Genomic DNA, 127,489 nt, shown 5'->3' on the forward strand with positions numbered 1-127,489 from the left:
TTAGATTTCACACAGTTTGATCCCATTGCGTCTTTTACAGAGGTCACACTACTCACAAGTCTCTTGCTGCAACTATTCATTTCTGCATAGCTCCTTCCTTAACTCTGCAGTCAAAGTGAAGATGCAGTCTGGCTCGACTTGGATTTCTGTCATTGATATTCAAGACATCTGAAACATCCTCAGACTCTTGAGGTGCAGGGGAGTAGAATAGGTGTTTCTAAAGGGGAGTTCTGAACAGGGACTAAAAAAGGTTCAAGGAATAAAAATTAAAACTGAAAACTAACAACATTTAATGCATAACGTAACCAAAAACGGGAACAATGTGAAATTCAATTGTTAAAACGTTATTTTTAAATGCTGTTAACTATTTATAACTGGTTAATTTCGTTCAGGTAGTTTTTAAGTTAAATCAAAGGCCAAAGGGTTTATCACAGTAAATGTTTGGAACTGCATTTCATGTTGCCCGAAAAATGAAATGTGCTTTGATACTGAAGGAAGCTGCTGCATTACACATTTCTTTGCCTGATTGCCAGTTGTGGATGTTGCATTCTGTGAATGAAGACCTTTTTAACAACTATGTATAAATATTACATATAGGCCAAGCTAATCCAGATAAAAGGAAAACATTATTAGAGGAAAAAGTACATTTCTCAGTTGTTTCCAAGTCTTCGCTGAATTTTTGTTAGATATGATACATTAATACAAATTTATGCTGCTGAGTTTTGACTGAGAAGCAGATCTGTAATTAAAATTGTACTTCACTGTTAATTATTTGTATGCTTGTTATGATTTCTACGCTGATCAATCCACCATACATGAAAAATTTGGACTGCTTATTTTCGTTTATTTTGGTGAGTCAAGTGGCTTATTTTGGGATTGTTTTTCTAGGACAGGTTGCTTGTTTCTCTTACGAGATCTTGCAAAACTGCAGTTGGTATTTCACCCACCCTTAGCTCAGAGTACTCTCATTTTAAAAAGAACATTATTAACCGTTCTTTTATTTTGTTCTAACCTTTAACCATTTGAAAAGGAGGCTGTGGAACTTCCGAACCGGAACGAAAAAATACTGTTTTTGCTCAGAACGAACCGAAATGATAAACATTTCGGATTTAGTCCCTGGTTTTGAATTAAGAAATGGAGGCGGGTAAGACGACAGTTTGCCGTTTGTATGCCATTGAAGTAATTGTGTCAACATGGGGGTTTTTGATCACAAATATGAAAACTCATCTTAGCATTGTGAATGAAGGCTGGCCATAAGAGGCAGTGCAGTACTGCAGCTGGAAAGAAGTGGAGAGAGTCAGAGATGAGCTGTTGATGTGGAGGGCCCCACACAATGCCCACAATCTATTTGTCTGTCTGTTGGGTTTGTGAAGGGAAGAGGCGAGAGAGTGAGGATCCAAATGCAGAACTTTAATAGTAAACAAAAGAAGAGAATACAACTATGAAGGTAGATATTCAAGGAAGAAGGAAACACAAACACTACAACAATATGCTGGCTAATAACGCACTAACATACAAATAAGAACCGAAGAAGGAACAAGAGGGCATATATACACACAAGGGCTAACAAGATGACAAGAAACACCTGTGATACAATTAGGAAGGAAACAAGGAAAACAGACATGACAAAGATTACAAAATATTTAAAAATAAGAGTCCTTGGGGAAACATAAGAATGACATGGCATGACAGGGAGCGGTGTCCGGAAGCCTGGGACGTGGCTCCAGGAAGGGAACAAGGTCTGGCAGCCAGGGAGGTGGTTCCAAGAAGGGGACGGGGTCTGGAGGCCAGGGAGGCAGCTCCAGGAAGGTAGCATGGTCCGGAGGCCTGGGACGTGGCTCCAGGAAAGAAGCAAGGTCTGGCAGCCAAGGAGGTGGTTCCAAGAAGGGGGCGGGGTCTGGAGGCCAGGTAGGCAGCTCCAGGTAGGGAGCAGGGTCTGGAGGCCTGGAACGTAGCTCCAGGAAAGGAGCGAGGTCTAGCACCCAGGGAGGTGGCTCCAGGAAGGGAGCGGGGTCCGGAGGCCAGGGAGGTGCTCCAGGAAAGATACAGGGTCCGGTGGCCAGGGATGAGGATCCAGGTAAGGGCCGGCCACCAGACAGGGGTCTGACTGGATATGAAAGGCCGCTGAGTAAAGGTCAGACTGGATTTGGGCAGCTGCTAGACAGGGGACAGACTGGACTTGGGTGGCTGCTGGGCAGGGGCAACTGGGACTGGGCAACAGCCTCTGTGGTCAGGAGCGCTGGCAGCGGCAGGGGAACAGCCTCTGTGGCCGGATGCACTGGCAGAGACTGGGTAACGGCTTCCATGGCTGTGAGCACCCCGCTCCCTTCCTGGAGCCACCTCCCTGGCTGCTAGACCTCGCGCCCTTCCTGGAGCCACTTCCAAGGCTTCCGAACCCCGCTCCCTTCCTGAAACCACTTCCCTGGTCACCAGCTCTGCCTTGGTCCCCTGGTCTATGCCTGCCTCTGTGCCCTGTACCGGCTCCACCATGTACTGTTGTCATTTTCTTTTTTTGGGCTTCAGAAGCCACCCTTTGGGGGGGGGGGGGTTCTTTCACGACATGTCATTCTTATGTTTTGCCCTGGGAACTATCCTCATAAGCGCATGTAAAATCATGTGGCAGCAGTGCAATATATTGAGTCATGCAGATACAGGTCTGGAGCTTCAGGTAATGTTCAAATCACCCATCAGAATGGGGAAAAATATGATCTCAGTGTTTTCAACCGTGCCATGATTTTTGATGTCAGACGGGCTGGTTTGAGTATTTCTGTAACTGCTGATCTCCTGGGATTTTCACACACAACAGTCTCTAGAGTTTACTCAGAAAAAAACAACAACAAATGAGCTGCAGTTCTGTGGACAGAAATGACTTGTTGATGAGAGAGGTCAACGGAGAATGACAGAAAGGCTACGGTAACTCAGATAACCCCTCTGTACAATTGTAGTGATCGGAATAGCGTCTCAGAATGCACATGTCGAACCTTGAGGCGGATGGGCTACAGCAGTAGAAGACCACATCGTGTTCCACTTCTGTCAGCCAAGAACAGAAAGCTGAGGCTGCTGTGGTTACAGGCTCACCAAACCTGGACAGTTAAAGACTGTAAAAACATAGCCTGGTCTGATGAATCTCGATTTCTGCTGAGGTGCACAGATGGTAGGCCCACAATATGTACAGTAGGACACACTTCCACTTCTAGGACAGTAAAACAGTACGTTCTTTTATGTATGCATGCAAGTAGTATAAATAGATTTCAGACATACTTCATATGAGGATGTGTGGTATTGACCCGTGACCCGAATATATGACGTAAGAACAACAATCGTAGAAATAATCCACTCTGGTTTGTTTAACAAATTTCAAATGGAATATGTATAATTTAAAGCTGAGGAGAGCCATCCAACTTGCGGTTCACCGCCATTCTTTTAAATCCACTGTTTTGAACATGACGTCTCCTCAGCTCCCGAGGGATTATAGGATCTTAATGTGCCCAGTTGATCCGCACTTCAAAATCTCACTGGAAATAGGTAATCCGAGTATTTCTTTGGTAGTTACTTTGATGATTTTAATATTGACGATTCTGACATACTACTATTCTATATATTAGGAAATTATGGATATTCATTCGCAGCAATATACTTTCCCAAATACACCCTCCATCTGCCATTGGTCGACAAACAGATAGTCCAGCCCCAAACTCACGCCATTGGTTGCTGTGTCTGTTTATTCAGGACACTCAACAAACAGTTTATGGCACCACAGTTTTTGTTGAAATCTCCAATATTGATTCCATGGGATTTAAATTAATGTAGCAGTGCTTTCTTTAAATCTTTGCCATTGCTGGGGGCACACATCCTCCCAACTTTGGGTTAACATCAAATTGTATATATACCAATCAATATTATAAAAGAAAGTTTCTTGTTTGTTGTCCCCCCCAAGTTGAAATAAGACTTATGGCCATGTTCTATTTTGACACGTAGAAAACTAGTCTGACATCCGTACAGCTCAGAGTGTTTGCCTGGCTCATATCACTGTGTCTGTTAGAGGCTGAGAGTTTGAGGTATCAAATGAGACACCTTGTCAAGAGAGAGATATCAGCTCCTCTTTGAGTGTGTTACTGAGTGCCATACAGATTAGACAGACACAGGAAGGAAGGCTGATGACTTTTCTCGGAGACGCCTCTTCCAGCCCCTTGAAACATCAGCTGAAATATTCTCTGCCAGCTAACATAAGCAATTTTGTATGACATAAGCTATCGCAGCAACCTCAAAAGCAACAGGGGTTCCTCCACTTGTTGAAACTGTGCGCATCCGTTTTAAAAACACAATGACCCAGAAACACTGGTGAAGTCAACGCTTAATGACTTTGCCGTGCCTCTCTGTAGTAAGTCACCCCCACCCCTCCCTACCACCTATTTTTGCATTATCATTGGCAGTGCTGGTTGGTACTGCGTGCTGATGCCTTGCAGTGGCCTCTTTTAGGTAGTAATACAGCCCTTCCGAAACGACTCATATCTCATTGACCCAGTTGGATAGAGTAACTGAGAGTTTGTTCTCTCCAAGAGCAGACACACTACATCAATAATTAGAACTAATAAAGTTGTTCAGTCATGACGTCAATTTGTAGACCAACACAGATGGCTAATTCACAATGGGCTCTCTAAGGAATTTCCAGTGGGTTTTTAAAATAGCGTTTTCGACAAAAATAAGATCTCTGGTTACAGATCACAAGACATTTTCAAGTTTGGTTCTACAACATAAATTAAACTGTCATAAAGTCATATCTCAAATGTGAATTTTGAAAACCGCTGTCTTAAGTTGCTAACAAGTTGCTACTTAAGGACTATAAAGGATTGTCAAAAATTATCAAGCACATAAACTTGTACAGTACTTGTGGATCGATACTTCCAGGGGGTCAGAAATTTGCTGGTTAACATGTCCATGTTAGCCCCTGCTTGTAGATGCTGGAATTACACCCTATGATGGCAAAAAGCTTATTTTTGCATTGACAGCTATTCAAAAGTAGCCAAGATTGCTGATGGATTTTTTTCCCCCAAGAAACATTTCAAGTGAAATAATTTCATTGCATTATAATGCATCTCTTTCCAGTGACAGATAGCTACATGGGAGGCGGGCACGCTAACAATGAGGCTAAAGGCTACAGCCTCTAGCGTCAGTCGCTAGTGTGCCTCTTGAGGCCAGGGGAGTGAGGTTTACACATACCGCACAGCTATCATGTACCAGCTGGCTCCCGTTACACGTGAAATGGACTTATATTTTTCTCCTATCTGTTCCAATTGACGAGTAATCATTCAGGTGACACCCGATCCCAGAACTGAGCTCCCAAGAGCAAAAATGGCAGCCTCCATTTTGCGTATTTCTGGGGAACGCTGCACTAGCTGAGCACTGCCAAAGAGATGAATGGGGATGCTAACAGATAGCTCTCTCTCCAGTTATTTAAAAACTCCTTGGATACTTCAGATACTAATGTTCAATCGAGAAGATCGATCCTCACATAAAAATAACGATCCTAAACTCAATTTTATTATTTATTTATCATAAAAATTAATGGGTGTCATTAGCTTTGAAGAAAAAAACAAAAAACAAAAAAAGAAACCATATATATATATATGTGTGTGTTCAAACAAAAGGAAGCAGTGCTTCCTGAAACTAATAACAAAAAGACAGAGAAAGATCATCTGAAGTTCATTATCAATAAATAATGACGACACTAAATGTGGAACATGATCACACAGGAAGTCTGCATTTTTTTTTTAGAGAGTTTCAGTACCCTAGAATCAGACACATTATGGCAACTAACAGTACGTATTGTCAGCGGCGTGGGAGACCCGGATTTGCATCCCATGTTGAAACCAAGAAGTAATCACGTCACAATTAGTGATAAGCGTGATTTCGAGGGTGCATTTTTCATTTTTCATCATTAAATTTTTACTCCACTGATGGTTAGGTTTACATTTAGGTTTGAGTTGGGGGTACAGTTTATAAACATGCATTCCTCTTCACTGTTTTACAGCTGAAAACATCTCCCTTCACAACTCACTTTTGGTGCCACTCAGTGGACATTACACCCAGAAAATGGAGCTCACACACGCCCATATGCCCAAAAACACTTACCTCTTTGGCCACCGGGGGCAATGTTTGGAATTTCGGTAAGCACAGACAGATTTTAGCTACAGAAAAGTCAACCTACTGTTTCCCAATTCACTCTGAGCGATCATTCTGAAATGTGACATTTATTAATACTGTAGGTTTGTGCGACATTTGTTCTAAGTTTATTTGCTGTTAATTAAAAGTTGTTAAAACACTTATAATGGCCTGTAATTGTTGTAAATTCGTGATAAATAAAAACAGAAGTCTAATAATTCGCAGTTTAGATCTTTACAATGTTACAATAAAATATGATATTAACTGGCTAAAAATGGTAATATAATAACCTAATAAATATCAGAAATCAAAAAAATAAAAAATAAAAAATAAAATAAACCCCTTTAATAGAAGTATTGGTATTGGTACTTGTGGTAGTTAGTCCTTACGTTGAAAAAAAAAAACCTAGCAGGTTCAAAATTCATATTTTACCCATATCTGTGTGTCATTTGTTGTACTTTCAAGAAATGTTAACCGCAGACTTTATTTGCACCACACGCACACACACGTTGGTGCGGCTATCCTTATGACTCTCCATAGACATTATTATTTTTATACAGTACGAACTATAGATTCTATCCCCTAAACCTACCCCTAAACCAAACCCTCACAAAAAAACTGAAAAACTGAATTTTTACATTTTCAATAAAACATCGTTTAGTATGTTTTTTAAGTGATTTGATTTATGGGGACACTAGACATGTCCTTATAAACCACATTTATAGCATAATACCCTTGTAATTACCAGTTTGTAACCTAAAATTTTTTTCTCGTAAACCACCCACACAAAAACAAGCACTTTTCTGAATACAGTAACCATACTGTACCATTAGGATCAGAAATCATGAGAGAGACAGAGAGCAGCTTGACAGACAGAAAAAGAAAGAGATGAGGTGAAACATCCTTGCATCAGATGATGGTCCATATTTCCACCAGCAGAGAGTTTTCTCAGGGAATTTTGTGTACCATCACCTCCACATGTTCTACTAAAGATCAAAGAGTAGCATCCGAGCCAGAAGGGCAAAGTGCCAGAATACATGGTGACCTGCCAACCCCAGTTGTTCATGCCATGCCCATGTCTTTTGTGTTCAAACCTGACCTTTTGCATAATGACTTGCAGCCTCATGGGGAGGTCCCTCCTGTCCCTGATGCCAAAAATCTCAATTACTTTATAACCCCAGCATGTCCTTTCCACTAATGCATATGACGAATTAGTTCACGTTTCCTGTTTGGGCTTGTGATCAGAGAAAAATATTGGTTAAAGTAATACTTGGTGGATCTAAGTTCTCCAATGAGTAACTCCAATGAGGGCTACCACCTCCCAATCTTTTGTAGAGGCAGCTGTTAAAAACACATCTGCTTTAGCCAGCTCAATAGTCCAGAGAAGAAGGACCCAACCCTGCTGTGGCATGTGACCAACTCCTAGTTCACCCCACGCAGATAATTCATGAGTTCTGCCCTTTCTAATGGACAAGCACAAAAGACAAAAGAAAACAGCAGGATTATAATTATGACAGTTATTGCACTGGGGCACGATATCCACATACTCAATCTGTGGTCAACATTTTGATGCCCCTGGTGATTTTCATACTTTTCACCATTCAAAGCTGTCAACTCTACGATCTCATTCAGATGGAGATCATTCTTTTGAAAGTTAACTTTACACAACTTGAGGGTGCTTAAGACAAGCCTGAACTGACATTGGAATGTGATATTACAAAATGATTTGATCAAAATTGCTCATTGAACTACATCTGGCAGGGAGATAAGACAAAAAACATGATTCAGAGATGGGAAGTGAAGATATCTGAATACTTTGAAGATAATACACATTTTGAATGTTCTGTTACAACATATTATTAGTAACTATTAACTAAGTACTACTACTAAATAATTAGTAACTAAGTATTATTATTAATTTTACTAATAAGGTTACAACCATCAGCAATACATTCTTAGCACCTCACCCTGTCAAACACCCGTCTCCTGTATGCAACTCCACTGTCTCTATGTTCTGTCCTCTGACTGACACTGAGGTCTCTAAACTCCTCTCCAAAAACCCCACCACCTGTTCCCTTGACCCCATTCCTTCTCACCTTCTCCAGGCCATCTCTCTGTCCATCTTACCTGCACACACTCACATAATTAACACATTCCTACTTACAGGCACTTTTCCCACTACATTTAAGCAGGCTCGAGTAACCCCGCTGCTGAAGAAACCCACACTTAACCCCACACAAATAGAACACTACAGACCAGTCTCTCTCATCCCATTCATGGCAAAAACACTTGAAAGGGCAGTTTTCAATCAAATCTCTGCCTATGTCTCACAGAACAAGCTGCTGGATTACAATCAGTCAGGCTTCAAAAGTCAGCCCTGCTGTCTGTCACTGAGTCGCTGAGACGGGCGAAAGCTGAATCCAGATCATCCGTCCTGATTCTGCTGGACCTTTCTGCAGCCTTCGACACAGTCAACCATCAGATCTTACTCTCCACCTTCTCTTCGCTGGGCATCACAGGAACTGTGCTTGACTGGTTTAATTCCTATCTCTCAGGTAGGTCCTTCAAGGTAGCCTGGAGAGGTGAGGTGTCCAAGTCACATCAGTTACTTACTGGGGTACCTCAGGGCTCAGTGCTTGGGCAGCTTCTCTTCTCTATATACACAACATCACTGGGACCCATCATTCAGGCACATGGTTTCTCTTACCACTGCTACGCTGATGACACACAGCTCTACTTGTCTTTCCAGCCCAACGACACCACAGTGACTGCTCGAATCTCTGCCTGCCTGGCAGACATCTCGGCCTGGATGAAGAAACACCACCTGCAACTTAACACAGCCAAGACTGAACTCCTTATCTTTCCAGCCAACCCTGCTGTTGAACACAACATCACCATGCAGCTGGGTGCAACTACAGTAACGCCTTCCAAAACGGTCAGAAATCTAGGGGTAACCATCGATAACAAACTAAATTTCACAGACCACATCTCAAAGGCCGCAAGCTCATGTAGATTTACACTCTACAATATCAGGAAGATAAGACCCTTCCTCTCTGAACATGCCACACAACTGCTTGTCCAGTCACTTGTCATAACTAGACTGGACTACTGTAACACTCTCATTGCAGGCCTGCCTGCATGTGCAATTAGACCCCTGCAAATGATCTAGAATGCAGCAGCACGTCTGGTCTTTAATCAACCAAAGAGAGCGCATGTTACACAACTACTTGTCTCTCTTCACTGGCTGCCGGTTGATGCACGTATCAATTTCAAGACTCTGATGCTGACATACAGAACAGTCACTAGGTCTGCTCCAGCATACCTAAAATCATTTCTGCAGAGCTACGTGCCCACTAGAAGCCTGCGGTCGGCTAAGGAATGTCGCCTTGTTGTACCAATACAATGAGGCACCAAAACACTTTCCCGGACTTTCGGCTTCATCATACCACGTTGGTGGAATGACCATCCCAACTCCATCCGTGAAGCTGACTCATTTTCTGTCTTCAGAAAATGGTTAAAAACACAGCTTTTCCATTAGCACTTAACCAGTCACTAACATTTTTTTCCCTTGTTGCACTTTAATCTGTTTTGAATGCTGTTCTGATGCTAGTGAAACTTTGTAATATGGCACTTTTCGTACCACTGTCTCCTTAAGATGATTCGCTTTTGTGTTCCTCTTTTGTAAGTTGCTTTGGATAAAAGCATCTGCCAAATGAATAAATGTAAATGTAAATGTAAATCATGGAGAGAAAAAAATATGTGCAAATGTCTTCTTTAACATGAAAGTAACACTTTTGACAAACAAATACTGGGATTTTCAGCTATGAATCAGCAATGACCAGCTTAAACCAGCCAAGATCAGACTTAGGTCTTATTTTAAGATTTCCACATTTCAACTGTTCACATTTCAATATTTTTAAAAAACCTCTCTCTTTGATGTCAGTGATTTGTTTTTCCCAGTTCACAAAGACAGTGCTCAACCGTTATTCCATCTAAGATGAGAAGAGCATTATTTGAATGTCAGTTGATTATGAAAATAGGAAGAGCTGGCACTGAGGTAGAGAAAGCAAAGTAGTCCCAAAGTCAACAGATCAACTCAAATCAATCAAATCAAATCACTTTATTGTCACACAGCCATATAAACAAGTGCAATGGTGTGTGAAATTCTTGGGTACAGTTCCGATCAACATAGCAGTCGTGACAGTGATGAGACATATACCAATTTACAATAACATCAAATTAACACAACACAATTTAAACATCTGTTATACACATAATTACACTCAACAATATACAAATAATAACATACACTGTACAGTATACAATACGCACTAACAACTCATTGTTTTCTCAAGGATAAGTTGTTCTGCTTGTACTCTTCTTCCTTTTTTAAATACACCATCTTCTGCAAAAATAGCATGTCCGCTGGTCTTTTGGCACCATGCAGAACTTTCCAGTAGCTCTTAACACTTTTGGACTTAAGCAAACTGGGTCAGGGATGAATGTGTCTTTTTTGTCTATCAAGTTAGACTATAAAATTGTACTCAGTATTCTGTGAAAGATTTGTGCAAAAGAGAAAATCATCACAGTCATCTTGAGCAACACCATCTACAGAAAATAAAAAAAACACAAAAGAGAATTATATAATGTCTCAGTTGTTCAAGACACTAATGAGATTAGATGGAAAGCAAACAGAGAATGCTGCAGAAGTCTGCTGCTTCTTACATTTTTCTCTAGACAAAGACCTAATTAATCTCACGTTTCCTCCAGAGTTCAAGAAGAAATCTCTACAATTTCATGGACTGTGCTCAGATTTCCAACTATATCAAAGTCAGAGATTTCAACATTTCAAAAGTAACTGAGATCTCTTATGTCTCCTGAACTATGAAAAAGAAACATCTAATAAAAAGCTGACTACCCTCTTCTGGGTTGTCAGCTAGATGTGTTTAACATAAATCTTGCAGACACATATGATGGCAATTCCTGCAATGGGAGTAATTCTTGATCTTGTATGAAGGGGGGTGATGCTTGCATGTGGGCTTGTGACCTTTATCGTGCTGCAAAAGCCATACCCATGAGACTTTGCTGCATAATCCATGCCTCATTGCTGGAGTAAATGCCCCTGGGTGGAGTTCATCTGCTACATCCCATATCTTGATGGAGGTACAATGGAACCAAACTGCACACTAATGAATGCTCTATAGAAATCATCTCTAATTTGTTGTATTCACAAGTAGTTTACATCTGATCACAAATCAGAATGACATTTATCAGTGAAACCATTCACCAGAAGAATACAAACAACAGTAAAGGGGGCTACTGCAATTTGGTATCAAGTCATGCTACTGACAATGGTTTAAAAACACTATCACCCCTTTGAAAGCCCGGGATTGAAAGGAAAAAATACAGGGCCTCTGCTCTACACTACATTGAGATGGGTCTGAAAGCAGTGGGCACAGCAACTGGTTTGCATGGACAAATATGCACTACCTTGATGAATTGAGGGGCATAGGAAGAGGTTAAAATTCAAAGAGATAAACAATCAGCATCTTGATGGACAACCCCCTCCCCCCTGCCCTCATGGTCTCATTGGCCACTTGCCACAACACATGCATGTGTCTGTTGAGTCCTGACAGCTCTAGTGCAAAACACCTATCATAGATCACAAAAAGTGTTAGTTTGAGACCCATAGAAATACAGTCTGTTTGGCAGAAGCTGTATATGCATGAAACTCATAACTTATTTCTTTATATAGAAAAAAATATATCTCAATTTCGTTTACAGTATCTGCTTACATGAGTGATGGGGTTCTTTCAAATGGGAGAGAGAAAAATATAGGGGGTCAAATGCCCTCCTAACACATGGCCATGCACTTTAGTATCGCATAGCACCACTGAGAGCAGACATGACATCATGTTCAAAATGCTGAATAAAATTTAAAAAAAAAAAAAAAAAATAGAAATATATATATATATATATATATATATATATAAACACACACACTACCGTTCAAAAGTTTAGAGTCACTTAATCATTCTTTAAACAGTATTGAAGGAGTTCCCATCTATGCTGGGCACTTAGTGGCTGCTTTTCTTAATTATTCGGTCCAAGTCATCAATTTTTTTTAAATTAAATACAATTTTAGTTTTGTAATTTAATAAATTAATATGGTGGCACAATTATATTTTTGTCTATAAAACTAATTTCAAACATTTAAGCATACGCCTTCAGATCAAAAGATTTTTAAGATCATGAGAAACATTTCAGGCAAGTGACCCCAAACTTTTGAGCGGTATTGTGTGTGTGTGTGTGTGTGCGTGTGTGTGTGTGTATATATATATATATATATATATATATATATATATATATATATATATATATATATATGGTGAAATACTGCAAGGCAACTGTCAGAAAACTCTTTTTTACTTTGCAGTTGTTATTTGTACGTCATACAATCAGGTCACAGGACAATGCCCAATGCCCCGTATGAAGAATGTCTGGGAATGTATTCATACTACTTACCTGTAGATTATTTATGAAATGCAGCGCATCCTCTGACAATATACAAATTCGGATGCAGCTAATGTACACGTGGCATTGTGACACTACTGCTCTGGCTTCATTAACCAGTGTAATCTGAAGCCATGCACCCTTGTGATGAGCAGGGTCATTTTCAGCTCTCTTGGGGATTGTTGCATATACTGCACTTCAATGCTTTGACATTTCAGTCTCACACTCTTCAAAAGACCAAAGCAGCCGCAAAAAGATGAGTGAGTTAAAACTGAATGAAATTTATGTTGAAATGGTGAAATATTAAATCATAATGACCTGACCCACAGTGAAGACATCAATCACATCAATGGACAACAGATCTGAAGATCACAAAACTATTCAAAACTATTGGCAGGCAGTTCAAATGTCTAGAGATCCTATAGGAAAAGCTGAATGAAGCACAAAAAATAAATGTTTAATCAAATCGGCCTGACTGGGTACTAACAAATGAACTGTTCCAAACCCAGACAAGAATAATCCTCAATGTCTGTGCATTGGGAGGCAAGAGTTGGCAGTCTCAGAAGTCTATATAGACATTTTTGAAGTGTTACCAAGTATAACCTTCTCTTCCAGACGGGATATATGAAAAGCAAAGAGGAATTATTTTTCAAGGCACAAGTGGCCCACATACAGTTCCTTAAATAATCTCAATTCTCTCAGCTACAGGTCAACTCTGTACTGTAGCTCCGTAATCCTTAAATAAACCCATAAATCAAGCGTTGCCTTTCTTAGTTTCTTGATTTAGCACATCTCAATCTTGTAGCAACCTGTATCTCCACACAAGTTGATTTTGCTGGGGAAATACACTATAATCAGTCAAATAAGCAATTTTTGGATGGCTTACAATGTGCAAACGAAAGAAGAACAGGAGGAGTTTCTCTGGAAGATTAAAGACCTATCAGCAGACTGATGGTTGGATGAGATGGGCGCACCTTTACTTTCGGGTCATGACAGGCACAAAATGTTTATGCCTGTGTGGGTCAGACATCCTTGACTGCAGAGAAACACTCCAGGAATCTGGTATCAGCTTTCAGGAAGCAGTCTTGTACGGGCAGACATGGAGGTGGCATATCCTGACTGCATCACATATAGGACACTCATGCATGTGAAAATTCTGGCTAGAGAAATCACATTTTACATTAACAGGAAGATTCTACTTCAGCACTTTATTTACCATATGTTAATTTATCTTGATTAATGGGATTGTTTAGATACTTTCAAGCAAGATTTTCACAACAGAGCGCACCTTTGTCTATACTTCAATGTAGTTTTCAGTAGTTAGTTTGATTAACTGCTCTTTGCTTTTTAATAGTGAATTTATTTTGGTACTACATGCTAGCCATAAAATGACCCCAAAGGCATGTAATATTCAGTATGTCCATCACATTCAGTGCCTTTTTAACTTCCCCTTTGCTGGTACTTTGAGGTAACGGGTTCACAACATCAAGGATCATGCAGGGACCAATAGTAATTGTCTAAAAATGTTTATTTTGCTAATCAAACAGTGATTAACTAAAGTGTCATTTTTATCAGCACGCTACATTTTCAGAACTTTAAACTGAACATAATTTGAGTGCATAAATGGTAAACATCTCTTTGTGAAAATACATTTTAAGTTCAAAATCTATAAAATGACAGACACCAAATGAAAATTGTTTAGCAAAAATATAATTTATTGATGTCCACGCATTTATATTGCTTAGTATCTGATGGATACTTAGTACCCTCAGACTGTGATTCCATCTAGTTGAAGTATATCAAATGTGTTTGCTATTTTAGAGCTGAGGACATGAAAAATGGATGGTTGTGTCTAGAAGTCTCATGAGAGCTTCATGCGACGTTCACACACTGTTTATTGTGTTCATTTAGAGTCCTACAGTAATCCTATACCTAACCCTAATCTTAACCCTACCACTAAATCTGATCTTTTTAACAGTGAATGAGACTTTCACAAGACTTAGACTGAGACTCCACCATACCTTCTAAACACAACCATAAAGTGCATTCTCCCCCAGGGACCCCAAAGCAATATAACTGGCTGAAATTAGTTGTTTTGGGTATTCCACTCGGTGCCTGATAGTAAATCCTACAATATTACTTGAAGCTGTATATTGTTTAAATCATGAAAATAAATCAATGAATGTTGAGTAAGCTGTATATGACATCACACAATATAACCAAAGCAACAAATGGTCAAATTGTTTCTCTTTGTGTTTCTAGTTAGCATGCTTATTGATTAGCCTTCAATACAAACATTCTATCATGCATTCTCTATGGTTTAATTATCAAACTAATCTAACATATTCAGTGCAAGTAGGCTGCTTCATGTAATTTGCCCTTACAAAAATCTCGAGTTCTGGCAAACCCCAAATTTGCCACTCATTTTCACATGCAAATGAACTTTCCGGCAAACTCTTAATCGCTGCCATTGGTTTGCCACTGACGTGTTTGCCAGTAGCGATAAATTGTCCATTTATGCCAAAAGTTTGCTGCAAATCGCAAGCTCATTTGCACGTGACAATAATGAGTGACAAATTTGCGTTAAGTTTGCCAGAACTCTAGAATTTTCATAAGGGATATCAAAATGTTGAATTTAGTGCTATATGGTAAATGGATACAGCCATAATGTATTTATTGGCTGTATTTACAGTACTTGATCAGCTACAACAGGAAAACTTCTGATCAGGTATTATAAACAACTACCCAAGGTAAAAGGATTTCAGGGTAGACTCTATTCTTCATGACACCCTATAGAGCAAATCTAATGGTGTATGTTGCTCAATGACACAAATCTGTAGTCAAGCGGTGTCATTTCCGCTCATTACACATGTGATACCCAGTATAACATTATCCGTTTTACAATCTGTTCTTATCTTAAAACTCATGTAATGGAATCTGTTCTTTCTTTTTGTATTGGTGTGACCATATTTACACAAATGCAGTGTAATAACTTACATTTTTTGGTCACTGGTAATCAAAGCATTATTGATATAATCCTTTTGATGGACTGTGGCAATGGATTTGCAACAAGGATGCTAGTTTATTTAATTTAGGCCACAGATTATGTTTACAGCATAAAATGAATACCAAACTGTCATTAGTTATGGATCACAATAGCACTGGCATCAGGCTTACTGTTCGCATTATAGTACAAATGTTCTTCCTTGGGTTTTCCAGTTCCATTCCTTACCATACAAAGGCTCATTTCCCCACCTTACTTCCTTGACCCAAGTTCGATTACATCAGAAACATCAAACCCAACACTATGTGAAACATGACTCCTGTACTTCATCCCATTAGAGCCTGTTACTTACGGGACAAAACCATAACATAAACTTGCTGCATCACCATGTCTCCTCATAAAACATTCAGACCAGATGAAGCCATGAGAGAGATGTTGTCCATTGGCCAGCCAGCAGTCAGCCGAGAACAGGAGACCTGTTACTATTGGCTGCTTCCTGTCAGTGACATCTTGACTGGAAGCAAGAGTTCCTGTATTGATCCGGAGTCGTCCACACCTCTGGCAATGGAAGGGGTATTTTTTGGTAATACGATATGATGAAATAAGATTTATGCCTGTTCCAGTACTAAATACCAGCACACAGTGGTTTTCTTGAGCACATTGTTGTAAAATGCTTTAATAAATAGTTTGATTTATTTCTAAGAACAAACATAAATTCCACTAAATGAACCAAATAACTTTTTTCAGAGCAATTCAAAATAAAAAATAAAAATACATTTTATTTTTCTCTTAAAAAAACAGAACAAAATGAAACAAAAACTTCTCCTCAAGCTCCACCCCATTCCCTTCCTTAACGGACATTAAACTTTACTTGCTTAAATACTCTAGTTGTTTACTTGTATTTGATTATTAACCAGTTGTTCAAGAAAAGTTTTAAAAGGACAGATAACCCAAAAATGAAAATTCTGTCATCATTTACTCCCCTTCACATTGTTTACAAACCCATATGAATTCTTTCTTCTGTGGAACAAAAAAGGAGATGTTAGGCAAAATGTTAGCCTAAGTCACCATTCACTTTCACTGAATGGAAAACAAGAACAGCTTCAACATTCTTCTAAATTTCTCCTATTATGTTCCATAGAAGAAAGAAAGTCTTATGAGTTTGGAACAACATGAAGGCGAGTAAATGATGACAGAATTTTTGGGTGAATGAACCCTTCAAACTCTTCCAATTATTCCATATACGAAAAACAAATGCTGTCCACAAGCAATATTTAACATTGAGATGAAAGAAATCAAATCATAGCCAGCCATTTCTGAGGTTATCCATTTCTTTGAGTTGCTACCTCAAATAAAAATGCTTTACAACAAAATTGTTCCCTTCATGAAGCTTCAATCCAAAAAGAAGGTGAAAACATTTGGACATCATTTGACAGATCTGCATCTTTACAAGCAACAAGCAGCATGGACCAGCAGGCCTCGAGCCATGACTTTCTACAGGTTTTATGAAAACAGGTGTGGACAAGGAATCGGGATCTTCAAGGAGGCAAACACACGCCACAATACAGCACACAACTTTAAACGTGTCTTGCAAAGTGAAAACAAAAAAACAACAACATAATAGGATTATCTCTGATTATATTTGTTTTCTGACTGTGGGACGCTGTATACATCTTACAAAACCTGCCATGTCAACTGGCATAAATAAAAGGAATGGTGTTGTAAAAAACAAAACAAAAAACAAAACAAAAAAAACAGTAATAATCATAATTTCAATCATAATTATAATAATAATAAAAAAAGTGACTTAAGTTACTTAATTCAAATATACACAGCGACTCCTTTATTATATACATATTTACAGAATGCAAATACCTTGATGGTGATATGGGAGCTGCTCTTAAGACCAGCCTCTCCCCCTTGTAGTGTAGTGATGGTGTCTACCGTGACGGTAAGACTTTGAAAACCAAGGGGCTTGTCTGAAGGCACTTGAGACCGACTTGAAATACTGCAGTCTGTTTTTAAAGAGCATTCAGCCAAGACAACAGAAATGACAGAAAAGAAACAAGGCCACTTTATAGGCACTCTAGTCCTCCTCATGGACAACGAGCTTGGTAAGGCATGCGTAGAAGGAGAACAGGTGGAATGGGGCGACGCAAAAACAGGAACCCCCAAAGCCAGTGTCCCCTGTTCGCTGACCCCCCCATACATGGTCTGCACCAAAACTGGGCCACTCACAACAAAACCAAAACCACAACCATTTTGTAAACAACAACAAAAAGTATTTATCTGGTTTCTCTCGTTTTAAGAGTTCTTTAGTCCTGCACTTTATTCCAGCAGTTATTTTCAAAAACACAAAGTGAGGTTTCTCTCTGCCTCCTTATAAAGAAATATAATTTTGCTTCCTCTGTACATTAAAAAAAAAAAAAAAAAAAAAAAAAAAAAAACGCGAAGGAAAGAAATTGGCCACTTTGCCATTCAGCCTCAAAACATCTCGAAGTTGAACATAAAAATAAAAAACAGGGAAAACTCGGTCTTCGATTCTGAGATGGCCTCTGTCTCCTCATCCTGCTCTGTCCACTCACAGAGCTCATACACAATGCTCCTTGTGCTCTAGGCCGGTGGTGGCATTATTGACATTTTTACAGTTGTTGTCTTTGGGGCCGAAGCCTGTCCAGTGGGGTGCTTTGATGGAGGGGCTGCAGCCGTCGCTGGTCCGCGTGGTGCAGATCAGCTCGTTCTTGGTCTGCAGTGCAGCCTTAGAGTACTTTTGGATGGGACATTTTCCCCCTTCCGTCCCACACCACTCTTCCACCAGCTCCAGCTCTTCTTCTTCTATCTCCTCCTCGTCCTCCCCACTGTTGCAGGTCTGATCTGGGGAGCCCATGAGCTTGGTGCGCTCGTACTGCGTGTCCCGGTTGTCCTTGTGTTGCGGCCGTGACACAGGTCTCAGTGGTTCCCACTGGTTGTTGACGCTCTCCTCCAAAGGCATGCGCTCCCGCCTCTCGCGCTCTTTTCGCCGCTTACGGATCCACCACACGCAGACAATGATGCAGAATACCCAGAGCAAGCAGAGGACAACACAAAGCACGGGCACCAGGTAGTCTGTGCAGAAAGAAACTCGAGTCATATTTGGAAGGTCTTAAGATTCATTCCATGGAGAGAAAAAAAAAAACTTGAATAAAAAAGGGATTAGAAGATGTTGGAAGGATTACAGATACTAAAATATATATTTTTTATGATACCAGTCAGTTTGCATTAACACCTAAAGACCCTGCATCCACTGGAATGGACATCACATGTTAATGTAAATGATGAATATACACTACCGGTCAAAAGTTTTGAAACACTTACTCATTCTTTATTATAAATTTTTTTTCTTCACATATTAGAATAATAGTAAAGTCATCAAAACTATGGAATAACATAAATGGAACTATGGGAATTATGTTGTGACTAAACAAAATCCAAAATAAATCAAAACTGTGTTATATTTTAGCATCTTCAAAGTAGTCACCCTTTACCTAGAATTTGCAGACATGTACTCTTGACATTTTCTCAACCAGCTTCTTGAGGTATCACCCTGGGATGCTTTTTAAACAGTATTGAAGGAGTTCCCATCTATGTTGGGCACTTATTGGCTGCTTTTCTTTATTATTTGTCATCAATTTAAAAAACTTTTTTTTATTATAAAATTTTTGTTTTATAATGAAATTAATATGGTGGCACAATTATATTTTTGTCTACAAAACTAATTTCAAACATTTAAACATACGTCTTCAGATCAAAAGATTTTTAAGATCGTGAGAAACATTTCAGTCAAGTGTTTCAAAACTTTTGACCGGTAGTGTATGTATGTATGTATGTATGTATGTATATATATATATATATATATATATATATATATATATATATATATATATATATATATATATATATACACACACTACTGTGCAAAAGTCTTAGACTCATAAGATGTTTTACACAAACATTTTTCTTAAGATAGTTATTTATTTCTTCAATTTTAGTCAATAGGAAATATACATTTTAGACTCCCAACCATTCCTTTTGCTAACTGAATAGAATAGAAGAACAGGGAGCCCTGCAACAGATGGCATTGCCTCCACATTGCCCCCCACTGAACATCGAGTCAGTCTGGAATTACATGGTGACAGAAGCAATTGAGACAGCCTAAATATATAATAGAACTGTAGCGAATTCTCCAAGAAGCTTGGAACATCCTATCTACCAACGACCAAGTAAAACTGTGTTCAGGTGTACCAAACATTGATTTAGCTTTTTTATGTTTACTGGCTTTGTATGATGTTAACTGATAAATCAAAACTATATATGGCATTATTTTTGAAGACATTCTCACTATGCAACATTTTTCACAAGTGCCTAAAACTTTTGCACATTTGCTGTGTGTGTGTATATATATATATATATATATATATATAATAGACTTGCCATTGTATATAATGTTGTTAATATTAATCCAACTACAATATAAAGAAGCAATGTCTACATAAATGAGAGCTACTTGAAGGCTATATGCCATTGTTTTAATTTTTTTATGTTTACATTCATATTTAACTTTTTTAATAAAAGTGTTCATAGTGGGAATCATAAATTTTACTGGTATTGGTATGGACTATTGAAATTTTAAAAGCAATTCTATTGCTCACAATTATTTAAGTTATTGCTCTTATTCTAATTTTGTCCCAGCATTCACTTTAACAGTGTGACAGATGACTGATGGAGAAGTTGAATCACTATCACACAGGTTTATGGCCTCCTGCCCACTGCTGGGTCCACTGAGCCTCTCAGACCCCTTCCTCCTGTGACTCACAAAGACATTTAAAGCTGCACTAATTGGTGGAGACAGGGAACTGACACTCAGTCGGGGGATGAAGGCTGGCTTTAGCCTTGATGCCAGTTGGGCCCTGTCCTACTCACCCACTGGCTGGAACATGACCGGCATCTCCACTTTGACCTCGATGACGGCAAGCATGACGGTGCTGTTGTGTCGTTTGGACAGCGTGCTGACGATGGTACTAGCAGCTTCCTGGATCTGACTGTGCTCAGGCTGCTGTCCTTCATCCTGTTGGAATGACTGCAGGACAAACATTGGGAGATTTAATACATGTGTGATTATTTTATTATTATACAATCATCTCAATTACCACGTTTACAGGCACTTAAGAAAACAGTTTATTTCAGGGTTTTAGCAGAAAGCGGAATTCTGAAATGTCATGTAAACTAGAATGCTGGTTTCCTTACACCATTTAAAGGATTAAGAGAAAGCGGTTGAACACACCTAGGTTTCTCTGAGAACGCAGCTTAATGTGGCCATGTAAATGCATAAGCGGCGTTCTGATGTATCTGAAGAGTGCACGTGTGTGGAACAGACCGGGATAACAAACACCATAGGATGGAGCCCAACAACATGTCAACACGGTGGATAGAATTCAACATTTTTAGGAGTACAGTGGGAAAATCACATACATTATACACTGATTAGCCACAACATTAAAACCACTGACAGGTGAAGTGAATAACATTTATTATCTCTTCAATGACACCTGTCAAGGGGTGGGATATATTAGGCAGCAAGTGAACAGACAGTTCTTGAATTTCATGTGTTGGAAGCAGGCAAAATGGGCGTAAGGATCTGAGTGACTTTGACAAGGGCAAAATTGTGATGGCTAGATGACTGGGTCAGAGCATCTCCAAAATAGCAGGTCTTGTGGGGTGTTTCCGGTATACAGTGGTTAGTACCTACCAAAAGTGGTCCAAGAAAGGAACCCTGGTGAACCGGATACAGGGTCATGGGCGTCCAAGGCTCATTGATGCGCGTGGGGAGTGAAGGCTAGCCTGTCTGGTCCGATCCCACAGAAGAGTTACTGTAGCAGAAATTGCTGAATAAATGTAATGCTGACCATGATAGTAAGGTGTCCGAACACACAGTGCATCGCAGCTTGCTGTGTATGGGGCTGCGTAGCCGCAGACCAGTCAGAGTGTCCATGCTAACCCCTGTCCTCCGCCAAAAGCGCTTACAATGGGCACGTGAATGTCAGAACTGGACCATGGAGCAATGGAAGAAGGTGGGCTGGTCTGATGAATCATGTTTTATTTTAGATCATGTGGATGGCCAGGTGTGTGTGCATCGTTTACCTGGGGAAGAGATGGCAGCAAGATGCACCATCGGAAGAAGGCAGGCCGGCGGAGGCAGTGTGATGCTCTGGGCAATGTTCTACTGGGAAACCTTGAGTCCTGGCATTCATGTGGTGTTACTTTGACACGGACCACCTACCTAAAGATTGTTGCAGACCATGTACACCCCTTCATGGCAACGGCATTCTCTGATGGTAGTAGCCTCTTTCAGCAGGATAATGCGCCCTGCCACACTGCAAAAATTGTTCAGGAATGGCTTGAGGAACATGACAAAGTGTTCAAGGTGTTGACTTGGCCTCCAAATTCCCCAGATCTCAATCCGATTGAGCATCTATGGGATGTGCTGGACCAACAAGTCCGATCCATGGAGGCCCCACCTCGCAATTACAGGACTTAAAGGATTTGCTGCTAACGTTTTGATGCCAGATACCACAGGACGCCTTCAGAGGTCTTGTGGAGTCCATGCCTCGATGGGTCAGAGCTGTTTTGGCACCACGAGGGGGACCTACACGATATTAGGCAGGTGGTTTTAATGTTGTGGCTGACCGATGTAAACTATACCCATTTATACACACCAAAGTAAAATATTGACTGTCCCTCACATATGCGCTCATACACTGGGGGAATCCCTGAGTTTTACATAAGAGGGAAACCCCACTATTGCAGCGTTTATTAATTTATGAATTACAACTCTTAAGAACCACAAGACATAAGCGAGCTTACAGCGGGAAACACTTCAGGGTTAACACAATGGTAAATGTCCTTCGTCTGTCACCGTAGTACTGGGTTCTTGCCCACAAGTCACCATCCGATGCATTCTCGATATTTGGCCTGATCAAGAACACATCCTGGTAATTTTAGGGGTCTTACCTTTGGTAAGAGGTCAGAAGGAGACTTTAAATTAATCTATGCTGATATATTAGTAAAGGAACTAAAAGTGAGTGCAAACCTCATCAGAAATAAAGGTTGAACATGCATCGCCTCAACCCACATCTCAATTATTTCAGCTCTACTCTGTTTTCAACATGCAAAAACCTGCAGCTCTTCTAAGTTCCTGTCTACAGGCTCCATTTTAATGAGTCAGGACTGGAATTTAAACACTGAGCTTCAACTCAAGTGACATGTTAGAACATTGCATGGATTTAGACTATTCTGACCAGGTATTAAGGATGCATTTGAAGGTAACCACTATTTATAAGCTACTTCCGTGAGCCAGAATGTTTCACTGAATGCAGAACTGGATATGCCTTTAAATAACACAAAACTTACCTGATAGCACAAAGATAACATTTTTGTTAAAGCTGAAGTTTGTAATTTCTGCATCACTAGCATCACTAAACAGAAGTGCAAAATGAATGACTGTTTTTGAAAATGTTCCCTTAACACTCCCCTTTGACTACGATTGGGGGGAAAACAGATAGTCCTGCCCCAAACTCACACCACTGGTTGAGCCTATGTTGCTGTGTTGGGCTGGTTGGGATTCTCAAACAAATAGAGCAATGTTGTAACAGCACCACAGAGCCACATTGTTTTCACTTTGCAGATAAATCAACCCGGAAATGGCTTGCTTATATAGTTGTTTCTGCATATTAAGCTGGGATACCGTATTTTAACATCGGATAGATTACACTTAGATTAGCTTTAGATTTGAGTGTTTTCGATTGGGAGTGGATTTGTGATGCAAAGTTATACTAATGCTGTGGCTTATTTGGTTGTGCAAGCTTTCTTCATTTGTCTTAAGGCAAAAGTGTATATCCTAAAGCCATGTGTACGATGTGCTGGAGCCGGTTCCAGCGCGCTCTGTATGCGTGTGGGTGGAGGGAATGCTGCAATGCAGTATGGCCTGCTGCTGGTCAGTCAACTGAATCTCTTTACAACATAATGGGCTGGTTGGCATTGCTCTGGGCATCCGGGTATTTCAAGGAACAGTGCTCGACTCAGTGAGGAACTCAAATTTGCATTCATTAACAGATTTGTGGTCCCCTGTGGTTTTGACTTTCTATTCCACTGATAATAGATCTTAACAGCCACACACACTGTTGTGTGCATCATGTAGTCATATGGAGGATTCATGAATATAAAATATGTGAGGATAGAAAGCTCTCCCTAGATGAGCTATGTGGATAGATGGCCAAAGCAAGAATCTTCAAAATGTGTACTTACAATGGCCACCTCTACTGCATCCTGGTTTGTATAGGAGAGGTCACAAAGAACCAACAGTGTGTGCTCTTTTGCCAGGCTCCGCGTAGAGGGCATATACCTCAGCTCTGCACAGACGTTCTCCACTGTTGTTCCCTAGAAGGCACACAATGTATTTAGAGAAGGAATCTTCTCTAGAAGAACAAAACTATTTTGGATTCTAATTTGATTGACTTAAGAGAGGGATAAAATACATCAACTACTTTTCATGGAAGGTTTAGTCATTGAAGTTTCCATATGAATTCTTGCTAAGAAAGTATTATAATATTACCATGGAATTTTGGAAATGGCTCCCTGGTAATACCATGTTTGTTGACATGTTGCTCTGGTAATACCAGGCTTCAATATTTTTTTGACAGAACTATGACATGAATTTCTAAAAATGGACAACGGCAATACTATGGCATCTAATACTATAACAATGCTTTTTATAAGGGAACCAAACACTAACATAGCCAAGGGTGTAGTTAAATCTGAATACTTACAGTGGGTAGTTTGTCCCTGTTGAATACAAGGGTGATGCGAGCACAGCTTTTGTCCAGATAGACTGAGTTGGGCTCACATTTGGTTTGTAGGGTTGGGACGGCTTCAGGCCTGGAGCAGAACCCCCAATGCTGGCAAGGGGGAGAGAGGCAGGTCAGGAAGTTATGCTCCTGGCATTCACGACCTCCTGGGCAGGAGTGAAGCTCTCGCCCCGGCGTCCCAGGCAACAGACACGGCCGCCGCCCACACACCACCTGAGAAAGGGGCAAAGGTCTCGTTAACACACTAACATACATACATACAGGAGTAGTTGACATAAAATACTTTTGGGATGCTGGCATGTGCTGTAGTGTGACATGCTAACCTCAAACTAAAATAAACAGCATTTTGCAAATTGTTTAGATTAATTATGCAATTTATTCCTATTATATCTTATAAACTTAAAAGCACATAATGGTACACATGTATATTTACTAGTGATGCATATAATTTCAGGAGGAGAAACATGGAGATTGTGGATGTGTAAATTAAACAAATAAACACGTAATATAGAAAAGAAGGTTCCATGTGTTTTTGTTTTTTTGTCAATAACCTTGGTGCAGTCCACTTTTCCGTTGACACATTGACAAGTGTTGCATTCTTCCTCCCAGTGGCTGCCGTGCAGGAACTGAAGTCCAGCATAGTGACACGTCTTCCCGATGCCAATGACTGTGAAAAACACAAACATAACCACCGTAAGACCAGCGCCAATTCTAATTTAAGACCAGATACTTTTCCTGTCTGGAATGAATACTCTTAAGTCACATGATCCCAGGTCAGTGCTCCAACACAGATGCCTTTCACTTCATTCACTTTTAGGAACTATATTCCCTGTTTGATATTCAATGAATAGTTCACCCAAAAATCCTTTACTCACCCTTATGTTAGTTCAAACCTATTTGACTTTTGTTCTTCCATGAAAACAAAATGAGATGTTAGGCAGAATGTTAGTCTCAATCAACATTCATTTCCATTGCATATTTTGTCCATATAATGAAAGTAAATGGTGAGTGAAGCTGTAAGTCCCTAACATTCTTAATCATCTTTTGCTTTCCACAAAAGAAAGCCATTCAGGTTTGAAACAACAAGAGGGTGAGCGAATGATGACAGACTGTTCAGTTCTCTGAACGGTTCCTTGATGAAATGATCCATAATGATTAAACAATGATGGATTTCTTACAGTCTTGACATCGAGGTCCGGTGCGACCAAGTGGGCAAACACAGCGGAAGCCATTGATCTCATCTACACAGGTGGCACCATAGGCACAGGGTGATGACTGGCACTCATCAATGTCTGGTGAAGCAAAGAGAACATACATTTCCATCAACACTAGGGACATGCAAAACTCATCAACTAGTCTGTGGGTTGCCTGAACGACTAGTCGACTAATCGGTCATGAGGAAGCACGATATGATCAGGCTGCTTTCAGGTTCATCTAACCCTGATGTATTTATTAAGAGGCATTTACATAAGGCACATTTTTTGCATACAAAAACAGCAAGACTTGAATTAAACAGAATGCGGAGACCTTGAGGCAAGTTTTTAAATGTTTGACTTCTTTTTGTTTGTTTGACATGCTGTCTTAAAAACAGACAAAATGCAATGGGCAAAGTTGCCCATCTGAATAAGGCTGTAGCAACAGTGCTTTAAAGGGGAATCATTGTAAGGCTTTTCCAAGAGGGTTTTGCATGCAAACTGTCTAATAGCTACAGCACACTGCCAGCACGCTAAATACAACATCGTCGAAGCATAGCAAAAAAGAATTAGGTAAACTAGTCAACCTCAATAATCGAATAGTCGGATATTGGATGACTAGTCGACCATCTTGACCCATTCCTAATCAGTACAGTTATTGACTCAGGAGAATACCAAATTGTTCAGTAAATTAAAACTGTGATTCGAAATCAATATACTTTTCTGCTTTTTAGGATTGACTGCGTTCCCATGGTTGCAACTCGGAAAATGAAGCTGGGGAAATGCATGGAATCCTTAAAGACTATTTTCTATGTCAGGGCCATCAATGTACACAAGAGACAAGGAGAGGGGTGAGAAATTTTTCCACTGGTTGAAAAATGTATCTCCTCTGTCCGTTTGTGGATGCGAGCTAACCTTTGACCCTGGCAGAGGTCAAAGGGCATGGGATGCTCAGAAATCCACCGCCACCTTTTTTCTATACATCCCCATTCTTTTCTCCTCCAAGATACTCACTAATACGGCAGTCGGGTCCGGCGAATCCAGGGGCGCATTCACAGCGGAACCAGTTCACCCCATCCACACAGATTCCACCATTGTAACTGCAGGGAAAGATGCGGGGACAATGAGGTTATTCGCTGCAAAAGACACCATCACCACTGTGATTGAGATAATACTGCCAATATACATGTTTGAAAGAGAAAAAGGAAAATGGGGGGAAGGGAGGACACAAAACCAGGACAGAGAGGGAAAAAAAAGAGTGGAAGACAGAGAGCGAAGGAGGATGCAAGGGGGTTAAAAAGGGCCTCATTCCGTTTATCAATACCCAAACCTTTCAGATGCAAATCCCCCCGCTGCCTCCTTGCTGGGATGCCCTCCCCCTTCCCCACCCCCTACTCCCACTCCCCTCCTCCCAAATCCCTTGCTCCCGGGTCAGCGATGAAGAAAGGCAAGAAGACAGAGAAGGGTGGAAGAAAGAGAGCCTGTCCATCCCCTCCTCCCTTCACCGCTGGGGGTGCTCTTTTAGGGCCATCGGCTCTATTATGGTCCTCATTAAAACCAGCCCAGGGTCTCCTGAGCTGTCGGATTTAGGGGTGATTTAGGGACATCTTCTCCTGTCTTTACAACCAGCATCCCCCCCACAACCCCTCCCACTTGTCCGCCTTCTCCTTGGTGTATCCGCTCGCAGAGAATGGGGGTTAGTGGGGTGGTGCGGGCCAGGAACAACAGGGTGGAATTGGGCAGAAAGCCACATTAAAAGGGTCATTCCTAGCTGTCTATGTTGTACAGGGAAGGGGAGGGTCGGCACAGATAGGGGAGACAACAGCCTTGGGAGGCAATGAGTAAAGGGGGGGTGGCTACTGCAGAGCTGCATAGTCTTGCTTACCAGGGGTGAGGGTTGCAGTCATTGGTGTCTGTAAAGAATAACAAGATAAAAAAAAGAGAGAGGGACATTTCAGTCAATATGAGACATTTGCAAATTAACTGTTTATAATCTAACACTTTTGTGGATGGTGATGTTTGCCTTTCAGTGGTATGCAGACATGCAGTGGCATCTAAAATGTAAATGGGGGTATTCACTCACTCTGAGCGCAGGTGGGTCCCTCCCAGCCGTCTTTACAGATGCAGGTGAATGTGTCACCACCACCCACACACGTTCCTCCATTCAAGCAGGGGCTGGATGCGCATGTGCTGTTCTTTACTGAAGAAGAGAGACGAAAAGAGAGAGACACAGTAAGTCAGGCATTCTGAAAACAAAATGACAAATTTGAATCTAAAAGGAGTGCTCACAATTGGCTTTAAGCATGCAAAAAAACATCTGCAACGTGGTATGTCGTCACACTCTAGGGCTTCTGTTTTTAATAAATCACAAATAATGAATAATAACACATTAAAATTTACCACCTACACTTGAAGTTTGTATTCTTTGTACTGCACTTAAAGTCCATTTGTGTAATTTAGATCCTATACTGGTCAAATGTCTGTTCGTTTTAAGAATTTGCAGGTCAGATTTCACTAAACTTCAAATAAGAGGTGGACCATAACGTACGGTATGCTGTCAAAGACTAAACTTCTTTGCATGTGCACGCCTTTCCTCTCTTTTGTTTTCGCATGCGTATGAATTGAAGTGAATGGAGCACAAACCCAATGTATCTGGACAGAGGTCTACTCACCTGTGTTGCACGTACTTCCTCTCCATCCAGGTGGGCAGGCGCAGCGGAAACTGTCACCATGATCATAGCAAGTCCCTCCATTGTTGCAAGTGCTCGCATCACATTGACTTTCACCTATACACACATAATAATTCAATTATTATGATAAATCAATTGTTAGTAGTCAGTTCACATATGCAGCAGACTATATAATAGGAAAAGAGGAAGTACTCACGTGAATGACAGGTCTTGCCTTTCCAGCCATTGGCACATTCACAGTAAAAGTCGTTGACTAGATCGACGCAGTGGCCGCCGTTCTTACAAGGTCTTCGACTACACTCGTTCACATCTGGGCACAGATATAAAAGCGAGATAGGGTAAGGTTATGGTAAGATACAGAGCAGGTCCAAAATTAACACTCGCCAGTAAAAATTGGTTTTGGTGATCAAATAAAACAGCAGCTGGCTGGTAACTATATCAGGATCTGCAAAATAATACATAGTTTAAACTGATTTAAAAATGACTGATCGCGGTTATTTGATCTAAATGTGGTTATTTGAGATAACCGCAATTATTGTCCACTTCAAATTTCAATCACATTTTAATGCCCAAATAAAGAACTTTTAAGTGAAAATATAAATGCTATGTTTGTGTGTCATACAGTTGAACTCAGCATACGTCAACCAGTGCAGCTCCTGTCCAGAAGAGTGCGTGAAGTGCTTCTAGTTGCTCTGATGCGCACGCCGCCAGCAAAGGCTTGCGCCAAACGCCCGCGAAAATATAAACAAATAAATATAAACTTTGATAGTAAATGCAAAGTGCTCTAGTTTCACTTTAATTTAACGATCAAGTAATGTCAAATGTTCCTGGTCATAGCGGGTTCATAAATACAGTGTTAATGGACATGCAGTGGCACAGAAGAGAAGCACACTTCCTCTTTTTCTGTGGAGTGATAAAATGGAATCTCAAAGGATTTGCTTCATGAGAAATAAGGGTTTGTATAAAAATAACACGTGAATGTGAAGAAATTAGGACAGAAACATGTTACAATTGCAAATATAATACGAAATAGTATTATATAATATAAATATAATACAAATATATATACAGTATTTTATATATTTTTAATACAAAATTAAAATGTATTTTTTTGAGTTCCAAAAACAACAGTGTAAATGTAAAATTTGCCCAAAAAGAGAGACACATTTTAAGTATTTAGAAATATTTTGATATTAAACATTATTTTCATGTCATTCCTAAGTTTTTAAAGCCTTAAAACTAAACCATATAGCCCAATTTTATTATTATTATTTTTTTTATAACGTTAAATATGTAAAAATTACTTCTTAAGGTGTATAATGTACACATGCACCTTAAGAAATATGACAATTTATTAGACAATTAATCATGAAAGCCCTAAAAGAGACAATTAATCGTCATAATCGCAATTTTTTGTTTGGCAATTAATCGTCAGCCAAATTTCATAATCGTGACAGCCCTAATTCAAATGAAACCATCAACTAAAGATGCACTACTTATGATGACTGCTCATCATCTGACCATTTTTACTTCACTGGAAAATGTAAATGTATAATGTTTATCTAGGATACCTAAAGAGGTATTCTCCAGAACTTCTCTGGCAACACATGTGTCATATTTCTCGCATTAAGCCACAAAAAAAAAAAATAAAAATAAATATTTTAAATCACAAATCGTTTTTGTGAGCGGTTTGTTGTAAATATTCAAGGAAAAGAGTGCTAATATTTCCATTCTCATAGGGACAAAAAATAAACAATATATAAATAAAAATATGGAATAAATAAATAATATATACACATACACACACAAACACACACACACACACACACACACACACACATATATATATATATATATATATATATATATATATATATATATATATATATTATAAAAACAATTCAAAATATGCTTTAATGACCGATAAGTATTATTTATGTCCGGAACATCAATTCACCCACCCATGTGGCATGTGGCAAAATGTTACATTTGGACCCTGACACAGAGTTATGAGAATGCCAAGAGGATGAGGATGATGAAGACAAGACACTCACTGAGGTCGCAAAGGTCACCCTCCCAGCCGTCCGGACAAATGCATTGGAAAAAGCTGACCCCATCAATGCAGGTACCGCCATTGTGACAAGGACTGCTCACACAGTCATTAACATCTACAAGGTAAGGATAACGTAAATGAGTGAAGAATCGAATGAACAGGGAGGAATGGATTGACAGGAATATTATAAAGGGCGAAAACAAGGGTAGAGACTCACTTTCATGGCAGTAGGTTCCAGTGAAGCCGGGCTCACAGGCGCAGGTGAAGTTACCACCTGGCTGGCTGATACAGCGCCCATGAGGACCACACACATTAGAGTTGATGTGTCTCACACCCCCGTCTGAACTGTTACTCGCCACAGCAATTGTACAGCTGTCAATCACTGAGAGAGAGAAAAGAACACAAGCAGGAATAAGATCAGATGGCTGGTCCTGTGAAAGCTCTAAGCCAGGGATTTATAAGCATCTATGTTACCATATATTTAATTAACATAGGGTTTAGGGATGGGTCACAATGGTTGACTACTTGCCGGGCCAACCAACAATCTAGTCTATTATTGATTAACAAAGTTAACTAGTTTTTCCTCTCTCTCTATTTTTCCTTTTCTTTAAGTTTTGATCATTTTATTACGGTGCCTTAATTAGCATGCTGACAGCAGTCTGTGCATTAGCTGTCAGAACGTTTGCATGATCAAACATTCTTGGAAAAGTTGCACCTTTAAATTAATTCACTTTAATGCACTGCTGCTACAGCTATACACATTCAGACAGATGTGTATAGCACCCCCAGTCCCATTTCGTTGCATTTTAAGACGCGTCAAGAAAACTTCTAAAAAAATGCACCTCGAGACCCCTCCACTGTGCTCCATCTAGCTGTTTTTGAATGCAAGAACATGTCTGCAAACACCCCTTAAAAACACGTTCGATCAGGGTCAGGTGACAAAAAAAACAACCTTATAATACAGGGCTTCCTTAAGACTGCCTTTCATTCAACTCACTATCTAGTCAATTTTGAAAATATGTAGTCCTCAAAAAGTCGAAAACCTTAAATGATTGCAAATGTTCATTGTTCTTTGTTGGGGAACAAACAGGAAGGGTAATACCTTGGCAGGGGGTTGTCTTGCAGTGGTCCTTGCGGTTTTTACAGGTTTTGCCCTTGTAGTCTTCAGTACAGGCACAGTAGAAATCATCAGGCAAGCTGTAGCACAATGCCTTATTCTGACAGGGGTTTGGCTCACAGGGGTTCGGGTGTGAGCGGCTCTCCAACTTAAAACAGGAAAAAAAATAACGAGAGTGGGATATTGAGTTAGTGAATGAATCAGGCTTTGATTTATTCAAGGTCTTAGGTTTTTAAGTCCAATCCTCTTAAACTATGGAGATAAACACAGTCAGGAAAGCTGTGGAAGGCTCACACAAGTCTACAGCTAAAGAGTCAGCACCATTATACTCGCACAAGAGACCAATCAAAACAAACTGTGCGGCTAAAATTAGCCATCCTTCCTTTCTTACCGAGCATATTCAACTGGGACAAGGAACACTTTTGCACATGTAGTTCTTCTGCCTTGGCTTGGCCTTGTTCTTGTTAATATTTTTACAAATATATGTTTTACTCTGAAACTCATGCCGCTTATTATATTCCTATTATTCCTATATTATAATAATACATTTAAATCTGAAGAGTGTAATTTTTTCTATATTAAAATACTTTCTCCTATTCCAGCTTAATATGCAGAGACAACTATGGGGGTATTTACACTTGGTCATGCCATGTGTTTTTACTGATCGGATAGCTATCCGATTAAATAAGCACATTCTATCTTGGCCACATCAATGCATCTCTGCCAAAAGGATGTAAATCCGATCTTCAATTCCTTTGCTATATGCAAATAAAACGAGTTATTTTCCATGATTATGCTAATACCGGGCACTGAATTTAAAAGATGTGATTTATTATTTGATACATGCATATCTGTGTGTGCACACTGTATTTTTTTGGGCTCTTCGTAGGTAAGATATGTCCATGCGCATCAGCTGCGCTTATTGTCATTGTTTAGTTTCAGTTTTGTCAGCGATCTGCATCAAATAAATAAATAACAATGTTCTGTCTCTCCTACAATGCGCATCCATTTCTTTAATTGGAATTATTTATTGTGCAATGCAAGCCATATGCAAATACTCTGTAGCAGCTGTTTTGTTTCATATTTTCCCTATGCTGACGTTACGTTGTTTGGGTGGGGTAAAGCCTACATATGTGGCTTGAACAGCCAGATGCATTTACACTTGATCAGTTTCATCTGGAATGCATCTCAAACCACCTCCGGAGGTAGTGAGTGATTAGATTTATATCTGTCTCGAATCTGTCTTGGAGGCCATTTACACTTGGTCTTTTCATTATCGGATAGCTATCCAATCAGTAAAAAAGCATGAAGTGACCAAGTGTAAATACCCCCATCCACCTTTTTCCTGACTTATCCATGGGCGGCGCCATTACGGCGAGAGACTTCCTCTCGGATGCTCCACACTTCCGCTTAGTTGTTGTTATCAGCTAGACTAACGTTACTGGTGATGTATGTCTGTGTCTCTCTCTCTTTCACACACACACATACAGGGCACTTGCAGCGAGCGCTCGAGTCCAGTAACTTTACCATGTAAATGTGTGTGATTGTGTACTTATCTATTCAGGATTGCCGTCGAAACCTAATGTCCATAGGCAGACATTAGTGAGAAAAGTGATTTACGTCAAGTAAACAGACTGTTCTTCCATTTTTGGCTGTTGTTAGTGATATTATAGTGCTTGGTAATGTGAATAGGTTGCGAAGTGGAAGTCTGTTGCATCCGCATTGGAGGAACATGCTAAGCACAATGGGTAATTTCACTGCCTGTGAAAAAGGTGGATAAGTAATTTGTAGGTTGATTCCCCCAAGAAGTATAAACACTGTGGGACTTTTGACAACAACATTGGCTTAACCAATGGAGTTTGGGACAAGACTACGTGTTCGACCAGTGGCAGAAGGGGGCAGTGTTCGAAAAACCTGCTTGGAAACAGTAATTATTTTATCAATTCCATTTCGTACTGCTAGCGGCGTAGAAATTATAAACTTCACCCTCAATGTAATTTTATAATATAACAAAGCATCTCTCACTAAAAAGACATGTTCCCATTTTTGCACTTGCTAGTTCCCATTTTTCCCACAAATGCCTAGTGAGACAAACCTCTGGGAAACAGCCTCTCTTAAGATACACATCATGCCAACTGCCATGTAAGGTGTTAGCTTGGCCTATAACAATGCCCTCCCTAGCTCAAAGCATGTATGAGTCTCTGAATCTATTTTATTAAAAATATACATTTTATGTACTGGAAAGCCTGCACTAAGCACTTATCCACATGCAGTGATATTAGAGCAGATTCAGCAAACCAGACTTCATCAAGACAAGCTACATTAAAACTGCAGGAGCGGACAGATGTAAGAAAGATAATCATCCATCTGTACTAGATCTATGGAACAAGCATTGAAAATGTGGGATTCAAAATCAAAATTAAACTTGGAAAATCAACGAAAAGTTTTAGGAATTTATAAAAAGCTAAATAAAGAAATACCATGACAGATTCTGCACTATTTGTAGGTCAGGAATCAAATAAGATAATTTGTGACATTGACCATGTTAACTGCTTTTTACAAAAGGTCAGATTTTCTTGTATCCATTGAAGATGCTCTTTGAAACTAGAGGTATATCGTTTTACCGATTATCAGTGCTGATAGTTGCTTTTTGGAACTAACGTTATCAGTAAAAATCTATGCCGATAGTTGCCGATAGTAGTGCCCCACCGATATATAGGTATCGGCGTAAATTTTACCGATATGCGCCGAAATGAATTTTTTTTTTAAGAACATATAATGCAGAAAACAATGCTTTAGAATTGGTGTCATATTGTAGTTTGTCCAGCAAAGTGCGCTCCGACTCCATTGTTTACAGAGCTGACTCTGAACTGACGGTGGCTCTGCAGACAGGGCGGAGTTAAACGGTGTGGATTTGAGCGATCTCTTCTCATTAAATTGCTAACTAGTAATGGTGCAATGTTCAAATATTTAGTAGAGCATAAATTGTGACTTAGTGCCCATTTACGCCACAACTAGGCTAAGTTGTAACGTACGTATAACTGGTGCAACCGGCCCCTGATGTTTATTTAGCTATTTATTTTATTTTAATTTATTATTTATTTAAATGGTCAGCATTTGACTGATACTAAACAGTACTGATGTTTATTTAGCTATTTATTTTATTTGAATTTATTCTTTAATTTTAATGGCCAGCCATTGACTGATACTAAACAGTACTGATGTTTATTTAGCTATTTATTGTATTTTTATTCTTTATTTAAATGGTTAGCAATTGACTTATACTAAACATACAGTACTGATGTTAATTAAGCTATTTATTTTATTTGTATTTATTCTTTATTTTAATGGTGGGCAATTGACTTATACTAAACATACAGTACTGATGTTTATTAAGCTATTTATTGTATTTTTATTAATTCTTTATTTTCTCAGTGTTCATTTCTAGAATTTTTTGACAATGTATAATGATAATAATGTCAAATGTTCTTTGATAAAAATATTTGTTTAAGAAAGCAGCCTTCTGAGTACCTTTGCATAGTCATATCGGTGCAAAATCGGTGCACAATCCACATAGAAAAGTTCTGTTTTCATTACAGCTCAAAAATTTGCTATATTGGTCACCATATCGTAATCTGTGAATTTTCTAAAATTGGTATCGGTCTCAAAAATCCCATATCAGTCGGGCTCTAGCCGATAGTTTTTTCATCATTTCGTCATTTTAAAATAAGGTGTATGTTGGGCTTGTTTATAATTAAAAGTTCAGCATTATGCACTAAATCTTCATTTTTTATTTTTTATTTTGGTTGAACAATAAACTGCATCTGGTATTTCATTTATTTAGGACTCTTTGTCTATGCCCGTCATAGTAAGGAAAGTATAAGAATTTTTTTTCACATTCTATAAATCAATTTAAAAACCATCGGGCAAGTAATCAGTTGTCAGCCTTTGCCACCACCTTAGTTATCGGTATCGGCAAACTCCACTATTGGTCGACCTCTATTTGAAACATTCTCAAATCATACTGGAACATACATGGATCATTAGATTTTGCACTTGCAACTTGAGACAAATTGAGTGCATACTGTCTTTAAAGCATAAAATAGAAGTATTTAAAGTGGACTCAGACTTTTACTGCACACTGTAGTTTAAAAAAATTTGAAGAATTTTTCTGAAGTTGATTATCACTGTTCAGAAGCAAGCATTTCTTTTGGATCTCAGTAAACTGTTGGACTGAGAAATATTTTGGATTGTGGCTTGCATTCTTAAGCAACTAAAAGTAGTAGATCAATGTGGTGATGGGGGCATGGTCATGTATCTGTCTGCGGAAGAGAGCGGTAAGGCTCGTCACCTGGGTTATCATTATCTCTAACACCTGTTTCTTGTAGTGATAGTGGAGGGAGACGTGAAATGGCACAAGAGGCATCAGAGTGGCAGAGAGAGACTGCACTTGTGTGTGCATGACAAGAAGCACTTACATGTTTGTGTGTGTGACTACTTGGCCACTGAGTGCCCTTTTTGTTCAAGTTTGTGAACAAAGATGAAGAGTAATAAAAATACTCACGTTGACAGTTGCCTCCTGACTCCTTCATTGCCCAGATAACAAACCTGCTACAGTGGTGCCGAAACCCCGGATTTATTGGACAACGTCGCCATGGAGTCTTCACCAGGGGCGAAGTCATCAAGTCCCTCGCCAGCATCCAGCAAACACAACACCAGGCCCTCATGGAGTTACGCCTGGAGCAGGAGCAGCATATCCATCTCCTGCTCCAGGCTCAAGTGGAGGACCAACAGGAGTTCCGGAGCCTGATGGACCGAGAGGGGGCTGCAGCTGCGACCCTGGAGCCCACATCACTGGTGACCCTCGTCAAAATGGGACCAAGTGATGATCCCAAGGCCTACCTTGACCTCTTTGAGAAGACCGCTGAGGTGTGGAAGTGACCTCCCGACAAGTGGGTGGCTCACCTGTTACCGCTACTCTCCAGGGAAGCACAGCTAGCAGCCCAGCAACTTCCTGCCGCCAGCCTCCCCGAGTACAAAGACCTGAAGAAGGCCATCATGCAACGGGTTGCCTGTAGTCCCAAACAGAGCCGCCAGCGTTTCAGGTCCCTGAAGTTCAGGAAACACGGCGCCCGTTTGCTTTTGCTTAACAGCTCCAGGATGCCTGCTGGAAATGGTTGCTGGCTGAGGGAACCCGCGGCGCCATGGAGATCGTCGACCTGGTGATACTGGAGCAATTCATCTCGCAGCTTCCTCTGGGATGACGGAGTGGGTCCTGTGCCACTGCCCGGTATCGCTGGAGGAGGCCATCCAGCTGGCTGAGGACTACATGGCGGTGTTTCTGGGAGGCAGCAAACCAGAGGCTATTCCTTCTCTCTCTCTCTCCACTGCATCTCTGGGACTTCCAGGCTCAGTGCTCGGCTATGGAGGTGGAAACACTGATCCGGATCCCTGACACTATGCAGGCCGCTCCCGATCGGGCAGGGACATATCGTATAATGGTGAGTATTGTATAACGGTGAGTCTAAAAGGGGATACATACCAAGCTTTGGTGGATTCAGGATGTTCTCAAACCTCCATTCACCAACGCTTGGTGCAAGACGGGGTATTAGGCACGGATAAACGGGTGAGCGTGTGGTGTGTGCACAGGGATATTCACTTGTATCCAGTGGTTACCATTGAGATATTATTCAGGGGAAAAATGTACAGAGTAGAGGCCGTGGTTAATTCCCGCCTCACCCATCCACTGATTTTGGGAATTGGCCTGATTTCAAGAATCTATTAAGGGAAATATGTGCGGATGGGTCCTGTTGTCTCGGTGTGTGACGTACGATGCTATGGCTGGAGAGGCGGTGCCAGGGCCGTCTACGTCTGCTCAACGTCAAGATGACTTAAGAGAGAGTGTTCCAGTCCTCAGAGGATTCCTTGAGGGGGATTTGCCCCTAGAGCAGTCATGTGACGAGTCTCTCAAACACGCGTTTGACCAAGTGAGAGTAATCGAGGGTCAACAACTCCGGCCTGACGTCGCACTCACATACCCATATTTCTCAATTATGATAGGTTGTATCGAGTGATGCAGGACACTCAAGCAAAAGAAAATACCACCCAATTATTAGTACTGAAGAGCCGTCGGGAAACTCTTTCAGGCGGCTCACCATAATCCAATGGCTGGCCATCTAGGTCACGGAAATACACTCAACCAAATAATGGCCAGGTTTTTTGACCGGGCCAAAAGTTGGTGAATCTACTGGCCACCCCAAAAGCGCCATTGTGCCCTCTACCGCCAATCAAGGTCCCCTTTGAAAGAACTGGCATGGACCTCATCGGGCTGTTAAAATGGACCGCACTCGGGAATCACTTTGTGTTAGTTCTGGTGGACTATGCAACGTGATATCCGGATATGCCTCCTGACTCCTGCGCAACATCTCAGCATGTTGAGTTGCGGAGGCACTCTTCAGAATTATCTCCCGAGTGGGGATTCCAAAAGAAATCTTAATGATCAAGGCACTACATTTATGGCACAAACACTATGCGAACTGTATGAATTATTAGGTATTAAATCGATTCGCACCAGTGTTTACCACCCACAAACGGATGGGTTGGTGGAATGATTTAATAAAACCTTACAAAATATGATTTGTACATGAGGATGCTAGAAATTGGGATAAGTGGCTCGATCCCATTATTTGCAGTGCGAGAGGTCCACAAGCCTCCACAGGGTTTTCCCCATTCGAGCTGCTGTATGGGCATCAGCCGTGCTCGATGTCATATGGGAAGCTTGGGAGGAGGGACCTTCAAACAATAAGAATGAAATTCAGTACATTCTTGATCTTAGAGCAAAACTCCACACTTTGGGTCAGTTAACAGGAGAATTTGCTCCAAGCTCAGGAACGTCAAAGCCGACTGTATGACAGTGGCAATCAACTACGGGAATTTGCACCAGGAGATAAAGTGATTGTATTGCTGCCCACCTCAAACTCTAAATTACACGGCAATTACAAGTGGCAAGGGCCCTTTGAGGTCACACGGCAAGTCTGAGATATCGATTATGAGGTTAGGCGAACGTACAGTGGCGGGGCACATCAAATTTACTACCTCAACCTCCTAAAATCGTGGAGGGAGGCAGTCCCTGTGGCCTTGGTGATGGTAGTCACAGCGATCGCAGCCTGTCTGAGGCCCTAAACCAAAAAGGAGGTGAGACAGTTTCTGGGGCTGGCTGGCTACTACCGAACGTTTGTGCCTAGTTATTCTGACCAGCCCGCTGACTGATCTTACTAAAAAGGGGGCCCCCGATCCGGTCCAGTGGATGGAGTCGTGCCAATGGGCTTTCCTAAAAATAAAATCCACGCTTTGTGGGGGGCCGCTTTTAAATGCTTCTAATTTCTCTCTTACCTTTATTTTACAGACGGATGCATCGGACAGAAGGTGGAGGAGCGACCGATGCTGTAAAGCTCTCGCTGAGAGACTAAGTACAACACCGTGGAGAAGGAGTGTCTAGCGATCAAGTGGGCCATCCTCACTCTCCATTACTACCTGCTGGGGCGGGCCTTCACCCTCTGTTCAGATCACACTCCATTCCAGTGGCTCCACCGCATGAAGGATACCAATGCGCGGATCACCCGTTGGTACCTGGCACTTCAACCGTTCAAATTTGAGGGGGCGCAGATGACTGTAGCTGACTTTCTCTCCAGAAATGGGGGGGGTGGGTGGGTGGGGGGGGGGTGTTGGCAGGCCGGATGTTGCCTTGGCCTGAGTCAGGCGGTGGGGATATGTGGTGATGGGGGCGTGGTCGTGTATCTGTCTGCGGGAGAGAGCGAGCGGTAAGGCTTGTCACCTGGGTTATCATTATCTCTAACACCTGTTTCTTATTGTAGTGATGATGGAGGGTGACATAAAAAGGCGCATGAGGCGTCAGAGTGGCAGAGAGAGACCAGAGAGAGACTGTACCTGTGTGTGTGCGAAAAGAAGCACTTACTCGTTTGTATGTGTGACTACTTGGCCACTGAGTGCCCTTTTTGTTTAAGTTTGTGAACAACGCTGAAGAGTAATAAAAATACTCATGTTGACAGTTTGCTGCCTCTTGACTCCTTCATTGCCCAGATAACGAACCTGCTACAATCAAAGATCTATTTTAGTGACATTTAGTTGTATTGAAATGGATCTATTCCTGAATCAGAATGCATAGAATTCTTTGTCAATACTGGCTCAAGTCTCTAAAAGTAGCATTGTGTACACCTCGACTGAAAACAGCCTAACAGATCAAAAGCTTCCCTAGTACAGTCTACGTTCTCCAGAGACTGGAGAAGTTACGGTCTAATGTGAGTGCATGGCATGCCAGGCATGAATATAACGTAAAAATCAAGGCCTTCTCTTTCCCGGGCTGATTGTGGGCAGGCAGCCAGGAGGCCAAGAGAAGTGTTGCCTCATTCACTACAACTTATTTTTAGTGTGCATGCTAAGCCGAGACTGGCCCAGGACCAGCTTCCAGCATCTCTGCGGAGCTCCATCTTTAGCCTGCCGCTAGACTAACATTGGCTCCAGACTTCACCACCAATAGCAATAATGGCCACATGAAGGCAAGAAAAAAATACCCTGGCCCTCCACCCAAACCCTGCTCTAGTTACGCCAGTGCACCTGTGGCCGAATAGCAGAGCTTGATCTGCCTTACACCAAGGCTTTAAACACACATGCACGCAATGGCGGGGGTCGACCAATTTAGCCATGCCATTGAGGAATCAGATTGTAAGGAAAGTATGAATGGAGAAGTGACACCATCTGTAGTATTGAATTACTCCAATTAATTAAGACTGAGCATACAATTTCCATTTTAAATACACTTTGATTATATAAAAGACCAATGGTGTAAAAAACAGCAGCTGGATTCAAATGGGCAAAATTGTACTAACAGCTTAGCAAAAACTTAGGCTGTCAATCGATTAAAATTGTGATTCAGTTTCTTTTAATGAAAAAAAAAAAAACGATTTGCGTAATTATTGGTTTCGGCAATTTATGTGGATTACACTCCAAACAATAACATCTGAAGATTTCTACAACAGTGTTCTTAGGGGTCTGTGGTGAGCAGGGCGGGGCCAAACGGTGTGTCTGGTCAGAGCGAGGCTGGGAAGATATGTTGTGAATGAGTTCCACCTGTGTGCCACACCGGCCTCGTGTTCCAGTGAGGGGCGGGAGTATTTAAGGAGAGGAGACAGCAGCAGACGGGAGAGAGATGCACGAAGCCTGTGTGTGTGTGTCTTTATGTTCATATGTAGCTGGCTGAAAAGCAGTGCGTGTTTTTGTTTGTTATACACTGAAAAGTGTTTATTAAATGTCACGTGTTTGTCAAGCCAGTCCCAGCTTCCTCTTTTCCCATCCTTGAATTGTAACACTGGTGCCGAAACTCAGGAAGAGGGAAGGCTGCGCCATCAAGAAGTCCTCGCCGCTGACTGAGATTGCTTGTTTCGGTGGCGCTGGAGCATTGCGTCAACCGGCAACTGAAGGGGTCCAGTGCCATCACCCGGTGTCGTGGAAGGAAGCAGTACAGAGAGCTGAGGGCCAGTTGATGGTGTGTCCGGGGCCGGCGAGCCCATCTCTCTCTCTCCTTTCTCCTTTATCTCTCTCTCTCTATTCTCCCCCCCTCTCCCTCGTCCTGTTCCCACTCCCAGCCATGTGCAGGTCATACCCGGAGACCATCCTGACGCACCAACACTTCCTCCCTAGAAATGGGGTGGGGGGGGTCACAGGCCGGAGAATTCCCCGACCTGAGTTTAGCGATGGGTGTATGTGACAAGCAGGGTGGGGCTGGGAAGATAAGTGGTGAATGAGTTCCACCTGTGTGCCACACCAGTCTTGCAATGAGAGTATTTTAGGAGAGGAGACAGCGGCAGACAGGAGAGAGAGAGATGCACGAAGCCTATGTGTGTGTCTTTATGTTCATACGTAGCTGGCTGAAAAGCAGTGCGTGTTTTTGTTTGTTATACACTGAAAAGTGTTTATTAAATGTCTACGTGTTTGTCAAGCTGGTCCCAGCTTCCTCCTTTCCCATCCTTGAATTGTTACAGGGTCATTTACACAGGACGCATTCTTGCATCTGTCCGCTCAATTTTTTTAATCGTTTGACTAACAGACATGCTCTCTGCCTGTCAATAATTTTGCACGTTCGGGTTCGCTGACATCAGGCAGGCTGACATGTCTTTGGAGGGCAAAGTTTTGGAGAGAGAACATATTTAACTTATTTAATTAACTGCATGCATTACTGCGTTCATTTAGACAACCCTAGTAAAAAAAAAAAAAAAAACTGTCCCTTTTCTTAGTCTTGTTTTGTGCTGGTCATTTTAAAACAAAACGTTTCTCACCTCACAGAGCATCCCTGCATAGTTTTGTGGGCATTCACACACAAAGCTGTCCAAAATGACATGGCAACGGCCACCGTTCTGACATGGCCCACTGGCACATTTGTTCCTTGAGACTTCACAGTGTAAACCCACAAAGCCTGAAGGACACTGACAGGTGTAACCTTCGTGCACCAGCTCCTGTACAGACACAAAATGTCAATTAACTACACAAAATTAAGCTGCTAAAGTAAACAACATTATTGACTCTTGAGGCTATACCTTGCATGTTGCTCCATTCTGGCACTGTCCATGGCAGCCATGGAGATCTGCAGTCACAGGCAAAGTAAATGAAACAATAATCAATGGCAAAGTGGCAGAAATTAGGACAGCAGTTGAGAATTGCTGAAGACGTACAACAAACTGCAACGAGATGAGCTTGGTAAGTGCGCTAAAACTGAAAAGGTTAGTTAAATCAACACAATCAAGAGGTACAGCCAAAAGGAGACAATGACCCAGCATGCAACAGTAGGTGAAACCTAATCAGAATGTATAGCATGCAGAACCCCAGATGGTATCAAGTGTCCGAAGAGGAAACTCTGGCCACAGAATGGCTCGACCTATAGAGTATGTGCTCAGTGATGGAGGAAAGGACAGGAGCGGAGAGGAGAAGAGCATTAGGAGATACTGACTGATGTCACAGTCCTGTCCGGCCCATCCTTGAAAGCAGTCACAGTGATATCCACCAATCATGTTTTTGCAAGAATGAGCATTTACACAAGGCTTCCCCATACACTCATTTGCATCTGTGAAATTGAGGGAAAGATAGAGTTGGGAGATTTTAAGGAGGATTGGTAGATTGGGAGATTTAAGAGGAGATGGAGGGATGGGTAGCAGTAGGAAAGCAAGAGAGGGGCAGAGAAATCTGAGATCTTGTTTTGTAACCCCACCACCATTAAGCTTATTGAATAGTCTCTTGGCATGAAATTCTAACAGTCACAACAATGCCAGCCTGCTTGACTTCTGTGTCAGGGCTTTATAATAAGGATGGCCCTACGGCTCAGGCCAGTTTATGAGAGTTTTGGTACAGCTGATGGACCAAATGGACCAGTGTTTACATTTACACATTCCAATGATCTGTTATTTGTTGATCATGCAAAGTTATGCCTTGCAAACTCAAACATTTGGTTTCCTGTGATGTACTGAACATTGTTGTTTTGCAAATTCTGCTGATTTAAATGTCTACAACGTTATCTAGCTAGCTAATACTGATGAGATTTTGTTGAAATTGCGAGAATGACTTATGATAGTCTAAAATTATTTGTGATTGGTTGAAATTTAGAAACCAATACGTAATGTTTTGCATTGTATCCCATTGTTTTGGAGCAAAAGTGTCAAATAAAATTTTACAGCAAATATTCCAAATATACTTCTTGGAAAATAAACATTTAATTGAAATTTGTAATAGATTTAATAAATTCTAAGGTTCACCCATTCATCGGCCACTGATCTTTCTTGGCCAATTTTCGTCTTAAATCTGTGATTAGGGCGATCGAGCTTTTATTCAGGGACGATCTTTCTTTTTAATTGCAGCACGTTCAAAATCGCAGATACACTGCTACTCTAATGAATGAGCACTTGCTCAAGCCTTGAAGCATGACAGTGAAGCTACTGGCAGGTGACTTACTGGCAATTCTAAGCATTCGCAAATTTACAATTTCAGACCGGTTTGGTTTAAAAACATGATATTACATGTGCACGAAGGTGCATATTTTTAAGACTCATTACGGTAGTAATTCTGACTCGCTGTACAGAGAGGACAAAGATACTGGAGCCGGATATAAAAACTAATTAAACAACAAATAAAGATGGGAATTCGAATCTTAGTATACTTGATGTATCATGAGTAGCGACAGTCAGACGGTGTGCGGTGCGAAAGAGACAGTTTGAGCGATTATGCACGCACTCAGTCTCACATTACTCACTCGTGCCAGCGCTATTTTGTGAGAACTCAGATTTAAAGCAGAGATATATGTTTGTCGCAATACCACTAATAACAATAATAATTTAACCTTCAAAGATGGCACCGCGCCTTCATGCAGTTGATTAATAATCAGTGACTTGCGTTACAGCCAAAGACGGTAAACAAATCCTAGATACTAATGATTACTCACCGAGGCAGTTTTGGAGCATGTTGTGGATTTATCTCTTATTTTTGAACGTTTCTCTGCTGTGTGTGATGTGTTCATGGTGTTTACTGGTTGCCAGTATGTCACAATGTGTTTTTTAGTGTATTTTATAGTGACAACAGAACATAGCGGTTTTCATTTAAAATAAATGTCAACATTTCACAATTATGGTAAACAATGTACTTTTACAGTGCGGGGCATAAACGTATAACTGCAGCATATAACTTGTAAAAGTTATATAAATATCGGTGATTGGATCAGTATCAGTCAATCACAGTGTTAAAATATCGGTGATCGGTTTTGGGCTCAAATTTCCTGATCGGTACGCCACTACATTTTTCATTTTCAGGGAAAATGTTGTCAAAGCAAGTAAAAATATTAAATAAACTACTTGGCCAACTGGACCAGCACGCACGCACGCACGCACGCACGCACAAAATCAAAGTAGCGGCATGATCACACCTACATTTGCACATACAGTATCTCCTGCGTTAGCTGACTACAGCAGGTGACCAGTCAGTGCAGGGGGCCTACAACTCTTGTGACTTTGTCATAAAAAAAGGTGCTTATTAGGCGTTTAAATATTTATCAGGGGCCCTAGTGAGGTGCACTCTGCTCCCCTGTGCACCTGTCCTCCATGAAACATGACTCCCCACATTGCTCAGGCCTGGCTCTTGTGGATGAAACCCAAGCTGGGCGCTAAGATTCGAAGCGTAAGATGAGCAGCCCGACTCCTGTTCCCACCCCACACTTGTTTACAGGTCACAATCCACTTCCTTTCACGTTCATCACTTCCCCTGACAAGGGCTGCACACTATTGTAAGCAGACGGATGTGTGGTGCCGGCAATCTGGAGATGGGCCATCTGATCTAGCCTTTGATCCAGGTCTAAGGCCAGCCCTACTTGTTACATATGCATATATGGCTGTCTTACAGACACAAGGATCGGGTTGCTGCTATTACCAGTTTCTCATGCAGGCTAATCAAATCAGACTTGTTTATTACCCTGTCTTAAAAAACATGCAACGCATACTTGTCTCAAGGTCCGTGCAATCCTGGCTTTTAGAATTCCTTTCCTCAGTTCTAGCACACAACTTTTCAACCACTTGGTTGCAACAAAAGGCAATGCAAAAATGATGAAAAAAAAAGATAGTTCACCCAAAAATGAAACTTGTTTCATAGTTTACTTGCTCTTTTAATCCCGTTGTTCCAAACCCATATGACTTTCTTCAACACAAAAGGAGATGTTTAGTAGAATGATCAGTCTCCATTCACTTATATTGCATTTTTCTTTCCATAAAATGAAAGTGAATGGTGACTGAGGATAACATTCTGCCTTCTATCTGCTTGTGTGTCTCACAAAAGAAAATTAATTCAAAAAGGTATGGTACAACATGAATGAATGATGAATTTTCATAATTGGGTGAATTATCTCTTTAATGTCCTATGAGTGGATGGCCCATGGAACTCAAATGGCCTGAAAAAAATACCTGAATATAAAAATTCCTTTTATAGATGGGGATCTCAATCTTACCGATTTGACAGGTCTTTCCAACCCACTGAGGAGGGCAGATACACTCAAAGCCATTTTCCAGGTCGATACATGTTCCGCCTTGTGCACACGGGCTGGAGGCACATTCATCCATGTCTGCAACATCAACACAAAATCATGTTATGTTCTGTAAAGCTGAATAACCTGAACTAATAAACACCAAGAGCTGAAATTGTGGTTTAAAATAACATCACTCTAGACTGCTTGCATAAGTTAACCACTTACATGGAGTTAAATGGATGTTAGAAGATTTTTACAGCTATATAAACATTCAAACTGGACAATTTTACACCCAGCATGGGTGTGTGGGCTGTTCACTACCCACCACAAAAATACCACTGCTGAGATAAAATAAAAAAAATAACAAAACGCTTAAACCAGCCTAAAATGTTTGAAGCTGGTCTGGTTTGCTGGTTTTAAAGGGGTTTTGGGCACATTCAGCTATTCAAGAACAGCACGCAGACCAGCTAAATCATTTGAACACCACCTTGGCAAGGCTGTGAGACCAGTTAAACCATCTTAAACCAGCCAAGACCAGCAAATTATCTTTGGGTGGTTTAAGATGTAATTTTTTTTTTTCAGCAGGGACTAGAGAGAGGATCTGTTCTGCTACACTTGATAGAAATGACAGAAAAGCTCACCAAAATAAAAAGGGAAGAGAGGGGGAAAAGAATGAATCTAAAGTGTTGGTACAGAGCTAAATTGGTGTGGAGAAAGGCAAGAGAGAAAGTGTGACAGGCTTGTCTTTATGCGAGACAGCAAAGTGATTAGAGTTTGATATAATCCAGGTCGCCAGATTAGCTGCTATTAGAACACAGATCGGTACAGTTTTAATATAGGCTCAACAACAGAAAGAACTGAGCAGCAGCCATTAGAAATTTGAGAGAAAACAAATGAACAACAAAAACAACAGACATTTCTCTTTTTCTGTTCTCTTTTAGCCTTATACGTACATTGTGTTGTCAGGGAATAGGGTCGAGTTGGGTGTGTAAAAGGGTCAGACAGGGAAGTGAAGAGGTGGGGGAGAACCTTTATAGGCAAAAATGGGAGTTGGGAGGGGTGCAGTGTCCAAATTCCAGCAGGGGTCCATGCTGTTGCTATGGCAATGGAAACACAGCTCCATATGTGCAGTGGAGGACCAGGGAGGTATGATGTGAAGGGATTAATGAAGAGAGTGAGAAATATCAAAATATTTAAAACATTGGGCATTCTGGAGGTGATAAATGCAGGGATATTTGCAAAAGACCCCAACTGAGCTCCAAGTAGTGTCAAGGTGAGTCCTGTGACACACTGCATTCTCAATTTGCGAAGCCAATTGCTGGTTCAAAGTGAAGACAGATTATGCAAATCCCCCATCTCAGTAATCGGTATCACCAGGCTCTAATCCTGGCCCCTGTAAGAGCTCAGCTATACTCGCCATCCAAAGGGACCCTGCTGCGCAGCCAAGATCTCGTACTAGCTTGCCCTACCATATACCCGACTCATCCCAGCATGAGAACCTGCCAAGCGGCTCAACAGCCACAGCGTGACCACAGCATCTGGACACATGTTGGGGGGGGTGTCTGGGCTCTAGTCAACTAACTAGGTCTCTAGATCCAGACTGATTGAGAGCAATGGAAAAAGGAAGAGAGTACAAGAAAAGGTTAAGTTTTCACACCTTTAGCACAGGTGGGTCCCTCCCAGCCTGGTGGACACTGACACTCAAAGCCTGAGGCGACTTCATGACAGGTGCCTCCATTTGCACAGGGGTTGGATACACAGGCATGCTCAGCTGCAAAACAATTAAATACATCATAAATATAGAAACAAATCTTGCATTAGAACCATCATAAAAGCCACATCGTACTACCACAGGCTCCATCATCTCGTCTCGAGTAGGGTGTACCAGGACCAAGATTGTGGTTCCTCAAGATACTCCCTAAGATATCCATCCAACAATCTGACATTCATCTGTCCATCCATCTCACCCATCCATTATCCATCTGACCAACTAACCATCCATCCATCTGATCATCCACATTTACATCTGACCATCCATCCATCATCCATCTGACCACCCATGCATAATCAATCCATGCATCTATCCATCCGACCAACAAACCATCCATCCATTCATCAATGTGATACTCCACTCATCCATTTGACCATCCATCCATCCATCATCCATCTGACCACCCAACCATGATCCATCCGACCAACCATCTGACCATCCACCCATCAATCCATCAAAATGTACAATGTCATTCAAACCTTTAACCTAGCTCTTTAAATTACCCTGTCTCTATCTAAAGACTCTTACCTATTTCACAGTTTTTGCCAGAGTACCCTTCAGGACAGGCACAGTTGTATTCATCTGGTTCAGAGTTCATGCAGGTCCCACCATTGACACAGGGATGGTGTGTGCCACAGTAGTTCAGATCTGCAAAGATGCATAAAAACCTACAATACTTGCATAACAAAACACAAAAGAAAATTTGCTCATGGGCTACTTCTGGGTGCCATGGGTCAAGCAATACCTTGAGGTATTCATCTAAGAATCAAATTTTTGGGCTGCTAACAATTGCTCTTTGGGTGAAAACAGTTGGCAAACTATCGAGTGCTCCCAGCGAGCTTTGTGAAGAGAGGCCATGCACATAAAAACTGGTAAATAAATAAAGAGAACCGTAGGCACCTCTCGGCTGCTTCTTTTTCCTAACCACTGACCAGTAGATCAGATATCCAAGTGCCAATCCAATCACAATATCCAATGTGTGCTTGTGCGTGCACACTGTCACATGACACAGCCTGTGCTGACACTGCAGCCAACAAATCAGCTCAGTGTAAGATGCTGTAATTCTATTTAACACAATGATATGACTTTACTGTTCTGGCACCTCAGCGGCTGGATGTTTGCAATTACTGGAGAAATAAGGGATTAACGAATAATATCGTCATTCATCCTGATCTATTGCTCACTAGTTTATGGGCAAATTCCAGGTTGACCTAAATTTCTGAAAACTAACTAGGTCAAATCTTCAGTATCACATCGAGTGTGATACATTTGTGTCCCCTTACCTTTTTCGCACAGAAGGCCGCCCCAGTTCTTCTCGCAAGTGCACTGCCAGGGTCTGACACAGGTCCCGTGAACGCAGCCAGGGTACGGGAGACAATCGTCACAAAACTGGCCCTGCCAACCGTAGTTGCACCTGAAAACCACACAAGCATGCTATAACTTAAAGCGCTAAACCAACAAGCCCATGACATCTTAATGACAGACAGGCACAAACATATAGCTGTGCTCGGCAGTGACATCGTCGTGCTGACACCTAATCTTAGGACGAGGTGACATTCCAGGGCGACAAATGTTAAGAACACTTTCACAACCATGTATACATGCACACTCCCCCCTTGGGTGGTTTGGTCGCAGCCTAGGGGTGCACAGAGAAATGCTGGTGAGGGGTTAACTAATCATTGGTTTACAGCAGCATTCTGCTATTCCAAGGCCAGTGGTGATCCCTCCACCCCACACCCCCCACTCAGCTGTCTTGTCATTTCTGAGCAGGCTATTTTAAGACAGCTCTCCTGCAAAAGAGGTATGGCCGAACTCCAGCTGCCGAGTGGAGAGACGCTGTCTGCATACCGCTACCTAAGTGCTTGACAGAGGAAGAAAGAGAAACAGCATACAACTGACACTTACCCCCTTTACAAAAAAGTACTGTAGTGGTACCATGGCACAGTGATGGTATCAGATGGTAATACCATGGTACTTTAACACATATTATGGTACTGAATGTTTTCTTTGTTCATATACCATGGTATTTTAATGTACTTCAAAAAATACCATGGTATTACCATGTTCTTGGATAGATACCATGATATTGAATGATTAACTTATTCATAAACCAAGTTATTTACAAGATACTCCATGGTAATTTAAAGAATACTTTGGCGGTATAACCATGGTATTTTGATATATACCACGGTACTAAATGATTAGCTTATTCATATACAATGGTATTTACATGGTACTTCAAATAATACTATGGTTCATGTCTAAAAACCCATGGCAACACAATGGTACTTCGATACAAAACATGCTAGTAGCAGGACTTTAATAAAATGATTCAGGACCACAATGCCTTGTTTATTTTTTGTCATAGGACTCATTTGTGGAACAAACACCATCAGGTTACAACAACACCAAAAGCAATGATGTTTACAACTAAATGAGACAAATTTCCTCTTTGAAGTGCAGTGTGAATTGAATTTGGCCGCAGTGTACACACCTGGCACATTCTCTGCATGGAGGCATGCATTGATTCAAATCTACTTATAACATCTCCAACAAGGTCTCTGAAATAGCCCCGAGATTGGTACCCAGGGGGCAGGCCAGAGGCTGGATTTTTTTTTTTTACAACGGATCACACACAGCCTCGCACTACCCAGAAACAACCTTACTTGTTTTGTATGGAAAAGCATGTAGGCAGGAGTGTGTGTGGGGAGAGTCTGAACCCTGCCTGTGCATGGGGGTGTTCAGCTCTGCCAAGCACTGCAAACATAAACTTGCTCTCTAACGCTCTCCAAAGAGAAAGCTGCGTGGCATGCATTTACTTTGTGTCATGGCACGCCCACTACAACCATGAAACATTTCTTAAACTTAAATCATGAGTGCATTTCTCTTTTATTTTGTTTCACAGCATGTTTCGGATTGGCTTACAGTGCCTCGAAAAGGTATCTGAACATATAAAAATGTGTGAATGTCACTGTATTAGATACAAAACAGCAAAGCAAGCGTCAATCAGCAAAGAGATGATTATAGCCAATAGCCGTTTTTACAATAACTTTTAACTAATTGGTCATTTTTAGTTCATGTATGAAGTCAGTTCCCGCAAGCACACACAGGTGTCCTAGCAGAGTATCGATTCGTGTAGTTCATCACATTAACTATGGATACATCCCTCAATGTTTGGCGACTAAAAAGGGTCTAAATTAGGACTGCCAATTTAACGTGTTAATTCAGTGTGATTACTTATATAAAAAAATAACACGTTAACCAAATTAACGCAATTAATCATGTCCGCGGATGGTAATAAGGAATATTCCTACCATCAGAGCAATTCAAGCTTGAAGTACCACCTGTTTTCAGCAGGGGGCAATGAGCGAAACTCCAGCTGTGAAAGGCAATAAGCAGCTGTACAGAAAACAAACCACACTCAGGCTTGCTTGACACCAGCGATAGCACAAGATGAGGACACATTCTTGCGTTCAAACACAGCTGGACGGAGTGCAAAACTGAATGCAGGAATCTCGAGACGCGTTTTTCTAGGTTTCAAACTGTTTATCTCGACACAGTGACCCAAAAATGCTGTTTATGATGCAATGAAACCAAAGCATTCTAAAAGCGTTCGTCTGATGCATGTGATCATTGACACGTCCATAGAAAAGTCCTTATAATAAATATATCTCTGACAGATAGACGAATTCAATTGCAAAACGAATTGCTGTGGACTGTAGGCCAATGATAGGCTTATGTTCAATAATTTGGAAATATGTTGCTTTCTAAAGCCACTTATTGTCTTATCAATGCTTTACTCGTCTGCCACAATAATGAAACGCATTTTAATTATTTGATTGATTATTTTTAGAATGTATATATTATTTTTCATAATTATTTAAATATAACCATTTATAATTATTTGATCATTATATATTGAAATATTGTTATTTGGGGGCCTTTCTCAGCAAATATTTATATATGCGATAAATTCAATTAAATAATCGCCATACCATGTAATTAATTTGATTACAAATTTAAATCAATTGACAGCCCTAGTCTAAATACTAACATAATACATTATACATGCCACTTGGGTTTGATATTTTGTTATCTAAAGCAATAACATTCATACGTTCTTAAGTGTGGCTGAAATGGGACAAATGTAAATAAATGCCTCTCCTGAATAATTGTGATGAATAGCTCTGTGGCATCCTCAGTCCGCTAGTCTCCACCTCCTTCCTTCCCAGGACTATCATGCTAGTGACGGCAGGGAAGCGAGTCACAGCATCCTGCAGGGAATGAGGCTCAAAGAACCTCCCCAGATTCTCAAACCCTCAAATACTATATTGGATCATGCTTCCTCGCCAGGTCCCAGAAGCTGTTTCTCCCAGGCCATCCAAAAACTTGGGTACATGATGTTTTTAAGCATGTTTTGTGGCCTCCATGTCCTTTGAGTCACCACTTTTAGAGTGATGTTTGGCTCCTCTGAAGCCTGAGGCAGAAAATACCCATGACCTTCTTAAACTTCTCAGGTCTTAATGCAAGTCAAGGACACAGAGACAGAAGAAAGAGGGCAGGTATCTGTGCTCTAATGGAAGCAGTAGTGAGGACTGGAAAAGTGGCGAGTAAGTGGTTTGTGGGGGTCCTTTAAGTGTCCGAATTTTTTGTTGTAATAACCCCCATAAAATTTCCTGACTAATGCAGTTTTTCATCCTATGTTAATGGATTTCCTTTTGAAGGTCTTATCCCTTTGCATTTAAATATCCACAAGGCTTTTGCTAAAGTTTCATCCATGAACCATGATTTGCTACTTGCAGGTCTGTTGCAGGGGTAGGGATATTCTAATTCTAGGGAGCATTTGTTTAGACAAAAAATTGTGAAGTACAACAAGAGTTGTCAATATTTTAATCCATTTTCCAAGAAGAGAAAGACTGTGATTTTAAAGTGTATCTACTAAAAGTGGATTTTGTCAACATTAAGGAATATATTAACTTTTTAAGATTCTAGTCTGTCATTATAGTATACAGTGACTTTCTGATTTAAACATCTGTATTAATTCTGTCCCTGCCCTTAGAATTGCCACTTTAGCCATTAGGCATTAAACAATGAGGTTTTAGGGTCGTGTAGGGAAGAAGGCTTTCCCTTATGCCAAAGGCAAAGAGCATTTCCTGTGGCAAAGGAAGAACGCAAAGCTAAGACACAGGATGAGACAGAAAGGGGATGTGATGTGGGAAGGTGAGGTGGATTCCACGCTGAGTTCCAGCAGAGGAAGTGTCATAGTTTCCTATGAGAGTAAGAGCAGAGTACCACCATTCCATTTAATCATCATCTGACGATAGCTCTGAAAGGTTAGTTACCTCCAAAACACAAGACATGCTGGGACAGCACAGCAGCCTATGGGAGGAAACACTGCTTTGGGTAACCTTCCAAACTGTCCAGTGTTGCATCCTGAAAGCTTCGGTTACAATTATTATTTTAGAGGTTTAGCCAGGACTCACTGCCACAATGCTAGAGTTTTGTGGCTGCTGCCAGGACACTGATGTGCAGTTGCTGATGTGAACCGAGTGGTTTTTAAAGCATTGCTTTGCGGTTGCTAGGGTGTTGCTCAGTAGTTTCCCACCCCCAAGTCTCTATGATGTTCTTTTCCATATGGCTCGAGTCTCTCATTTTATCACCCATTTTATCATCCACCAGATGAAAGTCCAATCAGTTAGAAAAGTAATAGCAACAAGTCAATCAACAAGTTAGGAATGTAATATTTAGGGTTTTATTTGAGCATTAATAATAGTGATGCTATCAAATGGTACACTTTATTTTTATTTTTGCCAAAGGAAAGTTAGGTAATAGGTAATAATTACTTCCAACTTTCTAACACTCCCTAGAAAACATAGCATAATAAAAGACATATAAACAAAAACAGCTTGCACAAACAATTGCTTCAGTGCACTAATTAATTAATGGTGAGGTAAACAAATGAAAAGACCTGATCAGCATGAACACATATGGCCCTGCTGAAATTAAGAAGCCAGATTAGCCGGCCCAACCAAGCATGAAATGATGCTCACACACTTACTTGCATTCTCCAGGTACCGCACAGCCTCCATGAATCAGATTACAGCCTTGCTTGCAGATCGCTAAGGGAGGAGAGGGAGGGAGGGCAAGAGAGAGAAGAGAGGTCAGTCTTCTTTGTTTGTGTTGCCTTACAAGTGCGACAACATAAATTCATGGTGCTCACTCTGACAAAGGACAACTTTATGGCCTGAACACACACATACACACTTGCCCCCAGTATCCGCCCCCATTATACCCATCTACTCATCATACCCTTGTATATTAGAATGGTGGTTGGTGATTTAGTGCCTTTCGTTTGTGGTATAAACACATACACAATCACACACACCATTTCAGAACAGAGCCTTCTAGGTTGTTTATAAGGCATGTCTACAGCAGTGGGTTAAAGACACTAAGAGCCCAGCATCACCCAAATTAATTGAGCTAATGGAAAGTGTGACTCCAGGACTGTAGAGGTGTCGTTTACAACACAATCTCTCCTCCAAGCAGAGGAGCAAAGATCACAGGGCTGTGAAAACACTGAGCAGCAGGTCTCTTTAGAGGGTGATAAAGGGTAAGATTTTAACTGGATTCCTCGTTATTTGATGGAAGACATCAGCAGGACCTATGTAGTTCTATCCTTCATCCTGCCATATCAATAAAGCCAAAATGAATCAATAAGAGCACTGTGGACTAATAATTACGTATAAACAGTATATAGGGACCACACTGATTATCGGCCAATATTAGTAATTTCTTAATTTAGCTGTATTGAATTTTGTAATTTAATTGTGGACCTACGTCTATTTTTAGATTTAGATTACTTTGGCCGTCATCTAGTGCTTACTTAAAGTTAATCTTTAATAACTGTATACTTTAATAATAGCAGTACATGTTATCTTTAGATTTCAAAATAAATACCTTCATACTATGCATTATAATGCTGTGCAGTGTTTCCCACAGGATTTTGTGAGACTGTGGTGGGTGGACCTCGGACTCTCTAGGGGTGTCCGCGGGCATGTTCCCCAGTAAGAAAATGTTGTACATTTCAATGTTAAATGCATCGATCTGGTGCACTTTCAGAGAAAAAGAGGCTAGATCTATGAAGAACTTTGTGCTCTTGTAAACAATTTTGTGCTCTAGTAGTAATTTAATCATAAACACACTGGTTGTATAGATATGAATGGTGATGACATGGCAAAAAAGGTCACACCCACAAAGCATAAACGAGATGGAGTTTAACGCAGTTCACAACTGTTCAAAACACAAAATCGACTAGAGCATACAATTGAGCAAGGGCTCGACAATAAGCATTGTCATGTGCTTGTCCTCTGGACAAGTAAAAAAAAAAAAAAATAGAAAGTTACTTGTCCGGAGAGAAAAAAGGACATTTAAGTTACATGCTCAAGTAACATGACATAACACCATAAACAAAGTTTATGTTGTATATTTTTCTAAAATTATGACCGATGTCCAACCAAATAGTGTACCAATACAAATCAACTCAATTCTCTGCGACAGAAATGTAAACTGCACTGTGTAGGGGAGGAGGCTATTGTCATATGATAATTATTTTATGTCACGTATGGTAGTCAAAATAAAGAAAAGCCTCCATCGCCACCATTAACAGCAGAGGTGCTCACACTTCTGTGGAATGAGATCTACTTTTTCATCATGTTATTGAAGCAAGATCTACCATGTACAATAAAGGCTATACATTATCAAAATACCAACATTTCAGTAGTTGGTAGTGAAATTTGACGATTCACAATACCAGCTTCAAAACCACAACAAATAATAAGACTAACTAATATGTTAATTATGGAAGAATGGTTTCAAGTTCTTAAGTAATTATTCAAGACTAGTAAACAGTCAGTAATAAAATAACAATAAAAAACAGCAATGAATAGAAATAGATAAAAAAAAAAGTAGAAGAATTCAGTGCTTTTTTTAACAGCTTTATAAGTTTTTAACAGCAGTAGGCTATCAAGTATTCAAGGAAACATTCAGAATGAATGGACTAATAATAAAGTAAGCACAATATATCAGGACTATTTTGGTTATTAGCAGATATTAGTGATTTCTTTCACTATTGGACATTTATCGTATGCTATTGGATATTTCATGGTGGGCCTCCTTTACACATTTTTAGGCTTGGATTACTTTTCTAGTTTTCTAGTGCTTACTAGACTTAAAGTTAATAACAGTAATGCTTTAATAAAATGGTTAGACCTAATCTTCAGATCTCAAAATGAATGTCTATCTTTCATACTGTACATTATTATGTTGTGATGCCAAATTTCACTTGTAACATTTACAACAATTGATTTCAGTATTTAGTATGTTTTACTTGTTTTAGACATAGTACAGATTTTAAATGCCGGACATTTAACAGTTATTAAAAATAATATGAAAATAATTTTCCATTGGCCAGAACTTTAATTGCGGTGCATTGCTAATTACAGTACTTGTATGTAATATGTAATATGGCCAGTAGGAAATCTAATTTTGAACTAATATGTTTTAAATTGAAATAGCATACAGGTGTAATAGCGTACATGTAGTCGGATGCCATTTACACTCACCCGTTCGGCATTCTTCTCCCATCCAACCGTCTAGACATACAATATTTCCAGATGGATCGCAGCGATAGTGGCCGAAGTAATCGTCCCGTGGCCGGCATTGTTTGTTGCACTTACTGCCGTAGTAGTTCTTGTCACATCTGACCCGGATGCGGTACTCAATGTGGGCTGTGATGCCAGGGTGGCGGATGGACTGCCAGTGGTTGCCTGGGTTCACCATGCTGGCATGTGTGTGCCGCTCAATCAGATTCTCCTCACCGGCTGGAAAAATAACAGGTAGGATTATAAACAGTGATCAAGTACTTTGTTACCATCCATTATCTATTTTATTGCATTTTTGATTGAAACACAACAATGTCATTATCTGCCAAATGTATAAACGTAATATAGAAACCACTTGTTCCATTAATCCACACGTTCTAAGACTGAGCGACAAACACATTCACACTCAATCAATAATATGCAAGAACAAATGGATCAACCTGTAAGACAACCGACAGGACAGACCCTGATTTATAACTCCCTAACTGCCCCAGTGACTCAGACTATCCTGTCCCTGCCAACTTCCTGCCTCACAAATCCATTCAGACAAAACACCACACAACAAAAGTCCAACATATCTAACAAATAAACTCACACATGAATGACACCACTGCCTTAATGGTTCTGGTTCTGAATTAGGTCTCAGTTAACCATCTGTCTTCAAGTGCTGTATTAGCGTTGCCTGCCAAGGCAAGCATCACTATTACTTTAGTTCATCTTTAGGGTTAGAAGTTTATAATTAATAATAATAATTTTCTTTATTCATCACACATTATACATTTGCACATATACAGTGAAATTCTTCTTTTTCACATATCCCAGCTAGGCTGGGGTCAGAGTGCAGGGTCAGCCATGATACGGCGCCCCTGGAGCAGATAGGGTCAAGGGCCTTGCTCAAGGGCCCAACAGTGGCATCTTGGCAGTGCTGGGGCTTGAACCCCTGACCTTCTGATCAGTAACCCAGAGCCTTAACCGCTAAGCTACCACTGCCCCCAAGTTTGTTCACATCCCTACTGCTAAGCTTTAAAAAAAAATGTATGCGCAACTCGTCCCACACCATTTGTGCAAAAGACATGAATGATACCTCAAATCATGTGGCTTGTTGAGGACAGTTGTATTATTTCTTTTCAAAGTGGACTTAGCCAATGGTTTTCTGTTGCTGTTACCAGGGAGATTTGGGAAAGAGCAATGGAAAGAAGCTACTAGTCTCTTTAGCTAGCAACTTTCAGCTCTTAGCTCTCGCAGTCCTTGAGGAACTTGGATCCCGCCCTAGCCCTGATTATCAACCACATTGTCCAGGTCCACCATGGCACAATCCCCTCTACAAGTGTCCCTCCTGCTAGCAGAAGCAGTTAACAGTGCCATTTTCCCAAGCTTTCCCAGCCCTCTGCAAACTCCGACAAATAAAGCAATCTTTATCGCAGTGGGATCAGAGACGGCAAACAATCATGGTGGAAATGGGGGGCCTGCGATTTCCTCTGTCCTGACGCGTTGAGTCCGTCCACGTCTTTCTCCTCTTGCAAACACACACGCGGAGTACACATATACACACCTTCATCTCCGTTCCCTGACATTGTCGATCGAATTAAGCAACAAAAACAGAAATAGCCCTGGCGCTTCCAGATAAAGAACAATGGAGCCAGCTTTGCTGGGCTGTTCTGCCCAATGTCTAAACACTCCAGAGCCTTTCCTGCAAAGTAAACACAATGCTACAGGACCTTTCCTGGGGCCTGCTGGGCCCTACAATGCACACGTACATACAGGATACATTCACACAGGTAGTGTTTGGGATTGACAAACTGCATTTACAGGTGTGAGTCTCAAAATGTCTTGTTCACACAATACCTTACAGTAGTGGCTGTATGAATGAATAACCATAGTCAAACCCATATTCCTGTAATAACAAAAAGTTAAACCCATAAACACCTGTAACCATAGTGACAGTGACTTAAGTAAATACTGTATATTGCAATTGAAGTGACATTATTTAATAAAGTCCAAACGAAGCGCAAGTTGAAGCGTAAAATCTTAATTAACAGCGGCCTTGAATGTTTTTTTAATAGGGATGGGCTTGAGTACCTGAGTACTCACGTACTCAGAAGAGACACTAATAATTGATCATGAAAACAATGATCGATATTGATCAAGTGTGACATGACTTTACTTAATTGGAAATTCAGTAATAACTTTACTCAAACATGTCAAAATGGGGCCTAATTTTTTATTTTGTGATTATGTGGAGAAATTTGGTAGTACCTTGTGGTCCGAATCATCACAGCAATTAGCTCCAACACAGAGCAACATGACTAAAAGCACATCTTTTTAAAAGTGTTTTAGGCATGTTAATTAAAACTACTACTTCCGACTTGACACAGCGCATAAAAAAATGCAATGGTTATGGTCAAGCGAACAGTGGTTTGAAAACACACCCCAGCCTGCGACAAAAATAGTGCTGCTCGTAGGGCTGGGCGATGAAACAATAACGATATTTATTAAAAAAATAAATAAATAAAAAAATCGATAGTTTTCGATAGTTAGCCAATGTTCTACATCTCTAGATGATCAGATCAGGTATGTGTCAATAAAAACTCAAGCAGCTCAGCAAAGTTATACACACAACTAGCTAACTAATCGCAGTCATGAAATCAGCCTGTTAGAAACTACAGCAGGCTAGCATGGAAACCGGCAATGAGGCTCGGTAGTCAGAGCCGCAGCAGACACGTTTGAGCTCATAATATTAAAGTGCTCGCCTGTTTCATTCTCCCTCTCTCTCCTCAACAGTTCCCTGTAACATTTAACTGTCTTGTCTAATGATAAAAAGGCAAATATCAATAAAACTAATATCATATACCATCTGCAAATATGTGTATATCTCGTATAAACAGATGTAATAAACAAACCTCACAAAACATGAGCAGATCCAGCATCCTGTGGAGCGCTCATTTATTTTCCTCTAAATTACGTATTCTATCAGCCTCTCCATCAGCAGTTCCCTGTCACTTTTAACTTTCTTTTCTAATGATAAAGGGCAAAAATCAATAAAAACTTCTATTATATACCGTTTGCTAATATGAAGATATTTCGTTTAAACAGATGTAATTCATGAACTTCACGAAAATCCAGCTTTTCTTCCCGTCGAGCGCTCATCTAATAGCTTCCTCTGAAGCGTGTATTCCATCAGCCAGGATCAAAAACTTCAGGATAAGGATCAAATGTTCCTCTAATAATTCACAAATCATGACGATCAGTCTATGACAATCCAGGCAGGCGATCCAGGCCATTTAGTCTGTCAGGAGATTGCTGCTCGCGCTGGATCCGCACGAGCGCATGAGTGCAACTTCAAAGTAAAAGCGATTCACATGTGCTATGAGTAAATGTCTTATTCACTATGCACTGTATGTACAATTGATTCAATTAGGTATTTTTTTGAGAAAATGCGATTGCTAACGTGGTCATGCCATCCATACTTGCTGGACTACTGTGTGTACTGTTATTTCCTTTTCCTAATATATTAACAAATTCCTCATGTGCAAATAAATAAAAAATGTTGATGACTAATCAGAAATCAAAAGAAACTGCTATCTACCATTTAAAATACATCATTTTTTAGATTCTTTTTTTCAAAGTTAAAGTTTTAGGTGAAATTGAGTAAATACAGCACTAAATAATTTTTTTTAGCAATTTTGTTTTTGTTATTTACTATATTAAATTGTGTGATATCGAACCCCATGTATCTTCCGTTCATTCCATTTCCATTTTGAAATAAAAAAACGAATAAAGAAAAAACACGTGTTTTCTTTTTTCATTTTTCTGCAAAAGTTTAAAAAAAATAAAAAATAAAAAAATTGACTCATTTTTAAAAAAGTAGAATTCTAGCCTTCTATTTTTGTTTCTCATTCTCCCTTCTCAAAACTGAAATTGAAGAAGAAAAACAAAAATCTATAAAAATTCCTATTTTTAAATTTACATAACTCTTCTCATCAACACTTCCAAGCAGGGGGAGTAAAAATAAGAGACCTAACATTACGTGGGGTAAGAGAATGTGATTATTCAGATGATAACTTGTAGTAAATATGGCATTTTGTGGAAAAACTATTGTTATCTTGGTGATTTTAAGGGATATACAGTAAAGGAACTTTTAAAGGGGAAGGAAAGCCCTATTCGGACGTGCTTAGTTTACTAAACACTGGCTGATGCATGTTTTTCTCAAGCATTTTATGCTTTCCAGCATTTATTTAGCCATGAAAAAGATTTTGTATGTTATTACTGCAGATGTCTGCAAGTTTACCGTCGATTTGCATGGGACTTAAGCGATGTCTGCTCTGCAGAAATCACAGAGATGAGTCTTCTGCATTTACACACTGTCGCCACGTTACTGACCGATCAGAAAATTTATGACAGTGCTGATTAATTATTCAGGAAATATTAAACATGATCATATATTGTATCTAGGATTATTAGAAGAAATTGATTGAAATATCTGGCAAGATACAACAGAACTGGTGATATTAGCGAGCTTGAAATCCTATATCTTGAATGAAAAAATATGGACAATTCGTTCACATTATATTTTTCCCTCTTTCATGGCTAAATAAACACTCAATAGCATAACATGCATGAGAAAAACATACATTAGTCCAAACACAACAGCCAGCATTATATGCAGTTTATCTGAAGTTAAGCACATTTTACAATTTCTGGTGTCTTCTCTTGGCCAACATCCACTTCAGACACTTGAATAACTTGAGAAACAACGAAAGTTAAAGGGTTTACAGGTTGGACAGTGCAGATTCACTGGCTTTTTACCAGCATGTCAGCTTGCACGGGATAATAATCAGGGGTTATTTTTACCTGCCGTTTATAGAAGGTAAAATAGCCTACGCTATAATCTTTATCAGCACGGGAACGTGCAGTCCGGAAAAATTACTGGCATGACCAATTCGCACGAGATTAAAATCAGGGAGAAGCTCTGGTAATGATTACATTACCCCACGTCCCCATATAAAACTAAGATCTAGCATCTATAATCCTCAGGGGAACAGCAGAACATAAAGTAGGTTAAAAGTGTCAATCCTCATTAGACTTTACACAAACTTCTGTGGACATTACGGGAAATAACAGCCTACAGATGAGTTACAGATAATTGGAAAATCGAATTTACAAAATCAGTATAAAAGGTAATTTTTCTAAAACTTAATTTAACTTAAACTTAATAACTTAAAACTAAATTTGCATAATGCATTTTTTGAAAATGAAAAAAAAAAAAAAAACTGTTTTAGTGAACAATTTACCAAATAATGGCTAAATAAAAAGACTTGTTTTCCATTTTTGGAATGAACGGAAGATACACGGATTATATCGGCACTGTATCGGCCACCCTGCTCTCTGGATATCGGCATCGGCCATTAAAAAACCCATATCGGTCGACCACTATATTGAATGATATGAAAAACAATTATGATAATATATTTGTATATTATCATAATAAATATAAAAGCCCTAGCTGTGCGTTATTAAGACAATCATGGTAACCTGCAGGAAGAGCAGAGAGATGACTTTTTCCTGTGCGTTCTTGGCCAGTGAATCTTTACATAATGACAATATATGATGCCTTATGTTTTAATTATGCCCTTCTTTTGACTTTTTGCAACAGGCAATGTTATGACAATAAATATACGAGACATAGAGATGCAATGCAAGACGTCCATCTTACGTACTGTATATGTACATTAGCAAATTACTAACAAATTAAAAAAGCGAAAAGTTAAAGGAACCCCACACGAAATACACCTGACCCGCATGTACAGTGTAGCTTGGCTCTCGCATTATATGATGTGACTGACAACTAGTCGTCCAGTGCATTTCCATTAACACAGCACAGGTTTACGGTAGGGATTGGTAGTGGTACAACACAGTGTCAACACAACCATTTTTAGCACTCTAAACAGGACTGACAACCGTATTCTGCTGCTGTGTAAACGTTGCCAGTCTGTACACCACTCTGACATATGTGACAGAATTATTTAAACAGTCTATGAAAAATGCATGTTCATTGACTATGTTGGCTAATTCTGTCTGTTCTCTTAACAAGCTGACTAGAACAAGGTCCCAAAGCTCCCGCTTTGCAACAACAAAATGTTCAGCAAGTAGAAGACATTACACATTGTGCAGCATAAACTTTATTCACCCCAATGAAAAGCAAAAGACTGAGAAACATATTTTTTGCCCTTGGGTTTCTGACAGACAGGCAAGGAGGCATGGCGACGTGTCCAGTTAAAAAAAAAAAGGTGCAGCAGCTCTGAGTGTTCATGCTGCATACTAAACAAGTAGTATCAAATAGCATTAAAAAAAAGGATGAAGTACTGGCAGTATTTTAAACTTGTGTTCATTTCCAAGCCCTTTGTGGAGGACAGACTGCAGACAGTCACATCAGATAGACCTTGGCAGTGTTCTCTCACTATGACAAGATCATTAATGTCTGGCTCGCCTCTCTACTATGGGCTTGTGTGATAAATGAAGCTGCTGTCTCAAACAGAACTCTGCCAAGCCATTATCTGGATCATCAAAGAAAGGTGGTCATTGTCAAGTCTTTTTAATCAATTGTCTGTCACTAGAGATTACAGGTGGCCCGGTGACCACTTCTAATTTAATTTTAATAATATATAGGGGGCATTAAGCTTGAGCTCCCTAATCACCTAATTACAGACCAGATGCTGTAAAGCACAATGTCCCAGTAACTTCAAGGTGAAACACCTGCTTGGTGGAGGGGCTGGGCTAAAACAATTATTTTTCAAATTTTATTTATATTTATTTATTTGCTCTGAAATAGCTTAAAAGCCTTACTTCTCTCAATCAGACACACAAACAATTTTGAGTAATGACAAATAAATTGGTGAGTTCAAGATTTGAATCATTTCGTTGAAACTGACAGTTTGAAGGAAATAAATCAATCTTATGGCATTTTTGTGACTGAAGTTTAAATCAGATGCTATTAATTATCTAAAGCGGACTAAAAACGGTTCAAGGAACAAAAACGAAACACTAAAACGACTTGTAATGTTTTCACTCTGGAGAGTAAATTGTACTTAAAACTGATAGTTGCAAGGATTCATACTTGTTAAATCCGCAACAGCAGTATCTATAAAATATATATTTTTTTTAAATCTTCCAGTAACACTTGATTGTGATTGGCCCATTCTGAACAGCGCTGCCAAAAGTAACAGGTGCCACATGACAGCGCCGTCTATGTGCTGCCTGCTTCAGCAGTGGTCTAGTGGTCTGTCGTCATGTTTTTCAGAAAATAATAAATACATTTCATTTATTAAATGATTTAAGCAACGTATTTTAATATAGTCTATAATTCAAGAACTTTTTAAACACATCTTGGTAAAAATGGCTATTTTCAAGGGTTTTCCAGGACTTCAATTTGAAAAAGCCAAATTCAAGTACTTCAAGCACCTTGTACGATCCCTGTAGACAGTGAAGCTTTGCCAAAATATAACCAGCCCTGTTTGTGACTCCCTGGAGTCATACTCAACATGCTTTCAACAAACAACCACCATAGCGAAGAGCCCTCCAAGATGTTTGGCTCATTGCAGAGAGTCAAGCAAGCATCCTCTAGACCATTGTTTCAAGTGTATGCAAAGAAGAATAGCAGAAAACAGGACGAAATGACTTCAAGCAGAGGGAGACACGTTTGTTTGCATTTGGAGTTTTACAGACACTGAGATATACAGTTATTCTACTGATCACATCCGCAGATCAAAGTCCGGCTCCCTCAGCCTCTACCATTTTGCCAGTGTTCACCTTTCTTTCGCATACATTGAATTCCTCTGCCTGACCCTTTCCTACCGACAATTCCTCAAGCCAGACAAAAGGCGGCGGGGGAAAACAGGATACAGCTGTGGAATTATGGTGCCCATGTTGATTCCCTAAGATCTTTACAAGCTGGGACTCTGAAAGAAGCCCCCCAGAACCAAAGTTTGTTGATTACGGTCTCAGTTTTTAAATTCTTTTGAGGTTTTCACTCTGTTTGTATTGAGTTGATAAAAAATGTTGGGCTACCCCATTTGTAACTGAATGAACTGAAGTTCTGCTTATTTATAGATATGATCAAGTTTTATACCTCAAAGTGATTTTCAATACGGCTGAACACTTGCTGACAGTCTGGCAATAACTCTTGTCTGTACTTTGCAAAAGGACTCAATATGCTACAAGATCCTAAGGACATTTCACCCAGCAGTTACAGCCTACAGAGACATTCAGATGATCAGGTTTATTGAGAAATCTTGGTGGACTCGCATGCAAACTCAATAGTGTGTGCTTGTTGGAGCAGTCAGGCTTAAACTTAATGCTTGTGTGAGGTTCGAAAGCAGGTCTCTGAGGAATGTTCTGGAAGCTTAGGTAACGATTATTTGGTTATTATAACACATAAAGTATATATATATATGCAATCCGATATTTGCCAATACTTCAAAGTCTGATGTGATACGATTCGATTCAGGGGCCTGCGATCGATATTCCGATATTATGTGACTATTTTACACAATCAATTAAATGTTTTTTTTTTTTTGCCCTCAAATGCAACCAAAATATAATTTGATTATTTTATTCAGCTCTCTGTATACACATTGGGACATCCACAACAAAACAAGGTACTTCAGATGTTACTTCAAAAATTATACAGATAAATAATATAAAAAATAAAAAGTCACACAAGTGATCATCAATCGTTTGATTACAGCTTATTTTTCAGTTTAATTCAATTCAAAATACTTACATACCCATCACTTGTTTCCAACTATCCCCGCTATCCATGGTTTTCTTCACTACAACTTCCACAGTTGTAATGAAAAATTCTGTTAGAGTTAACTGGAATAAATGTTAGTAAGTGTTGATGTGTAGATGTGTAAAGTCTTATAACTGATGCTGGAGCTGAGCAGGTGTTTCTCTTTCCCTCGTTACTGCTGTTCAGAATGTCGGCGTTGTCAAGGTTTTTCACATGGCTGAACTTCTCCATGGTACTTTTATATAGCAAATTCTCATGTAAAATTCAAATGGGTTTGTCATGGGAGCTCACATTTTAAAGAGTGCCCGGTTGATGCGCTCGCATGGATCCTATCAATGAAGCTCGCATTTCGCGGGAAGCCCGGTTGATGCGTGCACACGCCGCAGGGATAGCAGAGCACAATTTGGCTCCAAAGACCCTGCGCACATCCGTGTCCCACATGAAAAGCATATTTAGCACTCATAAAGTCAAATTAATGTAATAAGGTTACTTCATCGCCTGACAGAAATGCGTACGGACGAGGCTGACATATTAAAATAAAGGTACATCTTTAAAAAAAAGTCTATATTGATATTTACGTGTTGTATCAATAACATTGGATCGTTGGTCATTGGATCGATGCACTGATCCAGATCAATGGATCGTTACACCCCTAATATATACACACACTCACCGATCAGCCACAACATTAAAACCACCTGCCTAATATTGTATAGGTCCCCCATGTGCTGCCAAAACAGCGGCAGCCAATATTCTTCTCACCACAATTGTACAGAGTGGTTATCCGAGTTACCGTAGACTTTGTCAGTTCGAACCAGTCTGGCCATTCTCTGTTGACCAGTCTCATCAACAAGGCATTTCTGTCCACAGAACTCCCGCTCACTGGATGTTTTTTGTTGAGACTGTTGTGCGTGAAACTCCCAGGAGATCAGCAGTTGAAGAAATACTCAAACCAGCCTGTCTAGCACCAACAATCATGCCACGGCCCAAATCACTGAGATCACATTTCTTTCCCCATTCTGATGGTTGATGTGAACATTGACTGAATCTCTTGACCCATATCTGCATGATTTCATGCACTGCACTGCTGCCACACGATTGGCTGATTAGATAATCGCATGGATGATTGTCGGTGCCAGACGGTTTGGTTTGAGTATTTCTGTATCTGCTGATCTCCTGGGATTTTTATGCACAACAGTCTCTAGAATTTACTCAGAATGGTGCCAAAAACAAAAAAAAACATCCAGTGAGCAGCAGTTCTGTGCTTGGAAACACCTTTTTGATGAGAGAGATAAAAAAAGAATGGCCAGACTTTTCTCGAACTGACAAAGTCTACGGTAACTCAGATATCCGCCCTTTACAATTGTGGTGAGGAGACTAGCATGTCAGAATGCTATGTCAGGTTGGTGCTGTTTAGGAGGCACGAGGAGGACCTACACAATATTAGGCAGGTGGTTTTAATGTAGTGGCTGATCGGTGTATATACACTGCCGTTCAAAAGTTTGGGGTCACTTTCTCATTCTTTACTATTATTTTTTCTTCACATTTTAGAATAATAGTGAAGTCATCAAAACTATGGAATAACAGAAATGGAATTATAGGAATTATGTTGAGACAAATAAATAAATAAATAAAATGTAATATTTTAGCATCTTCAAAGTAGCCACCCTTTGCTTAGAATTTGCAGAAACGCACTCTTGGCATTTTCTCAACTAACTTCTTGAGGTATCACCCTGGGAGTTCCCATCAATGCTGGACACTTATTGGCTGCTTTTCGTTATTATTGGTCCAGGTCATTTTTTTTTTTCATTTTTTTATAAAATGTTAGTTTTGTAATGAAATAAATTAATATGTTGGCACAATTATATTTTTGTCTACAAAACTCATTTCAAACATTTAAGCATACGCCTTCAGATCAAAAGATTTTTAAAATCATGAGAAACATTTCAGTCAAGTGACCCCACACTTCTGAATGGCAGTGTATAATAATATATATATATATATGTGTGTGTGTGTGTGTGTGTGTGTGTGTGTGTGTGTGTGTGTGTGTGTCAACAATTTAAGAGCTCCTACTTAGTGCAGTTAAAATGTCAAACTCAATGTGTGCCTCCTACCCTCTACTATCAGCACCTAGCCAACATGAAAACTGACAACTTTTACTCTTAATGCCAACAATAAAGTCCTTAAATAACCCTTCCATGCCCAATAAAACCCAGAGAACAGAATTTAAACTCCTGACACCCTCATGAATTCCCGATCACTAAACTTATGACACGTCAGCAGGGCAACTAACATTTTCATGTCACTTTTAAGGATCAGCCTCTATGTCTGAATCCATCCCCTAAAACACTAAAATAAAGACTATAGTGCTCAACACCCATCATGAGCACTAAACCCAACCACGGGAGGCTACAGCATCCTACAGCAGTGCATCATGTAGTACATGAGGTGGAATACTCACTGTTTTGAGTGGAGTTGTCCCAGTCCCAGGCTTCCAAGATGAGTGTGTAGGATAGCTGTGAGGGAGTAAGAAAAAGCACGTTAGTATGAGACTTTTATTTAGAGGGTTCATTTTTGCACTGCTATTGAAGGAGAAACAACAAACAACTAGATTTTTACATTCTTTTTTTTTTTTTTTCGAAGAAAATGTGAGTTGTGCTAACCCATGGAAAAGTCAATGCCACTCTGCAAAAGCATGTGGATGCCAGGGCATTTTTATGCTGTTGCTATGGTGTTTTAAGTGGCTTTAAGTGCATTGCTATGAGGTTATTAGGGTGGCCTGGGTGACTTTTCACTGGTCCAAGTTAAAAGAGCCCACCCCTAACTCTCTATGATATTGAAGTCTCTAGATATTGCTTTGGTATCTTCTCCAATGCCAGTCTATGGATTTTTTGTTGTTTTTTTCATTCACCAGGTGCGCAACAAGTTATGCACCAAATTTTAATACTTATGGTTAGGAATTTGAAGAAACTCCCAAGAGATAGACATGAGACAACAGCTCCATTACATTTCATTCCTCTCTCAACAGCAGGGCAGAGTATTAAGCAGTTGAGTTTGGTTACAACATGAGATGTGGAGGGAGAGATATTTGCAAATTGCAGCCACACCTTGGATGCTCATACTAAAGTTGGAAACATTCTTGATGCTCCTCTGATATCTGTAGGCCTGTCACGATAACTAATTTTGTTGGACGATAAATGTTCCCAGAAATAATTGCGATAAACTATATTATTGTCATTTTAAGACCATTTTATGCCACTGATATAATTATAATTTAATGGCATAATAATGCAAGTACACCCTTTCAAAGAGCTAAATAAAATGTAAATAATAAAACCACTCAAACAAAAAATAAATAAAATGGACTCTCGGGCTCCGTTAACAAAAATTGCACTAAATATTAAACATTTGGCACAGGGGTATAGAGAGTCATTCCTTAACAGGCAATATACTGCCAATCCAATGGTTAGGTCCTTTGTTAACAAAAAGTGCAAATTAACATATTAGCTATAGGTTAGATACAAGTAACAAGCAGAACAGGATGGGATGGTTATGTTTTAGATGAGCTTTTAGGTTACTTGCAGGGCTCGACATTAAGCATTGTGATGTGCTTGTCCTTCAGACAAGTAAACTGTTCATTCACTTGTCCAGAGCTAAAAAAAAAAAAAAAAAAAATTTTTTTTTTTTTTTTGGCTGTTGTGTTTTCTAAAATTAGCAGTAAAATTGTTTAATGTAAACAAAATGCATTAAAATTCTATTGAAGATTTATCAGCATATGAAAAGTAATCAACAACCCCACACCTTTACACTTAACAACTCTCTAGAAACATGTCTTCCATCCCTGAAAAAACATTTTGCATGTCCCAGCAGGATATCAATGCTAGATGGAACAACCCACCAAAAAAATCATAATATTCATGACATAGTGTTTGTTAAAATTACTTTTTCCTCATTTTTTTTTTTTTTAATTGTATTTAAATAATAAAATATATATATATATTTTTTTCCATTTTCAAGGTTCAGTCGAATCCACTTGTCCCAGACAAGTGTTAATGTCGAACCCTGAGTGTATTGCCACTTTTCATTGCCACTGTTTTTAAACAAAGTCCACATACTGGCTCGTTCACGTTAATGTGCTCTTCTCTCTCATTCAGCTTAAAGCCAAAATTTTCCCACACATCAGAGCTGTGGAATGTAGCTTTGAAACCAAGTCCATTTGAACTTATTCTTCCAAACTTTCTGGCTGGAATTATGCAGTTGTCGGGAAAAGAACCAATTAAAACACCTATTAGCCTTGAGTAACACGTAATCTAAACCTGTCGCTGTCCGCTCTGTGTTTGTGTGGAGGAGCTGCCTGAGCCCCGCCTCCGACACAGAGCGGATGAGAGGACAGACGCAGCGCGACTGGCTAAAATGTTGGTGGCATTCATTCTTATGTAAACAAACATACATGTAAACACAATGGGCAATACTGAGGTCAGCAAAAATTATCGAGGTCATGTCCATATATCGTACAATAAGTCGATAACGTAATTATCGTGACAGGTCTAGATATCTGAGAACTGATCTACTGCTCTAAATGTCATCTTTAGTCCCTAACATTTATCACCTTTCATACAATCAGAAACAGGCCACTGAAGCAGGTTAAACTTCTGCCGGTAATTTGAAATGATACATTTAGGCTAATTGGCTAATAAAACGGCCCCTCTATTTGCACTAATCCTTCAATAAAGACATCTCTTAAATTGTCTTTTTAAAGACATTCAATTCTCCATGCAGTTTTCAAAATACTATGCCTTCACACACTGAATAGGTCAAGTATAAAGATCAGTGGTCGACCGATATGTTTTTTTTTTGTTTTTTTTAATCCCGTTTTCTCCCAATTTGAAATGCCCAATTCCCACTACTTAGTAGGGCCTCGTGGTGGTGCAGTTACTCACCTCAATCGGGGTGGCGGAGGACAAGTCCCAGTTGCCTCCGCTTCTGAGACAGTCAATCTGCGCATCTTATCACGTGGCTCATTGCGCATGACACCGCGGAGACTCCAAGCATGTGGAGGCTCATGCTACTCTCCGCGATCCACACACAACTTACCACACGCCCCTTTGAGAGCAAGAACCACTAATCGCGACCAAGAGGTGGTTAACCCATGTGACTCTACCCTCCCTATCAACCGGGCCAATTTGGTTGCTTAGGAGACCTTGGCTGGAGTCACTCAGCACACCCTGGATTGAAACTCGTGACTCCAGGGGTGGTAGTCAGCGTCAATACTCACTGAGCTACCCAGGCCCCCCGATATGGGTTTTTTAAATGGCCGATGCAGAAGCCAATATCCAGAGAGCAGGGTGGCCGACAGGCTGATTCAATGCCGATATCTCACACAATTTATAATAGTAAACATACATAAAATTGCAAAAAAAATAAAAATAAAAAAAATAAATAAAAAACTCTTACTTAGCACTATATTTACTATATTCACACAAAACTTTGTAAAAAAAGAATCTAAAAAAATAATATAGTATTTTAAATGGTAGATAGTTTCTTCTGATTCCTGTTTTGTCATCAAATTTTAGTAATTTATTTGCACATGAAGAAATTGTTAATATATTAGGAAGAAGGAAATAACAGTACACACAGTAGTCCAGCAACCATGTCATGTCCATGTTAGCAATCACATTTACTCAAAAAAATACCAAATCAAACCAATTGTACATACAGTGCATAGTGAATAAGACATTTACTTACAGCACACGTGATGCACCAGAGACTATTTAGCAGAGACGGGCCACTTCTATTAAAATGAATGGGAGAAATTAGAACGACCAACTGCAGCCAACGGTCAACGGATGTAGATAGGAAGTCCCGCCTTACAGATAAAAGAGCCAATCACCTTTGAGATACATACAGTACTGTGCAAAAGTTTTAGGCACTTGTGAAAAATGTTGCATAGTGAGGATGTCTTCAGAAATAATACCATAAATATTTTTCACTTATCAATTAATGTCATACAAAGTCCAGTAAACATAAAAAAAGCTAAATCAATGTTTGTTGTGACAACCTCCACATTCAAAATAGCACCAATTCTCCTAGATACACCTGGTCACAGTTTTTCTTGGTTGTTGGCAGATATGATGTTCAAAGCTTCTTGGAGAACTTTCCACAGTTCTTTTATCTATTTCGGCTGTCTCAATTGTTTCTGTCTATTCATGTAATCCCTGACTGACTCGATGTTGAGATCCGGGCTCTGTGGGGGCCATGCCATCTGTTGTAGGACTCTTCTATTCTATTCTATTTGCAAAAGGAATGTTTGGAAGTCTAAAATTTATATTTCCTATTGACACATTAAAGCTGAAGATATAAATAACCATCTTAAGACAAATGTTTTTGTGAAACATCTAATGTGCCTAAGACTTTTGCACAGTACTGTACATTGCCTGTCAAATCGACTCGAGAACACGCATTAGCTATAAAAGCTGGGAAAATTGCGTTTTATAGTGTAATCTGAGGTAAAGAAGCACCATTTATGATACCAGTGTTGTCATATTTTACTGCTGATTTGAAATATTTTCTTTGATCATAATCTTGACCAACTGTTTTGGAGATTTTGGTCTTTCCCCATTCAAGTAGATAGGAGCTGCACTGTTATGACTGGAAATAGCCTCCCGAGAGCATTCCAAACATTGCAGACAGTGGACTGACTTGCTAGAAAGACTTTGGTTGCACTCACGCGCTCGTGCGGATCTAGCGAGCAGCAGCAATATCCTGACAGCTTAAACAGCCTGGATCGCCAGCTTGGATTGTGACCACTGACCATCATGATTTGTGAAGAGGAACTTTTGATCTTGAAGTTTTGATTCTGGCTGATAGAATACACGCTTCAGAGGAAGATATTAGATGAGCGCTCGACGGGAAGAAAACGTTGGATTTTCGTGAGGTTCGTGAATTACATCTGTTTAACGAGATATCTGCATATTTGCAAATGGTATATAATAGAAGTTGTATTGATATTTGCCTTTTATCATTAGAAAAGAAAGATAAAAGTGACCGGGAACTGCTGAGGAGAGGCTGATAAAATACGTGCTTTAGAGGTAAATAAATGAGCGCTCCACAGGATGCTGGATCTGCTCAAGTTGTGAGATTGGTTTATTACTTCTGATTAAACGAGATATGTGTATATTTGTAGACTGAATATGATATTAGTTTTATTGATATTTGCCTTTTTATCATTAGACAAGACAGTTAAAAGTTACATGGAACTGTTGAGGAGAGAGAGAGAGATTGAAACAGGCGAGCACTTTAACACTATGAGCTCAAACGTGTCTGCTGCGGCTCTGATATGTGAACCATTTAAATGACACTGTGTTGCACACATAGTAACACGATGCACGTAACAACAAAACTAACCATGACTGGTCATTTCCATGTCTCAGTCACTTCACATTCAAGCAGACGATTTTCGGCACCCTCAAGAAAAAAAAAAACAAAAAAAAAAAACAATGAAAAATCGGCCAATTTCAGCGCCCAATATAGATCTACTAATACATTTTTAAAATCAAAAGTTGTATGTTAACATTAGTTAACCCATCGGCCGTAGATCTACTGAAGAGATGAGCCAAAGGTTTAAATTAATTAATTAATTAATTAATTAATTAATTAATTAATTAATAGACTGAGTGTTTGCACTAGGACACATTGTCCACACACAATCTCTGAGCTCACTGAAACACTCTACACAAGTACGTAAATGCAGACACTTCTAGATACGCAAGCTTGATTTTATGCATTGTTGCATTACATAGTGTTTCTGACCGCAGTTCAGAACACAATGCAAGGAACTGATGCATTCTCAAAGTTGCTGAAAGGGGTGCTCTAGTGGACATTAGTGTGAATTGTCCGCTTGTACAGTGAGTTTTCTTTCAAGCCAACTACTGTCAAGGTGAAGAAACAGTAGGTAACTCTATTGCCTCCTGGAGAACTGAGGTTTGTTCCCGCCACAGTAACGCAAGAACGCACGTAAAGCATGTTCAACCAAAACGCTCGCATCTGCAAACGTACTTGCATGAAATATGTTTCTGGCATTCTACTTCCCAAAGAGGGCTTCAGAGTGTTTTTGGTCTAATATGAATGTTAGTTAGCAAGTGTATGAATGAGTGAGAGAGAATGTACAGCATCATCCATCGATCCTTTTCTATAGCCGTTTATCATATGCAGGGTGGTGGGTAGTGCTGGAGCCTATCCCAGCTGTCTCAGGCCGAAGGCGGGGAAACACCCTGGACAGGTGCCCAGTCCATCACAGTGCTAACACACAGACAAACACATTAACACTCTCACTTACACCTACTGGCAATTTAGAGTCTCCAATTCACTTGACGTACAGCATAATGTTTTAAGTAAATTTTTGAACAGTAAGGGGACTGTTAGATTTACACACACATCTTTTTCATCTCCAGAGGTGGAGTCAGACAGTATGGATGTGAGAGTGTGTGTGCCGGAGAGCTAGGGGGGCCTGTGGGCTGGTCTGGTGGATGCAGTCAGGGATTAGAGGTTGCACCAGGTCTGTCTGGATGGGTTGGAATGGGAGTGGGTGTGTGGGCCATTGTGCTCTGCCAAGGCCACATATCCATGCAGACGACCAACAGATGCGTCTTAAAAAGATGGATTATTCGACATAAACGTGGATCATCCCACGATATGCTGCAGGGCTTCTGACCTCTCCTCCCATCCGCCAACACGGGGGGCGGCCACCATGTCTATGCGTGAGAGAGCGTATTAGTGGGGTCTCGTGGTAGTGAGCATCTGTGTTTATGTGCACGCTCGCCTACGTGAAATTGGTGTATTTGTGCGTGTGTATGTGTGTGTGTGTGCGCGCACATGCGGATTTGGTCCAAAGCTCCATCAGAAAATGAATATGCTGGATTTATCCAGTTGGCTGTGCACATGTGGTCATATGTACCAGTGTATGTCATGTGCAAACCCAAGGAGAAAGGTCAGAATGTCAGGGTGTGTGTATGTGTGTTTGAGAGAAACTTTAGCATGGGGATGGTCCTGTTCCCACACACCCCGTCTCTGATTAGCTGGATTATGTGACATCTGCCCAAAGGGCTAGATGCGGATAAAGACTGGTAGGGGGGAGGTGACCACAGAACAAAGACCTCCATCTAAACTCTGTCACCGATAGACACCATCAACCTAAGTCTCGTGACACTCCAAGAGCATTCCTTCAGCCACACACAGTCTTCCTCCGTGGCCCTTAGAAAGGATCCGACGCACAACCTATTAGAAAACAAATGCGCATCCCAAAACTGGCTCCATTGGAGATGTATGTTGCCATTTTAACAAAAGTAAATTCTTATCATGGCCTACTTTCGCTGATAACGAGATATTTATAGAGGGCTGTGAACAAGCTAACACAGGCTGTCTGGCACGGATGCATTCGCAGGCGGCACACATCTTATGTCCTACCTGCCATCCATTTTATCCCCACCAATGTGCTTGCTGTCAAAACTATTCAATCCTCCAGGTGATCACATACTTGCATTTTGTAAGCTTGCAGTAATGCTGGGACATTAGGCCGGTACAAAGCCTGTGTTTTTGTGGCTGTATAAGTAGGTGAGTGGCTAGCAGGGGGGTGGTCGTGGAGGAGGGAGCAACAGGTGCAGGTTCCCACAGTTGGTGGATGGGACAGTTTAAAGAGGGGTAGGGCTGAAATTAGAGGGGGCTGCAGTGAGAGAGGCTAAGAATGACCCTGGAGACCTTTCATCATGCTTCTCATCAGCTTCAAAAGTCTCCCACGCCGCATTTTCAATTGGCAGCGGCGCAACACGCAATCTACTGCAATGCTTTGACTCACACACAACCAGGGCCCTGCTTAGTGCAAACCATCTGATTATTACAAATGTGGACTTTTAAAACAATGTTAACGTTAAACAAGTTATCACATGACATGATGATGCAAGATCTCATCTCAGGATCTCCTTGCTAAGAGGACAAAGTATTTTCCACCAGCATTACAAGAGGTATCATGAACAAGTAACGTCCAGTTGAGGACGCCTCACCATGGCGACCTATAAAGGTCATTGTGACTCTGTTAAGCGCGAGGTAAGGTGGTCCAAGAGCTTTCACATGCCTTATCTGAAGTACCAAAGCCTTCATCACTCTGTCAATACCCCCTACCCCACCCCCTTGCAATAAACAGAGAACTGGGAGAGAATTACAGAACTGGGTCTATGCTATGGAGGGGTTACTGAAGGAGAGAAAAAGAGATAAACGTAGACAGAATAAAAGATATAGGTCTCCATTCCCCATTGACCTTAGTAAGAGGAGTATTTCATTTCCTCATTTGCTTTTGGGAGCGGAACTTCCGACAGACGCAAACTTCCCTTGTCTGACCTGCCAGAATGATCCCTTCCCCACCCCTTCAGCCAGTCGACACGTTACCAGAAGACCATGTCTGCCATTGTGCTTAGAGGCAAATTAGGCTAAGTGTTATAGTCAACACTTTACGACTTACACGTTTATGAAAATGGTGGTAAGCAACAGCTAAATGGCAAACAAATGACCATAATACCATAGACTTCTATTGCTTAAAGCTAATTAGAAATAGAGGAGAACAGTTACAATTGAAACATTCAGAAAACACATAACATTTTAATCCTAAAGCTTTTAAATTTTGGCTCTATCTTCTTTGACATGTTAGCAGTGATTATCAGTGTCAACGAAAAGTATAACCTACAGGAGTTACATACTAAATTAAACTGACAGTGGCGAAATTCGATATTGCATTCATAACACCCATTATGTATAATTACAACAGTGGTATGTGATAAATGTAACAGTAAATGAAAAAGCCCTACAATGTGTATTTAAATATTTTAAGTGTGCATACTGATGATAGTCAGTACACAACATAACACTATAGACCAACCCTAAATAAAATAAAAACTTTAAGCATTTTCAAAATAAAACATTGTTAATATATTTATATTACTTTACAATAAGGTTCCATTTGATAACATTAGCTAATGCATTAGGTATCATGAACGATCAATGAACAATATATATTTTACAGCATTTATTAATCCTAGTTAATGTTAGTTAATAAAAATAAAATTTGTCATTGTTAGTTCATGTTAGTTAACTAATGTTAACATACAACATTTCATTTAAAAAATGTATTAGAATACCTCGAAATTAACATTAACCAAGATTAATAAATGCTGTAAAAATATTGTTTGTTCATTTTAACTAATGTTGTTAACTAATGTTAACAAGTGGAACCTTATTGTAAAGTGTTACCAAAATATTTATTTTTCCAAATGAGAATGCTCCCAAATGTCCCCGAAGAGAGGTCTTGTCAGAATTAGTCAACTTCTGGGGACAAATTTTTCCCCACACCAAGGCTCCAGACTGCGACTAAAATGGTCGCAAATGCAACAAAAAATTATTTATTTTGACTAATTTAAAATCTAGTCGCCACTGGCGACAGTCGGTTTGTGTGCGTGCATGTGTGGTTTCGTCAGATATCATCTTGTGAGTTACTGAATACATCTATAGAGCGCCATTGTGTCTCCCGCCACTTTTCACCTGTTCTGTTGTGATGACGAGCTCTCTGCACCGCATGCAACAACAACAACAACAAATCCAGCGCGAGAGAGTCGTGACCAAATGACTCTTTTGAACAGGATCTTTTTCATGAATCACACGAAAAGAACTGAAGGTTTGAACTCAGGAGCTCAGGTTAGCAGTTTGAATCAGATTCACTTTCTCAGCGAATCAGCCGTCAGTGAGCTCACAACTTGGAGTGCAGACATTTCAAAATAAGAGTCCCATGCGTATTTCGGGCTTTTTTATAATTAAAAGTATACATATATATATATATATATATATATATATATATATATGAGATCAAGCTTTTGACACTTAGGACAATTGAGGGTAGGGCTGCACGATTATAGCAAAAATCATAATCGTCGATTATTGCCCTTGATATTGTAATCACGATTATTAATGTCGATTAAAATATTAAATTACCGTGACATTACAAAGTAAGCAACCGTGCGGTTCTTCAGGTGGATATGAGCTGCACTCCAGTTTCTTTTAAGCATCTTTTAAGCATTAAATATTGTAATAATGTTTGTTAATGTTAGGCCAAATAAAACTTATTTTAATTGGATATCTATAGTATATAATTAAATTATTGCTAAATTTCTGCTTAAATTATTAGTCCACGTACAGTAAATAAATGACATATTCAATATTCAAACTTATTAACAGCCAATTTAAATTGACCAAGTTACTTACTGTGTTCAGTAAGCTCTTTGGTGGCGAGACAGGTGACCATTCATCCCATTAGATCTTCAATGTTGATCTTGTTCATGTAAGATCATTGTTAGATCGTTTTTGGCCTCAGCGGTTGCACTTTGGAAATTAAAAACAGTAATTTGCAATCGGAGTTTGTGCGATTCGGGAAAATGTTAAATTTACTAATACCAGCTGTGTGGCAAATGGGTCTTATTAGAGCAGATGCGATAATGTGATTCCTGAAATATGCTATTCATGCCATATTCTTTATGTTGGCTACACATCCAAAACGCACCTGGAACAGTTAAGCTGAATTACTTTATTGCTATTTTGTACTAACCAAATTCACATTGGCCTACTTATTAACATGACAAAACAAAACTGTTATTATATTTTTAATAAATTGTCCACAGAAATCGAGCAATGCGACAAAACTCTCCCATTACAATGACTGCTGTCACTCACTGCAGGTTTACACTGTTTGAGACCTGCATTTCGACGTGAGCTCAATGACGCTCCGCACACAGTTCTGCACTCTCGCGAATGCTCTCATTAAAAAAAAGCTGTCTAAATCAGCATAATAAATAAAGTATTTACATCGCGTCTATGCCTTGATTAGAACGGGAGCATTTTAGTTTTGTCGTGTTACTCATTTGCAGTGTATTTAAGATCTACGTTCAAAGCGAGCGGTGCAATGAATCCAAAATAATTCCAAAGTGCTTTTCGCTCTTATTCTACAGCTTCTTTTCGAGTGTCAGGTGGTTTCTTCAGTATTAATTTTCGTGTGCCACCGCGAACAGAGGTGGAACATAAAGCAAGCATCTGGGCATTCAGACAGTTGTCATTACTGAAAGGACGTAGGACTAATTTAAGCAGCTCTGATTGGCCATTGTCGTTTCATTGCTCAACGGACATGTTAAAGATCGGTTAGAATACTCAACCGCTGCAAAAACACGTTGTAAATAGAAACCATTGACGCAACAGGAGCAGACTTAAATTGAATGCTGTAATTGTCTGTTTTCATGATTACATAATCGTGGCAGTCGTAATCGTAATCGCGATTCGTTTTTCAATTAATTGTGCAGCCCTAATTGAGCGATTTGTACACAACACACAAGGTGCAATCATTCATTGATGCTCAAGAAGACAACACACTACTATATGCATACTATACTTTATGTAATTATCTGTAATGTAGATTGTAAAGAGCAGTATTAAACAAAAAAATATATATATTTTATCTCTTATATTTGTATAAATTATGAAAGGGGTGTGAACATTTACGAGACAAAAGGGAATGCAAACGTATCTTCTCAGCTATATACTGTATACTGTTTATTAAACCTCCGATTAATGGGTTATCAGCTGTCTTCCTTTTCTTCTGCTTTCTATCTAAATCATGCAATTCTGTGATTTGGCCACTAAAAACAGCCATTTGGCTCCTTAATGTTTCAGTTTAAGAGCCAATGGCTCCTTAGTCATTTTTTTAGTCTGGAGCCCTGCACACCATAGCTAATCACATACAGACACACAAGCCATTTCCTCCAAGTCTAAGCACCAGTCACACCAGTTCTGTGACAGATTTTGATTGATTGGACTCAGGGGACCTGCAGGTCTTTTATTCATATCCTGGCAAGCGATTGCAGCATACAGTATAATCTCCATTAATCTGGGATGTCAATACCATCTTTTTTTGGGCCAAACTGAGGGTGGAGAAGCAGTGGACAACACTGACCACAACCTTCAATTACCTTCAAATGTGAAACACCACCAGGCCAATTACAGACCACTGAAAGGCTTTTTGTATGATCAGTCTGGAACAAATGAGACCATTTCCTGTTCGTAAGTTTAGGAGTAGAATGTGTCAAGTTTTCACGGCACAATAACAAAACCCCTAAGACCAGTTTGGAATGACTGATTAATTATTTACACATGATGTTGAAAAATTTCAATAAAATATTCCATCCCAAGTAAATTTCATTTCTTAGACCTACTTTGGACCGCCAGAAAGGTAATGGTGGAAATAAATCAAATCAAAGCCAGTCCCCCTTTTTAATTTCAGCACATTAGAGGCAAAGAACGCCCATCCCCTTTAGGAAACACAGTCCAATCCCACAGTGTATATTTCTTAAGACAACAAGGCCATGGTGCAGATTTAGCCTCCGTGTTCTCCCCAGGGACCTGCGGCACAGGTCTGATCACAAATGAGAGCACTTTGTTCTCACCGTCCCTCTAGAGCAGGCGATCAGCGATGTGATGGCAGCAATCCACTCCAGCATGACAAGGTCATGTTTGTGTCAACCAAGTCTAGACTTAGTAGGCGTGTTTAGGGGTGTTGGGGAGGTCCAGTCAGCTCACAAGGGCCAAATCATGCCCTCAGCAGTGGGAAGAAGAGGTTGAAAAGCCAGCTCAGTAATCAATCACCCACAAGAGAAAGGTGTCCCCTACTCCATCACCAATACACAGAGGTTTCGACCATACTGCCGACAGGGGGTGAACAGGTCATTTCATCTGTGCTCTTTCTCTTTCTCTTGGTCTGTCAATCCAGCATCCAACACACATCTATCTTAAATTCCAAACCCACAACCCTATTTTTGTAATGATGAAAGTATCCAGAAGACCAACAAGTGTCACAAGACACATAACAACTCTCTGAAGATGACAACCTCAAGCTTACAGTCTAATTAACCTAAAATAAATGGCAGAGATTACTCAGATCCTGGTAATGACAGGAGAGCAGGGAAGGAAGGGGATGGGGACACATCAAAAGGAATGGCTGGCAAAAATGGCTGGGTGAGACTCTATGAGAACCAAGAAAAACAGTGACATTTACTTTGAGAACCCTAACCCAGCCTGTGGAAGAAGTTTGTTCAGAGACAAATGTGAGAAGACTCTTCCATCAAGCCTTGTCAATGACCCTACCTCAGATCACGCCTATTGGCTCAGTCACATTTACTTTTGCACAGCGAAATCAGCATAATCAAGAATTTCATCTGATGGACTTCCACTGGTGAAGGAATTTCCCTACACATGGGGATCAAGTTTGGTGAACTTTGACATGCGAATTCACAGCATTGACCAATGGTAATTTGGTTTGGCAGTGACCAGTGTGAAGTCCAGTAAAAAGAAAGGTGGCTTGACAAGTAGTTTTTGTGTTTTCACACTTGGTTAACATCCACCCTCACCTTCTAATCCTGCAGACTTTTGCTGTGCAAAGGTAATTGTGAACGAGCCGTAAGCAATGACTGGTTATTCTAATCTATTCAAGCAAATGTTTAGAGCACTTTTTGGGTGGCTTTGCTAGTTAGGGCTGGGCGATAGGACGATGTAACCGGATATCGACAATATCTTACAAATATGACGATGCTGACTTCGACACTCACTGACAGACGATGATCGACAATATCTGGACATGGCAAAACCATGGATCTGGGAAGTTATAAATTAAACAGTATAGTTATAATAATATAGTATATATCATTATATATTAAACAGTAGCCCAGCGTGTGAAACTAAACTCCTCGTCCAAATGCAGGAATTTCATGAGCGGGTAATTTTGCTCATCTATCCACAACAGGCGGACGACCTGTAAAACATCTCGAAGTGACACATGACAAGAAATGCTGTTAGACACAAAGACACATGCTTGAATAAACACACTATTATATTTTTCAGAACAGACAAAAGAAAAGCCGTCAATGCCCATGTCTGATTCGTTGTTTGTTCAGAGGCGTGCAGCGCGAGCTGGAACAGGTCTCGTGTCTCGTAGAACAGGCACATGTAAAGAGTAATCACTCTTTTTTTCTCTCTTTCATTCGTCTGAAAACTGTTTGCAAGAATAATGTGGTCTATAAGAATGCAGCAAATGATCTCCGATCACCTCAAGTGGTGCTGTGAGTTTAGTTCACTTTATTTCCAAGGAGCAGTTTGCGGTTAACATGCATTGTGAATGCAACTCTGCATTTTCTGTAATACATATCTTTGTATTAAAGAAACAAAAGACAAAAGTTATTAAATCATAAAATAATACAAAACACGTTCACCTTGATCCTAAAATTGAGTTCTACTTAATTTTTTTTAGGCAGCATTAACTGTATCACCAAAACAAAATACAAACACAGATTTGGCAGCATTATTTTGGGAACAAAAGGGAATATATTAGGCTTATTTATTATTATTATTATTATTATTATCTTTAAATATAAAAATCTTTAGTTCTTAATTTGTAGGCTATTAGTAATTTTCCACCTGTTGTCGTTGACGGATACTTGTGTGATGGCAAAAGGGGCCGTTGGAGACGGTAAATGTTTGGATTTGGGGTGGAGGTTAAATAAGGTTTTTTGATCACTTCCTTATATTAATTGCTTTTTTCATTTAGTTTAAAGTGCAATTAGAATTTAGAAATGTCTTTTAAGTTTTTCATGTTCCAATAAATTAATTTAATTTCAAAGCAAAATCAATAAAGCAAAAATATTCACTGACCCTCGGCGGGGGGTTGACGATTTAATCGAATATCGCAATATTTTTTTAAGGCGATTATCGATGAAATATATATTTTTTTTTTTTTTTTTTTACAGAGGCCAATGTGAAAATCAGTTCCCATCTTTCCTTGTCAACAACTCTACCTGAGATAGTTAAGCAATGCCTGGATATTCCATTTCAAAAAAAGATTTAGGGTGCTTTCACAATTGTTTGGACCGAACCAGAGTTCAACTGTTTCTTCCCCCTCCCCCACACTGGTCTCTGTTCACATCATATTTTTTGGGTCCGAACCGCAGTCAGATTGCGTCTTCAACGTGAGCACATGCAGCAGCTGTATACCACTGTAACCAAGTAACAAGTAAAGGCATCAGATTTGCTGTATTATTAAAGTCTTCATCTCTTTGGATTTACCACCAAAACTTTATATGCACAAAACTAGGGATGCACCGATACCACTTTTTCTCTTCTGATCCGATTCCGATATCGGAAATCTCAGTATCGGCCGATACCGATCCCAAGCCGATACCAGTGTTGTTTTTTTGCATAATCAGTTTAGAATATCTTTACATTATTGTGTGGAAATAATTGAGAGTACTCTTACTCTCCAGGAAATGCTTTGTGTGTCTGTTTGTAGGCAAGTTCACAGTAGTTTAATTCACAGTAGTTTAACTCTTATTCAAATTCTGATAAAATGCACCTCCGGTGCTGTTCTAAATGCAAATTATAAGTGAACCGAACTATTGAGCATCTACAGCTGAGATGTTGTTCGTGAGTAGCGCTCAAATATTGCGCACCGCTGTGAAGGCTAAAAATAGCTGCGAGTATATCACCCAGGGCTGCCTGTGCTTATGTGTGTGTCAGAGCATCACCACTCACTAACGTGCTGGTACTATTTACTTATTAAACACAGCCTATTGCGATTCACAGAGCTATCGCACGTCTTCAAGTGGCTTTGAATAAAATGCACGAGTCATATGAACAACTTTAATGGTGTTTTTATGGTTGTTTATGTCATTTTTGGAGCTTGAAAGTAATGAACATGACTAACACACAGTATCGGATTTGGATCGGGCTTGTCGGACCAATACCCGATCCATTTAAAAACGTCAGTATCGGAACCGATACCAATCCAGGTATCGGATCAGTGCATCCCTACACAAAACGACAATTGTGTTTGTCTGTCACAGATGCATTGAACGTGCAATGATGTGAAGAACATTAGCGTTTGTCTGCCATGAGCCCACGGATATGTTGCAAGAGGTGTGAAGAATATGAGCTGCTCTCTGAAAATGATTTATTAGGAAACAAGCAGGAATGAGAAATGTTTGAAACCATAATAATTGCGATTGGGAGCCTGCAAAGACAGGGTTGCTGCAGAGTTTTTAAAATCAAATTTAAGACTTAAGACCTTTTTCAAGACCTGAACAAATAAAATGAATACCGTATCCCCATACCAAAACAAACCAACACAATCTCAAAATAAATCATGTATCACAGACTCTTACTTAAACAGGCAGGGGCACACATTCAACATGGCCTTAACATTGATTATCAGTAAAACAGGATAGGCTGAATGCAAGTTTAAAATACTCAAGACATGTTTTCCACATGTCAAATTAAAATTGGTTTATGTACCATTATATAAATAAATACAAATTAGAGGTTGACCGATATTGGATTGTGCTGATTCGATAATGTGTTGAAAGAAAGCCAGCTAGTCTGCCAATAGTTTAAAATTGGTAGCCAATATTAAATGTTCTTAGTCTTTCCTTCCTGTGATGGGGAGGGCCAGACTGAGGCTACAAGAGTCCAAATTTAATTATATTCCAGATGCACTTTATGGGGGGGTTTGATTTATAGCGTGGAATTTAAACTTTAAAAGCACTTTAATGTTGAAATACACCTGGGACTCTTATTTTGAAATGTTTGTGCTTCACTGCTTCCAGCTGCTCATTCAAACAAATAAGGGATATAAATTGTGCACTCCTTCAATAATCTACAATGTATTACAATATAAACAATTAAAAGTAAACATATTTCATCAACATTATTCATCTTCAACAGTTGATCATTAGTGATCGCTTGTCTTAAATTTTCAATATGGCCTAATGATTGTGAAGTGCTTTGCAACAGCTGGAAACATTCACAAGCCCCTGTGTGCTTTGAGAAAATACAACAGTGCCGTGTTTTCCCTCTGAAGGATGCAGCACAGGCATTTATTCAATTAAACTGTTTTCTTTTGAAGATTGATAATCATATTAGGTCATATCACGATTCCTGTCTTTCCATCCCCAAATTAAAGACCTCTTTAAATAAAAATTAAGACTTTTGTTGTATCATTTAAGATATTTAAGAATTTTTATGACCTTACATTTTGGAAAACTGAATTTAAAGACATTAAGACTTTTTAAGAATCCGCGGGAACCCTGAAAGACGCAAATTATATGACATCAATAGTGGTTCACTTCCACGATTTGGACCACCTTTTTGAGTGGATTTGTGTGCGGTTCACAGGTACACGCACCAAAATGCTAGTGTGAAAGCAGCCTTAGATGAATTGGGATTTCTAGTTGGCTTTTCTATTCTCTCATTCAGAGACCAATGTGAAAAATTTTCCCATCCACCCTTGCCAACATACTTACCTCAGATCAGCCCTAAGCTATGGCTTAGAAATCAGAAATCCCTCTTCCACTTTGTGTCTTTGCACAAAGCCAGTGACCTCTCCACACAACAAGTCCATATGACATGACTTGTTTCGACTCTGACAACTGCTTCCAGAGCACAAAAGCAGACAATAGCTTTGTTTAAGCGGCATTATGGCCCTGGGAGGACAGGAAGATGCAGCCTGACTTGTACTCTGGGCCCTGGGGCCAGTAAATGATATTCTGCACTCAGTAACCTCCCTTCTTTCATCACTCTCCCACACTGGGGTTGAGTTCCTACAGACACAAAACAAATTAGGGGTGTAACGGTTTGAATTTCTCACGGTTCGGTTGGTATCACTGTTTTAGGGTCACGGTTTCGGTAAGGTTCGGTATTTGCTTTTCAGAAAAAAAGAAATACAAAGAATACACTATTTGGTACACATCATGGTTTTACAACTAGGGATGCACCGATCTGCTCCGATACTGACGTACCGACGAGCCCGATCCAAATCCGATACTGTGTATTAGTCATGTTCGTTCCTGTCAAGCTCCAAAAATGACATAAAAGAACCATAAAAACACCATTGAAGTAGTTAATATGACTCGTGCATTTTATTCAAAGCCACTTGAAGATGTGCGATAGCTCTGTGAATCATAAAAGGCTGTGTTTAATAAATAAATATATAATTTGCACGTGCAGCGTCAGCGCGTTATTGAATGGCGCTGCTCCGTTTACACACACACACACACACACACACACACGCTCGCGGCTATTTTTAGCCTTCACCCATTGCGCAACATTTGAGCACTACTCACGAACAACATCTCAGATGTAGATGCTCAATAGTTCGGTTCACTTATAATATGTATTTAGAACAGTGCCAGAGGTGCATTTTACCAGAATTTGAATAAGAAGCGAATTAAACTACTGTGAACTTGCCTACAAACAGACACACACAATGTCAAAATAAAAGCCAGAGGGTTTTAAAGTTAAAGGTGCACGACTGAGAAATATTACTGTTGTATTTAAAAATTACTGTAGTATTCTAAAAGTCAATAATAATAATAATAATAATAATGTATTATTATTATTATTTGTTTACAAATTATAACAATATTTATGTTTAATGGGTTCCAAAAAATAACTGTGAATGAAAAGTGAACTGATATCTTACAACTAAATTGAACAAAAAAAGAGATCTGAATCCTTTAAAGTCCAGATACTAGTTGAATTTTTTTTTTTTTTTTTTTTTTGTAAAAAACAAACTGCCTTCTTTTCTACTGAACATTTAAACTGGAATTACTGTTAATTTTGCTGCAGCATTATCCAGTAGACTAGTTAACAATCAAGTTTTTCTTAATAGTTTGTACATTTATAATGCAATAATGTGTAGTTAAAGGTTTGTTTCTTTACATATAATTAGCATCAATCAGTGAGGTATAGATATTCTAAATTGATTATGAAAAAAACAACACTGGTATCGGATCGGTATCGGCCGATCCTGAGATTTCAGATATCGGAATTGGATCGGAAGAGAAAAAGTGGTATCGGTGCATTCCTATTTACAACAGTGACTATAGTTTAACCATGTTATTTGTAGTAAAATCATTGTAACCACAAAATCAGCATGGTTACTGTCAAGGTTACAATATATATTAAAATTAGTGGTGCACCAATCAGGAAATTTGAGGCTGATATCGATCTCACGATTTTTTAACATTAAGATCGGCCGATACAGATACCGATTTTTGCAAGTTATATGCTGCAGTTATATGTTTATGCCCCACACAGTAAAATTATGGTAACACTTTACAAAAAGGTTCCATTTGTTAACATTATTTAACAACATTACTTTAGTTAACATGAACTAATGAACTTAATATTAGTTACAACATATACTAATACATTTTTTAAATCAAATGTTGCATTAGTTAATGCACATTAATGCACTATGAACTAGCATGAACTAACAACGAACAATTGTATATATATTAACTAACATTATGATTAATAAATGCTGTAAAAATCTAATGCATTAACTAATGTTAAAGAAATGAAACCTTTTTATTAAGTGTTACCAAAATTACATTAAAATTACATGAATTGTGAATTGCTAACATTTATTTGTATTGAAAACAGTTATTAATAGTTCTGTTGTCAATATCAAAAGGTCATTGTGACATACTGGCAACCAAAAACCATGAGAGCATCACACACAGCAGAGATACTTAAAAAAAAAAAAAAAAAAAAAAAAAACAGACATATCCATTACAAGCTCTAAAACTGCTCCAGTGACGAATCATTAATATCTATGATTTGTTTACTATCTTTGGCGTCTTGTTGCAACACAAATCACTAACTAGTAAGCAAATGTGTGAAGACGTGGTGCCGTTATTGAAGGTTAAAAAGTTATATTTGTTATTAGTGGTGTTGTGACTAGGGTTGGGAATCGTAGGGAATTTTACGATTCCGGTTCTGGATCCAGTAACTATTCCAGTAATTCATTTAGTACTTTTTTTTTTTTTTTTTTTTTTAAGAATTATTTAGAAATGAGAAATGCAATTCTTATTGCATTTACTACCCTCTGCTGTCTGTTACCAAATAATGAGATCATTTCAAATTTGTACAGAGCAGATATAACAAATCATAAACAAATTTAATACAGTTCTTGTAAAAGGTGTGTTTGCAGACTTTTTAGAGGCATAAATACAATCCAATAATAGATCCTTACTCTATTTTAAATAAAGACATCTAAACCAACACAAAATGTGATGGCATATTTCATTAGTTCATTTATTATTTATTATTTTATAAAATTACTTATTACAACAAAACTTGTGTATATTTAACTATACATTGTCATATGAACAACCAGTCAGTAACTGCACAGCTTGATTTTATAGAGACACAGGTCAGATAAACAGTAACAGTTCCAGAGACAGTTTAGACTGTCTTTTGTAGCCTCATGTTGTACATCAGGCTTGTGAGACTTCAACAGTTCTTATTTAATTTTGAGTTGGACATTCATAACTTGCACATCAGTATAAGATTACTTGTATACTGGAAGCGCTGTATGTTTCGCGCTGTAGATTCAAATGAACCGGCTCATTAGAATGGTTCTTTCGGGATCGGACTATACCGGAAGCACCATATGTTTCACACTGTAAAAAGAGCCGGCTCGAGACTCATTCGATTAAGAATTAAATACAGTGGTAGAACTGTGTGTTTTTATGCCGTACAGTCAGTAAAGGGCAGCGCTGCTGCAGAGATGCGCTGTTGGAAACACTGTCATGGTATTTGAGGCCGGTGTTCCAGCCATATCGGTGGAAACTTGCACGCTGGAGTAGGGCTGGGCAATAAAACGTTCTCGATATTTATCGCACTGAAGAAAAAAAAAATCCACGATATCGATGATAAGCTTTTGAGTCATTTTCGATATTTAGCCTGTGTTCTACATCTAGACGATCAGGTGCATGTCACTGAAAAACGCAAGCAGTTTGGCTTTCTCAGACTGTATTTAGTTGCTAACGTTAGCTGCCTTGCTAATGATTAGGCTACGCCAGTCACCGCGGTCCGGCCCACGGAGTGATCCGCTAGACATAATGACGAAGGTTGTGCCCTCTCATCTTCTCTAGTGAGCAACGTGACAAAACAGCAGTGCTGTGTACACCAGATCTGATCTTTCTGCGCTGTATTCTTGAATATTTTTCTGTAGCACCAAACACCTAATTTATGCCCTGTCCCACTCTGCATGCGTTGCCTCTTTTCCCCGCATGCAAGTAAACATGAGGCGCCACATAAGTTAATGTGATTCGCTAATGCCTTCAGACCATAACGTTTATTCCTTCTAAATTAATCAGCATGTTAATAATAAATAAATAGATTTCTGTTCTAATTTTGTGAAAATTAAACAGATGTCATCATCTCTGGCAAGGAAAGACACTAAAATGATTAGTTGGGAGCCTAGTCTTTCTCACTTTAATGAAAATAATAAAATGGGCCATTCAGACTTCTAAATTTTCTCTCATGCGATAACTCTGACCCCTCTACAGTATCATTCCATAGTCACAAAGGCTTCTATGCTCCCATACTTGTGTATCAAAATGTAAAAAAGGTATAAAAAAATATGTCATCTGAATGTAAAAATATTCAAACATATATTGGACTGATGTTATTAAGCTTCAAAATGAACAGATGGTCTTTTAACATTCATAAACATAAAATATTGTAATATTTTGGTAGAAGATCCCTCAGACTTCACTGCTTTGGCTGTCTCTGGGCACCCAATTCAGTTTTTTAGAGTATTTTTACTGTTTAGGGGTTTTTTCTTCTGCAAACTTGGAAATTCAAAAAGAATGTGCGATGAACAAATCTGAATGTATATCGTGATAAATATCAATATTGAACGATATGAAAAAGAATATTGTGATAATATTTTTGGCCATATCGCCCAGCCCTACGCTGGAGAACCGTTAACGGAACCAAAAGTCATGAAGATCATGCGATTCCAGTGTTTTTTAAAGTATAGGAACCGGTTCTGAACAAGAACCGGTTCTCGGTTCTCAACCCTAATTGTGACTAATATTAATCTGATTTAATTTGGTATCCTCACAGAATAGCACTGGGATGAGTGACTGATGAAGAGATATTGAGAGCACCTGCAGAGCGTGCATGTCTGATTGACACCGAGCGTGCTCACGTTAAAGGGAGAAGCTAATAGTGCTCATGATTGCTCAAAAAGTCTTTATCGCTCCACACATCTGATTGTCACGACTCATGTTACATCACATATACTCAGATTTGCATTTGCATGTTTATTTGTTGTTTAATTTGTTTTTATACCTATTAGCAGCCTCTTTATCCTCTTCCTGCTCACTGTGCTACAAGTCAGAATAACTACCGTAATGACTCTAGAAAATGGGCAACTTAATATTCATACACGTGTTATTCTTACACATTTTTAAAAACAAAATGGCATATTCATGTGAATTACATCATGTCTGAAAGTTTAAATTCATGAATGCTTAGAATTGCCAACAACTCACCCTCTAAAAGCCACTCTATCATGCTTCAAGGGCTGAGCAAGTGCTCATTCATTAGAAGAGCAGTGTGTATGTGTGACTCCCTGCGTGCTGCCAAAAAGATCGACCCTGATGCTAGGCCGATCACGGATTTAAGACGACTATTGGTCAATTTCGATAGGTGGCTGATCGATCAGTGCATCCCTAAGTAAAATCATGGTTACTATATGGAAACTAAAGTATTAATGTTATAAAACCATGGTTAATTATATCAAAACCATGATTTTTGCTCAGAAAACCATGGTGACAGCAGTCGTGGTTACTACAATATTACTATAGTAAAACCATGTTTAAATTTTCATCAGTGTACTTAACTAAAAAAAACATTTTCTCTAATTTCTAAAGCAACCTTTTAACTTAATACCTGCACTATTACGCTATATGCATCAAAAAAGTGCACTTCAAACTCATCTCAACATATATTAAATATTCGGAAGCTTATTAAAATGGATACGAAAAGGGATGTTGTGATAATGTTGCTCAAGTATTTTAATCATTTGTGGAAATCCCACATGAACACCCCAAGTGCTTTAGTTATTGTTTCTTGTCTGTCCGAATTAGCACTGAGTGCCTGCTTAAAAATGGAAGGTAGTGTGTGCAATTTCGACTCACCTGCAGCTCTTTCCCTGGGTGATGTTGGCGTAAGTGATTAATCATGCATCAGTGTATTACTACACGGCATTTTAATGTCACTAATCAAAGCATATTATTGACGCTCACGATAGATTACAGCCGCGCGAGGAAACAGGAAAAACTCGCGTGCGTGTTTTAAACCCTCACGCGCATTGACATATATTACCAGTATACAGCACTCATGCTGAGCAATGTCTGCAAACAGTGCCTGTTTTGTAAAATTTTTATGACCGTCGCTGTTGTAATTGACTGCAAAAAGCAAATGCTCCCAGAAAGGTGAAATGCAAGGAGCTTCTCTATCAGCGGCTCGATTTCACACAATGCGTGCAGAACTGTGATGTCATCAAGTTGACCCACGTGAAACACAGGCAGAGCGTCAATCTACAAAGCTATACAGCTGCATTAGTGGAGGTTGTAACTGTGCCTGTCTGTTTGATGCTTTGTTTTCTTTACCAAACCTTGTACTCTAGATGCGTCATTAAACTTGAAATGAACCGCGGTGCCAATGCTTACCAAGCCGTGGGTGGCGAACCATACGTTTCGGTTTATTCCCGAGAACCGTTACACCCCTAATACAAATGTGCCATTATTGACTGCAATGCTTCTAGTTAACCTTGCATACCCATGAGACACCATCATCATCAATAAAGCATGTCAAACGAGAGTTTGTTGAAAGGCGATCGGGCTGCAGAAATTAGGAGCACTGAGCGACTCGCAGAATTATGCTTGCGTAGTGCTTATCACTGCAGACTTGGCCAGCATAGGGCACGCTCTGAGTGAGTGTGTACACACACAGCCCATTTAGCATTCCGCTGCTATGCCAACAAGATCATTAGCAATGACAATACAACAAACCCCTCCCTCTGGGTACTAATTAAGCAGAAAGGGAGGGCAATGGGCACACACACACACAGTGACTCTGACTTACAGCGCATACAGAACAGCAAGCAAAGGTGTGTACAAGTCACCTGATAACAAGGTCTCCTACAAGATGTACTACCTAAAGGAGTCAAAAACTGAAATCTTAGACTACTTGCAAAACAATTTAAGAGATATCAAAAAAGTTCCATATTCAGTGCCATTTAAAAAAAACAATACGTAGGTTTCTTGATTCAGATCTAGGGCTGTCATGATTACTCGATTTAATTTGATTACTCGATTAAAAAAATTCCTCGATTACAAAATTCCTGAATCGGCAAAACGATAAGGTGGAAGTGACGCAGTCCATGGACGAGGGTGCGAACACATAATGACAATTCAATCCCTGTCAGCTTTAATAATTATAGATCTGCTTTGGGTGTCTGCTGGCTTTACATATTGTTTGCACAATTGTTTTGTTGTTATTTAATTGTAAAATACATCAAAACTTAGGCTAATGAGTGCATTTTGGCCAAAAGTGACTTCACCTCGACAAGTGACTTCACCTTGTATGCAATCCGAGTTATTAAATAATTTTTCAGATTACTCGATTATTCGTCAGAAAAATTGTTGGATTACTCGGTTACCAAATTAATCGATAGTGACAGCCTTATTCAGATCTTCACCCTTACAGGACAGTTAAGTTTGATCTTTTTTTTTTTTTCAATTTGTATCACATTTCAAAATGTAATCCAATCTTTATTTTAATCATGCCTCTGATTAATTCCCTTCTAATGTTCTTTAAGGATGTTATTTTATTCTATTCTTCCTGGCTGAGGCTATGATGGCTTCACTACAAAGGTGTATGTAGTATATATATATACTGTACACGTAAATAAAACTTACAACACAGTGTCACACATTACATTGCCCATTTCTTAGACAAAAACCACACCTAAACTTACTTGTAACTTGCACTACAAAACTGTCACAACAGAAATATATCTGTAAAAAAGTTCGATATACTGTCTTTTCTTTTTATTACCTAAGAGTGAAAACAGAAAACATGTACCAGCCAAACACACAATATAACCAGTTCAACTTAAAACAGATACATTTCAGTATACTATTCTAATGCACTTGATTAACAATATAGAGATCAATTTTAAAGAAATAGTTCACCCAAAAACGAAAAATCTCTCATTATTCACTTACCCTGATGCCATCACAGATGTCTTTCTTCAGCAGAACACAAAAAGATTTTTAGAAGAAGATAGAGCTCTGTCAGGTCCTTATAATGCAAGTAAACGGGTGCCAACAAGTTGATGGCCCAAAAGTCACATTTAGGCAGTATAAAAGTAATCCATGCGACTCCACTCGATCAATGAATGTCTTCTGAAGCAAATTGATATGTTTGTGTAAAAAAAAAAAAAATCATTAATTAAAACATGAACTTTTAAAAATCACTTCCTGCCAGCAGTGCGCGCTTTGTATACAACAGAGGAACGAATGTCACACGAGAGTTTCAAACAGCATCAGAGCCCTGCACGGAAGTGCTGATTTAAAGTCAAAAATGTTTTGATTATTGACTTGTTTCTTACATAAACCTATCATTTCACTTCAGAAGACTGGAGTCGCATGGATTACTTTTATGCTGCCTAAATGTGACTTTTGGACCGTCAAAGTGCTTACTTGCATTATAAGGACCTGACAGAGCTCTATCTTCTTCTAAAAATCTTCATTTGTGTTTTGCTGAAGAAATACAGTAATACACATCTGGGATGGCATCAGGGTAAGTGAATAATGAGAGAATTTTCATTTTTGGGTGAACTACTCCTTTAAGACAGGTTACTGCTTTTTAACCAAGCAAGCACCTGGCCTGTACACAAAAAGGAATGTCACATCAATCACCAGAATAAGATAATTCAGATCTTCTCAATTTCAGAGACTGTTTAATAACAGCAGCATTTGTAGAAACTGAAGTAGCATGGCTGCTTGGCAGCACTAGAAACAGGCTGTGAGGTTGGAAGCTGCCATATCCCAGTGGGCACAACTCACAGATCTCCCAAAGACGCCGGCCTGGATCAATTCTTGCAGCTCTCAATCCTTCCAAATCATGTAAGACAGTGGTCTTCCCATCCTAATCTAAACTTCCAAAATGAATGTGAACACATTAACTTGATCTGTGAAAATATACTACCTGATACTAATACACTGGTGTTATGACCCCAACATGGAATGACAATATTGCTCATGGGCAACCACCCATTTGGCAACCAGCCCCTTGGTTACTACAATGAGGCAGCCATTTGACACCCTAGACTGTAGCTCATCATCAAACCATCTACAAGCCAGTTGTCTCAATGTTTGTCTAGTCCAGTTAGAGTACTGCTGATTACTCCAGTTCCAGTATCTAGCTAAACGAAAGAGGCATTGTTAAGTAATTTTATGTCTCGCTAAAATGACCTAGTTGCAGTATACTAAAGTTAGCATTGTACTGGACACTCTAGCTGATGCATGCTGTTAAGAGGCTAGGTTATGGCCACAATGACACCATGAGGTAAAACTCCATTACAATCATTTGCATTTTGAACAAGGTCAGAGGTCAAGCAGTAATTAAACTTGCTGTGCAGTAATGCACAATTACTGCAGCCCACCTGCTCTCAATTCATTAGCCCACTGGCTTGCTCAAGAAGGTGCACATGCATTAGTCAAACACAATCACACAAGTAACACATCCATGTACGTCAACATGGCAAAACAATCAGGTGCTCTCTGAGCAAATTCAGAATCCCCAGCAGGCATTCACTGGAGAAACACTCACTGAGTAGTTAAAAGTTGTCCTCCCATTGAATAAATAATCAATATTACACTTAAATAGGGCTGGGCTTGTTGAGTGCGTTGCCACGGAGACATAGTGTGTGTGGAGGCTTCACACCATCCACCCCCAACTCACCATGCGCCTCACCGAGAATGAGCCACATTATAGCGACCACAAGGAGGTTACCCCATGTGACTCTACCCTCCCTAGCAACCGGGCCAATTTGGTTGCTTAGGAGACCTGGCTGGAGTCACTCAGCGCGCCCCGGATTCAAACTCGCGACTCCAGGGGTGGTAGTCAGCATCAATACTCGCTGAGCTACCCAGGCCCCTTATAAAAAGGTATTTTTAACTTTACTTGATGTCTTAAAATCTGCCGATATTGCACGAGACAGTGTTAGAAAAAAAGAGTGAGATTCAGTACAACAGTCAAAGTCACCACTCCAGTGAGTGTTAACAGTAGGTCTATATAGAAAAACAGCACAGACACACACAAAAGCATGTTTGAACAGCCCCTAACTTGCCCTTTACTTGAAAAGCTAACCCAAACCTGGCTGGAAAACTAGACGGTTTGTCGGAACTCGTCGCGTTTGCGTCAGATTGAAGATCTCTATTGCATGTGTAGAATAACCGAATAGTGATTTTGGTATTCGAATATTGGTGCATGGAATGGTTAACTGAATGTCAACTATCCATAGACATCCCTATTTAGAACCAGGGGCTAACAATAGAAACCCCTTTTTCACTCTCTCTCTCTCTCTCTCTCTCTCTCTCTCTCTCTCTCTCTCTCTCTCTCTCACACACACACATTAGATTCTAGTGTTATTAGAAAGGGACATCAGGGTTAAGCTCGCCAACTCCCACTTCTTTTCAGTGAAAAGACCCCATGTTTTTTTCTGAATTCTCTCGGGGGGATAGAAAATCTATTATAATTGCACTGCCTAATACAATTATGTGCACCACTGGTGGCTTGGTACATTCAACCTAAAGGTAGTTTGTCTATTGGGCACCCAATCATTTATTTGTTCACCTTGCATACATTCAGGATGCAATGCTGGCACATGCTTCCTTGGGTACTCCGCTTAAGCACCAAATATCCCAATGGCAGGCCTAAGCCTGGTCAAAACCCTTTAATCACAATCATGACAGCTTTTTCCAGCATTAATGAATACAGTGCTTGAAATAAAAATCCACTCAATCCATTAACAGCATTTTGGCAGAGGCCATTCTGCCAAATGCAATCTCAAAGCAGGCTGTTTTCATTGTTTTTAAGAGCCCACCATGTGGGAGTGATGGAGTAGGAGGTGCCTCGCCTGTACGCTTCATAAAATTCCAAACATTCTCTCTTTATATCATTTTTTAAATGTCGTCTCCCCCCCACCACCACCTCCACCTCTCAAGAAACAGTAAACAAATGAGCTGAGACCATGGATGTTCATGGTTTACTTTCTATGGTTACAAAATGCAACACATCAGAATCTCACAAATCACATTGTACAGGACGGGAGCATCATAAGAGGTTGTTTCATAAAGGTCACCCCTGGGCACATCGCCGTCTAATTGGTCCAGTCTCTCTGCTACTAAAAATACCTCTGGTACATGACTGCTGTATTCAAGAGGGAGAAAATGTAGCCTTGCCCTTCATTCAATGAGAAGATGGTTCAAAAAGCCCTGCACTGCCCCAAGTCACAAGAAAGAAAATGTTTATTGTGGTGGCTGAACAAAAAGCTATTTCAGGGTCAGAAAGAGACATGGAAGGGGAGAAAGAGGCTCAGATCAAGCTAGAGATTCCTCATGATCTCAAACTTCCTGTTGAATCACCACAGCCAGCCAGTCTCTATGGAGAGAGAGGAATCAATATCTGCTCTTCCTGAAACAATCACAAACCACTGCAGAGGACTGTTAATAGTGAGTTATGACTGCTGCTCTGCATTGACTTGCAGCACAGTCTCACAGTTACTGTTTATTTGTTCCTGACTTTCCTTTATTCAATATGAATTTGATATGGTTCTCTCAACTCTGCAAGACAAATGTAAAACTGTCCCACCCACTACTTTATTGTGGCTTCCAAGCAACCCATAAAAGACAACAACAACAACAACAAAAGATGGACATTGCTAACTTGAACATTTTAGGGCTGGGGGAGCAATGATCTATAATCAGCCCCAGTCAGCAACCACTTGAACTGGACAATTACTGCTTTTGTTGACTGGAGATGTAGCCAGCTGTGACTGGCTAATTACACAGTCAATAGTGTAATCAGTTGTGAGACTCTAGCACTTCTTTCCCAGGTGAGATGGGAACGAGTGGCTCCACTGAAAGACCAGTTAAGGGGGAAGGGAACTCGGGAGGGGAATAGATAATTGTTTACTAAAGGCCCATGTAACCGTCTCCTAGCAACTGCCCAGCAAGCTCCCAATCAGGTGTGGCTGATGCTGCCGTTTAGCCTTGAATCGTAGTGGTCCACCACTCTGACGGACGGTTACAGCTGTCGCCTCTATCGTCAACATTCTCTGCACAACCAGAGAGGCAGCGACAGGTATGGTCTCTCACCCTCTTGTGCTGCCTGTGGAGTTTGCCAGTAACAGAGACATCCACTAAAAGTGTGACACAAAGCTTCATTACACAACTGCTAGGGACTAGAACTAACAGGTGAGAATCTTAAACTGCGGCCTGATCTCATGAAGATTATGTGACTATGGCAAAATTTTTGCAAAATAATTTACCTAACCTCCTTTACAGCAGTTCCAAGGTGAAATGTCCAATGTGTGGAACATAAAGCAAGTTAAATTTCCTCCTAAACAGATAAGGCTTTTAAGGTTGATGCTCTATTGAGTTTTAAATAGTAAAAAAAAAAAAACACCTCCCAACCCTAAACCTTAAGCCTAACCGATAGTGTCATAAAAAGCAAATACAACATGAAAAACACAATTGCTAAAGCAACCACATCATTATCAGTATTCCTTCTATGACACTTCTGACTCACCTGTCCACTCGCATAGGCTTACTCTTCAGGACTCATACTCCCGTCATTTATGTTGCAAGTGCAACACTCTATCAGTTGAGTTATCTTGCAATTTGACTGCACTTGAAATGGCTTGTAAATGAAGTTAGTTTTGTAATGCAAACGTTAAAATGTATAGCCTTACAAGTCAAATACTAGGGATGCACCAATACCACTTTTTTCTCTTCCGATCCGATCCGATATCTGAAATCTCAGTAACGCCCGATACCAATCCGAGACCAGTGTTGTTGTTTTTTTTTTTTTTTTTTGAATAATCAGTTTAGAATATCTTTACATTATTGTGTGGAACTAATAGGGGGTACTCTTAAAGAAACACAAACCTCTAACTACACATTATTTCAATATAAATGTATAGTTTAGTAAGAAAAACTTTACTGTTAACTAGTCTACTGGATAATGTAGCAGCAAAATTAACTGTAATTCCAGTCTAAGAGTTCAGTAGAAAAGGAAGGTTGTTTTGTTTTGTTTTTTTTGCCAAAAAAAAAAAACTTTCAAATTCATATCTGGATTTTAAAGGATTCAGATCTTTTTTTGTTCAATTTAGTTGTAAGATATCAGTTCACTTTTCATTCAGTTATTTTTTGGAACCCATTCAATTTAAATATTGTTATAATTTGTCAACAAATAATAATAATAATCAATTATTATTATTATTACTATTATTATTGACTTTTAGAATTTTAAATACAACAGTAATATTTCTCAATCGTGCACCTTTAATTTTAAAACCCTCTGGCTTTTATTTTGACATTCTAAACTCTCCAGGAAGTCCTGTATGTGTCTGTTTGTAGGCAAGTTCACAGTAGTTTAATTCGCTTCTTATTCAAATTCTTGTAAAATGCACCTCCGGTGCTGTTCTAAATGCATATTATAAGTGAACCGAACTATTGAGCATCTACATCCGAGATGTTGTTCGTGAGTAGCGCTCAAATATTGCACACCACATAAAGACTAAAAATAGCCGCGTGTGTCAACAGAGCAGTGCCATGCGCATGCATTTTATATATTTACTTATTAAACACAGCCATTTGTGATTCACAGAGCTGTCGCACATCTTCAGGTGGCTTTGAATAAAATGCATGAGTGATATAAACTACTTTAATGGTGTTTTTATGGTTCTTTTATGTCATTTTTGGAGCTTAGTATCGGTTTTAGATCGGGCTCGTCGGACCAATACCCGATCAATCTAAAAACATCAGTATCGGAGCCGATACCAATCGGTTCAGTGCCATCCCTATCACGTATTGTAGTAAAAGTGATCAGATGCCATAAGATACTGTAGCATTGTGTGAGGAGCAGGACGAAAAGTAAGTGTTTATGAACGGATATTCTGCCGTTTTACTCATGATGTGTGTGAAAGTTTGTAAAAGTCATTGTCGTGGTACGTAAAATGAGCAAAGTAAAAATAATTTTGCAAAAATAAGGAATAGTAATGTGATTCTTTGAGACTAGGTTCAACAAATGCAAGCAAGCTGCATATCCTTGCAGCAACCTACTCTAAGCGATTGTAAAACAGACAAAATTTCTCACATAAATTATAGCTTTCCATTAAACAGTAAGAGGCCATTCACGCTGAATGCATTGTTGCGTAATTATATTTCTCCCAAAATTATAATTCCCTCATACTTTGCGGTCTACATCACCTGAAGCTGTTTGGAAAGTTTAGAGTGCATCTGGACTGTGAGCTGTGTAATTCTTCCTCTCCTCAGTCAAGCGCGAAGTGCAGTGTTGCTGGGGGGGGGGGGTATTAAAGGAAAGGTGTTTAATTACCATAGGAGGGCTGGTTAAGGGGTGTGCCGTCAGACACTGTTGAGTGGCTGTCTTTCAGTCTGTATGCCTAAACTAACACTGGGCTCCAGTCCAGAGCTGACAGTCAATACTACATTTTTTTTTTGTCTTTATTATTTTTTGGTATTGTTGTTGTTGTTGTTTGTGGGTGTGACACTGAAATGCATAAAACATTGCAGCGATTCGCCACCTGATATCAGGATTAGTAATGTGCCTGTGTGTCTGAAAAGACACTTGATAAGTATTTCCGATATTAAAACAAGGAAGACACAACCAGTACACTTCTACCCTTACAAATTTGCCATGGTTACCACAGTTTCCGCCACAGTCCCATAGTTCCTACAGTTATTGTTGCTACTATAAAACTGTGACAAAACATACAGTGAAAAGAAATTAAAACAAAATGACAAAGATCAAAAAGCTTCTTATGTGGCTTGGAAAAAAAAATCCATATTAATTTATTATCATTTTACAGTAGTGGCAACTATATTAGTAACTATGGTATTTTCCAGGGAACTTCGGATTCAAATGGTAATAAGCCACTGGAGAACTGCTTTTTTGTAAGGATTTGTGAGGAGAGTGGTTCAACCAATTCATACAGATCACAAAAGCAACAATTATGGCATGTGCAGCTGCATTGTGCCAGAGTTACATTTGAATAACAGGTACATTATTCAAATAAGAGGTTTGAGAAAGAGCCGTTATTTTCACTGCGGATCTAAGTCACACGAGCAAACCAACACAGCGTTAGTGCCCCAAAACTTGAGCTGCCTACCTAGACAGCATTCTATGAACGCGCCTAGGTAGGCAACTCACTAGGTTTGTACACACAGCCAGAAAGCTGCGGCGTTAACAGCGTATGTGTTCCCTTAAATGCACCTTTGGAGCAGTCAGATTGATTTTCCGTTTCAAACATTTAAACCAACACACGAGTGAATAGATGCATGGATACCAACCGGTGGAGTGATTACATAGCATATATATTTCTTCTTGTTTCATTATATGGCTGGAAAACACATTACGGTCCTGAACACAATGAGCATACCGTTAACAGCAGCGATTATAAAAGGACCAGGGTTTTCCGACATGATGGACCCTGTCATCACCGTAACACTATATTCCACTCAACTTCCGACCACTGACAGCTCGTGAAAAGACTCGCACTTACCGGCCAGGCGAAGTGAAAGGGAATGACGATCTTTCCCGCATCGCTCATTTTGTTGGGGTTGTTCTTGGCATTCTTAAATGAAAATATATTTCCACCGAGTACGTTCGTAGATCCAGAGCCGAAGGTGCACGGTCCTTTGGTGGTGACTTCAGACTGGTACTCCTTCAGACACACTTTAAAGTAAGTATCGCACTCGTCCCGCACGCAGCGCTGGTCTTGGGAGTTCCGCGTGCCGTCGCAACATTCCCCGTCCCACAACTCACCGTTTACATTTTCTACGGCAATCAGCTGCAGCTCGAAATAGCCAGAGGACTGGGACACCTAAAAAATGACATTTAAATGAGTTACAAAACATTAACATCGAAAGAAATAAATGCTGTTTAATACTGTTATTATTTATTTGATCGAAACGCACATATATTTTTGCACAACTGAGGTATTGCTATTTGGGGGAATGTATCAACGCTGGTTGATACATTCGCGTGCGCGGTTACAGAAAATCAATCTACAATTTTGCCTACCTGTTAATGCGTAAAAGAGGGGGAAACAGCCATGTATGTTTTAAAAGCATTCTAATTGATGTGACATATATTTACTTGAAATGACATGAAACCCGTGCAGCAAGTTAAAAATTCTTACATCTCTTGACAGTCCCATTTGCACGCGCACATGTGTCTTACAACTGACGTCTGCGTAATTCAAATATAGATTACTTTGAGCAGAATTCTGCTCTTAACAAATATCATCTTTGCTTTTCTAAAATCATCAGCCCGCCCACACCCACCAACTTTCGCCTCCTGATCACTTCAATGACAACGAAATCGATCTGTAATACTGGAAACAATCAGCGGTCTCACCTTCGTCCATATCGTTAACAGCAGGCACGCTATTGGGAGCCAATTTCTAATCCTGATACGATTCCACATGCCTCTGATTTATGCGTTATGAATCAGAGGCAAAATAATAAGATGGAAAACGGCCGTTGACCGGCGACAGGATCCTCCGCTACTGACATGCAAAAATTCACAAGCGTGGTGTGTTTGCCCGGTGATGTTCTCTCTTACTCACCGCAAATGATATGTTTCACAGCTACAGCACGCCTGAGGAGATCTCGCGTGATTGACAGCCGGATTAGCCAATCACAAATCCTCCAGTTTACATTGTTGGCCAACGCCGCTCGAGGGTGGAGTACTGCCAAAAAACTTACACAGTGAAAGGTGCAATGTTTCACAACGATGAGCTATAAAAAGGGATTTTATTTTATTGCTATGAAGAATTATGTGTTATTTAAGTAATAACTTAAAAAACAAATGCGTTTTAATACTGGCGACCTTAAATTAAAATTCAGTGACAATCACACCTCAAATTTAAATGCGCTTTCTACAGTGAAGCTGCAAATGCTTTTGAGTTTAAATTCTGAAACATGACTGAAAAAAAGTAATCTGGATGCATATTTTGAAACAAAATTCATTATCATATTTTAAACACTCTGGTATATTCTAATCTTACATTTAAATTGACATCTTTTCAAGTTAATGTTTGATTATTATTACGTGAAAACCGAGTGATATAGTGTGGTGAAGTAGTTTGAGCCTCAGGAAACCTACGTATCTCTCTGTTGCAGTTAGGTTTCATGTCTAGTTGCGTGCTTTGTTTACTAGTGTGATTTGACACAGGTGAGCGCGCCCTCTACTGTACATTAGTGCATAACCTGCAATGGAAGCCCCAAAAAGTGGATTCTGAACACTGGAAACACTAGATAATATATATATATATATATATATATATATATATATATATATATATATATATATATATATATATATACACTGGCGGCCAATAGTTTGGAATAATGTACAGATTTTGCTGTTTCGGAAGGTAATTGGTACTTTAATTCACCAAAGTGGCATTCAACTGATCACAAAGTATAGTCAGGACATTACTGATGTAAAAAACAGCACCATCACTATTTGAAAAAAGTCATTTTTGATCAAATTTCCAGCAGCCATCACTCCAACACCTTATCCTTGTGTAAGCATGCTAAATTGCTAATTTGGTACTAGAAAATCACTTGCCATTATATCAAACACAGTTGAAAGCTATTTGGTTCGTTAAATGAAGCTTAACATTGTCTTTGTGTTTGTTTTTGAGTTGCCACAGTATGCAATAGACTGGCATGTCTTAAGGTCAATATTAGGTCAAAAATGGCAAAAAAGAAACAGCTTTCTCTAGAAACTCGTCAGTCAATCATTGTTTTGAGGAATGAAGGCTATACAATGCTTGAAATTGCCAAAAACTGAAGATTTCATACAAAGGTGTACACTACAGTCTTCAAAGACAAAGGACAACTGGCTCTAACAAGGACAGAAAGAGATGTGGAAAGTCAGATGTACAACTAAACAAGAGGATAAGTACATCAGAGTCTCTAGTTTGAGAAATAGACGCCTCACATGTCCTCAGCTGACAGCTTCATTGAATTCTACCCACTCAACACCAGTTTCATGTACAACAGTAAAGAGAAGACTCAGGGGTGCAGGCCTTATGAGAAGAATTGTAAAGAAAAAGCCACTTTTGAAACAGAAAAACAAAAAGAAAAGGTTAGAGTGGGCAAAGAAACACAGACATTGGACAACAGATAATTGGAAAAGAGTGTTATGGATCTTAACCCCATTGAGCTTTTGTGGGATCAGCTAGACTGTAAGGTGCGTGACAAGTGCCCGACATACAGCCTCATCTATGGCAAGTGCTACAGGAAGTGTGGGGTGAAATGTCACCTGAGTATCTGGACAAACTGACAGCTAGAATGCCAAGGATCTGCAAAACTGTCATTGCTGCACGTGGAGGATTTTTTGATAAAAAGTAGTTTGAAGTAGTTTAAGAAGTTCTGAACATTTTTTTAAAATTGTAATAGTAATTTTTCACGTTATTAATGTCCTGACTATACATTGTGATCAGTTGAATGCCACTTTGGTGATAATAAGAGCAAAATCTGTACATTGTTACAAATTTTGGCCGCCAGTGTGTGTGTGTCTGTCTGTGTATATATATATATATATATATATATATATATATATATATATATATATATATATACACAGTTGTGCTCAAAAGTTTGCATACCCTGGCAGAAATTGTGAAATTTTGGCATTGATTTTGAAAATATGATTGATCATGCAAAAAAAAAAAACTGCCTTTTATTTAAGGATAGTGATCATATGAAGCCATTTATTATCACATAGTTGTTTGGCTCCTTTTTAAATCATAATGATAACAGAAATCACCCAAATGGCCCTGATCAAAAGTTTACATAACCTTGAATGTTTGGCCTTGTTACAAACACACAAGGTGACACACACAGGTTTAAATGGCAATTAAAGGTTAATTTCCCACACCTGTAGCTTTTAAAATTGCAATTAGTGTCGGTGTATAAATAGTTAATGAGTTTGTTAGCTCTCACGTGGATGCACTGAGCAGGCTAGATACTGAGCCATGGGGGAGCAGAAAAGAACTGTCAAAAGACCTGCGTAACAAGGTAATGGAACTTTATAAAGATGGAAAAGGATATAAAAAGATATCCAAAGCCTTGAATATGCCAGTCAGTACTGTTAAATCACTTATTAAGAACTGGAAAATTCGGGGATCTCTTGATACCAAGCCAAAGTCAGGTAGACCAAGAAAGATTTCAGCCACAGCTGCCAGAAGAATTGTTTGGGATACAAAGAAAAACCCACAGGTAACCTCAGGAGAAATACAGGCTGCTCTGGAAAAAGACGGTGTGGTTGTTTCAAGGAGCACAGTACGACGATACTTAAACAAAAATGAGCTGCATGGTCGAGTTGCCAGAAAGAAGCCAATGCCACAAAAAAGCCCGGTTACAATATGCCCGACAACACCTTGACACTCCTCACAGCTTCTGGCACACTGTAATTTGGAGTGACGAGAACAAAATAGAGCTTTATGGTCACAACCATAAGCGTTATGTTTGGTGAGGGGTCAACAAGTATTGTGCTCCTTGAAACAACCATACCATCTTTTTCCAGAGCAGCCTGTATTTCTCCTGAGGTTACCTGTGGGTTTTTCTTTGTATCCCGAACAATTCTTCTGGCAGTTCTGGCTGAAATCTTTCTTGGTCTACCTGACCTTGGCTTTGTATCAAAAGATCCCTGAATTTTCCACTTCTTAATAAGTGATTGAACAGTACTGACTGGCATTTTCAAGGCTTTGGATATCTTTTTATATCCTTTTCCATCTTTATAAAGGATATATATTCATATATAACAAATATGACTGATTTACAAAGTGCATTTAGAAATCTGATTGAGGTGTAATTATTTTAGTATCTAAGGACATACAGTACAGTGCCATTTCCAACACTCAAAAAATAGCTTAACTTGATTTATTTGTGGATTGCGGTTCCTCATGTTTGAAATTAGTTTTTTTTTTCTTTTACTTAAAATTACTATGTAATCTCAACACAAGCACCGAGTAGAAAGAACCTAGCTGAATTGGGTAAACCCCACAAAATTAGAAGTGTCCATGTAACTCAAACACATCTCTTTCATTTTTTTATGTACTAACTAGTGAAAGTGAATGTTAGCATGCTAAAAACATGCTGGTTGGATGCACCACAGACTGAGAGTATTTAAGTAAAAATGTTATGGATAGCACAGCAATTGCTCAATGAAGCTAGCATTCAAATTCATGGGCTACATCTATCTGTCCTCATCGTTAGCTCAAGCTCCATTCTTCACCATAATGGCAACCCACAAAACTCCAATATAACAGAAACATTTCTAAATCTCAACATAAACATTAAACACTAACTAGTATCCTCCTTTACATTCGTCTTGCACAAAAACACATAAAATCACACTGACTTTTAACATTCACTCTCCCTATCGAGTCCCATGCAAAGCATGCTGGAAAAGGGAAATCCCCTGCCCTGTTTCATCAATGCTACATTAACACCACAAAAAGTATTAATGTAGTCCCAACTCAAATGGATTAAGTAAAATTCAGTTTTATACATTTAAATGGAAAGAACACAATGAAATAAAAGTGTGACAAGATGTTCCAGAATTGTATTTCTTTAGTTCTTTTTAAATAAGTAAATTGATATATATATATTCATCAATTATATGAAACACATTATTTGTCTCATATAATAAAATTTTACAGAAATTTTCTTTAAATCACCTTTTTCAACTGAAAAGAGGACCCTCGTTTCATAGAATGCCCAAATGTATTATATATAACAATGTATTACTGAGTGCAAACTGGCAATTACTTCAATAGCTAACAGTCAATTTTGTGAGGTCACATCCCTGTCAAGCGCTCTGTGACCTCTTGCATGGTAAAAGTGGTCTACATATTTGCATTTTTTTTTTTTTTTTTGTTGTTGTTTTTTTTTGTTGAGTAAACATAAGTCCTAAATAGATAGCCGTGGATGCATTTGTATGCCTGGTATAACTTGTAGGTTGGCTATATTTTGTGAGTGTGTGTGATTTTAACAGAGAAAATGGGAGTAATGTAGACAAGCAGTGTGGCTGAAGAGTACCCAGTCTCCCTACACCACCCAATGCCCTCTTAGCTGGCAAATGCCATGTCACTAGGCAAAACATAAATAAATGCAGCGATAACTTAGGCAGCAACCTCACCTCAACAGGAGTATCTGAAATGCTGGGTGCAAAAGCCTGAGCTGGGAGAGCTTGGAGGAGGTGGAAGAAGAATATGTGGGTGGGTAATAATAACAGATTTGCAGTGAAGTGGATGGGGGGAGGGGGAGTGTTGGACTGATAGACAGAATCGTTGGCGGCTGTGGTGTGGTGGTGCTGCTGGTGGTAGTAGTAGGCATGTCTTGGTGGCTTCGCTCATCCATTTTTCATGGCTTTTCCTTTGAGGCCTCACACATAAACATAAGCAATGCATTGATTCCCTTTTATCTTGAATCATGGCCTTGACCCATTTTAATGGCTTTCATGACTTGTTAGTTGCTCATTTTCTTCTATCAAAGCTACATCACCATGGACAGCTGTGACAGGGATATTAGAAAATAATGAATCCCCTGCTGCAATTCTGACAAGACTAAACCATATGTTAAAATGACAGCATCATCCAGCCATGCAAAAACAAAAAATTAGGGCACAAAATAGCAACTTTATAGTTGCTGACAGGTTATAAATTAATTGTGTGATCCATTTGCTTTTTGTATTGTTGTGCTTAGTTCTCATCCCTTTATATGATGCATGACCTTATTACAGCAGCTTGTTTCCATAGTGATAGGCTTACGCTTTTACTGTAAATCAAACACAGGAAATTAAATGTGATAAGGAGATTTCCTAAAGGTGAGAAATTGATAAAATAAAAAATAATATATGGCTGCCAGATGCTTTGTTTTTGTTTCAAGTTACACATACTGTAAGCTACCATCTTTTCTCTTATACAGGTTTTGATCTCTACAGCATCTATAAGAATTAATCTTCATATTATTGTAATCATGGTTGCACCCTCCACCTAGCAGATGTCTACACAAGTCAGAGCTGTATGTGTCAGGGTTTGTGTAGGAATGAGTTGAGAGAGGATCCAAATGCAGAACTTTAATAATAAACAAAAGAAGAGGATACAGCGAAGAAGGTAAACAAACTCAACAGCAGTATGCTGGCTTACAACGCTCTACATACAAACTAGAACCGACAACGGAACAAGAGGATATATATATATATATATATATATATATATATATATATATATATATATATATATATATATATATATATACACACACACACACACACACACACACACACACACACACACGCACACACACTAGGGCTAACATGGAGACAAGGAAAACCTGGAATAGAATTAGGGCAAAGGATAGGAAGACAGTCATAAGAGGAAAACACAAAACTTCAAACTAAGAGTCTCTTATAAATTGCAAAGTAAGAGTTTTTTTTGGGGGGGGGGGGCACAAAAATAACATGACAGAACCCCCCCCCCCGAAGCAAACAGAAAGAAAAAAAAAAAGGAAAGACAATGAAGCAGAGCCCGGAGGCAGGCATGGACCAGGGGACCAGGGCAGAGCCGGTGGCCAGGCAAGTGGCTCCAGAAAGGGATCAGGGTCCGGCAGCCTGGGAGGCATCTCCAGGAAGGGAACAGGGTCCAGCGGCCTGGGCGAAGTTGGTAGAATATCCTGATACCAAGATGGAACTGGCGGAGGATCAGGAGACCAGGATGGAACTGGCAGAGGGTCAGGGGCGGAGCCTTAGGAGGCAGAGGCTTACAGGCAGAGCTGCTGAAGGTAGAGACTCTGAGGGCAGAGCTGCCAGGGATGGAGACTCCCTTGATGGAGCTGCAGGAGGCAAGGGCTCAGAAGGTGGTGCCGTAAGAGGCTCAAGAGGCAGAGCAGCTGGAGATGCGGGCAGAGCTGCTGGAGAAGGAGCGGGCAGAGCCGCAGGAGGAGGAGCGGGCGGGCCATCAAGGGTGTCTCCGGGCCCACCAGAGCCAGGAGCAGAGGGGCATCCATTGAGGGGGTCTCCGAAACCACCGACGCTAGGAGCAGAGCGGCCTCCGTCGAGGGGTCTCTGGAACCACTGGCCTCCGTCGAGGGGGCCTCCGGAACCACTGGTGCTAGGAGCAGAGGGGACTCCATCGAGGGTGTCTCCGGAACCACCAGAGCTAGGAGCAGAGGGAACTCTGTCGAGGGGGTCTCCAGAACTCAGTAAATTTCTGGCAACCACAGCTCTCGGTATTTTACTGTAAATTTAACTGAATATTTTTACAGTGTATAGTTTATGATTTTAATTTTGGCTTTACCTTTGTTAATACCAGACAGATAACCTTTTCACCCCAAAATAACCCTTTCTCAGCCTGACTATAGAATTTTTTGCAAAAGGCAAACCTTGCTGGCTCTGACATAAATGGTCTCATCCATGTAAGTGTTTGAAACCCTTCATGAGTGCTATTAATCAACAGCTATCAAGTTTTTAGTTGTGTTTGTTTTAGCCCATGACCACTACAACAAACACTGTTGTCTAAAAACAGTCTTATCAAGCACAAATGGGCTTCAATGGAGCGTTACAGCAGAGTGGTAGCAAAAAAAAAAACAACAAAAAAAAAGAGTGATATGTGGCTACTAGGAGACTGAAGTAACACATGGCATCCAAATAAACTGCTTTATATCCTCCCATAACATTTATAGAATGGACACAAGAATGAGGAAATGGCATTGGTTGTCCTCAATGGAATCTCACTCTTCACGTTCTATAAACGATGTTCATAGTAAGCCGTTGGCCACCTAAGCCTCATTCATGAAGACATGATTGACAACTCTGGTAGTGAAGTGTGTCACATTACATAACAAGAATTTCTCCTTGTTTTAAATGTGTCACTCATAAAAGCATAAATAATGTGAAATAAAATATTTTCTCATGTGCTATTCATCATTAACATTCATCCTTTTCTAATTTATTACAGTAGCTGAGAAAGATAGAAATGGTTAATTTTTGCCATTTATGTCCCTCATATACAGTACATATGCATACAAATAATTTCAACAATGAAAGCAGTAGCCGATGCCAACTTTTACTATATCGTTTTTTTTTTCTAAACAAATCAACTTAAACAATAAAAATGAAAAAATCTATTTTTTTCATGATGATGCTCTTTTTGTTCCCTGTATTTCCAAATTTGTACAATAAGCAACTATTTTAATGAAAACAAAATATATGGAAAGAAAAAGTTAAATTTTATCTTTAATATCTTTATATAATTTTGATTTTTGACTTTATTTTAGTTGACACAATGTATTTTTTAAAATACTTTTTTTATCTTCAGGTTATGTTTCAACCCATTTCCCCCCGTTTAATAAATTAACAATTAGTAAAAAAAAAAAAAAAAAACAACAACAAAAAACAAACAAACTATGAAGTCATAATGACTTCGTCTTCAATATCCTTTCAGGAACTGAACTCCTCAAAGACAAGTCTCTTATTTTTTTATCAGTTTATCTTATGTTTTGCTTTGCTTGCCATTATGGAATGCATTTAAAATATCAACCCTGTTAACATTATTATGTACAGTTAACATTTGGTAAATGAAAGAGGATATTTGTAGACATATCAGCATTAAATTATATACTACTACCTAGTAAAGTCATGACCTAAAGCACAAGGCATGTGAAACTGTCAACCCTGCTACCTCTCTGAAGCCAAAATTATATTTGAATATACGTATAGTAAAATGTGTATTAATATTATATTAATGATAATTATATTCATCAATTATATGAAACACATTATTTGTCTCATATAATAAAATTTTACAGAAATTTTCTTTAAATCACCTTTTTCAACTGAAAAGAGGACACTCGTTTCATAGAATGCCCAAATGTATTATATATAACAATGTATTACTGGATGAGTGCAAACTGGCAATTACTTCAATAGCTACAGTCAATTTTATGAGGTCACATCCCTGTCAAGCACTCTGTGACCTCTTGCATGGTAAAAGTGGTCTACATATTTGCAGTGGTGCAGAACATGAGGGCATCCGACAACTGACAGAGCTGTGACTCCCCACACCCTGATCACTGATCTCTGCTTAGTCTTCTTATCTCGGAGTAAACGTTACTTCCTCCTGCCCTGCAACCTAAAAAAGTGCAATGGATACATTTTTGGATATTCTAGGCCCTCTGCACATGCTGCTCTGCACATACAGTTATACAGATTAGAAATAATACATAATCAATGCTTCATATATGCAACAAAGTGGTTGTCCAGGAGAAGTAGAGGTCTTGTGTCTGCCTGACACACCACTGACAGATTCCCTCCTTTGGAGCAGGTGCAGATTGCTCTGCTCAATAATTTTTACAATTAGACCTTTTTACAATGGGTCCAGTCAACCCTGACACACTTTGCGTAGGGAAAGAGAACTCTTGGATTCACTGAGGCTGCAGTCTGGAAATTAAACTGATGCTCTGCAAACTTCCCTTATGTATGTATGTATGTATGTACAGTATGGATGGATGAGAAGCAGTTCATGATAAATTATGTTAACAATGAATAATTAGACCTCACTTGAAAATGCTGATGATTTGTGCATTGTAACATTGCTGGCAAAGACAGGCTGACGAAGACGATGATGAAGTTAGAACCCAGGTGCAGTTTATTTACATAAGTGAAATCCAACAACCATAAATCCAAATGTGAAACAAACCTGACTTGACCAGACACATCCAACAATGTTACACTTACACAATACCTGACAAAGGACCATAGCAAACATGAGGGTAAAAATACATGGACAAGGGTAACAGGACAACCAATGAACAGACAGAACTATAAACAAGATAACAAGACTAATAAACTTAAACCAATGACAAACTAGAATTGATAACGAGTTAACAAGACAATAAACCAATGAAAACAAGACACATGAACATGGAGGGAAACAGGATGATCACATGACTTAACATGGAACCAGGGAATCACATGACATGGCAGGGAAACAGGAAATAACATGACATGGAACCACATGACCTGAACAGGAACTAAACTTAAAAAAAAAAAGACATGAAAACAAGAACAAAACACATATAGACGTGACATGCATAATCAAGAGACTCTTCACCCTCATTTCATATTGGTCTCTGAAGAGGGCAGAGTGCTGGGACATGCCTATGCTATTTGTGCAATTAAAGACATAAAACATCTCTGCTGAGGGCTGAGTGATGATTCTATTTTGTTAACACATTAATTCAAGTGGGACACATCTGTTTACCATTACCATTTCCCTTTCTTGGTATATTTTTTTTTAAATTTCATTCTCCTTATTTACCATTGCCTTTGTAGTTTATTAAGTTGTATCTACTATATCTCATCTGTGCTATTTATGTACAATTGCAAAGCAATAAACAACACATTTGTAAGACTATTGTAATCACAGTCATATCTTTATTAATCTTAATAATTTCAGGGTTGTTTCGGTCTTGTTCTAAAATGCAGTGTCAACCTCCACTCGAGAATTATATTTATCTTCCATTTGTGAAACATGGTTATATTTAGGCTAGAGTAGACCAGGATGTCCGTCCTGTTTTATGACATCACACAGTGACCTAGTGGGTTCAGAATCTCATGAGAGCTGAACATATCAAACTCTACATGCTTTGGCTGCCCAAAAACAGCTAGCGACATGCACTCATCCAGGATATCCTACAACAGAGTCTGAATGGTGACTCCCCTGTTTGCTTGTTTTTATTCTAATCCATTCCAAGCCCCACATCCGCCCACTGGTTCAAGGAGGGTTCACTGATTCTAAGATAGTCAAAACCCCTTTGCTCCTTCTTGCCCATCTCTACAGAAAAATACAGAGAGAAAAAGAGAGAAAGAATTAGATTTTGTAGGAGACAGTGCAGGGGAGTGTAATCGGTGAAGCCTCATAAATATCTACAATGTCTACAGATAAGCAGAGAGGACCTTGTGTTCTCACAGCAGGTCCTCTGCCTCACTCTAAATCAAAATCTGAGATCATTCCTGTCACCCAAAAAGCACTGAGAGTGATCCCTTCATGAATTACAATGGCCAGGACATGACTCATGATAGCTGAGATGTTAAATGCATCAATGAATTTGATGCCTTTATAACTAAATGTAATAACCAATTATAACTACTATAATAATACCCAATGTACAATAAGTATATTGTCAAAAGTATAATTCTTTATCCATTTTCAGTTGTAAAAATCCATCAAATCCACGACATTCAATTGTTTCTTCAGTAACATTTGTGTCTTTAGCATATTTTGGAAAAAACAATGAATTGTTCCAAATTAATCCAAACAAATTGAACCAAATCATTGCCAGATTTCATGGTGCATTGCATTGCATAATTTAATAAAGAATTATAATCCAGTCGAAACATTGCCACATCAAATATTTACACCAGGACTGGTAAATAATATTATGACTGACCAATGCAAGTGAACAAAACAGACTGTAAAAGTATTTAAGTAAAAGAAAAGGAAATTAATGACTAACTGGAAAATTCTATGATTTTATTATGATGTCACCATCCAAAAGAGTCTTCCACAGGGATCTGCTCCCAATTCTCATTCAAGGGAGTGCACCTATAGGTCTTTACAATTTTGCATACATCTGCAATGCACAGAGCGAGTAGTGCGTTTGCACTGAAAAATGCTACAAGACATAGTGTACTACTGTACAATGGTTTACTTTTTCAACCAAAGTGTGGAATGCTGGACATTATATGCTCAACGATTGCAGCTTACCCTTCGTAGCGGAAGGGGTTATCATGCCACAATGCTAGCCAGGCAAAACATTGCCAAGATTGTGGACGTGGTAACTACCGAAAATTCTGTGGAGAAGACAACACCTTTAAATGTAAATTGAATGCTTTACCTTCACCCCTGGTTGTGTGAATATGCATCATCATGCTAACACGCTAATGCTAGTGGCAACTCATGCATTTGAAACAAAATTTTCCTCAACTGAAAAATGGTGAATGCTTCTGTGTAGTAAAAAAAAAAGCACTAGTGTTCCATTTGAGACGTAACTACTAGCCTACAAGGCCTAGTACATACTGTATAACGTAAGTAGCTACATAGTGTATGGTACATAATTTAAAACACACACCATGACACCTGTTGACCAGCTGTTATTGACCATCATTTCCTAGGCAAAAGGCTCTCAGGACACTGAGTGGGCAGCCATATCCAGTTTCTCTGCCCCCAGTGTGCACACCATTTCTCATTAGCATACAGATGGACAGTGTATTGGAATCATATTGTGTGTCCTCCATCTCTTTGTTGGCCAGTAATAACTCCAGAGGTGGGCACAATGCTCCGTGCTCTTCAAAAGACCGGTCACACCTGGGAGTGTTCTGAAAAAGGGAGTAGGCACCCATAGCCAGCTGCACAGATGGCCTCTCATGCTAAAGCACAATGGGTGAGCTGTAAGAGGTCCATGTGTCGGATTACATATGAAAGTGCTCTGCAAAACTCCGAACGAATTTGGAAGCTATGACGCGTGAGAGGAGCTCATCACTATTTAATCACAAGTAGTAACATAGTGGAAATATCATATGTTTTGACAGGCTTTTGTGGTAGGATATCATTTGGTTGTTCATTACCTGCATACTAAAATTTGAGATTTAATAATATTTAAAACTAGAGGCTCTTGAGTGTGACATTATATCCTGTTTGTTGTGGTGTCCAAAATAATTTTTGCATGCACAAAGACTTTTGTGACCATATCTGTAACCCGTTAGAATTAATTAAAATAATGGTTAATAATGTTTAAATAAAGGTTCCTAAAAATAAAGGCTAATAAAAATTCTTTGGTGTTTGGTTTCAGGAAAATTATGGGTTTAATAATAACGGTATTAAAGGAATAGTTCACCCAAAAATTAAAATCCTCTCATCATTTACTCACCCTCATGCCATTCCAATATGTGCATGACTTTCTTTCTTCAGCGGAACACAAACAAAGATTTTTAGAAAAATATCTCAGCTCTGCAGGTCCATACAATGCAAGTGAATGGTGATCAGATCGTTGTAGCTCCAAATATCACATAAATGAAACATAAAAGTAATCTATATGACTCCAGTGTTTAAATTCATATATTCAGAAACAATATAATAGGTGTGGGTGAGAAACAGATCAATATTTATGTCCTTTTTTACTCTAAATCTCCACTTCAGGTGTGAAAGTGAAACTAAATGGGCACCACATGTGACTTTCAGATGTAAAAGTGAAAGTGGAAATTTGAGTTAAAAAAGGACATAAATATTGATCTGTTTCTCATTGTATCGCTTCTGAAGATATGGATTTGACCACTGGAGTCTTATGGATTACTTCTATATTTCCTTTATGTGATTTTTGGAGCTACTGATTACCATTCACTTGCATTGAATGGACCTACAAAGCTGAGATATATTCTTCTAAAAAACTTTGTTTGTGTTCTGCTGAAGAATGAAAGTCATATACACTACCGGTTAAAAGTTTTGAAACACGTACTCATTCTTTATTATAATGTTTTTTTTTTTTTTCGTTTTGTTTTTTTTTTTGGTTTTTTTTCACATTTTAGAATAATAGTAAAGTCATCAAAACTATGGAATAACATAAATGGAACTATGGGAATTATGTTGTGACTAAACAAAATCCAAAATAAATCAAAACTGTGTTATATTTTAGCATCTTCAAAGTAGTCACCCTTTGCCTAGAATTTGCAGACATGTACTCTTGACATTTTCTCAACCAGCTTCTTGATGTATCACCCTGGGATGCTTTTTAAACAGTATTGAAGGAGTTCCCATCTATGCTGGGCACTTATTGGCTGCTTTTCTTTATTATTTGGTCCAAGTCATCAATTTCAAAACCTTTTTTTTTATTATTAAATGTTAGTTTTATAATTAAATAAATTAATATGGTGGCACAATTATATTTTTGTCTACAAAACTAATTTCAATAATTTAAGCATGCGCCTTCAGATCAAAAGATTTTTAAGATCATGTGAAACATTTCAGTCAAGTGTTTCAAAACTTTTGACCGGTCGTGTACATCTGGGATGGCATGAGTTAATGATGAGAGAATTTTCATTTTGTGTGAACTATCCCTTTAACTGGTTACCAGCATGTAAAATAACGTGAAACATTTGAAAAGGCTTTTGTTCCATTTTGTTATGTTCTTCCAAAAAAAAAAAAAAAAAAAAAAAGACAAGACAAAACAATTGTTTGTTCAACCATTTCTAATTACACATGTGATGTGCATTGATAAAAGCAACAGGAGAAAAAGCGAAAGCATGGAAAGTGAATAACTGATGTTAAGTTGATGAAGAATTCAACTCTCTCAGCTCTTTGGAAGATACATTGAAGGTTAGCAGATGCTCTGTGAAGCACAAAGGCAATCAGGCAGACAGGAAGACTTGCATCTCATTGAATAAAACCCTGAGGGGGTGTTCCATGACCTGTTGCCTTCTCGTTCCCTGGCAACTAGTTCTTCACACAGCACGACTGTAGTTGTGCTATAGAATTTTCATGGAATGTAGTAGGTGGGTTGGAAGGCAAGTCACGATTCACAAAATCCACCTCTTCCAAGAAACTCTGCTCTCAGGTCTGGAATGAGAACATCTGTATGTACCCCTGTCCAGGAACCCACATGTTGACAGCATCCATTTCACACATAACCCCGACAAGGTAATATACCCTAAGGTATTGTTTGCTTACAGTGAGGAGAAATCCAAAATTACTTTCCCAAAAATAGAAAAATCCATCATGATGTTCTCAACTTCATGTTGTTCCACACCTTTATGACTTCTTTTATTCCATGGAACACAAAAGGAGATGTTGCGTGACTATGAGTCTGTCATGATCAGATGAAAAAACTGAAGTCCCCCCTCTGTTGTCATGTTGGAAATCCCCCTAGCGTGGATGGTGGTATCATGTGGTACCTGTTACTTTTCTCAGTGCTGGCCAGGATGGGCCAGTCACAGTGGTTTAATATTACTGAATGAGGACTCTTTTTTTTTTTCTTTTTTTTTGCCATTAACAATTTTTATTGATTCCAAAATTAAAATTAATACAGACAAAACATGAAAACACGGAATCAACTTTTAACCATACATGGCGCCCGAGGATATCTCCTCAAAAGCCGCCACTCTGCCCAACTCGGTGCACTACTCATGAAATGAGGCTGCACCCTGAGACTTCCATCCCCTGAGTATCACCTGACTGCCGATCATCACGCAGGTAAGGACCCAGTTTTTTATGTGTTTATTTATAATATTAATACCCGCCCCATCACCCAAAATACAAAGTCTGGGGCAGAATAAAATCTGAGTGCCCAAGACCTCACAGACAAATCTCTGAACCACAGACCAAAACTCCTGAATCTCAACACAGGACCAAAAAACATGGGCCATGTCCCCATCTTCCAACCGGCATCACCAGCAAGTAGGTGTGTCTTTAAGGCCAAGCCTATACAGTCTAGAGGGGGTCCAATAAAGATGATGCAGAATCTTAAATTGAATGAGGTGCACCCTTGCATCCCTAGACATAGACTTGACATTTTTAAAAATCCTACACCATTCTCCATCTTCTAGTACTAAATTCAGGTCTCTCTCCCATAACTTCTTATGAGATGTAAAAACCCCATCCTCTAGACTCTGAATTAGCCAGGAATAGTACGCTGAAGCTTCATGACCTTTTCTAAAAGCAGCAAGCACCATCTCAAGAGTGTCTGCCGCTTTAGGGGGCTGTGTACTACACCCAAAGGCGGTACAGAGTAGATGGCTCAGCTGTAAGTACCTGAAGAATTGAGATCTGGTAATCCCAAACCACTGTATTATATTTTCGAAGGATCTCAAAGCTCCATCTTCATACAGGTCACCCAGCGTAGCAACACCCTTATCAATCCATTCTGTCCAGCAGAAAGGGGACTTGTTAATGCACAATTTCGGGTTTGACCAAATACTTGCGGCAACGTTCAGATAAATGTCAGAGTTGAACACGCGAGAAACTTCTGTCCACACTAAATGCATGTGTGAGATAACAGGATGTGTATTTACTTCTCTGGACAGCTTGGTGGAAAGACCTTGCAATGGCAAGATAGGGGCAAGGACCTCCTGTTCAATAAAGAGCCAGGGAGGGGCTTTCTCAGGTGGAAGTGACCAATGTGTCAAATGTCTGAGACCAAAAGTATAATAGTAATACAAAATCTTGGGAAGACCTAACCCACCTTTGTCAGCTGGCCTGTGTAACTTGTTAAAATGCATCCGAGGACGTTTACCATTCCAGATAAAGGATTTAGCAATACTATCAAATTGTTTAAAATAAAAGAGGGGAACTTCAATAGGGAGACACTGTAGTAGGTAGTTGAATTTTGGAATACAATTCATTTTAATAACATTAACCTTCCCAATCATAGATAAATGTAATGAAGCCCACATGCCCACATTGCTCGAAAACGTTTTATTAAGGGGTCAGAATTAACTCTAACTAAATTAGACTCATTCACTGGCACTGCCCAAATACTTAATGCCCTGTTTGGGCCACTGGAAGGCGCCCGGCTGGAAAGCCGTTTCTGGGCAGTATGCTGTCAGAGCCAACGCTTCGGATTTAGACCAATTGAGTCTGTATCCCGAAAATTTAGAAAAGGAATTGATAATTCTGTGGAGGCAAGGCATAGATCTAGTAGGGTTGGGGACGAATAATTATATATAATCTCTGTAAAGTAAAAGCATATGCGCCATACCTCCCGCCACCACCCCTGGAAAATCCTCCTCCTTTCTTATCGTTGCTGCTAATGGTGCCAGGGCAAGACAGAACAATAATGGGGAAAGAGGGCAACCTGCCGGGTGCCCCTATCCAGAGTAAAATAATCTGAAATTGGTCCATTTGTTTGTTCCGCCACTACCGGCTGTCTATAAAGTTACTTAACCCATCCAATAAAAGTATTCATATATATTAAGATTAAAATCTTAAAAAGATAATCCCATTCTACCATATCAAATGCCTTTTCGGCGTCAAGTGAGATGGCAGCGACCGGAGACTGATCATTCGCTACTGACCCAATAATATTGATGAAACGCCTAATGTTATCAGAAGAGCTGCAGCCCCGAATAAACCCTACCTGATCTAAATGTATAAGAGATGTCATAACATTACTTAATCGGTTAGCCAGAATTTTTGACAACATTTTTACATCTAGCTGGATAAGGGAAATTGGACTATAAGTTTTACACTCGCTTGGATCTTTGTCCTTTTTAAGAATCAGACTGATGTCATGGTTGGCTGAAGCTTTCCATTCTTTAATGATTCTGTATAAACTTCTAACAAAAGTTGAGCCAGTTCTGTAGCATAAGATCTAAAATATTCAGTGGCAAAGCCATCTGGCCCCGGAGCCTTGCCAGTAGGCAGGGCCTTAATTACCTCATCAAGCTCCTCCAAGTTTTTCTCAGAATCAAGAGAATTTTTTTTGCTCAGTCATCAGTTTAGGGAGTTCTAATGGTTCCACAAAGTTTCTAATATCTTCATTAGGAGACGAAGATGTGGAACTATAAAGATCAAGATAGAATTCTTTAAAAGCATTATTAATATCATTAGTTGAGGTAAATATTTCACCACCAGCAGATTTCACTGAGGGAATGGTAGAAAAAGACTCTCTCTGCTTTATATATCTAGCCAACAGTTTTCTTGCTTTGTCCCCTGACTCAAAGTATGACTGTTTTGCCCTGAATAACCAAAACTCCACCTTCCGCCACAAAATAGTATTATATCTGTATTTCAATCGGGTCAATTCTCTGAGGCCATCAGATGACATTCGGTGCGTCGGCTCTGCCTCGGCACTTTTAATATTACCTTCTAACTCCATTACCTTCATACTCCACGTGCTTTGGATATTCTGGTGAATGCGGCATACAGTATGATCCGACCCCTAAGAACCACCTTAAGTGCCTCCCAAGCCACGCCCACAGAGGATACTGAGGACCAGTTGGTCTCCATATAGACATTGATTTCAGTCTTCAACATTTGTTGGAAATCAGGATTTTGCAAAAGGGAGACATTAAAGTGCCAACTATATGATTTCTTTTTCTCCATATGTGGCAACATCTCTAAACTCCCCTGGGCGTGATCTGAGACTAAAATGTTTCCAATTGAGCAATCGACAGCAGATGGAATGAGGAATTTAGATATATATATTTAAAAAAAATCTATTCTAGAATAAATCTTATGGACTGATGAAAAAAATTTGTAGTCTCTACCAGATGGGTTTAAAAGTCTCCAAATATCTGCAAGACCAAGATTTCTACACATCCCGTGAAGCGCCAATGCTGCTCTAGGGGGCCTACACACCCCTGCTTCACTATGATCAAGGTTTCGAGTCCATCAAAAGATCAAAGTCTCCTCCCAATACTATATCACGAGGGGTGCCAACGGCATGCAACATCTCCTCAAGATCACAAGAAGCCCTGATCATCAGCGCTAGGTGCGCAAATATTAGCCAAAATCAACCTTTGCCCCTGAATTTCAGCTAAAACAATAATGACTCTTCCTAATTTATCTTTAATCTGTTTGAGACATTTGAATTGTAGATGTTTATTTACCAATATAATGACTCCCCTGCTTTTACTTGAGCCAGCATTAAAGAAAACATGTCCACCCCATATCTTCCCAAATTTTTCAGCTTCCTGTGGGGAAAGATGAGTTTCTTGAAGAAACACTATATCATATTTCTTACGTTTAAGAAAAGAAATAACCTTCCTTCTTTTTATGGGGTGCCCCAACCCATTCCATGTGGAGAGAGACAATCCACTCATATTAACATTTGACATTCCAACATAATAGAAAAAATAAATTGTGTGTCAAAAACAAGATTATAAAGACCACACTTCAGCATTAGTGCAACAATAAAACCCCGAACCTCCCCCTGAACAAAACAAACAGAAAAAAGAAAAACGCGCACAGCAGCGCCAACCGGCGTCAATCCCTCTAAATTCAAAAAGTCCATGTACACCTACGAGAGCCCCCGGGACAACTTTGCCATCAGATTGCTGAAGTCCGGTGCATTTATACAAATTTTGTGAGGCAAATTTACATAACAGAAAATACTTTGTAAAACAAACTCTAGCCAATAGAAGGCATAAGCACAAAGAACAGGCAGATTCATCCACAGCTGTCTCGAAGGTGTGTTCCTCCACAAAACAAACTCTAGCCTCTAGGCGGAACAAGCACAAAAAGAAATAAAACAGGCTTCCCAGTTTCTCGGCGGTCAAGTGTATATTAAACGAGTCGAGTTGACTCAGAGGTCACATAAGAAACACACCATGATTTCCTCAGTCCATCAACTCTATAAAAGACATCGCTTGTTGTAGGCATGTAGATATTTTGCGGTCATCCTTATCACTGGCCGGGAACTTCAGTGTAAAAGCGATCTTCCGTCAATGCAAAAGTTTCTTGAAGGAGTGTCACGCCACAAAACAAACTCCAGCTGCTAGGCGGAACCAACACAAAAAGAAACAAAAATGGCACCCAGTTTCCTCAGACAGTCAGAGTAAGAACAGCGAGTCAAACCACTCACATGAGAACCATCAAATGACTTAATCACTCCAATGTTTTTATAAAGGACAGTGCTTGCTTGGGGCATAAAATTACTTTGCAGCCATCCTACGTTTCTATTCTCAGTTTGGCCAGGAACATAAGTGCAAAAGCGATCTTCCGTTGATGTAAGAGTTTCTTGCATTCCTTAAATCAATCACGTTTCCCTCTTGTCGAATTCGCAAAATCTGGGAACAAGAAAATGTTGTGATTCTTCCAAGAAAGCTTTCCTTTGCTCCTTGCCTCGCATAACACAAGATCTTTATCGGATGATTGCAGAAATTTGGCCAGAATTGATCGGGGCCTGTCTCCCTCAGCTGATCTGCGAACCAGGGCTCTGTGAGCTCGCTCGATTTCCAGTTTATGGCCTGTTATATTGAGCAGACTCGGGAAGAGCCCGTCTAGAAATTTCACCATATCTCTGCCCTCCTCATGCTCAGGAATTCCAACAATTCGGATGTTATTCCTGCAGCTCCTATTCTCAAGATTTTCAAGTTTTTCAAAAATGTGTTCCAAATCAACTTTTGTCGCCAGCGGATTATCAGATAATTCCCTCTCCGATGATTCCAGATAATCTATCCGTTTCTCAACATCTGCCACTCTTGTAACCAACTCATAGAATTTTGTTTCCATCGCCGTAATTGATCGACGTATTACAGCGAGATCTTCTAGATCAGCAACAACTTTCGTCAGCATCACAAACATGTTGGACAGTTGACGCTGAATTTCTCTCGCTGCACCCCGGTCTGCAGGCCCAGATGTTTCAGCTTGAGCATGTAAGTGTCTTGTAATATCTCCAGAGCCTGATGATTTTGAATTTTTTGACATATTGACTTCAAAGAGCAAATATGTAGCAGGGTGTATCAAATCTCACCGGATTATAACATAAAAATAACTAAAAACTAGCAAAGTGTGCAGAGCTCGTCGCTCACACGTCTGCTTCTCGCATGGCATCACGTCAAATGAGAACTTCTTAAAATGCTTTTATAGATAATGCTGAGACAAATTTCCATTCACAGGTATGAATCCTAGCAATAATCAGTTTTTATTAAAAAATACTATCTAGTGTAAAAACGTTCTGAGATTCAAATGCAAAACAGTGCGTTGACGGTGCTGGCACAAACCTGTTACTTTTCTCAGCGCTGGCTATATGGGCAAATCACAGTCATTTATTATTAATGGATGAGGATTTTTATGGTAGTTTTATAAATAATGCTGAAGCGGTAAAACTATTGTATGAATATTGAAAACACAAAATATATCACGAGTCATATGTGGAGCCAGTGGAGATATTAAAGGCATCCATAGAAATTATCAGTTGTTGTTTTCTGGGTGAGGAAAGCAGACAGGCAGATACTGTATTTCAGATAAGCAGGTAAGAACTGTAATTTTCTGAAAGGGTTAATGTTTTTGAATGTTTAATATGATAGTGTATAAATATGTAGGAGTATGCCATGAATATGATTTTCTATTTATCTGTGCATTAATTTGAACTGTTTGCACAGGGTATTGACCTATACTGTATATATTAATGATGCACTCCTGTTAGAATTACAGCCTAAGGATATGCTTGCATTATTCCCAATGTCAGTGCTGATGGACGGACGGACAGAGAGATAGATAGATAGATAGATAGATAGATAGATAGATAGATAGATAGATAGATAGACAGACAGAAAAGTTCTTATCTGTAACACAAACCTACATGCTGATCATGAGACTCCAAAGTAGGTGTAGCTTGAAGGAAGATACAAATGATCACTTACATGTCAAATTCAGAGCGCCCTACCCTGAGGCTTTGGAAGCCATTCACAAAAGAGTGAAAGTGAAAGCAAGTGTTACTGGAAGTCAGGTCTTGTCTCAGCAGGACAGTATGGAAAATGTTTTCCTTCACATTAGGCAAAACAGATGATGATGCTCTGAGTAATAATGAATCTGAAAATGTTATTGTTAGTCCTATAGTAAAACGAATAAACAAATGAATAAATAATGATGATGATGATAATAATAATATATTTCTAAATAGAAAAGCAGTTTTAATGCATAGATGAAAAATAATTATGATTATAAGGTTAGATGATAATGCTTTAAAAACTGAAACAGTTAAGAGACTGTATAACTATAAAAAGAAAACTTGCAGATTTCATGCCACAGGCTATGCTTGAATGGTTAGCCTTGGGAGGAAGTAACAGGCAGATAGGACAATCCCTTGACAACTACAGTCTCACTGTGCACAGATTCCAAGTATTTAGGCTCTGGCAATTAGCCTACTTTACTAATACTACTGTAAATGACTTTGTTTGAATCATTTCTACAAATATCTATGCAGTTATCAAGCAAGAAAACTAATGCTGAACTGCCATAAAATATACACTAAATAGCAAATATTTAAACAAAATGATTTTGTGACTACGAGGCACTTAATTGCTATTTTCTTAATTCTTTTTGAGGAGAGCAAAAAAAAAATAAATGTACGTTGTCTTGCATTGACAAGAATATTACAAATTAGACATGATTATGTAACAGAACCAAATTTCATAGCTAGATTCACACACTGGACTGTAACAATGTTTCAGTTTACAAAATTTCACACAGTAAATGTTCTAAGGTGAATTTCAAAGGTGATACATATGTAACTGTGATATATGTGATATATTTGGCCGCCAGATCACATAAGCTCTGCAAATAAACTGGCAGACAAAACGACAGATCAGTGACTTGCATATAAGGTACCATGTTGTCTGAAGCTACTGTTGTACAGACCCAAAGCAGAAAACAACAGGCCTTAATTAATCACCCTCCTGCCTAGCGTGACAGATCTCTCCTGAGGATGTCTGGGTATTCCCCACTGAAGCACAGCTCTGTCAAACCACACTGCAAATCAGTCCTGCATCTTGGCCTCTACCTTTTCTGGCAAAAGCAAGATCATTTTATTGGCTTGCAATCAGACTGCACATTAGAGGGAGCCAGTGGTTGACATCAAGATGGGGCAAGTTCACATAAACATGCACAACTGTGCCATTAATGCATAAAGATAATTTTATCTGCAGTGAATCTTATCAGCTGCACTTGGTGTGAGAAGGAGGATGGGGGGAGTGATGACAGATCAGAGCTTCAGAGAAATGGAAGTGCCCTTTCCCTTAAGGGAGGGAAAGATTGGAACCAGCATGACATTTAGAATCTGACGCTCAACATGAGCTGAGATGCTGACCTCATCACCTCATCAAGAACATTTTGTTATGCTACATTTTCCTTTTCTTAGATGATTTATGAGAGCATTGACACTTAAGAATAACAATAAGCAGGGGTGTAATATTACCGGGGGTAATAGCGGACCTGAGTAACAGGCGCCCTTGCTTGAGATGACCGGCCCACTGTAAGGCAATATTGATATTCCATGGTATTATCATGAAATCATTATATAGTAATAACATGCTATTTGTAGGAATAAAACATTGCAAGACTCCATTTTCCATCCGTAAAAACAGGGAGTTCCCCCAATCTGCACTATCTCCTCCCGTGTTTAGCTCCTGACCCTTGCTAAATAAAGTGATGTGCGTGGATCAAACTGTCAGTTAAAGGAAACATCTATTAAAAGCAGATTTCTGATTAAATTGCTTTAAAACAAATCAAAAAATCTAAACAAACAAATAAAAACAACACAACACAACACAAAAAGCAAAGCATCACAACAGAACAAAACAAAACAACACAAAACTGAGCAAAGCAACACAAAACAAAAAACACCAAAAAACTAAGCGATACAAAACAAAACAAAAAAAGAAAAGCAACACAAAACAAAAACACAAAAAGAAGAACAAAAACAAACAAACAAACAACGCAACACAAAACAAAACAAAAAAGCAAAGCAAGCACACACATAACTTAGCTTTCACCAACTGTGAACTGAGAACACAGCAGTTAACAGGTAGCTTATAGTCAAAACTTATGTGACAATGACAGTACTGTGCAACTTTAAAAGTGAGGATTTCTTAAAAAAAATAATGACATAAATAGTTTTCATTAATCAACATCATACAAAGTCCAGTAAACAGAAAAAGAGCTAAATCAATATTTGGTGTGAACACTTTTGCCTTCAAAACAGCACCAATTCTCCTACTTACACCTGGACACAGTTTTTCTTGGTTGTTGGCAGATAGGATGTTCCAAGCTACTTGGAGAATTTGCCACAGTTCTTTTATCTATTTCGGCTGTCTCAATTACTTCTGTCTCTTCATGTAATCCCAGACTGACCTGATGTTCAGTGGGGGGGGCTCTGTGTGGGCCATGCCATCTGTTGCAGGGATCCCTGTTCTTCTATTCTATTCTATTTCCAAAAAGAATGTTTGGGAGTATATAATGTATATTTCCTATTGACACACAAGTAGCAGATATAAATAACCATCTTAAGACAAATGTTTTTGTGAAACATCTTATGTGCCTAAGACTTTTGCACAATACTGTATAGGAAATTATAACATACTGACAATTGACTTTGTATATATGATATCCATTAGAAATATGTGCTTCAAAACAAAACCCGCATTTTATTATGAAAATTATGGGGTTGGTGCAAAACATAATGCAGCACAACTGTGTCTCCTGCACATCATTTACATTGTACAGCAACTCTCCCTCTGCAAATCAAAATGAGGACAGGCTCCAAAAATAACAACATCTGGAATAAATCAAGCCACCAAATACAGATCTATTACCTATTATAGACCTATTATTCTGGTGCAAGTGGTGATAAACCAATGGCTGATAATTAGAAGGGCAATCACAGTGCAGGGCAAACTTTCTCCTATGCTGTGAAGGGAGGGTGAAAAATCACGCAGCACAGACTTAAAGTTTGAAAACTTCTGCAGAACACAAAAACAGGTATTTTGATGGAGATATTTGATATGAATATACTGTCAGAGTATACAGAGTCCTGAACATAATGTGAAAAATATATATATATATTGGCTCTAAATGTAGGCTTCATTTTATTTACAGTTGTGCTCAAAAGTTTGCATATCCTTGGAGAATTGGTAATATATGTACCATTTTTAAAGAAAACATGAGTGAGCAGGCAAACCACATTTTGTTTATTTCTTATGGGATTCATATTCAACTGTAGGTTATAACAGAACGGCACAATCATAAAAAAAAATAAAATAAAAAAAAACATGGCAACAAAGAAAAAAAATGAAATGACCCCTGTTCAAAAGTCTGCATACCCTTTGTTCTTAATACTGTGTATTGCGCCCTTTAGCATCAATGACAGTGTGCAGTCTTTTGTAATAGTTGTCTATGAGGCCCCAAATTCTTGCAGGTGGTATAGCTGCCCATTCGTCTTGGCAACATGCCTCCATGTCATGCAAAGTCTTTGGTCATCTTGCATGAACCGCACGTTTGAGATCTCTTCAGAGTGGCTCGATGATATTAAGGTCAGGAGACTGTGATGGCCACTCCAGAACCTTCACCTTTTTCTGCTGTAACCACTGGAGGGTCAACTTGGCCTTGTGCTTAGGGTCATTGTCGTGCTGGAAAGTCCAAGTGTGTCCCATGCACAGCTTTCATGCAGAAGAATGCAAACTGTCTGCCAGTATTTTCTGATAACATGCTGCATTCATCTTGCCATCAATTTTCAAAAGATTCCCCGTACCTTTAGAGCTCACACACCCCCAAAACATCAGTGAGCCACCACCATGCTTCACAGTGGGGATGGTATTCTTTTCACTATAGGCCTTGTTGACCCCTCTCCAAACATAACGCTTATGGTTGTGACCATAAAGCTCTATTTTGGTCTCGTCACTCCAAATTACATTATGCCAAAAGCTGTGAGGAGTGTCAAGGTGTTGTCGGGCATATTGTAACTGGGCCTTTTTGTGGCATTGGTGCAGTAAAGGCCTCTTTCTGGCAACTTGACCATGCAGTTCATTTTTGTTCAAGTATCGTCGTATTGTGCTCCATAAAACAACCACACCATCTTTTTCCAGAGCAGCCTGTATTTCTCCTGAGGTTACCTGTGGGTTTTTCTTTGTATCCCGAACAATTCTTCTGGCAGTTGTGGCTGAAATCTTTCTTGGTCTACCTGACCTTGGCTTGGTATCAAGAGATCCCCGAATTTTCCAGTTCTTAATAAGTGATTGAACAGTACTGACTGCCATTTTCAAGGCTTTGGTTATCTTTTTATATCCTTTTCCATTTTATAAAGTTCCATTACCTTGTTACACAGGTCTTTTGACAGTTCTTTTCTGCTCCCCATGGCTCAGTATCTAGCCTGCTCAGTGCATCCACGTGAGAGCTAACAAACTCATTGACTATTTATACACAGACACTAATTGCAATTTAAAAAGCCACAGATGTGGAAAAGTAACCTTTAATTGCCATTTAAACCTGTGTGTGTCTGTAACAAGGCCAAACATTCAAGGGTATGTAAACTTTTGATCAGGGCCATTTGGGTGATTTCTGTTATCATTATGATTTAAAAGGAGCCAAACAACTATGTGATAATAAATGGCTTCATATGATCACTATCCTTAAATAAAAGACAGTTTTTTTGCATGATCAGTCATATTTTCAAAATCAATGCCAAATTTTCACAATTTCTGCCAGGGTATGCAAAATTTTGAGCACAACTGTATGCAAGATATCATTATTGATTTTGGGTTAAATATGATCTGGCCATTTTCTTCACAGGTTTTGTGAGAATCACCTGCATACTACATACTGCAGCAATAGTGGTAGTAAACACTCCCTAAATCTAAATTTGTCCCACCATATTCATTTCTTTTAGTAAGCAAATCCTCTAAAGGTTTAATATTAAACAATCAAAGCATCTTTTCTTTAGAACTGTTTCTGGTTCATTTATCCTTTACACTAAATGGACTACAATATAAGGCAAAAAAAAAAAAAAAAAAAAAAAAAAACATAAGCTGACAAATGAGCAATTGTTTTATATTATGTATTTAGTGTACAGTGCGCAAGCCCTTTCTAGGTCATCTGAACAAAGCCATCAGTAAATCAAGAACCATAAAACACATGCTTAAACACACTTGCCATGTCTTTGCCTCTACCCTGCCCCACAGATCACGCTCATTGTATGCCTTGTTGTGAGGCGTGCGGTTGCTATAGAAAATTCATGGTAGTTGCACTCAGTTACTTAATGCTATTATTTGTGACCCCCTCACCCAACCACCTGTCCCTCCTCAACAATCCCTCACCCTGGACATCGGTCAGTGAAGCTGTCTAATGATTACCAATGTGCCTAAAAAAAGCAGAGACGAAAACAAACATTACCTTGACAACTCAACTCCTCTCAAAGCTCTTCTGGAGGTGGCTACACAACGAAGAGCTCTCACTGACCCCTAGAGAGCTCTGGATGCGAAGGCCTTGATAAATAGTCCCTCATCTTAAATGAAAACATCATGGTTGTTTGGCACATGAATGGCAGATTGTAACCAAAAGGTGTGGGACTAGAGAAAGGAGAGGGCAAAAGAGAGTGGCATGGGGGCAAGTGGAATCAATACTCTCACCACAACAAATATCCTCTCGCTGAATTTATTATTTATCAGGTCATACCATTAAAGCTTACTACAGCAATAGACTTTATACAAGTTATAGGAATCCACCAAGTCATTTAAACATAAAGAAATAGTTCCCCCAAAAATGA

General features: G+C 39.4%; 1 protein-coding gene across 3 annotated transcripts; it reads right to left on the bottom strand.

The window, feature by feature from the left end:
- Window positions 1-16,335: 16,335 nt before the first annotated feature.
- Window positions 16,336-100,778, bottom strand: LOC127415935 (protein jagged-2-like). 3 transcript variants are annotated; one of them, XM_051654954.1, is made up of 26 exons: window positions 100,578-100,778; window positions 99,721-100,041; window positions 67,381-67,435; window positions 56,093-56,350; window positions 53,530-53,590; window positions 48,755-48,885; window positions 48,000-48,119; window positions 47,358-47,471; window positions 45,683-45,796; window positions 42,653-42,766; window positions 42,243-42,289; window positions 41,985-42,161; window positions 31,618-31,780; window positions 30,733-30,897; window positions 30,517-30,630; window positions 28,659-28,772; window positions 28,445-28,558; window positions 27,856-27,972; window positions 27,658-27,685; window positions 26,787-26,872; window positions 25,758-25,871; window positions 25,131-25,246; window positions 24,541-24,792; window positions 24,020-24,151; window positions 20,639-20,795; window positions 16,336-18,784 (listed from the first exon to the last, which is right to left on the bottom strand). In XM_051654954.1, exons 1-26 carry the CDS (start codon window positions 100,644-100,646, stop codon window positions 18,270-18,272), a joined length of 3,768 nt encoding a protein of 1,255 aa, XP_051510914.1. In that variant the 5' UTR covers window positions 100,647-100,778; the 3' UTR covers window positions 16,336-18,269. The 3 variants fall into 3 exon arrangements, with proteins under 3 accessions (XP_051510914.1, XP_051510915.1, XP_051510916.1); XM_051654955.1 differs by lacking the exon at window positions 42,653-42,766; XM_051654956.1 differs by lacking the exons at window positions 99,721-100,041; window positions 100,578-100,778 and adding an exon at window positions 98,408-98,458.
- Window positions 100,779-127,489: the final 26,711 nt, after the last annotated feature.

The sequence above is a fragment of the Myxocyprinus asiaticus genome, chromosome 25, assembly GCF_019703515.2.
Source record: "Myxocyprinus asiaticus isolate MX2 ecotype Aquarium Trade chromosome 25, UBuf_Myxa_2, whole genome shotgun sequence".
Lineage (NCBI taxonomy): Eukaryota > Metazoa > Chordata > Actinopteri > Cypriniformes > Catostomidae > Myxocyprinus > Myxocyprinus asiaticus.

Excerpts from the sequence above, each read along its gene's own strand:
- LOC127415935 (XM_051654954.1), bottom strand. The coding sequence starts at position 100,646 with ATGTGGAATCGTATCAGGATTAGAAATTGGCTCCCAATAGCGTGCCTG. Across the intron at positions 31,781-41,984 it reads ATGCAGGGATGCTCTGTGAG|TTGGAGAGCCGCTCACACCC; the intron begins GTGAGAAACGTT and ends TCCTGTTTTAAG. Across the intron at positions 24,793-25,130 it reads GAAAAGTGGACTGCACCAAG|GTGGTGTGTGGGCGGCGGCC; the intron begins GTTATTGACAAA and ends CCCCTTTCTCAG.